Source organism: Aquarana catesbeiana, linkage group LG03 (assembly GCF_042186555.1).
Source record: "Aquarana catesbeiana isolate 2022-GZ linkage group LG03, ASM4218655v1, whole genome shotgun sequence".
Lineage (NCBI taxonomy): Eukaryota > Metazoa > Chordata > Amphibia > Anura > Ranidae > Aquarana > Aquarana catesbeiana.
In genome coordinates, this window is record NC_133326.1 from 545,471,429 (window position 1) to 545,615,607 (window position 144,179).

Here is a 144,179-nt window from a genome sequence, read left to right on the forward strand (position 1 = left end):
TGAACACAGTTCGCTGTGTCATCCAAAAATGCAAGGTAAAGCTCTATCACGCAGAGAAGAAGCCATATTTGAAAATGATCCAAAAATGCCAACGTTTTCTCTGGGCCAAAGCTCATTTAAAATGGTCTGTAGCAAAGTGGAAAACTGTTCTGTGGTCAAAAGAATTGAAATTTGACGTTCATTTTGGCAACCATGGGCACCACGGCCTGCAGAGGGAGAGGGAGGGACCTTCTGGCTTTTTATCAGCACTCAGTTCGAAAGCCTACATCTCTGATGATATGGGGGGGTACATTCAATGTGTATGGAATGGGCAGCTTGCACATTTGGAAAGGCACAATCAATGCTGAAAGATATATCCAGGTTTTAGAACAGCATATTTTTCCCATCCAGATGGCATCTTTTTTAGTGAAGGCGTTGTGTATTTCAGCTGGATATTTCAGTGCCAAACAACATAATACATCTATGACAACAGCATAGCTTTGTAGTAGAAGAGTCCGGGTGCTTATCTCGTCTGCCTGCAGTCTAGACCTTTCACCAACTGAAAATATTTGGCACATCTTAAAACGAGAAAAATAAAGAAGACCCAGGACTGATGAGCAGTCAGAATCCTATATCAGGCAATAATGGGACAACATCCTCTTCCAAAACCCAAAGCAGCTGGCCTCCTCAGTTCCCAGATGAGTACAGAGTGTTGTTAAAATGATTCTAAAGATTGTATTTTTTTTAAATAATAAACATGGCATACTTACCTGCTATATGCCCCAAATCCTCTTCTTTATTGGTCCCCCCCCGGCAGCCCTGGCTCCCCTCCCTTGCCGAGTGCCCCCGTAGCAAGCCTCTTGCTATGGGGGCACTCGAGCGGGCTTGCTTCTGAGCCACGCACATGTGAATGGACATAGTCTATTCACACACAGGCTCGTCCCTGCCCCCCCCCCACTCTCTCCTCATTGGCTCACCGGCTGTGATTGACAGCAGCAGGAACCAATGGCGCTCGCTGCTGCGTTAAGAGAGTCACTGCTCTTGTGCACATCGCTGGATCGAGATGAGGCTCAGATAAGTATAAGGGGGGGGGGGCTGTACCCAGAAGGTTTTTACCTTAATACATAGAATGCATTAAGATAAAAAAGCTTCTGCCTTTCGAATCATTTTATAAAAAAAGGGTGCATGCTACACCATGGTAAACTTGGCCCTTTCCCAACTCTTTTGAGATGTGCTACTGCCATCAATTTCAAAATTACCTTTTTTTTCTTAAAATGGTACATTTCTCAGTTTAAACATTTTCTACTGTGAATATGGGTTTATAAGATTTGCAAATCATTGCATTGTTTTTATGTTGATTCTACACAGCATCCCAACGTTTTTTGGAATTGGGTTGTAATAATACCATATAAAAATGAGTGTAGCGCTACTTCCGTCCTCCATCCTCCCTCCATTGGAGGTGCAGGGTGGGTGGCATAGTGCACAGAGACAGCCGGGATGGATCCACCCAGGTCCGGACTGGCCACCATAGGACACACACTGGGCCGAGGCCGCCGGGCACTTGGCCTGGAGGAGCCCAAAGCAAAGGCTTACCCAGCCTCTGAATAATCAGCTGATCTGATGGGGAAGTAGCTGGAGGAGGTCTCCCGTACGTGAGCTGCACATCACCCAGGGAGGGAGGCGGGGCGGGCAGAGAGCTGACACCTACGGCTGCTGGACTTTGGCATGGCCACCCCTGGCCCCGGGGAAGTGAGTCAGATGGAGCCACCTCCCGCTTCACTCCACACTGCACCAGCCACCACCCGCCAGCGGGGAACCGATCCTCTAGAGGGGACCCAGCGGCTGTGGCTGATAGCAGGGAATGCTGGGTCTCTTCTGGGGCATGGCTCCACCCCCAGGCTTCCAGAGCAGGGCTGGCTGCCTAGTTCGCCTAGTGGGAGCGCTGGCCCTGCTCTTAGTACCACCTCTTCAGGCACTGTTAGCCCGCCTGGTTGCAGCTGGCTCTTTCACTAGCCCTCCTGGCTACTTCTCCACAGTCCTCCCAGACTCTGCATCCATCCCAGACTGCTTGCACCCAGTCCCTTCATGCATGCCTCTCAGTCCTCTGACTGTAACACTCACTAGCCCTCTTGGCTGTCTTCCTCCCTGGAGATTTGCCCAGCAGTGTTCTCTTGCTGTCCTCTCCTTGCTCCCGTGCCTCCTGGCCACAAGCTTGAATACTGCTGCTCTGATCTTGGTGGTGGAGGGTCTGTTAAAGATCTTTCTTACACTGACATGGGTTCCTGCGGCTTCTCTGGTTCCCCCAGCAGGATCTGGTACTAGGGTGAACACATTTCTAAACTGCCATTTAGGGATAATTTTGCCAAGGACTGAGGGGGGAGTGTTGGTGTTGAATGTAGTCGGAGTTGATGGAGATTTCAGGGGCGAGTGATTTTCAGGTGAATGGCTGGTTTTAGCACTTATATCATCCCAACACCATGCTTGATATGGTGTCAGGATGATCAAATCATATGATTTATATTACTACATTGTAATATATAATGAAATAGTTCAACTCACCATAATGCAGAATCATTGGGTACCCTGAGCTTGTCACTTGCCACCAGATGCAGTGTGTCACTTGCCACCGTGGCAGTGCGGCCTGGGGACCTGTTTTAGAGCATGCTGGAGTGGGTCCAGAGAAGATAGAGGAGGTCGGTGGCAGTGGCTTCGCTAGGGTTGGTGTCACCCCACCGGTGCGGTAAAACATGGTGTCACCCCCTGTCAAGTAAAGTCCCCCCTCAGTACAGACCCCCCTTCATTAAGTATAGACTCCCCTCCCTCAGTACAGACCCCCCTCCCTCAGTATAGATCCCCCTCCCTCAGTACAGACCCCCCTCCCTCAGTATACATCCCCCTCCCTCAGTATAGATCCCCCTCCTGAATAAGTACAGACCCCCCACTAAGTACAGACCCCCATCCCTCAGTATAGATCCCCCTCCCTCAGTACAGACCCCCCTCCCCAATCAGTACAGACCCCCCCCCCACTAAGTACAGCCCCCCTTCCTCAGTATAGATCCCCCTCCCTCAGTATAGACTCCCCCCAATATGTATAGACCCCCCCAATAAGTACAGACCCCCCCTCAGTACAGACCCCCCGCTAAGTACAGACCCCCCTTACTCTCAGTATAGATCCCCCTCCCTCAGTACAGACCCCCCTTACTCTCAGTATAGATCCCCCTCCCTCAGTACAGACGCCCCTTACTCTCAGTATAGATCCCCCTCCCTCAGTACAGACCCCTCTCTCCACTTGTGCTAGACAGAGCTAACAGATTGAGAAGTAGCACAGAAGGTAATTGTCAACAGTAAAAATAGCCTCGGCTCGGCTGTGCTGGGAGGCGGTCTCAGCTCAGACACTGTATTGTCCCAGAATGAAGGTGCTCGGAACCCGGGACAGACCTGCCAATTGCGGGAATGTCCCGGGCAATCCGGGGCACGTGGGCACCCTATCTGGTACATCTAACACGTCGGACTGGATCTCTTCCTGGACCAGGGAGCCTCCCAACTCCCATTGCTTCTCTGAGCTACAGTGTGACAACCATTCCACTATCTCATCTTCCAGGGACCTGAATTTTCCCTGCAGTCTGGGGGAACCCCAATCTATGGCCCTGTCTCGGCTTTCCCCTTCTGGCTTACCTGAGGGCACATCTCCCTCCTGCACTGGCTCCTTCCAGGTGAGGTCAGCAGAGCACATAGGCACAGCCGGCATTTCAGGGACAATGTCTATTTCCTGCTGGGCATTACTTACAGTTACTAAATGCCTGGCCGGGCGGCAGGCCATGGCAGATCTCCAACGCTCTTCCCCAATGTCGCTGGTTTTTGCAGAAGAGTCACCAGGCTCTGACTCAACTCTGCCTTGCTCGGATGATCCAAGGCCCACACCAGCCTTCTGGGAATTCCGCTGCTGTAGTTGGCACAGCCCTGTTTGCAGGTCTACTCAATAGTACTGTGGCCCAGAGGCGTTGCTAGGGGGTGGCTATTGAGGCTATAGCCCCGAATCTGGGGCCCATAGCCCCGAGTCTCATTCCACCGCTGAATGTGGGCACCTGGCCCGTGGAAATTTTCGCTGCTGTCCTCTTCATTGGACAGCGACGAGCACCCAGTATCACAGGGCTGGATGGGGGCGGGAACCGCAGGAGTTAACTTTTTCATTAAACAGCAGGTGACTGGTTGCTGGACAATCCTAGCAACCAATCACCAGCCTGTTAATGTGAAAAGTTAACTTCTGTAGTTCCGGCCCCCATCCAGCCCTGTGATGCCCATCTCAGATGCTCTGCTTGCTGTACACCCGTGTAAGGTAAGAGTTCTACCTACACAGTGTGTGTGTGGGGTGTAGGGGACAGAGGACACTGCAATGGAGTGGGGTGCAGGGGACAGAGGACACTGCAGTGGGGGGGGTGCATTGCTGGTCAGTGGTGAGGCTGCATTGCTGGGCACTGGTGAGGCTGCATAGATGGGCACAGCTGAGCCTGCATTGTTTATGTAGCCAACTCCTGAGCCCTGGGGCTCTCTGGGGACCCTGATGTAAGGGGGGCTCTGGGGACCCTGATGTAAGAGGGGTGGGATCTCTGGGGACCCTGATGTAATGGGGGGGCTCAGGGAACCCTGATGTAAGTAGGAAGGCTCTCCAGGGACCCTGATGTAAGGGGGGTGGGCTCTCCGGGGACCCTGATGTAAGGGGGTGGGATCTCTGGGCACCCTGATGTAATGAGGGAGGCTCTGGGAACCCTGATGTAATGAGGGGGGCTCTGAGAACCCTGATGTAAGTAGGGAGGCTCTCTAGGAACCCTGATGTAAGGGGGGTCCTGGGGACCCTGATGTAAGAGGGGGTGGGCTCTCTGGGGACCCTGATATAATGAGGGGGGCTCTGGGAACCCTGATGTAATGAGGGGGGCTCTAGGGACAATGATGTAAGGGGGGATGGGCTCTCTGGGAACCCTGATGTAAGTGGGGGGGCTCTCTGGGGACCCTGATGTAAGGGAGAATCTACACTCAGAGATATATATATACACCCACACGTATATTATATATATGTGTATGACTTTCTTTACTTCACTACTATGGGCTCTAGCCCCAGATCTTTTGTAGACCTAGCAACACCCCTGCTGTGGCCCCCTGCTCACTGGATATTATCCAAGTAGGACCCAGACACTCACCACCGCGGTCACTAGTCGGCATTTAGGACACAGTAGGCAAAGTCGCTCCATCCCCTCGATCATCCTGAGGGCGAATCCACCGCAATACTCCAACCAGACACTGGTGTCCACCAGTGTCCGCTCCTGCAGATCAGGCAACCAGGTCAGCGCTGGATACACACGTGCACCTTCTGCAATCTTGCTCCTCTCTCTCGCTGATAGCAGGGAATGCTGGGTCCCCTCTGGGGCGTGGCTACATCCACAAGCATCCAGACTGGCTGGTGCCCGCAGCTCTTATAAGCAGGCCTTTTCCCATACGTGTTGCTGTAACCCCTTGTTAGCTGTACTGAAGTTTGCAGGCACACTGACACTTGCAGAACTTGTCCGGACATGTCGCTCGGCACCGACTGTACCCAAGCAACTGGGAGCAGAAGGCAGCTGACTTGTACTGTGGTTGCCTGGGGTAACCACTCACTTACTAAACCATCCTCATCCTCTTCATCCTCTATCACCTAAGCAGGTCTTGTGCATAGTCCACTGCAGCTGCCAGAGTGGCTAAACCTGTCTCCGTGTCCACAGCTATTCCTGCCGTAGCCCCAGCATCAGGCATGGAAGAGTCAGCTAGTTATTTGAACACAGCATCAGCCACTTGCTCCTTGACAATGCACAGCCATTACTTGATTCAGATGTTGGTTCTGATGTTGAGGTTGAGGAAGGCGGGAACATGACCCCACAGAGAAGGGAAAACACTGGTACACAAATTGGCAGTCATTTTCCCCCAGCCGCAGCGTATTGCCAAGTTGTCTCAGTGATAATGAGGATGGAGGAGATGATGATGATGAGGTCACTGACTTGACTTGGGTGCCGGATAGAGCAGAGGAGGAAAGTGAGGGTGAGGTACAACCCCAATGAGTCAGCCATTATGGAAGAGTATAGAGCAGCCACCCTATTCGATCACATTGTGGAGCTGTTATCTCCCAGCCCACTTCCCACAGGTCAGCTGTCTGGGCCTTTTTTAGCACATGTGCAGCGGATCGCACTTTTGCAAACTTTGTCTCAAGCACATCAAGCGTGGCAAAAACACGAGTCATTTGGGTACCACATGCTTGACAAGGCCTTTAACGTCCCACCACTCAACCCGTTGGCACCTGAAAGCCACACAAAATGGGTGCAAATCTGTACCTCCTTTTTACTCAGTCTGCCCCCGCTATACCTCATGACCTCTCAGCAGCCTTCACTGACAGGCAGGGGCGTTGCTAGGTGGCAAAAAGACCAGGGGCTTCAGCCCAAAGTCCAAGGCCGTCACGGGGAGGGGGCCTCTAGTGGCGCTGGGTTTTTTTGGTTGGGCGGAGGGGTTGTGTGGTTGTGTGGCTGGGGTAGGCTGACTTGCTGGTTGCTGCCTGGTTTACCAGTGCCCATCAATGCTGACCAGTAAACTGACCTACCTACCTGACACACACTGACCTACCTGACATACACTGACCTACATACACTGACCTACCTGACCCACACTGACCTACATACACTGACCTACCTGACACACACACTGACCTACCTGACATACACACACTGACCTACATACCTGACATACACTGACCTACATACACTGACCTACCTGACATACACTGACCTACATACACTGACCTACCTGACCCACACTGACCTACCTGACATACACTGACCTACATACACTGACCTACCTGACATACACTGACCTACATACACTGACCTACCTGACCCACACTGACCTACATACACTGACCTACCTGACCCACACTGACCTACATACACTGACCTACCTGACCCACACTGACATACACTGACCTACCTGACCCACACTGACCTACCTGACCCACACTAACCTACCTGACCTACCTGACCCACACTGACCTACCTGACCCACACTGACCTACCTGACCAACACTGACCTACCTGACCCACACTGACCTACATACAATGACCTACCTGACCTACCTGACCCACACTGACCTACCTGACCCACACTGATCTACCTGACCCACACTGACCTACATACACTGACCTACCTGACGTACACTGACCTACATACACTGACCTACCTGACTTACACTGACCTACATACACTGACCTACCTGACGTACACTGACCTACATACACTGACCCACACTGACCTACATACACTGACCTACCTGACCCACACTGACCTACATACACTGACCCACCCACACTGACCTACCTGACATACACTGACCTACATACACTGACCTACCTGACATACACTGACCTACATACACTGACCTACATACACTGACCTACCTGACATACACTGACTTACATACACTGACCTACCTGACATACACTGACCTACCTGACCCACATTGACCTACCTGACCCACACTGACCTACATACACTGACCTACATACAATGACCTACCTGACACACACTGACCTACCTGACCCACATACACTGAAATACCTGACCCACACTGACCTACACACACTGACCTACCTGACCCACACTGACCTACATACACTGACCCACACTGATCTACATACACTGACCTACCTGACCCCCACTGACCTACCTGACCTACATACACTGACCCACCCACAGTGACCTACCTAACATACACTGACCTACATACACTGACCTACCTGACCCACACTGACCTACATACACGGACCTACATACAATGACCTACCTGACACACACTGACCTACATACACTGACCTACCTGACCCACACTGACCCACACACACTGACCTACCTGACCTACATACACTGACCCACACACACTGACCTACCTGACCCACACTGACCTACCTGACCCACACACACTGAAATACCTGACCCACACTGACCTACACACCCTGACCTACCTGACGTACACTGACCTACATACACTGACCTACCTGACATACACTGACCTACATACACTGACGTACTTGACATACACTGACCTACCTGACATACACTGACCTACTTGATACATACACTGACCTACATACACTGACCCACACTGACCTACATACACTGACCCACCCACACTGACCTACCTGACATACACTGACCTACACTGACCCACACACACTGACCCACACTGACCTACATACACTGACCTACACTGACCCATACACACTGACCCACACTGACCTACATACACTGACCCACACACACTGACCCACACTGACCTACATACACTGACCCACACACACTGACCTACACTGACCTACATACACTGACCTACATATACTGACCCACCCACACTGACCTACCTGACCCACACTGACCTACCTGACATACACTGACCTACCTGACCCACACTGACCTACATACACTGACCCACACTGACCTACATACACTGACCTACCTGACATACACTGACCTACACTGACCCACACACACTGACCTACATACACTGACCTACACACACTGACCTACATACACTGACCCACACACACTGACCTACCTGACCCACACTGACCTACCTGACATACACTGACCTACCTGACCCACACTGACCTACATACACTGACCCACACTGACCTACATACACTGACCCACACTGACCTACATACACTGACCTACCTGACATATACTGACCTACACTGACCTACACTGACCCACACACACTGACCTACACACACTGACCTACACTGACCTACACACACTGACCTACCTGACATACACTGACCTACCTGACCCACACTGACCTACATACACTGACCCACACACACTGACCTGGTACCTGCCATACACACACTGACTGACCTACCTGTGTCCAGGTCCTGCAGCAGAAGCTCAGCCGTGGTGCTGGTGTGTGAGGCAGCCAGAGGAGAGGAGGAGAGCTGCCCGCCCGAGCGCCGATCGATGTCGCACGGCGGCCAAATTGTAATTGCCGCCTTCTTCCTCTTCCAGTCACAGTGCGCTGGGATAGGACTGTCAGGTCCACGGCGCCACCGGAGTGACGCTCCAGTCCAGAAATGGCAGGCCCCATGAGCACTAGCGCGGAGGAGGAGGAAGTGCAATCCTCCTCCGCTTTGAATGCCAGGCAGTGACTTCACTGGTTGCTAGCCGCTAGGCGTCTATAGCAACCAGTGACTAAGAGTAGAGTCGGGGGGGCGGAGCTGGAGCTGGAGAAGGAGCCAGTGCTACCAGTGCCCCTGTCCCCTGCATTCTAAGACCGGGACTAGAGACTCGGGCTATTAGCCCCAGGCTTGGGGCTGTAGCCCCAATAGCCACCCCCTGATGACGCCTCTGCTGACAGGGATGATGGTATAGTGCAGGGTGTCCCAGGTCCTTGCAGCACACCTGCCAGCAGCACACCACCAGCTGTAGACTATAGCCAGCAAATTTCTCTGCCCCATCTGCTGCAGTGGGAAAAAAATACAGTCACTGCCACCCACATGCCCAGCATCTAAATGCAAGCTTGTGAAAGCTGCTGACTCTACAACTTCTGCCTTTCCATCTGGTGGATTCTGCCCCCTTCTGTGAATTTGCAGGCTTTGCTGTACCATAATGGCAGGTTCCCAGTCGCTATTTCTTTTCACGTAAGGCCATTCCAGCTCTGTACCATCATGCAGAAGGCAATGTTGTGGCATAATTGGGCAAGGCAATCAGCTGCAAAGTCCATGTTACTGCTGACACGTGGTCCAACAAGCATGGTCAGGGACGGTATATTTAGTTCACAGCACACTGGGTAACTCTGCTTGCAACTTGAAAGGATGAAGGACAGGGCTCAGTGCTGCAGCTTGTTGTGCCCCCATGTCTCCATACCTGGTGGAAGGGCACTGGGAAGGAACACTCAGCCTGCTTGGTATACATTAAAGTAGTGTGACATACTAAACAGCTGGCCTGGTGATCACACACTGACCTGCTGCTGTGCTGCACAGAGTGACAACTTTGAGACCAGTCCATGCTGCAGTGCACCGCCTCCAGCTCTCTAAGTTCAACACTGCCTGTCCTCCATGGCAGGAATGTAAACTGAGGGTGAGGCTGAGACTGTAACTCCCCGGGGAGAGAGGTGGCTGGTGCAGATGCCGCTGCCATCATCCCCATGGCTCCACGATCATTCTCTCTTCCCAGCCAGAGACCTTTCCTATATCTGCATTAGGCCGCCGGGTGGAGGACCGCGGGAGCTGCAGAAGAGGAAAAGGTGGGTGGAGCCAGGGCAACACTGACACGGCCTCGCTCTTGACCCGGCCTCACTCTGAGAGTCTCTGTGTGTGTGTGACATCACTGGTTGTTAGACGCCAGGTGGGGCGGCCCTAGCAACCAGTGATCAGTTAGGGTGGCTGCAACTGGTGTGTGTCCGGGAGCCACAGCACAAATGCAGGACACTGCCTCACCTCGCGGGAGACTTAGGATGTCTGGTGACCAGACGTCCCCGGCCCTGCAAAGTGGGGACAAAACCGGGGTCAAACTTTCTCCGGGGACAGTTTCCTCAGTCCCCGGAAACTAGGGATGTCTGGTTATTATTATTATACAGGATTTATATAGCGCCAACAGTTTACGCAGCGCTTTACAATATAAAAGGGAGACAATACAGTTATAATACAATAAGATACAGGAGGATTAAGAGGGCCCTGCTCAGAAGAGCTTACAATCTAATAGGGTGGTAAAAGATTAGTTAGAGACGTTATACGCTTTTCTGAAGAGATGAGTTTTCAGGGATCGCCTGAAGGTAGCAAGAGTAGGGGATAGCCGGACAGGTGAAGGTAGCGAGTTCCAGAGGATGGGAGAGGCTCTGGAGAAATCCTGGAGACGAGCATGGTCACCCTACCCCAGCAGCCAGACCCCTGGCCCCAGCAGCCAGACCACTGGCCCCAGCAGCCAGACCCCAGCCCCAGCAGCAAGGGCCCAGCAGCCAAACCCCAGGACCAGCAGCAAGGGCCCAGCAGCCAAACCCCAGGACCAGCACGGGCCCAGCAGCCAGACCCCAGCAGCCAGACCCCAGGCACCAGCAGCTGGACCCCAGGCCCCAGCAGATGGACCCCAGCAGCCAGGCCTCAACTCCAGCAGCAAGGGCCCAGCAGCCAAACCCCAGGACCAGCATGGGCCCAGCAGCCAGACCCCAGCAGCCAGGCCCCAGGACCAGCAGCCAGACCCTTGGCCCCATCAGCCAGGCCCCAGGCCCTAGCAGTCAGACCCCAGGCTCCAGCAGCCAGACCCTTGGCCTCAGCAGCCAGGCGCTTGGCCCCAGCAGCCAGACCCTTGGCCCCAGCAGCCAGGCCCTAGCAGCCAGACCCCAGGATCCATCAGCCCAGCCCCAGCAGCTGTGTGATCAGGCTGCATTTCATGATGACTCTATTCCATGGGCACTGGTAAGCCTGTATTTCACGGGCACTGGTAAGGCTGTATTCCATGGGCACTGGTAAGGATGGTAAGGCACTGGTAAGGCTGTATTCCATGGGCACTGGTAAGGCTGTATTCCATGGGCACTGGTAAGGCTGCATTTCATGAGCATTGGTAAGGCTGTATTTCATAGGCACTGGTAAGGATGTATTTCATGGGCACTGATCAGGCTGCATTTCATTGGCACTGGTAAGGCTGCATTTTATTGGGGGGGGGGGGCACTGGTAAGGCTGTATTCCATGGGCACTGGTAAGGCTGGTAAGGCACTGGTAAGGCTGTATTCCATGGGCACTGGTAAGGCTGTATTCCATGGGCACTGGTAAGGCTGCATTTCATGGGCATTGGTAAGGCTGTAATTCATAGGCACTGGTAAGGATGTATTTCATGGGCACTGATCAGGCTGCATTTCATTGGCACTGGTAAGGCTGCATTTTATTGGGGGGGGGGGGGGGGGCGGCACCGGGGCAAAGCGTCACCTCCCTGAAATGAGTTTGCCACCTCCCTGAAATTAGGGAGGTGGTCTGCAAACAGTTCCGCCAATGTGTGCCCACCAGTGCTGCCAATGTGTGTCCACCAGTGCTGCCAAGCAGTGCCCACCAGTGCTGCCAATTAGTGCCCACAAGTGCTGTCAATAAGTACCCATCAGTGCCTCCTCATCAGTGTCACCTACCAGTGGTGCCTACCAGTGCCCATCAGTGCCGCTTCTCAGTTCTGCCTATCAGTACCACCCATCAGTGCTGCCTACCAGTGCATTCAGCCTCATCAGTGCCCACCAGTGCCTCCTCATCAGTGCCCACCAGTGCCGCCTATCAGTGTCAATCAATGCCCATCAGTGCTTCCTCATCAGTGCCCATCAGTGCAGTCTCATCAGCACACATCAGTGAAGAAGAAAAATTACCTTTTTTCATTTATTTTGCAAAAAATCTAAAACCTGGTGGTGATTAAATACCACCAATAGAAAGCTCTATTTGTGTGAAAAAAATAATACAAATTTTGTTTGGGTACAGTGTTGCATGACCGTAAAATTTACATTAAGGCTGCGTTCACACTATTGCGAATTGGATGCGTGTTTCTCCGCATCCATTTTTCAGGTCAGGAGATTGTGACCTGCTCTCTATGGAGCCAGTTTACACATCTCCAGGGCGGCTCCGGTGCGAATTGCACAAGAGCCCTGTGCGTCTTCTGGTTCGTTTCAGGTCCGAATTCAGCTCAAAATTCGTGCTGAAATCGGACCTGAAACAGTGAACAGGGATGCACCGGACCGCTGCTGTGAGCCGCTCCGTGCTGCAGTGTGAACCCAGCTTCGAAGTGTGACAGCATGAAACCTGAAAATTGGCCTGGGCAGGAAGGGGGTAAAAGTGCCCAATAGGCAAGTGGTTAAGGCTCAGTTTACACTAGTGCGACTCCAAAATGGTTTGATTTCCCTTTACACTCTTTGGCACTCAAGTCGCATGAAAGTCGCATCACAGTGTTACAGAAACCTTTTCATAGTTGCTGCAACTTTAAGGCTAGTCATACATTTAAATAATATGAGGTCAAACCTAATCACTTTCAATTTGTATGCAATCGGGCAGGAACTTGCACTACATGGTTGAAGGTAAATCTAAATTAAATTGAATAAGAAAATTGCATAATGTATGGCCCATTTAAGTTTTGAAAATCAGTAAGACACAGGAAGGAGTTCACCAGCTGACCTGCAGAGTGTGCAGGTGCTGAGCGATCAGATAACAGCCTATGTGGATAGAACTGTAGTATTGAAAATAGGAGAAGTATGTCTTGGATGTATGCAAAGCTCACCATACATTATACAATCTAATTGTACAATCTCCTTTAGATCTACTATCAAATATGTAGTGCAAGGATCTGCCTGATTTGATACAGAGTGATTGGATAGATGGTGTGTCTTCCTATTATATAATTGATAATAAATCTAAAGTAGATCATACAATCAGATTTTATAGTGTGGCCACCTTTATACACCTAAATTGAACTAGTTGCACTTTTACCCGTTAATTGTTAACGGAACCCCAAACAAAGAAGTAAACACACATTTTGCCATGTGAAAAACAAGTGACAAATGCAGCAAAATGCATAGTAAAAAAGGTGCAAACCGCAACATGCCAAAATGTCCCATGAGCTGCTTTGCTGCATGTGTCTATGCATGTCACGGTTAAAACTAGCCAAAAACTGTGCGCTCCCACTACACTGGATGTGAAGGGGACCTGAAAGTGAAATTGGTGTGTTAACACAAGAACAATGAGGCTCCATTCACATCTGCATGTTTCTGAATGCACAGAAAACTGCATAGAAAACGCATGCTTTGCTGTGTGTTTTGCAAACTCACTGCAAACGCACATCGCACTTGAATTGCCATTGAATGTTAATGGTGCCCCAAGGGCGGCTAGCAGGTGTGCATTTGCCATGTGACAAATGCGATGCACATGTAGCACTTCCTAGCGTGGCTAGAGTGCTAAGGTTAGGATTTTTGTGTAGGTAAATTCAGGCTTGGCTGTTTTTTCTGGGTCAGGGTTTGAGTGACTCAGGTAGGCTGGATAACACAGCAGCAGCATCTCTGGTGATGCTCCCTGCTAGCTGGAAACTTAGAGAAGATTCCAGAAGCATTTGGGAGGGGTCTAGGAGGAGCTGTCTGGAGTGTTCTAAGGGCCCTGACCAATCCCCAACAGATGGGTTGGCAGGGGGTAGGCGCCCTCAAATACTCAGGGTCAGCCCAGCTGGGGCAGTGTAGAGTTCGGGTGGAAGATGGAGATGGAGTGTGAGGCTGTCGGTGCCTTTGAGAGTAGCTTCCCAGTCTGGGGGGTGTGAACTCAGGCCTGGGCTCGGGTGCGGAAGGGACCCCTCTTCATGACACACAGAGGGGCACGGGAGCAAAGAGAGGATAGCAGGAGGACACTGCCAGTCAATTCGCCAGGGAGGAAGACAGCCACATGGGCTGGTGAGTTTTGCAGTCAGAGGACTGAGAGGTATGCCTGAAGGAACTGGTAGCAAGCAGTCTGGGATTGATGCAGAGTCAGCCTGGGAGGACTGTGGAAAAGTAGCCAGGAGGGCTAGTGAAAGGGGCAGCTGCAGCCAGGCGGGCTGGCAGTGCCTGAAAAGGTGGTACTGAGAGCAGTAGCCACAGGAATAGCACAGCTAGCACCAAAGACCTCTATTTTTGCTGGGAGTTGTAGTTCCACAAGCAAGTCTGTGCTGGAGGTAAAAGAGGAGAAGTGTGTATATACCGGATGTATATAGTTGAGTTCCTGAAGATTTCTTAACCACAGCCCCAGGAGAATTTACCCCCTTCCTGACCAGAGCACTTTTTGCGATTCGGCACTGCGTCGCTTTAACTGAAAATTGCGCGTTCGTGCGATGTGGCTCCCAAACAAAATTGACGTCCTTTTTTTCCCACAAATAGAGCTTTCTTTTGGTGGTATTTGATCGCCTCTGCGGTTTTTATTTTTTGCGCTATAAACAAAAAAATAGCGTCAATTTTGAAAAAAAACACATTATTTTTTACTTTTTGCTATAATAAATATCCCCAAAAAATATTTAAAAAAACATTTTTTTTCCTCAGTTTAGGCCGATACGTATTCTTCTACATATTTTTGGTAAAAAAAAATCGCAATAAGCGTTTATTGATTGGTTTGTGCAAAAGTTATAGCGTTTACAAAATAGGGGATAATTTTATGGCATTTTTATTATTAATTTTTTTTTACTAGTAATGGCGGCGATCGGCGATTTTTAAATCGTGACTGCGACATTATGGCGGACACATCGGACATTTTTGGGACCATTGTCATTTATACAGCAATCAGTGCTATACAAATGCACTGATTACTGTGTAAATGACACTGGCAGTGAAGGGGTTAACAACTAGGAGGCTAGGGAGGGGTTAAGTATGTCCTGGGGAGTGTTTTTAACTGTGGGGGGGCATAGCTACGTGTGACACATCACTGATCTCTGCTCCCGATGACAGGGAGCAGAGATCAGTGACACTGTCACTAGGCAGAATGGGGGAGATGCTTATTTACATTAGCATCTCCCCGTTCATCCTCTCTGTGAGGCGATCGCAGGTATCCCCGCGGCGATCGAGTCCGCTGGACCCGCGACCTGACTCATGGAGCCTCCGGCTGGCGAGCGCGCACGCAATGGCACGGCGGCAAATTTAAAGGGATGTACAGGTTAATGATCAAGTGGGCATTCTATAACAGCCCTTACCCATCCAAGTTTAATCCGGAGCTTCTTTAGGGTGACTGTCACGTGTAGGACAGCCCATTCAAGTGAATGGCTGCCCTATGCATATGTGTAAACTCTCCAAATGCCCCAAAAGAGAAATGTGTGTAGGAACGCAAGTTCCTACTATGTAGAGGTGTGAATGGGGCTTGAGAGCTGAGTGTCTCCATCCACACCCTCCTATGTACTTGTATAAAGATGGCCACACACTATGCAATCTGATTGTACAATCTCTGTACAATTTCCTGTGGATTTACCAAAACTCTGGTATAGGACACACCTGAACAATCCATTAAATTTGTATGAAATCAGCCAGGCCCTTGCACTACATAAGCCCCATACACACAATAGGACTTTGTACAAACTTTCCCTTGGATTTTTGTACAAAGGGAGTTGGCCAGAAGTTTGTCTTGCATACAGACGACAGGACGACAGGACTTTTCCAGCTAACTTTCACCATATTACGTGGTTTTTCAGGCACTGTTTGGTATGAATCTTGAGGGGGAACTCCACGCCAAATTTTAAATAAAAAACCGGCATGGGTTCCCCTCCAGGGGCATACCAGGCCCTTAGGTCTGGTATGGATATTAAGAGGAACCCCCTACGCCGAAAAAACGGCGTGGGGGTCTCCCCCAATCCATACCAGACCCTTATCCGAGCACGCAGCCCGGCCGGCCAGGAAAGGGGGTGGGGATGAGCGAGCGCCCCCCCCCTCCTGAGCCGTACCAGGCCGCATGCCCTCAACATGGGGGGGTGGGTGCTTTGGGGGAAGGGGGCGCCCTGCGGCCCCCCCACCCCAAAGCACCTTGTCCCCATGTTGATGAGGACAAGGGCCTCTTCCCGACAACCCTGGCCGTTGGTTGTCGGGGTCTGCGGGCAGGGCGCTTATCGGAATCCGGGAGCCCCCTTTAATAAGGGGACCCCCAGATCCCGGCCCCCCACCCTATGTGAATGAGTATGGGGTACATGGTACCCCTACCCGTTCACCTAGGGAAAAAAGTGTCAATAAAAAAACCACAGTACACAGGTTTTTAAAGTAATTTATTAGGCAGCTCCGGGGTCTTCTTCCGACTTCGAGGGTCCTCTTCTGACTTCGGGGGTCTCTCCGGCGTCTTCTCCCGGTGTCCTCATCTTCTGCTGGCTCCACCGCTATCTTCTGGCGCTCTTTTGCCAGCGGTGGTCCAGACCTCTGGATCGTCTTCTTCCCTTTTCTCTTCCAGAGATGTTGACACGACGCTCTCTCCAGCCAGAATGGTCTCTGTGCACTTCGCAACGGACTTATATAGGCGGTGACCCCGCCCCCCGATGACATCACAGTCCCGGGGCATGCTGGGACTGTGAGGTCATAAGGGGGTGTGGTCATATTCCTTTCCTGACCGGCCAGGCTGCATGCTCGGATAAGGGTCTGGTATGGATTTGGGGGGGACCCCCACGCTGTTTTTTCGGCGTAGGGGGTTCCCCTTAAAATCCATACCAGACCGAAGGGCTTGGTATTCCCCAGAGGGGAATTCCCTCCCGCGCCCGCCGCAGTAGGAAAATGTGTTTTTCCTATTGCAGCTAGCACGAGATGTACAGTACCCTGCCGCCGAGAACCAGCGCGATCCGAGCACGCTGGAAACATTCTCGCGGCCGCGTACTGTAGTTTGTACAAAAGTCAGATGGCTTTGTGTACACACGATCGGACTTTGCTCCATCGGACTTTTGTTGCCGGAAAGTTTGTCCGTTCGCACAGCCAACAAAAGTCCGATGGAAACTGAAAAAGTTTGTCCGATGGAGTGTACACACGGTTGGATGTTGCTCCAAAACAGCTAATTTGCATGTTTGTTGTCAAAAAGTCAGATCGTGTGTACGGCCCTATAGCTGATGGTAGATCTAAAGGAGATTGTACAATCAGATTGTACAGAAAGTGGGTGGAAGGTGGTATAGTAATGAGGGAGGTGTGGTCCAGAGTGGTAAACACGCCCTATCACTCCCTCTTCTGTGATGCAGCAAGATGGTGCATGCTGGGATGCAAAGCTTCCTGGATGTCACATAATCTACAGGAAGTAAAAACATTTTTCAAACACTCAAACAGATGAAATTTCACAGCTTCTATAGACAAGGTAAGTGAGAGATAAGCACATTGGGATGGTTTGGGCAGAAATTAGCTTACAAAAGGCTGCTATTTATTATGAAAAGTGGGATGTGCCCAAAAAAGTGAACTTAGCCTTTAACTGTCATGAATAGGTTTTACTTTTGTGATGCTGTGATTGGCTGCAGCTAGTACATGGTACCTGGTCACTGTGATTGGCCCTGCACACCATGTGATCACTGTGACCAATCACAGAGATCATAATAGTAAATATTGAATCATGAATGGCTGTTATTCATGACAATGTTTTACTTGGTGAGCATGTGATCGCTGTGATTGGTCACAGCGACCACATGATACCTGGGAAAATCGATCAGTTCCACTGTGTCCAGTGGACACAGCGGTTGCAGATTGTGCTGCTGCGTGCCCCCAGGGAGGAGGCTATATGACATCCACCTGACGGCCGGGTGGGAGCTTTCACAGGGCCAATCACAGCGGCCATGTACAATGTGATAGCTGTGGCCAATCACAACAACACAATAGTAAACAAGTGTAAAACAAGTGGTTAAAATCACTAACAAAAACACTACTGATACACGCACTCATATTTTACGATGCAACTGTCTGCAGCGATATCACAAGCATAATTTGATTCAACCTCTGTACCAATGCAACTAATGTATCACATTTAAGGATGAGCTCCGGCATGTTTGCATGCTGCATGTGCCGAGCCCGCCAGGAACTCGGCACTGCACAGCACTAATCACAAGCAGTGAGATCTCTGAAGCCGCACATCGGGAAATGTCTCACTGCCTGTGATTAGTGCAGTGCCAACTTCCTGGTGGGCTCGGCATGTGCAGCATGCAAACACGCCAGAGCTCATCCTTAATTACATTGAATCAAGCATCTCATGGGTAAATTATAGCAAAAACATTAGTGGCTCTAAAACCTCCAAAATCAACTACTTTCCACCTTCAGCCTGGGTTCACATATGCAAACACAGACATCGCATGTGATTCGCACCTGCATTGCTGTGCTGATCACATGCGATGTCTGTGCAATGTGAATTCAGCCATACAGTTGTATAGCTGAACTCGTATTGGATTTGCACAAAAAAGGAGCAGGAACCTTTTTTTCCCCCCCGCATTGGAATCGGAATGCATGGGTGTTTACACCCATGCAATCCGATTCCTGTCCAAATTCACAGTTCACACTGCGATCTGTGAACCGATCTGGAGCTGCCATTAACTTTGTATTGACGTTCGCAGAGTAGGGTTGCCACCTCATCCCTTTAAATCCGAACACATATTAATTGCCCAGGTTCTGAGGCTAATTTAATGCAGATAAGGCACCAAGTGAATTTAATTACCACCTTAAATAGCCACAGAACCTGTGTAATTAATATGTGTTCGGTTTTAAAGGGATGAGGTGGCGACCCTACTCTGCGAACGTTAACCCTACTGCAGAGGGCAGTGTGAACTGCCTGCAGAGGAGATGCGATGCTAGAACTGGCACTGGAATCGCGCTGGTTCCTACATCGCATATGTGTGAACCCAGGCTCACAGTGGAATTGCCTTTCCCCACCCACCTACAGTACAGTACAACATTCCTACTCCTAAGGCCACATTTACACCTGCGAATTGGCCTGACAGCATATACATGTGGGAAGCCCTGGGGGGGGGGGCATGGGGGCATTCTGTAGGTTGATTTACTAAAGGCAAAATCAGTGCACTTGTAGTGCAAAGTGGATTTGCCTTTAGTAAATCAACCCCAAAGTGTCCAGGGCCAATCACTCGCAGGTAATGATGCCCACCTGTACACTGATTAAGTTTGAGCACAAGATTCCATAAGGCCCCTTTCACATTGGGGCAGGGGCGGCGTTGGCAGTATTCAGCCGCTAGCGGGGCGGTTTTACCCCCCGCTAGCGGGCGAGAAAGGGTTAAAAACCACCGCAAACCGCCTCTGCAGAGGCAATTTGCCGGCAGTATAACCGCGCTGTCCCATTAATTTCAATGGGCAAGAGCAGTGAAGGAGCGGTGTATAATCCGCTCTTTCACCGTTCCGAAGATGTTGCTAGCAGAACTTTTTTTCCCGTCCTGCTAGCGCACCGCTCCAGTGTGAAAACCCTCGGGGCTTTCACACTGGAGAGACAGCAGCGGCTGTTTCGGGTCAGTTTGCAGGCGCTATTATTAGCGCAATAGCGCCTGCAAACCGTCCCAGTGTGAAAGGGCCCTAAAGGACTTATTTGCCTTTTTTTTTTGCACTATATTACGTGGTGGACTACTTCTATCAACGTTGCAATTTTTTACATTTTATTTAGTGCACTTTTCCATAATGTTTCATGAGTTATAAAATGTATATGTAATTTTGCACATTTTCGTCTTATTTTTTGGATTGCACTTGATTGCACTTTATTTATATTGGTTGAGCATTTGTCACTTTATTTCTATTGATTTATGAATTGGTTGATTTTTATTTGTATAGTTTAGTGCTGCTTTGATTATTTTATTCTGTTTTCAATTGGTAGCACAATTGTTAAGTAGCCACTTTACTTATACTATTGCTTCACCTCAGCGTGGAATAATTGAAATATTTATCTCAAGTTTAACCCGGCTTTGGGCATCTGTGCAGAAAAAAGCAAACACAAGTTTCATATTAAGGTATGTTTTTAAAAAAGAAGTATTTTTTTTAAGCATATTTACCTAGGTGGATGCAGCAGTGGTCCGATGCTGTATCTGTCCCCTGCCAGCTCTAAGGCTGAGAACCCAGCGCTCAAACATTGGTTCTCATAGCTCCCTGAGCAGAAGACTGGTGACTCTCAGTCACCGCTCTCTGCTCTGCCTCCCCCGTGCTCACCGGATTGCTGGGCTGTGGAGGAGTGGCCAGCTCAGGCTCTCAGTGGCTCGCTGAGAGGCTGAGCTGGGTGCTGGTCCAGGCATGTGGGCAGATCCTGACTTTATTGTTGCAATCTTGCCCCAGCCTGGACCGGCTCTGTGAGGTCAGCCAACAGCGGGCTTCAGCCTGCTGTCTGCTGAAAACAAGTCACAGCAGTGTAAAACAAACTGCACTCCTGTGATCCACAGGAGAAGTACAGACAAACAAGCGTTGGCTGTACTTCTCCTTTAATAACCCATTCTATTATTTAATGCTTTTTTTCTAAAAAGAATTTATATATCAACAGCTTGCTGATCACGTAAATGTTCTCTGAGCTGTGGATTATTTCTGGGGTTTTCCCCTGAAAATTATTTCTGGGGTTTTCTGAGATCTCAGACTCCTTGCCAAGGGTTTCTCCACGGTAAAAAGATTGAGAAAGACTGTTTTAGAGCCACCTCTGTTAGAGGTTTTCCATTCACTATGCAGAGGGTTCTTCCATAAGAGAATGTTTTACAGGTAGCTGCTTGCACAACGCCTTCTCTTTCTGCTCACCAGATAAGTCAACATCCACAACAACTGCTGGGGCAGACATATTGCAATGAACCCACTTTGTGTAATATCATTTCTCCACATGTACTAGTTTTGCTGGTCTATATCTCAGGGACTTCGGATGGATCATCAGAAAAAGCAAACCTTTTTGCCCTCAGGGGTGACTGTTTATTCTCAACAACCTCAGTGGTGGTCTCTGGTGATTCCCAGGCTTGACACTGGAGAGGCGCTGAAGCAGATGGAGCAGGGTCGTCAGGTGCTTGAGGAGAGGATTTTACTCTTGACCACCAATTGATGAGACACTTTACCAATGACTACCATTGGAGGGGCACTTTTCCCACCAACATAGGGGGCCCTTTTAAACTGTCAACTAATGTAAGGGGCAGTTCACCATTTACCACCAATATAATGTGTAGCACCCTCTACCATAGGTAGGTGTTAGCATAGGATTTTTGCTAGGGAAACTGTCAGTACAGGTAAATTTTAATCAGGCCTATGCTTTAAGCTAGGCCTGTTTGTTTTGACCTGGGGGGCAGGAAGTGGTTAGTGTAGCAGTGGGTGTGACCACCTGTGCTTTAGTTCTGAGGCGCCTCCCCTGCTTCCAGGGAGAATGTTCTGGAAGAGGGGTAGGGCCTAGAACTGGGGTGGCAGGCAGCTCATGTGAGCAGCCCTGACCAATCCCCAACTGGAATTGGCAGGGGGTAGGCCTCCCATATAAGCTGAGGTAACAGGCCACTGGGAGGAGTTGTCGGCTGGGAGAAGTGGAGAAGGGAGTACCAGACAGCAGCAGGAGGGCACCCCCATCTTGGGGGGGGTGCGCCAAGCACAGGAGGAGGCCTGGGAGAACTGTGAGGGAACTTCACCCTTACACGGTCATGGGTGAAGTCTTCATCATTATACGGTCATTGATGAGGGATTCCTGGAGCAGAGGGGCAGGAGAAGCTGTCGGAACATATGGTCCAGTTAATTTCTCCATCGTAGATGGAGAAAGGTTGGTGAGTGTACCTCAGTGGAGTGCTGGATGTGGAGACATGCCAGGGAATCTGTGAGGAAACTTCATCCTTACGTGGTGAAAGAATTAAGTGGTGAAGGTGCGGAGGCAATTGCCGCCACTTGCCTGTTCGCATGTACACCCCTGAGAATTGGGGGTTGGACTATTTCGGCACTTGATAATTGATCACAATTAATAAGTCGTAAAAAAATACATAAATTTTAATAAGTATAATACAAAATTACACAGACAATATTAAAAAACAATGATAAGTATACATCACAGTTAACAAATTACTAACGGGTGTCCCCGTAAAGTTTCTGTTGAGGGGGGGTATACATGAAATTCCTCAACTGGTTTCGCAGTGGAAACCGCTTCTTCAGGAAGGGTTGGTCTATAGAAACAATTCATATTTTTAATACAATGTACAATATACAGCAAAGCGGTCGTTAGAACAATGTAATACATTACATCATTTCAAAGGAGAAGACCAGCTCACCCACTCAAATGGGGTCAGTAAAACGACAGGACCCAAACAATTCCCCCCACGGCAGACACGGGGGATTGTAGAAACAGAATCTGGTTGATGAATAGTAAAAAATAAATAAATATATAGAACTTATGGAAGTTTTGGAGTGCACACCCGGGTGTGATGAGAGGTGAAAGAACGGTGAAGGGGTGAAAAGAACGTGAGAATAGGTGCAGGACGGAGGGGGAGGGAAGGTGGGGGGAGAGGAGAAGGGAGGAGGGGAAAAGGAAAGAGGAACAGAATGGGGGGGTAAAATAGGGAAAGGGGGGCGGATGAAGGATTGGAACGGAGGAAGGGGAGGAAAAGGGGGGGGGGGAGGGGGGGAGAAGGGGCAGCGAACTGATGGGGGAAGGAGAGGGGGGGGAAAAAGGGGAGTGGGTAGTAGGAGTTGGGGGAGGGGAAGGGGGGGGGAAAGGGGGAAGGAAGGGGGGAAAAAAAAGGGACAAGGGTGGAGAGAGGGGAGAAGGGAAAGAGGTGAGGGAAAGTAGGAGGACGGGGGAGGGAGGGGGGAGGGGTTCCGCACAATCCTGCAGAGGGAAACATTATGGATAGAGCGGCTCAATGCTACTCGTCCCTCTGGTCTTAACGAAATGGTGTCGTACAAACCATTTTTGTGAATTTTTCCCATCCCCCTAACAATACCTCTCCTTTTACCTCTGTCTAAATTCCCCCCCCTTCCCTCCCCCCCTTTTTTCACCTTCCATTATCTTCTGCCTCATTATTGTCGGTCGCACAATGTCACTTCATCTATATCATGTATTCGAACTCATGTGTTAGAGTCAGTGACTTGCTGGGTGCTATATCCCCAGAAGTCTATACAATTACCCTTTACAGTTTTTATGAGGTTCTTTATATAATCTGTTTAATACATTGCCTTGCTGTTAAGGAGACTCGCTGTACCCTGGTCCTCAGCAGTGCTGTACTCTGCAGGCACCCTGGCCCCTTCTCCCCCCAGCGGACATGTGTTTACCCTGGCAGGAAGCCTCTATCCCTGCTTGCACTGTATTGCCCTGGACCCCTCGGTCCTTAGGTTGCATCAGCGCGCGCTTGCGCAGTAGCACAGTTTTGTGCACCTGCGCAGTGCGGATAAACAGACCCTGTGACATCAGACGCCGCCCACGGCGGCTTTATCTGGCGCCGACAGGGTTGGGGAGCTCATGAAGCGGTCTATGGCGAACCGCTGTGTGAGTTTTAACAGACTCTGCTTGCTGGGCTGCCGTGGTAGATCGTCTCACCTGAGGTTAGTGTGTCTTGGAGAGGGGTATAGGGATGTGCTTCCTTCTCCCTCACATCCTCCATACCGTCTTCACTCCTCTCCTTTCTCACTCTATTCTCCCTCCCTTACCCCTCCTGGCTCCCAACCTTCAGTGTTTTGATCTCTTGTATCATTATATTTCACAGACTGCTTGTCACTGGGATCTTACACAGCAAATGTGAGACTTGCTGCATCCCTAAGCTCAAGTGTCAACTATTTGACTCTGGGGGTATCTTTACTTTATCATCATCGGTATACACCGTACCTGGTACATTCAGCCCATGCAATTACAATCGACCAATTAAATATCTGGTGAGTTCCAGCATTCCTATATACCTTTATATATGTTTATTATCTTTGATCAATTGGACGTATTGTGGGTCATTGTGGCACTTCCATTGTGGCACTTCATTCTTTTTTCCCCCTCCCCCCCCCTTCCTCCCAATCCCCCCCCCCTCCTTCCTTATTCCCCACCCCCCTTCCTTTTTCCCCTCCTCCCTTCTCCTCTCCCCCCTCCGTCCTGCACCTATTCTCATGCTCTTTTCACCCCTTCTCTCCGTTCACCTCCCATCACACCCAGGTGTGCACTCTTCCCTTCCCTCTTCCTCCGTTCCAATCCTTCACCCCCCCCTTTCCCTTTTTTACCCCCCCCATTCTGTTCCTCCTTCTCTTTCCTTTTCCCCTCCTCCCTTCTCCTCTCCCCCCACCTTCCCTCCCCCCTCCGTCCTGCACCTATTCTCACGTTCTTTTCACCCCTTCACCGTTCGTTCACCTCCCATCACACCCGGGTGTGCACTCCAAAACGTCCATAAGTTCTATATATTTATTTATTTTTTATTATTCATCAACCAGATTCTGTTTCTACAATCCCCCGTGTCCGCCGTGGGGGGAATTGTTTGGGTCCTGTCATTTTACTGACCCCGTTTGAGTGGGTGAGCTGGTCTTCTCCTTTGAAATGATGTAATGTATTACCGAAACCGGTTGAGGAATTTCATGTATACCCCCCCCAACAGAAACTTTACGGGGACACCCGTTAGTAATATGTTAACTGTGGTGTATACTTCTGATTGTTTTTTAATATTGTTTGTGTATTTTTGTATTATACTTATTAAAATGTATATATTTTTTTACGACTTATCAATTGTGATCAATTATCAAGTGCCGAAATAGTCCAACCCCCAATTCTCAGGCGTGTATGTGCGAACAGGCAAGTGGCGGTAATTGCCTCCGCACCTTCACCCCTTATTTCTTTCATTCTAACCTGGATGATGGCACCCCTATTTGTTATTTACTAGTTTTGTACTTTAGGCTATACTCTTCAATTATTCTATACACAGGGTGAATAATACACCCTTTTTTTTATGCACCTCTCGATGGATGGCAACATCGACGTTTTCGTGTCTTGTCACCCTAACACAACCCAGGGTTATTTCACCCTAGATAGATCTGACTATGGACGTCCTCGGCAACGATTGGGCAGGCTTCATGCCTAACCTTAAGACGGCATGTTTGAGTGACCATAAAATTGAGGACGATATTAAGACGTTCTTTGCCAAGATGTTTAATTTGCTGAAACGTAAGTCGCACTTACACTGGCACATCGAATACTTTAAGATGTATGTTATAGAGAATATTTGCCCCATCGGATTGAGAAGCCAAATTTTTCCCACTATTAAAGATCTATCGGTTGAATTAAAAAAAACATGGGAAAACATCTTGACTAACTGCAGTCTTGATTTAATGAGACCACTCATTTCACAATACACCCAAGTTATGACTATAATATCTACTGATATTGAACGTTTAAACTCTGACTACTCCCACTTAGTAGATAATACAATCTTCAAAACTAAGTGGAAAGAGTAGAAAGATCACCTAGAGATAATCAATAAGGACATCATTGTCAAAAAGCAAAGCAAATTTAGTAAAGATAGAATAGCTTTCACCGAGGGCTATGCCTACCGATAGTCTGGGAAGAACCTAAGCAGAAGGCCCCCCCTGGGCTAGTGCCGCGAGGAACCCCACTTTTGAAGCCGAATCTGATTCATCTTTATCATCAACTCTTTCCTTTCAAAGCAATGCCCGTTCTAATGCCACACCAGCAACCAATTCTTCACGGAAAAGACTGCGTTACGGCGGGGTTACTCCACCAGCCAATCCCAAGAAGGATAAAAAAGGCCCAAAAGGTCCCAAATCTGCATGTGCACTCCCTACACAAACTTCAACTGATACCACCACCCCATTGGAAGGGGCTGTTGGTCACTCTACCCTACACGGTACTATCCCAAAAGTCCTTAATTCAACCCTTATGACTAATAAATATACTAAGATCAATGAAGATCTAATTTTTTAGAAGAAGTAGCAGGGGAATCTAGACACATATATGTACTCAAACCCACACAACCTTCACAAAATATTCCCAATGTGACACCAACCTCAGCATCATAAACCTCACTCCCTACCGATTGACCGACGAGGAGTCCTCGTTGCTTCAATTAGGTTTAGGCTTCTGCCCCTTGGATGCTTTCAAAGTCACTGAGACCAGTAAGGACTTGTACTTATTCGCACGTAATCTCACCTTCAGGTTCATGTTTGACACTGACCGCACTAATCTAAATTTGGAGCGTGAGCTCACTGAGCGCACCAGGCATTTCAGCATGGAGGAGTTCTGGGCTCTCCTCTTTGATGAGGGAGCAACTGAGGACTCTGGCCCCCCTAAGGGCATTCAATCTCAGAATGGTTCCTCTCAGAGCATTCCCTCTCAGAGGACCTCATCCCATTGTGCTCCCTCAAAGAATCCTCACCCAAATGCATCCAGCTATACTTCCACGTCCAATAGTGCATCACTATTCAAACCCTGCCGATTACACTCACGTAGATTCTCAGACCTAAATACCTGCCCCAAGATTTGGGCATTTCTTCAAGCCACCATTAGAGACCTTAAAAAAACAGTGTTAGCCGGACTTTTCCCCTAACCTAGATCATAGCCAAATGAAAGCACTCAAATCTTTGCAAAGGCGTTCTGATATTGTCATCAAACAGTCAGATAAAGGCGGCAACATCGTCCTAATGACGCATAATGAATACCAATCTATGTGTTCGACTATTCTTAATAACCACAATTGGTACCAACCTATTACCCAATCTCATGTGTCGTCCTTTGCCCAGGAGCTCCAGATCCTTTGCACTGAGGCCTACCTTTCAGGCCTCACTGACAAGGACACTCGAGTTCATGGTCCCCAAGTTCCCCCATGTCCCCACCTTTTATTCCCTCCCCAAAACTCACAAAAATGTTCAAACCCCCCCAGGGAGACCTATCGTTTCGGGGATAGGTTCCTTAACTGACAACGCAAGTAAGTTCGATGACGCATTTTTGATGCCTCATGTACGCAGCCTCCCTTCATACATCAGGGATACCACCGACCTGCTGCAAGGTCTAGAGGGGATCCAGATCCCTCCTGACGCCCTGCTCGTGGCAGTTGATATTGAGGCGCTTTACTCCAGTATCCCCCATGAGCGGGGTGTATGGATGGCTGGATCCTTTCTTTTCGAGCAAGATACCACCACATGGCCTCTCAACCAGTTTATTCTTGCACTACTACAATTTATTCTGACTAAAAATTACTTCACCTTCAACGACCAGCTGTACCTGCAGACCCAGGGAGTCGCCATGGGAACTTCCTGTGCTCCAGCTTATGCAAATCTTTACCTAGGTGGTTGGGAGAGGCACGTCCACTCGGATGATAGATACGCAGATTTTCTTGACGACACCCTGCTTTGGTATCGTTTTATAGATGATCTATTCTTGGTATGGACTGGGTCGAAGGACAAACTTTTGGACTTCCTCCATATGTTGGACGACAATGACCTCAACCTAAAATTCACCTTCAAAATCGACACTGATCAGATTTCATTCCTAGATCTTAATATCATCAAACAACAAGATGGCTCCCTGGGTACGGATCTGTACCGCAAACCCACAGCTGGCAATACCCTATTATACGCCACCAGTGCTCACCCTAAATCACTGGTGCGCAGTATACCATACACACAATATCTGCGTTTGCGCAGAAATTGTACGCTTGAAAGTGACTTTAGAACTCGGGCCAAGGCATTACGTGAACGACTCTTACTGCGAGGATACTCTCCTACCAATCTGAGAAAGGTTTTCAATAAAGCCTCTTCATGCTCCCAAAACTCCTTACTATTTAATTGCAAAAAAACCCCCTCCTTAAACAACCCTGTAAGGTTTATTACCACATATTCTGCTCACCATAATGTACTTCGAACTATTCTTTCCAACAACTGGCATTTACTTGCAGAGCACCATATCTTGGGCAAACATGTACGGTCTGCCCCTGAGTTGGTATTCCGCAGGGCATGTTCCCTACGTGACCAATTAACTTCTAGTCACTACACATCTGCCAAGCCTCCCAGGAGAGGACCCAATGGCACATTTAGATGTGGTGACTGTCCCCGCTGCCCCTGGGTTCGCGAGGGTAAACAGTTTGTCTTACCTAATGGCGAACTCTTTGCCCCCCAAACTTTTGCAGACCGTGGCACCAGAGGGGTCATCTATTTGATGTTATGTACCTGCAAGGCCTTTTATGTTGGAAAGACCATTCGAGAACTTAGGCAGAGGATTGGTGACCACCTCTATTATTCCGAGAGTGGTAAACTGACTACGATTGGTAGACATATTGGACTCCATCACAGATATGACACTTCTGTTGCACAATTTTCAGTCCTGGAGGTGGTGAAACCCAACCCCAGGGGGGGCGCACAATCCTGCAGAGGGAAACATTATGGATAGAGCGGCTCAATGCTACTCGTCCCCCTGGTCTTAACTAAATGGTGTCGTACAAACCATTTTTGTAAATTTTTTCCCGTCCCCCTAACAATATCCCTCCTTTTCCCTCTGTCTAAATCCCCCCCCCCCTTCCCTCCCCCCCTTTTTTCACCTTCCATTATCATCTGCCTCATTATAGTCGAGGTCGCACAATGTCACTTCATCTATATCATGTATTCGAACTCATGTGTTAGGGTCAGTGACTTGCTGGGTGCTATATCCTCAGAAGTCTATACAATTACCCTTTACAGTTTTTATGAGGTTCTTTATATAATCTGTTTTATGCATTGCCTTGCTGTTAAGGAGACTCGCTGTACCCTGGTCCTCAGCGATTCTGTACTCTGCAGGCACCCTGGCCCCTTCTCCCCCCGGCGGACATGTGTTTACCCTGGCAGGAAGCCTCTATCCCTGCTTGCACTGTATTGCCCTGGACCCCCGGTCCTTAGGTTGCATCAGCGCGCGCTTGCACAGTAGCACAGTTTTGTGCACCTGTGCAGTGCGGGTAAACAGACCCTGTGACGTCAGACGGCTTTATCTGGCGCCGACAGGGTTGGGGAGCTCATGCAGTGGTCTATGGCGGACCGCTGTGTGAGCTTTAACAGACTCTGCTTGCTGGGCTGCCGTGGTAGATCAACTCACCTGAAGGTTAGTGTGTCTTGGAGAGGGGTATAGGGATGTGCTTCCTTCTCCCACACATCCTCCATACCGTCTTCACTCCTCTCCTCTCTCACTCTATTCTCCCTCCCTTGCCCCTCCTGGCTCCCAACCTTCAGTGTTTTGATCTCTTGTACCATTATATTTCACAGACTGCTTGTCACTGGGATCTTACACAGCAAATGTGAGACTTGCTGCATCCCTAAGCTCAAGTGTCAACTATTTGACTCTGGGAGTATCTTTACTTTATCATCATCGGTATACACCGTACCTGGTACATTCAGCCCATGCAATTACAATCGACCAATTAAATATCTGGTGAGTTCCAGCATTCCTATATACCTTTATATATGTTTATTATCTTTGATAAATTGGACGTATTGTGGGTCATTGTGGCACTTCCTTCTTTTTTCCCCCTCCCTCCTTTCCCCCCTCCCTCCTTTCCCCCCTCCCTCTCCCCTTCCCTCTTTTCCCACCCCCCCCTTTCCCCTTCTACCCAATCCCTCTCCCCTACCTCCCCCCCCTTTCCCTCCCCTTTTTTCCCCCCTCCCTTCCCCCTTCACCCCCCTTCCTTTCCATCCCCCCTCCATGCTTCCTTCCCTGCCCCTTTACCCCCCCCTTTTCCTCTCCCCCCCCGCCCTCCCTCCCCTGTCCTCCTACTTTCCCTCACCTCTTTCCCTCCCTTCTCTCCACCCTTGTCCCTTTTTTTTTTTTTCCCTTTCCTTCCCCCTTCCCCTCCCCCAACTCCTACTACCCACTCCCCTTCCCCTCTCTCCCCTTTCCCCCTCTCCTTCCCCCTTCCGTTCGCTGCCCCTTCTCCCCCCTCCCCCCCCTTTTCCTCCCCTTCCCTCTTCCTCTCTTCCAATCCTTGATCCCCCACTCCCCCTTTCCCTTTTTTTCCCCCCATTCTGTTCCTCCTTCTGTTTCCTTTTCCCCTCCTCCCTTCTCCTCTCCCCCCACCTTCCCTCCCCCCTCCGTCCTGCACCTATTTTCACGTTCTTTTCACCCCTTCTCTCCGTTCACCTCCCATCACACCCGGGTGTGCACTCCAAAACTTCCATAAGTTCTATATATTTATTTATTTGTATTATTCATCAACCAGATTCTGTTTCTACAATCCCCCGTGTCCGCCGTGGGGGGAATTGTTTGGGTCCTGTCATTTTACTGACCCCGTTTGAGTGGGTGAGCTGGTCTTCTCCTTTGAAATGATGTAATGTATTACATTGTTCTAACAACTGCTTTGCTGTATATTGTACATTGTATTAAAAATATGAATTGTTTTATAGACCAACCCTTCTTGAAGAAGCGGTTTTCACCGCAAAACTGGTTGAGGAATTTCATGTATACCCCCCCCCAACAGAAACTTTACGGGGACACCCGTTAGTAATTTCCTCTGCACCTTCACCCCTTAATTCTTTCATTCTAACCTGAATGATGGCACCCCTATTTGTTATATACTAGTTTTGTACTTGAGGCTATACTCTTCAATTATCCTTACACAGTCATGGATGAAGTCCTTATCATTACACGTCATTGATGAGGAGTCCTGGAGCAGAAGAGAGACTGTGGGAAATAGTGTCAAATCGATATGGCCTGAGGGCGCAGGATTTGCAAGCTGGGCTAGCTGGGAACAGTAGTCCACCGTTCAGCACATGCTATTAAACTACTAGGCCTCCGGGGAGAGGTACTGCAGGCCTCTGGCCTAGTAGCAGCAACCAAAGTCAGCATTAGGAACTATTCAGAGTGGGTTATTTTGTATATAGAAGAGGATGTGACAAGATGCGCTACAGAATAAGTTTGTGCAGGAGGGAAGGATTCCTGGGAGCAATAGTCTGCAGGAGTTACGCAGAGGAGGAGCAATAATCTGTATGGTGATGCAGGGAAGAGACTGTAGATGTTATACATGTTCATCATTTCTTCAAGGCTCAAATTAAGTTCTAATTTACTAATATAATGGCAAAGTAATTTGATCTATGGGCATCCCATATACCCTTTTCCCCCAACCAAGTTATACCCCCAATAAACAAAAATAAAACAAAGCAAATGACTGTTCATTGTCTCAATGGTGATATATGGAGGTCTGGCAGCAGGGTGATATGGTGGATGTTTGTTACTAGTGGCAACTACACCGCTACAAATGGGAATGCTTGACTCATCAGATTTCCCCCCAGTCACAGATCATGTTGCAGGCAGTGAAAGCAACAAAAGAAGGGTTCTCAATAGAGGAGCAGGTGATGGGTCCTTGTCGGGAACTGTTTCACAGCAGCTTCACAGAAGACCCAAAGCTTTATTCCCACACGACCGATAGTTTAGCAGCATGGAAAAGAAGCATCCTTACACTGGATATTTCTAGAGCACATGTGTCAAGCACAAGGCCGTGGGCTGAATTCATGTAAGGGCTCTTTCACATGGGGCGGATCAGTGATGATCCGCCCCGTGAACACCCGCTTGCTCAGCGGGGATCGCTCCGCCGATCCCCGCTGAGCAGGAGAATGACAGGTCCGTCACTGCACACTGTGCAGCGACGGACCTGTCAGAGCGCCGCTCTCCCCTATGGGGGATCGGATGATGACGGACCGTATAGTCCATCGTCATCCGATCCGAAAACAGATGGAAAAGTAGGGTTTTCCTCTGTTACACTTTTCGGATCGGAGCAGGTCGGATGTCAGCGGACATGTCACCGCTGACATCCAACGCTCCATAGGGATACATGTATGTCCGTTTTTCATCCGAAAACGGAAGGATGAAAAACGGACATACGGATCCTCCATGTGAAAGAGCCCTTAGGCTGAGCCTCCAAGATTGGAAGAAGTGAAATCCAATGACAAAGGGGCGGGCCAGGGACAGTCATGCTGCGGTGGAAAGAGCTAGATGATCCTCGATGTCCTCCAGCCAGGAAATGAGGTGGGCTCTATGTGACGTGCTGCAGCTTTTATAACACATTATGAGAAGCTCACAGTGTGAAGTGAAATCAGAGTAGACAATTTCAGTACAGGAGAGAAGCCTGTGCAACTGTGCAAGACTGGGAGGAAGGCCGGAGATCAGCTTTAAAGTGATTGGAAAAGATATTTTTCTTTGAAGTGATTGTAAAGGAAAACATTTTATTAAAAAAAATAAAATAACAAACATGTTTGATTTACCTGCTCATGTTCAGTGGTTTTGCACAGAGCAGCCCTGATCCTCCTCTTCTTGGGTCCCCCGCTGGCGCCCTGGACCCCTCCCCCTTGCAGAGTGCCCCCATAGCAAGCAGCTTGCTGTGGGGGCACTGGTGCATGCTCGTTCCTGAGCTGGCTCTCTGCATCCATAAGACTCAGAGAGCGCAGCTCAGCCTCGCCCCCCACTCCCATCTCACTGGCTGTGATTAACAGTAGCAGGAGCCAATGGCTCCTGCTGCTGCTTCTCAGCCAATCAGGAGGGAGAGACCCAGGAGAGCCTTGTGTCTCGTGCACATTGCTGGATCGAGATCGAGTTTAGGTAAGCATTAGGGGGGCTCAGGGGGGAACTGCACACTGAAGTTTTTTTACCTTCATGCACAGAAGGTAAAAAAATGTCAGTTTTTACAACCACTTTAAGATAAAAAAAAAAAGAAGTTATACATGCCAATGATATTGCACAGAGCAGTCCCTTACCTCCTCCCTCATCTGGAGTCTCCTGCCAGTGCTGTCTGCTCCTCCTTCCTATGGGTGCACTCTTGAGCCAGACTGTGTCCATAGACATGAATATCGCTGGTAAGCCACGCCCCCTGTTGCCTTCATATGGGAGTTTGACTGACAGCCTATGGCTCCTGCTGCTACCTGTGTCTCCTGTGAGACCAGGAAGAGAGCAGCAGTAATGCAGCCAGGACATCAGTTGGATTGGTTCGAGGAGCCAGGTCAGCGTTTAGGGACAGGGTGGGGGGAAACTGGTAGTGGGGCTTTTATTACCTTAATGCATAGAAATGGAGCTGCTCCCTTTTTACTTGATTTGATTGACGGCAGCAGGAGCCAATGGGCCGCGAGGAGAGAGAGCAACACCGCTGCTCTTGGACACAGAGCTGGAGCAAGATAGGGCTCAGGTAAGTATTTATGAGGGTGGGGGTGAAAGGGGCACTGCACCCAAAAGTTTTTTTACCTTAATACAGAGAGAGAATAAGGGTAAAGAAAAAAAACTTTAGCCTTTACAACCACTTTAAAGTGTATGTTTAGTCAAAACTTTGTCTTCACTTTTGGATAGTGTGGAGGAGGATTGGACCCCCTCTTGGGGTTTTACTGTAAGGCAGGGCTCCATTATAGACATTTCTCCTCACTTCCCCCTCCAGTGACAACAGTTTCATTATACAGGAAGTGATGGAAAATCTGCAACAGGGACAGAGACAGCAATACAAATCTCACAGTGGATCCAGCCTCCCTGGACTATACAAATGGATTTTGGTTATATTTGTCTGTGCCCCTCTTACACAGCCCCCTTCACTTCCAATCCTTTTTTACTAGACAGGAAGTGAGGGGAAATCTATTTTATGGACACTCAGAAAGCAGGGATTCCGACCCTTTCCCACTTCATCCAAAACTACAGTGAAAGGTTTTGCCAGGACATACCCTTTAGCCACCTCCCACCCGTCGTATAGTAAAATATTGGCGAGCGGAATCCCCTCTCGTTCTGGGCCGATGTCATATGACGTCGCCCAGTCTCACTGCGATCACGCGCCCAGTGCATTGATTGTGCTCCTAGGAACGCGGCACGACCCTGATCTCGGTAAAGAGCCAATGACTCGGCTCTTTACCCATGTAATCGGCTGTGTCCAATCACAGCCGATCACATGTAAACATGGAAGTGCCATTTGTCGGCTCTCCTCGCCTCACACTGACAGAGTGTGAGATGAGGAGAGGAGATCAGCAGCGTCTCCTCGCAGGGGAGACCTGTACAGGTAATCAGGGGACTGATTATCAATGCAGCTTCAATAGTGCCCGTCAGTGACACCAATCAGTGCCCAACAGTGACACCAATCAGTGGCCATCAGTGATGCCAGTCAGTGGTGCCTTTCAGTGCCACCCATCCGTGCTGCCTATCATTGCCTATAAGTGCCGCCTAGCAATGCTCATCAGTGCCACCTATCAGTGCAGCATATTAGGGCCTCCTCATCAGTGCCCATTAGTGCAGCCTATCAGTGCACATCAGTGAAGGAGAAAAATATTACTTATTTACACAATTTAAGGACAGAAACTAAGAAAAGCTTTTTTTTTCAAAATTTTTGGTCTTTTTTTCTGTTTTTTTAACAAAAAAATTAAAAACCCAGTGGTGATTAAATACCACCAAAGGAAAACTCTATTTGTGTGAAAAAAAATGATAAAAATGTAGTTTGGGTACAGCGTTGCATGACTGCACAATTGTCATTCAAAGTGCGACAGCGCTGAAAGTGGAAAATTGTCCTGGGCAGGAAGGGGGTGAGAGTACCCAGTATTGAAGTGGTTAAGAATGGTATTCTTATGGGCACAGCTCTAGACACTGACTTGTAGCTGTAATAATAGTCCCTGGGTCTATGGGGGGTGTACACTCCTCCACCACCAGAAACTGCAGGAAAGCTCTACAAGGTCCTCCAGCTGATATATACACGGACTGTACATCCTGTGTGGTGCTCCGGCACAGGAGGGGTTAATGTGCACACTTGTTACATTGTGTCCCCCTGCAGCATCACGTGACCTCTCCCCAGGCTCCACTCTGTGGGAATGAAGGGGTTAAAGAGGCTTTCTGTGACCAGCAGTGACTTAAGAGCTTGCACTCTCTCTGGCGCTTAATTTCCCCTCCATTTCCTTCCTGTTCCACCTTTAATTTCCTCTCCATCTGACTTCCCCACACTAGTCATGTCTTCCCTTTCCTCCTTCGTCTCATCTAACAACACTCCATATTGCCATTTCCCACACTTCCTCCCCCTCCCCCATCTTCCTCCTCTTTTTTTTTTTATCCCGCCATTTCCTTCCCCATCCTCTCCCCCTCCCCCCATCTTCCTCCTCTTCTCTCTCCCTCCATTTCCTTCCTTCCTCCACACATCCCTCTCCCTCCTCCTGTGTGTCCCTGGCACGTTTCCTGGTGCGGCCCCTTTAAGAGGCAGAGCTCAGTGCTGGGAATCCACGTCAGTTTCAGGAGTGGACTCTCCATACTGACATCAATGAGGGAGGAAGAGAGAGAGGGGGGCACCCTGGCTTCCTGGAAACACCCCTCCCCCACCATGTGCTGCCACTGCTGCTAACTTCTGGAGTGTGGGGGACACTGAACCCCCCCCCAATCCCCAACCTGGGGGGCGACACTGAGCGCTGCCATGTGTGCTGCACACTTCATCATTAAGGTGAGAAGAGAATGTGTGTGTGTGTGTGTGTGTGATCCCTGGACTGAGCTACATACACAATACACTGCACACACGTATTGTCACATCCCCCTGTGTACACACTGCACAAACTTTTCTTTTACTATTCAAATGTTTACAAACAAACTTATACAGAGGGAAGGGCCGTCCTGGTGTCACAAGGGTTAAACGGTGCCAGTTATTGTTCTACATTTATATAGCGCTGCCATATACCCCAGTGCTGTATGATCAGTCTCTGCACCACAGGAGCTTACGCTCTAAATGTCTCTGCACATTATTATTATTACACTCTAAATGTCTCTGCACAGTATTAATATTATTATTACTACACATTTATAAAGCTCTGACATATTCCACAGTGCTGTACAGAGTACTCTGAGCCAGTCACATCAGTCTCTGCACCAGAGGAGCTCACACTCTAATATCCCACCACAGTCACACACTGATATTATTTATTATCTTTATTTATATGGCTCTGACATATTATGCAGTGTTGTACAGAGAACACTGAGCTAGTTATATCAGTCTCTGCACCAGAAGAGCTTATACTCCAATGTCCCACCACAGTCACACACTGCTATTATTATTATTATTGTTGTTGTTGTTGTTGTTGTTGTTGTTGTTGTTGTTGTTGTTGTTGTTGTTGTTGTTGTTATTATTATTCCTTTATATAGCCCTCACATCATCCGCAGTGTTGTACAGAAAACACTGAGCCAGTCAAATCAGTCTTTGCACCAGAGGAGCTTACATTCTAATGCCCCACCACAGTCACACACTATTATTTATTAATATTAATTTATATAGCTCTCACATATTCCGCAGTGTTGTACAGAAAACACTGAGCCGGTCACATCATTCTCTGCACCAGACAAGCTTACACTCTAATGTCCCCATCAGTCACACTGTTGCTGTTGTTGTTGTTATTATTATACATTTATATAACTCTGACATATTCTGTACTACTATATATATATAGAACACTGAGCCAGTCACATCGGTCTCTGCACCAGAGGAGCTTACACTCTAATGTCCCACCCGATTCACATTATTGTTATACATTTAAATAGCTCTGGCATATTCCATAGTGCTGTATAGAGAACACTGAGCCAGTCACATCATTCTCTGCACCAGAGGAGCTTACAATCCAATGTCCCCATAAGTCACACACTGTTGTTGTCGTTATACATTTATATAGCGCTGACATATTCTGTAGAGTTGTACAGTGAAAACTGAGCCAGTCACATCAATCTCTGCACCAGAGGAGCTTACACTATAATGTCCCACCCCAGTCACACTTTTTCATTTATATAGCTCTGATATATTCCATAGTGCTGTACAGAGAACATTGAGACAGTCATATCAGTCTTTGCACCAGGGAGGCTTACACTCTAATGTCCCACCACAGTCACATATTATTATTATTATTATTATTATTATTAGGCTCTGAAATATACACTAGTACTGTATGGTCTTATCAGCCTCTGCACCACAGGAGCTTACACCTCAGTGTCTCTTCACGGTCACATTATTATTATACATTTAAATGGCTTTGACCTATTCTGTAGTGTTGTACAGAGGACATTGAGCCAGTCACGTCAGTCTCTGCACCATAGGAGCTTACAATCCAATTTCCCCATCAGTCACACGTTAATGATAACAGTGACTGATAGGGTGTCACATCTGCACCAGAGGAGCTTACACTCTAATATATCTCTACAGTCACAAACTCTGTAAGGCAGGAGGAGTGTTAACTGTCTAATGACAGACTTTCTGTACAGCCTGCTTTTTGGAGACGGGTGGTGATGGGCAGGTTTAAAGAATAACAATGTTTTTATCCAGAAGGATACTCGGCCTCCACCTACAACTGAAATATGACTTTAGGGTGAACTGGGGCTTTAGTAAGCTGATTGTAAAGTTCAGTGGTATATATCTTATTAAAATCTCTAATGTGTGGTTTGGGGGGATTTGACAGTTGATGTGACTCCGTGTGCCCAACCACCGCTGCACTGGAATGTCATATGGCGTTTTATAACTGGCATGTGTTTGATATTCCTTTCCTGCCAGTGGAGGTATTGGACAATGCCAGTTGGCAGTTAGTGAGTTAAGCAAAGCCTAAAGCCGCCCCCCCCCTCCCCCGAATGTCAGTTTCCACCATCTTTAGAACTGGCAGAGGCCCTAGAGGTGGGATTGGGAAATGCTGTGACATGTTATGGCTGGTCAGTCAGTTGGGGAAGTTGCAGGCGGCTGTGAAAGGAGGAAATGAAACCAGAAGCTACCGATGCGTGTTTCTTTTCTAATTGTATACATTGTTTTTAGCATTGTTGTAGGTTTTGTATACTGTTCTACATTTATGGGCTGTGTAATCTGTTTATATTTTTGTATTGGTGTCAATTATATACACAGCCAATAAAGGGTTACATTTGGGTTTGTGTGCTTTACTAGCCTGTCTGGTATTTTTTGGGCTGGCGGTAGATTTTAACTTTTTGGGGCTTTTTTTGCTTCCTGTTTCTAGGAAGAGTTTTTCAAATCCCAAGAAGAAAGTACGTCTATTTCTGCTGTGGGTTTTGTGTTTTATTTTTCTGGTTCTTGGAGGTGGTGAAGCATCTGTAGCAGTGATTTGGTAAAGTGGACCTATCATTAAAATTCACAAAAGCCAATGGGGCACAACAGCATTGCCAAATCGCCTTATGTATAAAGGAAAAAAAAAAGTCACCCCCTTTATTGTGGTGTGTGTGTGTGTGTGTGTGGTGTTTTTTTTTTTTTTTTTTTTTTATTTCACAGAGGGCAGTGTGAACTGCCTGTGAATGACGTGATGTGGGAACCCGAACAGGAATCGCGCTGGTTCCGGCATCGCATATGTGTGAACTGGGACTAAAAGAGAAGTATAGGAATTAAAAAAACAAAACATGCATACTCACTTAGGTGGATGCAGTATCGGTCCCCCATCACCTCTAAGCCCACGTTCACATCCGTGCGACTTGTTATGCATTTTGACAGGTCCAAATCGCATGACAAGCCGCACCGTTTGCTGGCAATGTTAAAAAGTAGTTTCTGCACTATTTTTGGCAATTTCAGGTACGACTTGCATAGACTTCGGTGCATGAAGTCACACCTGAAGCCGCATTCAATGTGAACAAGGGCTAACACTGAGAACTGAGCGATCAAAGACCACTGATCACTGTTCTCATTCTTTAGCTCTCTGCTCTACTCACCCAGCGCTCACTGGAGCTCAGAGATATGCAGGGGGCGGGGGTGGCTGGCTCAGGCTGAGAGGCTGAGCCAGCTGCCAGTCAGGAATCTGTGTGGATCCCGACTTTAAGTCAGGATCTCTTCAAAACCTTGACTGGCTCAGTGACGCCAGGCGACAGCGGGCATTAGCCCATTGATGGCTGAATATGAGTCACAGGAGTGCAGACTAAAGTGCATGAAGTAGGGCCAAAAGAGCTTCGACCCTAATTCTCATTTTAAGAGCCGGCGAAATGGATCGGGCGGCACTAGAGCTGCCTGATCACTTTTACGGGGCTCTCTAAAGGACTGCAGGCAGCGGCTTCCCCGGTGAAAGCAGGAGGAACTTGGGGAACACCTGTTTCCTGATCCCTCTTGTGACACTTCTGGGGCTACAGCTGTCGTTCCTTAAGGCTGGGTTCACACTATTGCGAATTGGATGTGGGTTGCATCCAATAGGCATGTCGGGAGATTGTGACCAGCTCTCTATGGAGCCGGTTCACCCATCTCCAGAGCGAATTGCCCAGGAGTCCTGTGTGTCTTCTGGTCCATTTCCGCTCTGAATTCAGCCAAAAATTCGGAACTGACATCGAACCTGAAATGGTGAACAGGGATGCACCGGACTCCTGCTGTGAGCTGCTCCGTACTGCAGTGTGAACCCAGCCTAATGGCCCCTACATACGATCTGACGTCCGTCGTACGAGAATTTTCGTGACTTTATTTAGCTATTCAATTGCTACTTGCGACTATTAAGCGAGAACGGTCGTGCGATCGGTCGTACGATATGCGGAACGTGTGTACGAGGCATTAAGCAGAGCTAAACTCTCCTATTGTTTTTTGCCAAGAAAGCTGCCGTCTCGGCCTCTGTTTGATCTTCAACTGTCATGATGCTGCACATGTGAACATTTATGACAATTTGGTTGAAAGCACAACCAGTATGAAAGTTACATTCCTGGTATGTGCTGGGAATGTAACTGTTTTTTTTGAAACAGGTAAATTGATGGGTTTAGTCCTACTTTAAAGCAGAAGTATACCAATCGATTTAACAGTTTAAAAAAAACAGTTACATTTCCGGCACATGCCGGGAATGTAATTGTTACATTGGTTGTACTCTCAACCAAACTGTCAGACCGTCCAATGGGTGGTGTCAAAACTGATCACATGTGCAGTATCGTGGCAGTTGAAGATCAAACAGAAGCCAAGATGGCAGATTCTTTGCCTGAAAACGTTAGGAGAGTTTACTTCCACTTTAACTAGTGTATCCGAGGATGCAGCTATTCAAACGCGATCTGTGTTTGCATAGTTATGTTGGAGGACAGGGGAGACACTGGGGGTCTAATATCTCCATAAAGAGGACCTGTCACTGGCCCATTCTTTCACAAGCTTTTTGGCCCACTTGTGATAGCAAAAAAAAATAATTAAAGCACCCCCGTTGCCCACGCACACACCACATAAAAAGCACAGTGTAAGGGAAGCGTGTGTGTATATGACATCAATTGCGCCACATGTGAGGTATCTTTAGGAACATTGGGGTTTATTTACTAAAGGCAAATCCACTGTGCACGAGGGAGGTGCAGTCATTGTAGACCTGAGTAGAAGATCTGAAATGAGGGGGAAGCTCTGCTGATTTCTATCATCCAATCACCTGCAAGTAAAAATGCTGTTTTTTAATTTCCTTGCATGTCCCGCTCAGATCTATAGCGACTGCACTTCCAAGTACACTTGTGCTGCCGAGTGGATTTGCCTTTGGTAAATAAACACCATTGTGTGAGAGCAATAATTCTAGGGCCATAGTTCATGGTTAAGTTTAAACTGATGACCTGTGAAGGCTTTTAAAGCATCACCTATGGAGAATTTTGGATACCGTCGTTTTTTTGCCGATCCGCAGATGTGCGTAATTTAAGCTTGACATGTTTGGTATCTATTTACTCAATGCAACCTTCTTCTCTTTTATAGTTTTCACAATATGGGTCTAATAAAAAAATAATTTTAGTGTATTTTTCCCTGAAAACTTGAATTTGATAAATAACTACAAATTGTTGTGCAACACAAAAATTGCAGCTACCATAATTTTATTTTCAAGAGTTCTTTCTTTCTTTCTTTCTTTCTTTCTTTCTTTCTTTCTTTCTTTCTTTCTTTCTTTCTTTCTTTCTTTCTTTCTTTCTTTCTTTCTTTCTTTCTTTCTTTCTTTCTTTCTTTCTTTCTTTCGTGGTGGGGGTTGGGGGCAGGGTTACAATAATTTCTAGAAAAAATTGAGATTTGTGCATGTATGCAAAAGAATGAAAAATTCACTGGTAAACGTGTTTTTCAGGTCATTACAAACTGCTGACAGTCAATGGTTTTCAGATAGATCCGTCCTGTCTGGACTTGCAAGTTGCGAGTGATCAATTCTCCCCTGTAATGCCCCGTACACACGGTCGGATTTTCCGACGGAAAATGTGTTATGGGACCTTGTTGTCAGAAATTCCGACCGTGTGTAGGCTCCATCGGATTTTCCGACACACAAAGTTTGAGAGCAGGCTATAAAATTTTCCGACAACAAAATCCATTGTCGGAATTTCCGATCGTGTGTACACAAATCCGACGCACAAAGTGCCACGCATGCTCAGAATAAATAAAGAGATGAAAGCTATTGGCTACTGCCCCGTTTATAGTCCCGACGTACGTGTTTTACGTCACCGCGTTCAGAATGATCGTGTGACCGTGTGTATGCAAGACAAGTTTGAGCCAACATCCGTCTGAAAAAATCCTAGGATTTTGTTGTCGGGATGTCTGATCAATGTCCGACCGTGTGTACGGGGCATAAAGCCTAGTACGCACGATTGGAAAATCAGAGGAAAACTACCACCTTCAAAGCGATTGTACAATAATCAGATTGTTCGTACACAGCTTTCGAGAGCTGACCACGACAGTTCATGCAAAATTATCCAAAGGAACAAACGTGAAATTTTTTTTTCTCTTTCTACATCACTTCCGAAGTTGTATTCTGTCATACGAGAATTTTCGTAACTTTAGTAACCATCTTTATTTTCGATATGAGGCTAGCATGCAAAAAAAAAAAAACAGACCATCATTCGTCTGATATTCTTATCGTGTGTACAAGGCTTAATAGGTTGGTCTTCAAAAGTTGCTTCTTGTGCATCTGTCTCTTACCAATCATGCATACAGTACTTAATATTTTCGAATGAAAACTGCCACACAAAAGTGACTGCTGTGCCAGATGATCAGTGTCAAGATGCAGTGATCAAAAGCTGGAAGTCCCATACATTCAGCACTTGGCTTCTTTGAGCTTCTAGTCATCTGACCACAGCAGAGTATTTCAGGAGAGGAGGGAAAAGTGCAAATGCTTATATGTACCAAACATCAGCAAGTCCTTTATATATACATAGTATAAGTCTGAAAAAAATTAGATTTTATTGGGTTAAAATAAGAACTCAATCATGCCAGGAACAATTACAAAGAAAACCAGTAGGACTGGGACAGCGTGCATTCCACAGACCGAGTTTTAGAAACCAGAAATGACGTGATTGCGTTCCAAGCTCCGGCTTACGCATTTCGTCATTCGTCATTGGACGTCGTCAGAAGCTGTAGCCTCGATACAGGATTGTATTGAGGCACAGATCTGGTAAGGGTACAGAAAAATTTCTGCAGCGTTGAACGTCCCAATGTGCACAGTGGCCTCCATCATCCATAAATGGAGGAAGTTTGAAACCACTAGGGCTCTTCCTAGAGCGGGCTGCCTGACCAAACTGAGCGATCGAGGGAGAAGGGCCTTAGTCAGGGAGGTGGCCAAGAACCTGATGGTCATTCTGACAGAGCTCCAGCATTTCTCTGTAAAGAGAGAGGAGAACCTTCCAGAAGAACAACCATCTCTGCAGTACTCCTTAGTAAAAGGCACATGACAGCCCACCTGGAGTTTGCCAAAAGGCACCTGAAGGACGCTCAGACCATGAGAAATAAAAATTCTATGGTCTGATGAAACAAAGATTGAACTCTTTGGCCTGAATGGCAAGCGTCATATCTGGAGGAAACCAGGCATCACTCATCACCTGGCCAATACCATACCTACAGTGAAGCATGGTGGTAGCATCATGCTGTAGGGATGTGTTTCAGTGCCAGGAACTGGTAAACTAATCAGGATCAAGGGAAAGATGAATGCATCAATGCACAGAGACATTCTTGATGAAAACCTGCTCCAGAGCACTCTGGGGCGAAGGTTCATCTTCCAACAGGACAACGACCCTAAGCACACAGCCAAGATAAAGGAGTGGTTACAGGACTACTCTGTGAATGTCCTTGAGTGGCCCAGTCAGAGCCCTGACTTTAACCCAATTGAACATCTCTGGAGAGCTCTAAAAAGGGCTGTGCACTGATGCTCCCCATCCAACCTAATGGAGCTTGAGAGGTCCTGCAAAGAAAAATGGGAGAAACTGCTCAAAAATAGGTGTGCCAAGCTTGTAGCATCATAGGCCACTTTCACACAGGCTTTCTGATCAGGTCCGGCTGTTAGTTTTTCAGGCAGACCTGATCGGATGCTCCATTCAGCCCTATGGAGCGGCAGATGTCAGCAGTGACACCCGCTGCAATACTGTCCATGAAATCCAGGCGGATGGAGCCCCTTTTTTCCATCCATCTGGCAGATTGGATGGGATCAGATGAAAACGGATAGGCGGTTCGTTTTTATCTGATCTCCCCATAGAGGAAAGCGGGGCTCTGACAGGTCCATCTCAGCACAGTGAGCAGAGACTGACCTTTCATCCTCCTGCTCAGCGGAGAGATCCCCTGCTGAGCAAAGCAGAGTCTGCCAGGCGGACCGCCCATGTGAAAAGACCCTTACTCAAAAAGACTTGAGGCTGTAATTGGTGCCAAAGGTGCTTCAACAAAGTATTGAGCAAAGGCTGTGAATACTTATGTACATGTGATATATTTTTGTTTAAAATCTTTGCAAATTAATTAAAAATAAAAAACAAACTTCTTTCATGTTGTCATTATGGGGTATTGTTTGTGGAATTTTGAAGAAAATAATGAATTTAATCAATTTTGGAATAAGACTGTGTAGCATAACATAACAAAATGTGGAAAAAGTGTGAATGCTTGCCAGATGCACTGTAGAGGAAGAAGCAGAGCCCTCCAGGGGGGCAGAGTATTTCAGGAGGGGAGAGTTGGATAGAGGAACGAGCAGAGTATTTCAGGAGGGGAGGGTTAGATAGAGGAAGGAGCAGAGCCCTCTAGCGGGGCAGAGTATTTCTGGAGGCGAGAGTTGGGTTGAGGAAGGAGCAGAGCCCTCCAGGAGGGCAGAGTATTTCAGGAGGGGTGAGTTGGGAAGAGGAAGGAGCAGAGCCCTCCAGGGGGGGCAGAGTATTTCAGGAGGGGTGAGTTGGGAAGAGGAAGGAGCAGAGCCCTCCAGGGGGGGCAGAGTATTTCAGGAGGGGTGAGTTGGGAAGAGGAAGGAGCAGAGCCCTCCAGGGGGGGCAGAGTATTTCAGGAGGGGTGAGTTGGGAAGAGGAAGGAGCAGAGCCCTCCAGGGGGGGCAGAGTATTTCAGGAGGGGTGAGTTGGGAAGAGGAAGGAGCAGAGCCCTCCAGGGGGGGCAGAGTATTTCAGGAGGGGTGAGTTGGGAAGAGGAAGGAGCAGAGCCCTCCAGGGGGGGCAGAGTATTTCAGGAGGGGTGAGTTGGGAAGAGGAAGGAGCAGAGCCCTCCAGGGGGGGCAGAGTATTTCAGGAGGGGTGAGTTGGGAAGAGGAAGGAGCAGAGCCCTCCAGGGGGGGCAGAGTATTTCAGGAGGGGTGAGTTGGGAAGAGGAAGGAGCAGAGCCCTCCAGGGGGGGCAGAGTATTTCAGGAGGGGTGAGTTGGGAAGAGGAAGGAGCAGTGCAGATTATCAGAGGAGAGTTGGCGGAAGGAGCAGAGTCCTCCGACAGTGCAGAGTATTTCAGGAGAAGAAAGCTAGAGGAAAGAGTCAGTAACTTTGATGTATATCGTGTGAGGTAAAAGAGACATTCTTGTGGTCTATTACTGTATTGTTGGTTTAATAAATAACTTTTATGGGGATAATTTCCTATTGATTATACTTCTGCGTACACTTTGTGCAGTAGATTTGATAATTTTGAGAGCATTTTTCTGTGTTGAATCCATGTGCCAGACGTATGAAAGCAGACTAATGAAACTGGCCCCTGTTGGCTATCACAGATTATCTGCAGCTGGAGGGCCGATCTTCAGAGTCCTCTGCTGCCCGCCACTGCTGCAGCATGCGCTCTTCCAGGCACAAGTAATGGGGACAGGATCCAGTAAACTTCTTTTCTGTTCATCAGCCGCAATTACACCCTCAGAGCTAAAGACATTTAATTGGTCAGTTAGATTTAATTGGGTATTTTCAACGCCAGGATTTCAGTGCAAGTAGTTTCTAGTGCAGAGACAGGAGCCTTCAGTTTTATTTATTTGATTCAGGGCAGCCCAGGGGTTAACTTAGTGTTAAGGCGTAGTGGGTAAGTATTGATGCAGCTTTACACAACCTCCAAGACTTGAAGTGGAAGATCAGTTTTCATTACAGACCTGATTTTAGTGTTGGTGATGTCATCATTGGGTCTCTATGCTTCTCTATGCAATACAGGCAGATCATGGCTGGTGGGCCAGCAGGGTGCTGTACATAGCACCCCAAAAACATCACAGCAGCCTGCCTCCGTACTCCTCCCAAGAGCCAGCCTACTGCTTGCATCAGAGCTAAAGGCCCTTGAGAGGAGTTATGCAAATATCGAAATGCCCTGATGGGTGGATGTCGGCCTGGAGGAGAAGGAATTTAAGCAGATTAAACTTCTCTGATCTGCTCCCTTTTGGTCTGTTAAATATACAGTTGAAAGTATTTTATTTTATCTGTTTGATCAGTGCAAAGAAATATCTGTTGATCCTGCCAGAAGTCCTGTGTGCTGATAACTTCCTGTGCTTCACTCTTGTTAGGCAAACTGTTCACCCCTATCTCTGAGGACAACAGGACCCCTCCTTTCATGTTATGGAGAAAAGGTGGGGGCGGGGGTTGGCTGTTCTGTAGTCCACTTGTAGGGTGACATCGCTACGCCTCCAGAAATGCAGTGAGTGTGTGAACGTTGTCTCCCTAAGCCCCATTTCACACTGCCGTGGCTTCAAAGTCGGCATCACTGTGTGACTTTATCGCGGCTTGCATAGGACTTCTTTGACAGAAGTCAGTGCAAGTCGTATTGAAGTCGCACCAAAAGTAGTGCAGGAAACTTTTTCTAAATCGGAGCGACTTGTCTCACCGATTAGAACGGTTCTATTGTTTATGGAGCGTGACTTGTCATGCGACTCTGAAGTCGCAAGACAAGTCACGGCAGTGTGAACCAGGGCTAAAACAGGAAGTGTGTCGCCGGCAGGATCACCAGGTGAAAAAAAAAAAAAATGCAGCACATCTGAAGACTGGTAAGCTGCAATATACTGCTCTTTTGTTTGTGGGTCCAATATTTATCACCAGTATTTTTACATTGCCGACCGTTTACGCAGAGCTTTGCATTCTGGACATTCCCATCAGTCCCTATCCTCAAGATGCTTACAATGTATGGTCCCTATCGCACACACGCACTAGGACAGGAGCCAAGAAACCTACCAGCATGTATTTGGGAGTGTGGGAGGAAAACAGCAAAACCCAGGGAGGACATGCAAACTCCATGCAGGTAGTGTCCCGACTGGGATTCGAATGAGGATTAAGGTTGAGGGTAATAAAGTGTCAGAATAAAGTACATTAGAGGTTTCCTGTCCTGTAAAGCAGAGAATCCATACTTTGTGAGGGTATCAGGAACTGGCATCGCATTCTAGCTGCTCCTCCAAGAGCAATGACGGGAGGTGATGGTGTTGTATTTATTAACTCATTAGCAGTAACGTATGACCTTTTTTTTTTTTTAAACAAGGAAACCCTTCTTCATCCTTTTCAAGTTACTTTGGAAAGGGTTAGAGAAAAAGATGGCCCTTTCCCGCCCGTCTGGTGTTCTTACCTGAGAAGGAAATGCAGTGATGAATAATTCAGGAATGTGATCGAGACTGAACTTTGTTAATGAAATAAAACAACTCGGGAACTGTTGCCTGAGCAGTTTTTTGCTTCCGTGTGTGAAAGATATATATATATATATATATATATATATATATATATATATATATATATATATATATATATATATATATATATATAATTTTTTTTTTTTGACTGGTGATCTTACCATTTTATTGTAACAAATCTTGTTGATGCTTTAAAAACCTTTTATCTATAGATATGAGGGCAGCCATCATTTGCCCTCACGTTTTCTGACTCTGCCACCTCAACAATGTTGTGCAGTGATTGTGCTTTGCTGTTCCTTTCCCTTTGTCATTACAACTCTCCATGGCATTGGCACTGAAACTACACTCATTTGCAGGTGGATTATCTATTGGCAGTGATGCTAAAGGCAGTCTGATATGCAGAAAAGAAAACTACAAATCTTAAAGCGGTATTAAACACAAAACTAAACCTGTAATAAATTGCAGCTTAACAAATTTATAAATGTGGTTGCTGCATTAGTCTTCCCTAGCAGATTTAAATACACTAACCACTTTAAACTAAATGTCAGCTAATATTTAACCCTTTCATGACTAAGCCTATTTTTGAAATTTGGTGTTTACAAGTTAAAATCTGTATTTTTTGCTAGAAAATTACTTAGAGTTCCCAAACATTATATATATATTTTTAGCAGAGAATCTAAAGAATAAAATGGCGATTGTTGCAATATTTTTTATCACACGGTATTTGTGCAGAGGTGTTTTAAACGCAAATTTTTGGAAAAGTGACACTTTCATGAATTTTAAAAAATCCAAACAGTAAATTTACCCCAATTTTTTTTGTATAATGTGAAAGATGATGTTACGCCGAGTAAATAGATACGAAACATGTCACCCTTTATAATTGCACACACTCGTGGAATGGCGACAAACTACGGTACCTATGAATTTCCATAGGCGATGGTTTAAATTTTTTTTACGGTTACCAGGTTTGAGCTACAGAGAAGGTCTAGGGCTAGAATTATTGTTCTCGCTCTGACGATCGCGGCGATACCTCACATGTGTGGTTTGAACACCGTTTACATATGCGGGCGCGACTTCCGTATGCGTTTTCTTCGCTGCGCGAGCTCGCGGGGACAGGGGCACTTTAAAAAAAAATTTTTTTATTTATTTTTTTACTTTATAAATTGTGTTTAAAAAATTTTTTTTTTTTTTTTTTTTACTTTTATTGCTGTCACAAGGAATGTAAACATCCCTTGTGACAGGTACTCTTTATGGAGGGATGGGGGGTCTAAAAGACCCCCCATCCCTCCTTTACACTTCAAAGTATTCAGATCGCCGAAAACGGCGATTCTGAATACTGTGTACTTTTTTAAATTCAGCGCCATTGGCAGCCGAGTAAACGGGAAGTGACGTCATGACGTCGCTTCCGCGTTTACAACAAGAAGGCTGGAACAAAGCCGCTCGCAGCTTCGTTCCAGCCTGCCCCCAGCCGCCGAAGGCAGCCGAATGGACACCGGGCCTCCCGATCGCACGGGAGGCCCGGTAACAGCGCCGGGAGGGGGGTATGTCCCCTCCCGCTCCTCCGGTATAACAACCAAGCGGCTTTTAGCCGCATCGGTTGTTATACACGGGTAGCCGATCGCCCGTTGTAAACAACAGTACCGGGATGATGCCTGCAGCTGCAGGCATCATCCCGGTATAACCCCGGAAAGCCGAGTACGCATATCTGCGTACGGTCGGCGGGAAGGGGTTAAATCGGGGATAGCAAGCAATTTTTTTCCTTTTTAGGATAACTTTGTTGCATAATTCATATAAAAGCTGATCATTGTAAGCACCACTGTCAGCGATAAATGGTTTGTTTCATCCGTGTAACTGATACAGTCAGGTCTATAAATATTGGGACATATTGCTTTAACTGCAGACTTTTAGCTTTAATTTGAGGGTATTTACATCCAAATCAGGTGAATGGTGTAGGAATTACAACAGTTTGTATATGTGCCTCCCACTTTTTAAGGGACCAAAAGTAATGGGACAATTGGCTGCTCAGCTGTTCCATGGCCAGGTGTGTGTTATTCCCTCATTATCCCATTTACAAGGAGCAGATAAAAGGTCCAGAATTCATTTCAAGTGTGCTATTTGCATTTGGAATTTGTTGCTGTCAACTCTCAATATGAGATCCAAAGAGCTGTCACTATCAGTGAAGCAAGCCATCATTAGGCTGAAAAAACAAAACAAACCCATCAGAGAGATAGCAAAAACATTAGGTGTGGCCAAATCAACTGTTTGGAACATGCTTAAAAAGAAAGAACGCATCGGTGAGCTCAGCAACACCAAAAGACACGGAAGACCACGGAAAACAACTGCCAAACATCTAAAAAAGCCTTCACAGTTCTGGAACAACATCCTATGGACAGATGAGACCAAGATCAACTTGTACCAGAGTGATGGGAAGAGAAGAGTATGGAGAAGGAAAGGAACTGCTCATGATCCAAAGCATACCACCTCATCAGTGAAGCATGGTGGTGGTAGTGTCATGGCGTGGGCATGTATGGCTGTCAATGGAACTGGTTCTCTTGTATTTATTGATGATGTGACTGCTGGCAAAAGCAGCAGGATGAATTCTAAAGTGTTTTGGGCAATATTATCTGCCCATATTCAGCAAAATGCTTCAGAACTCATTGGACAGCGCTTCACAGTGCAGATGGACAATGACCAGAAGCATACTGCGAAAGCAACCAAGTTTTTTTAAGGGAAAGAAGTGGAATGTTATGCAATGGCCAAGTCAATCACCTGACCTGAATCCGATAGAGCATGCATTTCACTTGCTGAAGACAAAACTGAAGGGAAAATGCCCCAAGAACAAGCAGGAACTGAAGACAGTTGCAGTAGAGGCCTGGCAGAGCATCACCGGGGATGAAACCCAGAGTCTGGTGATGTCTATGCGTTCCAGACTTCAGGCTGTAATTGACTGCAAAGGATTTGCAACCAATTGTTAAAAAGTGAAAGTTTGATGGATGATTATTAATCTGTCCCATTACTTTTGGTCCCTTAAAAAGTGGGAGGCACATATACAAACTGTTGTAATTCCTACACTGTTCACCTGATTTGGATGTAAATACCCTCAAATTAAAGCTGAAAGTCTGCAGTTAAAGCACATTTTGTTTGTTTCATTTCAAATCCATTGTGGTGGTGTATAGAGCCAAAAAGATTAGAATTGTGTCGCTGTCCCAATATTTATGGTCCAGACTGTACATCTGTAAGAGTTTGTTCTTTTGAAAACAGATTAACAGGCCAGATCACCAGATGAAAGTAAAAGTGAGCCTAAAAAAGAGAACCTAATGCAACCATCACATCTAAGAATTAATAAGTTACAATATAATATTGGCATTTGGGTTTAATACTGCTTTACTATACAGTATGGACATTTACAGCAAAAATTGGTTTAACCCTTTCCCGGTCAGTTCCGTACATCCTGCCTGTCAGGTGAAAGCATTCGGGTGTCTGCGGTGCTGCCCGATTGCTCACACAAACCCTCTGTACCTGCACCCCACCATGTTTTGCGGGCTTCGCTAACAAAAAGTCCCTTATGTGATGATTTTTTAGTAAGTAAAGATAAATATATATATCAAATGACTAAGGTGTGTGTGTGTGTGTGTGTGTAAAAAAAAAAAAAAAAAAAAGAAAAACGGCTCTGGTAGCGAAAAGGTCTCTTGTGAGTCACAGAAGTACACTTCACTTCCTTTTGCTTACCTGTGATCCAGAATCAGCCAACTGTGGGCTAAAGGCCATTTTGCTCCAGGCTCTGGCAGGGTCACAACCATTTTGTTGGGATCCAACCAGTTGCCTCATTTGACTGGTGGCTCTGCCCCTCAGAGTACAGCTTAGAACCAAAGACGGCTATGGCTCCCCCTTCCCCAGCCCGGCTTTAAAGTAGGTGCTGCTGGAGCTGAGAGTGGTGACTGACAGTCACTGCTCTTGGCTCTGAGCAGCCTGAGAACGAGATGATCAATAGTCATGTGATCATTCAGTTCTCGGTCGTGAGACAGCTGCAGCATTACACCCATGCTAGAGTACTGGGGCAGGGTGCTGCGACATTTTCAGGAAGCTATGCACAGCCATGAGTTACCTACATTGCATAGCGAAGCTCAGAGACCCAGTGATGACATCCTTGGATCCAAAATAAGCTATGTAATGAAAACCGGTTTCATTAGCATGGTGATGAGGAGGGTAAGCAGCAACCAGGGAAGGCAAAATATAAGCAGGTTAAACATCCGCTTTAAGCAAAAAAAACCCTCTAAAATGTGCTCTCTTTACAATTCAAACCAATGCTGACTTGTTCGTAGTAAACTAGCCCTTTCACTGCTTATGAGCACTTAATACAGAGCGCAAACCTTACAGAGATTCTAACACTTCTACTAACAGGGCTACTACTAAGGGCCACTTCCTCTAATGCCGCGTACACACGAGCGGACTTTCTATCCTACTTGGTCCGGCACACTTTCCGACGGACTTTGTCCGCCAGGTGCGCCGGACTTTAAAACGGACGGACTTGCCCACACACGCCGGGACTTTCCGGCGGGCTAAGTCCGCCCGTCTTTCCGACGGACTTTCGCCGGAGTTCCGGCGGACTTTCAGAATGAACGGACTTGCCCACACACGGACAAGTCCGTTCATTTTGAACGTGACTCAGGTGCGACGGGACTAGAAAAGGATGTCAATCTTGCCGCTTTTATCGGCGAGATTGACACCTTGCTAGCCCCGTCGCGGGGCATACCAGGCCCTTAGGTCTGGTATGGATTATAAAGGGGAACCCCGCTACGCCGAAAAAACGGCGTGGGGTCCCCCTAAAATCCATACCAGACCCCGATCCGAGCACGCAGCCTGGCCGGTCAGGAAAGGGGGTGGGGACGAGCGAGCGCCCCCCCCCCCTCCTGAACCGTACCAGGCCGCATGCCCTCAACATGGGGGGTGGGTGCTTTGGGGGAGGGGGGCGCCCTGCGCCCCCCCCCCAAAGCACCTTGTCCCCATGTTGATGAGGACAAGGGCCTCTTCCCGACAACCCTGGCCGTTGGTTGTCGGGGTCTGCGGGCGGGGGCTTATCGGAATCTGGGAGCCCCCTTTAATAAGGGGGCCCCCAGATCCCGGCCCCCCACCCTATGTAAATGAGTATGGGGTACATGGTACCCCTACCCATTTACCTAGGAAAAAAGTGTAAGTAATAAAACACACTACACAGGTTTTTAAAATATTTTATTAAACAGCTCCGGGGGGGGGGTCTTCTTCCGGCTTCGGGGGTCCCTCCGCTTCATCTTCTCCCGGCGTCCGGTTGGTTCTTCTCCGCTCTCCGGCCTCTTCTCCCGGTGTCGCAGGTCTTCGGCCGGCCCCTCCGCTCTCTTCATGTAGCTCTATTGCGAGCGGAGGTCCGGACTTCTGGGCTTCTTGGCTTCTTGGCTTCTTGGCTTCTCTTCTCTTCTCTTCCCCCAGATGTTGACACGACGCTCTCTCCGGCTGGACTGGTCTCTGAGGGCTGCGTTGTGACTTATATAGGCGGAGACCCCGCCCCCATATGATGTCACAGTCCTTGGGCATGCTGGGACTGTGACGTTTTAGGGGGCGTGGTCGACCACGCCCCCTAAAACGTCACAGTCCCAGCATGCCCAGGGACTGTGACATCATATGGGGGCGGGGTCTCCGCCTATATAAGTCACAACGCAGCCCTCAGAGACCAGTCCAGCCGGAGAGAGCGTCGTGTCAACATCTGGGGGAAGAGAAGAGAAGAGAAGCCAAGAAGCCAAGAAGCCCAGAAGTCCGGACCTCCGCTCGCAATAGAGCTACATGAAGAGAGCGGAGGGGCCGGCCGAAGACCTGCGACACCGGGAGAAGAGGCCGGAGAGCGGAGAAGAACCAACCGGACGCCGGGAGAAGATGAAGCGGAGGGACCCCCGAAGCCGGAAGAAGACCCCCGAAGCCGGAGGAAGATCCCCCCCCCCGGAGCTGTTTAATAAAATATTTTAAAAACCTGTGTAGTGTGTTTTATTACTTACACTTTTTTCCTAGGTAAATGGGTAGGGGTACCATGTACCCCATACTCATTTACATAGGGTGGGGGGCCGGGATCTGGGGGCCCCCTTATTAAAGGGGGCTCCCAGATTCCGATAAGCCCCCGCCCGCAGACCCCGACAACCAACGGCCAGGGTTGTCGGGAAGAGGCCCTTGTCCTCATCAACATGGGGACAAGGTGCTTTGGGGGGGGGCGCAGGGCGCCCCCCTCCCCCAAAGCACCCACCCCCCATGTTGAGGGCATGTGGCCTGGTACGGTTCAGGAGGGGGGGGGGGCGCTCGCTCGTCCCCACCCCCTTTCCTGACCGGCCAGGCTGCGTGCTCGGATCGGGGTCTGGTATGGATTTTAGGGGGGGCCCCACGCCGTTTTTTCGGCGTAGCGGGGTTCCCCTTTATAATCCATACCAGACCTAAGGGCCTGGTATGCCCCGCGCTCGCCGCAATAGGAAGATTTGTTTTTCCTATTGCAGCGAGCGCGAGATGCAATACCATCCCCTCGTGTCTTATTTGGTCTGTCGGACCAGCCTACACACGAGCGGGCTTTCCGTCGGACCAGCACACACACGAGCGGACTTTCCGCCCGAAACTGAGTCCGACGGAAAGATTTAAAACATGTTTAAAATCTAGGTCCGGCGGGCTTTTGGGAAAAAGTCCGCCGGAAAAGTCCGCCGCCGCCCACACACGGGCGGATTGTCCGGCACACTCTGGTCCGCCGGACCAAGTATGCCGGAAAGTCCGACCGTGTGTACGCGGCATAAGAGGTATGGAGATCCTACTTCTGGAGCTTGGGGGTCAACAGGTGGCCTGGGTGACCCCCCTACTGCTACTACTACATTTTTTCTGGTTTCTGGTCTGTGCTGCTTCCCTCTGACATCATCCTTCATTCGCTTCAACAATTTTTCTGCTACAATGTAAAAATAACATCTTGAGTGAGGAGGAATGGGTATCCTGCCCCTTGGTCAGCAGCATGCCAGGATTTTCCTCCCCACCCTTCAACAAGGAGGGTAAACCCGTTTATACACGGCGCATGGCCAACCATGGCAAGATAGAGTACTTCCACCTGCAGCAGCCTACCACTTGATTCCGGGGGTGAAGTGAGACTTGGAGCCCTCAAGGGGCCACAGTGTCATCGCAACCTTCAATCTCTACTGTATGACACACTCAGACATGGGAAGACAAGGTGGTTGGGCCCTGTCAGGAATCTTGTATGGGGCCTAGTGTTTTCTAAGGGGAAAAAGTTATTGCTTTAAAAAAATAAACTATCTGGGAGGCCTTTCCATGTGTCTGTCACCAGCTATCTATATGGCCCAAGGATGACGTGCGCAGTGCATGTACGGAGCTGCTCTCCAAGGGCCATGTGATGTCTCTCTGGCAATAAATTCTTGTCCTTTTGCCCCAGCACAGGGGGAAGACAAGAGTGTTTCCCTATGACTGGCCCTGGGAAGTAGCAGATCCTGATCCTATCTTCCCATATCTCATTCCATCCCACTTCATAACCACATTTTTATGCGCTGTTTTGTACATGCCCGATCACGTGGCTGATGGCTATCAAACCTTTTTTTCCTTTTCAGCAAATATTTATCGAGTAGTATCTTGGGCAGAATGTGGAGGAGGGCTTTTGGAGGGTGAAGTCGTTTTTTTGTTTTTGTCTAAGATTGTAATGCGTTTGTTGATTTGTGTGTGTTTCTTATCGTAAGAGGAGATGTCGTGTGATATGCAGATTTCCTGCTGTGCCCTTAAACCGAGGGTTCCTTTTAAAGGGTCAGTACACCCAAAATGCCAGTAAAAGGAAATCTAAGGCCTCATGTACACTGCTGCTGCTAAACGGATGTTTAGGAGCAGTTGGGCATTTTTTTTTTTTCAACTGCTCCAGATCTCTCCTCAGTTATATTATCAGTACATATACACGGGGTCATTTCTAGGCAGTTGTGTTTAGAGGCTTTTTTTGGAACGCAAAAAATGGGTTCAGAAGCTGAGTTTAGAGGCATTTCAAGCGCCAAATGCTTCTAAGCGTGGTAACTCACGTTTAGCCGTGTTTTTGTTTACAGGCTTTTTTTCTTTTCTTAAACGCTTCTAAGCGTAAACGCAGCAAAACGGACGTTTTTAAACATGGGTTACTATCTGTCAAGTTAAATCGTTCAGGGGAGGTTGTAAAAATGTCCCATGTACATGAAACCTAATCCTACAATGACTTTAAAAGGTATACATAGTATTAAAGTTTTACACCCAAAAAGTAATGCAAGGCTTTATTGACAATAGAAATTTTAGCATTTTATATGGAAAATTTTTGTCAAACTTTAATAAGAAAAAATGAATTTTGTTATTCAATAAAAACCAGTTGGACCATCCAAAATTGGGATTCAGTTCTTCTTGCCACTCTCTGTACAATATGACTGCCTCATTATTCTGTAGAAGGCCCTGCTAAATGGGAGAGTTCTCCTTTTTTTAGGATCACATGATCGGTACCAGTGTTAAGAATCTACAATGCTCTAGTGCTAGTCACTATTGACGAGACTCCTGGTGCAGTATACCTGGGCACACTTTACCAGGGATGCCATATTTAAAGAAACAGGCTGCTTATAAATGTTACCTTATTTCCTGTTTAGAATTCAGGGAGAAGTCATGCAGCCATGCTTGTAATAAAGAGAAAATGTCTTTGTTTTGGAAATGTTATGATGCAGTGTGTGATTACTTAAAGTGATACTAACCCCCCCCCCGCCTTTTTAGTTCACATTGCCCCTTCTATATCTGTATGTGGATGATGGCACTAATTATTTTAAAAGGGGGAAAAAAAACCCATCTAAGAACATTTTTACTAATCGCTATACAGCTGTCACATGACCCAGATCTTTCCCAGCCTGTATGCAGGCAAACATAAGCAGGAGGAGCTTCTAGTCCTCTGCTGATGGTAATATGTTCAAAATAAATGAAAAAACAGCCTTTTAAATGCAGAGTAATAATAAATTGTTGATATTATTTAACTGTTTTAAATTGGCATACAGATAGATTTGATTTCAAATCTATTTTATTTTATGGCAATAACGTGGTGTGGGCGGATTTCTGCCAGTCATAGGCAGTGTCACGCCCCTCCAGCCCGTGTCATAGAATAAGGAGGAGGTGAAGCCTCCACTAATCTACATTTATTATCCCACCCCTAATGTGTTTAGTGGGCATGAAGGAGAAGGGAGGGAGTGGGCTGCCATTTACTTCTGTGTATACGCCCACTTGTGTGACTCTATAGTCACATGGGCTGCTTAGATGTGATAGCGAGGAAATGCTTCAAATAGAAAGTCACTGTAAACTAAGCATGTGTAGAGTTGCAATTGCAAAATCCCTAGCTGAATTGGGGACATGAACAGAAACGTGGAGATAGAGAGGATTTAGTGACCCTTAAATGAGTCTTGTGGTTTTTTTTTTGTTTTTTTGTTTTTTTTTTTCCTGTAAACAAGTTCTCTTCAGCATGGCAAGTGTAAAAATTCCAAGTGTTTATTACTTCTGACAGAATTTGCAGTGCTCCACCTGGCACTGCCTTCATCTGCTTCTTCTTCCCCCCCCTTTTTTTTTTTTTTTTTTTAACATTATTATTTTTTTTTTCTCTTCAGGACGATGCCATTTTTTTCAGGCATCATTTAGAGTCCCCATCTACTTCTACTTCTTAGACTGATATACTGGCTCAGAGATGCCAGTCATGTAAATCCTGGTTCCTGTGTGGTTCTTGGCCATGTTTGCAAATGTCTGACACTGACTGGACCTTGCTGCAGCCTCACGCCTTGTGATATAATGTTAGTCTAATTACTGAGGGAAATGAGACTGGGGAAATGCTTCTTCTGCCTGCAGCAAATGGATGACATCATCTCAGCCTAGGCAAAGACAGTGCTGCCTGGAGCTCAAGGATTGATTTTTTAATAAAAGATGGAGTTTTTCTGGGAAATTGTACTGTTGTGTTATTATGACATGTCAGGAATGTATGCAGACTTGTAAAGGTTCTGACAAGTCTTATTTAAGGTTGACGAAGGTGACCCGGAGAATACCTCAGGCAGGGAGGTTGGTTCGGGGGGTGTCTGTATTTTTATAAGGCCTCATCGTTTTGTGTTGAGAATTAGCGATCATGTCTTGGCAGCCATGCAGAGGATTATAGGGTAATTCTATATGTCCCTTGCCAACTGTGTGGGACTTTCCCAAATAATAGGCACACTGTTCAGGAATTTCAGGCTTCTTATATCTTGCCGTGCCCATTTCATGTCGCAAACGAGAGGAAACCAGACCATCCCTCTGATTAAAGTTGCTCGGTTTCTTCCTTTTCATAATCTTCCACAGTAGATGTCAGTCTAGAAATCAGGCATTCAGCACATTAGTTATTAATCCCATACCCCCAATTTTCCCAATCCTCTTACATTCTTTTTTGACCCCGTGTCTGTCTAGTAATGTGTCCTGGAAAGACTACTCCTAGAAAGTGCTATTTGCAGCAACCTCCTGAAAGAGCAGGCAGGTTTGTATTGCTGCCCGTGTTATCCTCTTTGGAGAGATTTACCTTTTTTGCATGTGTCTTGGTGACCACACAGGAAACGAGTGCCCAATGGGCACGCTGATAGTAATAGAAACTTGCCAGAGCTTCTAATCCTTTTACCACTCTATCCAAAACCTTAAAATCCTACATTTCACTAATCTATCTTGGTTGAATTCGGTGATCAATAACCTGGGAGTAACCTCTAATAAGTATACTAGGGAAAACCCGGTTGGCACTTCCACGGCTAAGTTCACACTTATGCGGTTGGTGCGGTTCACCTTACAAAAGAACCCTGCACCCTATATATATATATATATATATATATATATATATATATTATAATATAATAATTTTTTTTTTAAATTTTTTATCGCAGTTGCACAGAAAATCGCATGGTGATTTTGCAGTGTACAATTTTCTGCACCCAAATACACATTGAGATTGGTTTACTGAAGGCAAATATACTAATATATCACTTCCTCTTAGTAGATGAGGGTGAGCTTTGCTGATGTCTATCATCCGAACATGTGCAAGCAAAAATGCTGTTTTTTAATTTTCCTTGTGCTTCATGTACACTGCTGCTGGTAAACGGACGTTTAGGAGCAGTAGGGCATTTTTTTCAGCTGCCCCTGAACTCTCCTCTGTTATCAGTACATGTACACAGGGTCGTTTATAGTTGTTTCTAGGCAGTTGAGTTTAGAAGCTCCTTCCTTTTTTTTTGCTTTAAAAAAAAAAAAAAAAAAAATGCGTTCAGGACGGATGTTCAGAGGCATATGAAACGCCAAATGCCTGTAACAATTTGTAAAAACAGTAACTCGTATTTAGCCGCATTTCGTTTACAGGAGTTTTTAATTTCTGACTATTTGAAAAAAAACGCTGCTAAATGTGGCAAAACGAATGTTTTTAAACGTCGGTTACTATCTGTCAAGTTAAATCGTTCAGGAGAGGTTGTAAAATGTATCGTGTACATTAAGCCAGACATGTGATTGGGTATTCTTTGCAAAGCTAAGCTTTACCTCATTTACTAAGCTCTGGAGCAACTAAAATCCCTGCAATTTTTGTTAAACTTACATTTTCTTTTTTTTTCTATTTCCGGTTTCCCTGAGGCACTAGTGACGCTGGCAAATTTTGTTTGAACTCGCATATGCACTGTACGTGATCTGGAGCTGTTTTATTATTGTTTAGTAAGCCAGACAGACCTTATACAGCGGGATCAGGCAAGCGTTCCAGTGTCTCGGGGAAACTCAGAAATTGATGGGGGGGGGGGGGGGGGGCTGGTGGAATGAAAAAAATACACACATACACACACACATAATATATTCTCACAAAAGTGTACCCCTGTAAATATTTTATTATATCTTTTCATGTGACAAAGTAGTGAGTGTACAGCTTGTATAACAGTGTAAATTTGCTGTCCCCTCAAAATAACTCAACACACAGCCATTAATGTCTAAACCGCTGGCAACAAAAGTGAGTACACCCCTAAGTGATAATGTCCAAATTGGGCCAAAGTGTCAATATTTTGTGCGGCCACCATTATTTTCCAGCACTGCCTTAACCCTCTTGGGTATGGAGTTCACCAGAGCTTCAATAGGGTTCCCACTGGAGTCCTCTTCCACTCCTCCGTGACGACATCACAGAGATGGTGGATGTTGGAGATCTTTTGCTCCTCCACCTTTCCGTTTGAGGATGCCCCACAGATGCTCAATAGGGTTTAGGTATGGAGACATGCTTGGCCAGTCCATCACCTTTTACCCTCTGCTTCTTTTAGCAAGGCATTGGTCATCTTGGAGGTGTGTTTGGGGTGGTTATCATGTTGGCATACTGCCTTGCGGCCCAGTCTCCAAAGGGAGGGGATCATACTGTGCTTCAGTATGTCACAGTACATGTTGGCATTCATGGTTCCCTCAATGAACTGTAGCTCCCCAGTGCCGGCAGCACTCATGCAGCCCCAGACCATGAAACTCCCGCCACCATGCTTGACTGTAGGCAAGACACACTTGTCTTGGTACTCCTCACCTGGTTGCCGCCACACATGCTTGACACCATCTGAACCAAATAAGTTTATCTTGGTATCATCAGACCACAAGACATGGTTCCAGTAATCCATGTCCTTAGTCTGCTTGTCTTCAGTAAACTGTTTGAGGGCTTTCTTTAGTTTATCATCTTTAGAAGAGACTTCATGTAGACCAAATTTGATGCAGTCTGCGGCATATGGTCTGAGCATTGACAGGCTGATTTCACCCACCCCACCCCTTCAACCTCTGCAGCAGTGCTGGCAGCACTCATACGTCTATTTCCCAAAGACAACCTCTGAATATGACGCTGAACATGTGGATTCCAATTCTTTGGTCAAGGCCTGTTCTGAGTGGAATCCGAGTGGCAAGGCCTGTTCTGAGTGGAATCTGTCCCATTAAACCGCTGTATGGTCTTGGCCACCGTGCTGCAGCTCAGTTTCAGGGTCTTGGCAATCTACTTGTAGCCTAGGTCAACCTTTTTTTTTTTTTTTTTTTTTTTTTTTTTTAATTTAGATCCTCAGTTATTTGCCATGAGGTGCCATGTTGAACTTCCAGTGACCAGTGTGAGAGAGATAACACCAGATTTAACACACCTGCTCCCCATTCACACCTGAGAACTTGTAACACTGAGTCACTTGACACCAAGGAGGGAAAATGGCTAATTGGGCCCAATTTGGACATTTTCACATAGGGGTGTACTCACTTTTGTTGCCAGCGGTTTAGAAATGAATGGCTGTGTGTTGTTGTTGTTTTGAGGGGACAGCAAATTTACATTGTATGTGCCGATTCACACAGTAGCGACCTGTCGGGCGACAAGTCGTGCTCCATGCATTGCAATGGAACCGTTCTAATAGGAGCGACTCAAGAAAAAGGTTCCTGTACTACTTTAGGGTGACTTCGGAGCAGCTTGCATTGACTTCTATACAGAAGTCGTTTTGCAAGCCGCGCTGAAGTCGTGCTGTACATGGTGGCTTCAGAGTCGGACGACTTTAAAGCTGCCCCTGTGTGAACCCACACTTATACAAGCTGTACACTCACTACTTTACACTTTGCTACAATGTAATTTCTTCAGTGTTGTCACATGAAAAGATATATAAATTTATTTACACAAATAAGTATTGAACACGTCACCATTTTTCTAGGTAAATGTATGTCTAAAGGTGTTATTGACATGAAATTTTCACTGCATGTCGGTAACAGCCCATGCAATCCATACATACAAAGAAACCTATAAGTTCAGAAATTAAGTTGTGTAATAAAATGGATTGACACAGGGAATAAGTATTGAACACACTAACTGAAATTTATTTAATACTTGGTACAAAATACTTGGTTGGGAATGACCGCTTCAAGACGCCTCCTTTATGGAGAAACTGGTCGCATGCATTGCTCAGGTGTGGTGGTTTTTTTTTTTTTTGCCCATTCTTCCACACAAACAGTCTTCAAATCTTGACCGTTCCGTGGGCCTCTTCTATGAACTCTGATCTTTAGTTCTTTCCATAGATTTTCGATTGGATTCAAGTCAGGTGATTGGCTGGGCCATTCTAGCAGCTTTATTTTCTTTCTTTCGTTGAAACCAATTGAGAGTTTCCGTGGCTTTGTGTTTGGGATCATTGTCTTGCTGAAATGTCCACCCTTGTTTTCATCTTCCTAATCCTGGTAGATGGCAGCAGATTTTTATCAAGAATTCCTTGGTACATTTTTCCATTTATCCTTCCTTCAATCAAATGAAGTTTGCCAGCACCGTATGCTGAAAAACAGCCTCGCCCTATGATGTTCCCACCTCCAATCTTTACTGGTGGGATGGTGTTTTTGGGGTGATGTACAGCGCCAGTTGACCTCCAAATATGTTGTGTACTATGGCATCCAAAGAGTTCAATTTTGGTCTCATCTGACCAGACTATATTCTCCCAGTATTTCACATGCTTGTCTAAATGTGCAGCAAACTTTTAAGAGCTTCGACTTGCTTTTTCTTCAGCAATGGAGTCTTGCATGGTGAGTGTGGATACAGGCCATGGAGGTTGAGTGCATTACTTATTGTTTTCTTTCAAACAATTTTACCTACTAGTTCCAGGTCTTTCTGAAGCTCTCCTCAAGTGGTCCTTGGCTCTTGGACAACTCTTCTGATAATTCTTTTCACTCCTCTCTCAAAACTTGAGGAGCCCCTGGTCACGGCCGGTTTATGGTGAAATTATGTTCTTTCCACCTCCGGATTATGGCCCCAAGAGTGCTCACTGGAACCTTCAGAAGTTTAGAAATCCTTCTGTAACCAATGCCATCAGTATGTTTTGCGACAATAAGGTTGTAAAGGTATTAAATAGAGCTCTTTGCTTTTACCCATCATGAGATGTTTCTTGTGTGACACCTTGGTAATGATAGGCGATCAGTTGAGACTGAACCAGCTGATAATAATTTTCACTGACAAGGGGCAGGATTGCTTTCTAGTTACTGATACATTTCAGCTGGTGTATTGGCTTTCCATGCCTTTTTGCATCTCCCTTTTTTCATGTTTTCAATACTTTTTCCCGTTACATCCGCTTTTGTTACTGAACAATAACAAGTTGCCCCAGGTGGTGTACTGTGCATGCCCGAGGTCAGGAGCAACATCGTCGGTGGGCCAGCACAGAACAAAGAAGAAGCTGTCCACCAATGACGTGCTCATTTTGAAAACTGAAATCCAGTGAATGAAAGGGGCGGGCCAGGGGGAGTCTTACCTCTTACCTCCCCAGTCAAGGTTATGTGATGTTGGATGTTCTCCAGCCAGGAAATGAGGCAGACTCTATCTGATTCTCTAAAGATTCCAGTGTACATTGTGAGAAGCTTACAGTGTGCAGTGAAATGGGTATAAATAAATCTCAGTACAGGAGACGAACCTGATTAATGCTAAAGTGGAGTTCAGCTTGACCGATCTGAAAAGTGTTCCCAAACCCTGCCCACCGCAGGTTTAATTTTCCATGAAAGCTGCAGGGGGTGCGTAATGTACAGTTTCCCAGATACTGGGCAGGATGAGGATAATCCGTGCAAGAAGTTTTTTTTTTTTTTTTTTTTTTTTGACAAGGTTTAGGGGTCTGCTCTCCAAAAAAAAAAGAAAACAGTTATACTTACCTGCTCCGTGAGCGGCCCAGAACCTACAGTGCCTTGAAAAAGTATCCCCTTGAAATTTTTCACATTTTGTCATGTTACAACTAAAAATGTAATTGTTTGTTATTGGGATTTTACTGTGAATAGACAAACACTAAGTGGTACATAATTGTGCAGTGAAGTGAAAAGAAAATGATAAATGTGTTTATTTTATTTTTTTTTTTTTTTACAAATAAATATCTGAAAAAAAAGTGTGGCATGCATTTGTTATCAGTTCAAAGTCGCGCAATTTTGCCGTGATTTCAGGGAATACCTGTGTAACTGGCATCAAAATCAGACCAAAGTGGTGCAGGTACTACTTTTGAAGTCAGAACGACTTGAAGTCGTACTAATATGAATGGTTGTCATTGGAAATCATGAGGAACGACTTGTCGTGCTACTTTGCAGTCCCAAATCGTGGGACAAGTTGTACAAGTGTGAAAGGGGCCTAAGGTCAAAGTCGCATGATTTTACAGCAATTCTACCGCAAATTTGCACGATTTTGCCGCGATTTGGGATCAGTACTACTTTGTACAACTTTGCCACAACTTTGGCATTAACAAATGAAAACATACATGGTGTGAGGCTTGGGCTTCCAAAGTCGTACTGAAATCGTGTCTATATTATTCAGGTACGATTTGCAGGCTACTTGAGGGTTTAACATTGAGGTCTATGGAGTACAACTCGCAAGGAAGTTGGACCAAAGCAGTGCAGGGACTACTTTGAAGTTGGTACGACCTAAAGTCGTGCCAATATGAATGGTAGTCATTGAAATTCATGGAGAATGACTTGTCATACGATTTTGCATTACAAAATCGTGGGACAAGTTGTATAGGTGTGAAAGGGGACTAAGCCTGGGTTCACACTTGTACGACAAACGCTCCGACATTGAGTCCCCTTTCACACTTATACGACTTGTCCCACGATTTTGTACTGCAAGTCATTCTCCATGATTTTCAATGACTACCATTCATATTGGCACGACTTTAAGTCGTGCCAACTTCAAAGTAGTCCCTGCACTACTTTGGTCCAACTTCCATGCGAGTTGTACTCCATAGACCTCAATGTTAAACCCTCAAGTAGCATGCAAATCGTACCGGAATAATATAGACACGATTTCAGTACGACTTTGTAAGCGCAAGCGGAGAATGGTTAATGCCAAAGTTGTGGCAAAGTCGTACAAAGTAGAACTGCTCCCAAATCGCGGTAAAATCGCGCGACTTTGAAATCACACAAGTGTGAAAGGGGCCTTAGAGCTCTTGTCGCATGACTTGTGAAAATCAATGTTTCCCTATGTGAGCCATCTTAACTGGTCCGACACAAGTCGGTCCGACTTTGAAAATGCTCCCTGTACTTCTTTGGTCCTACTTCAGCCCATTGAAATCGGATCAAAGTAGGATCTTTGTCCTAACCATCCTACTTGTGACGTCCGACATGGTGATTACAGCAGCAGTAAAAGGAATTTATGTCACTCGAAGATTGTTTTGATTGGTCAAAGGACAAGTCGTACTATCTCAAAGTCGGAGCAAAATCTTATCTTGTTCGTTCAAGTCAGATGGAAGTTGGTCTGTTGTAGGACAGATGTAGCAGGGCAAAGTTGGATGATAGTCGTACAACAATCCTATTGTATCAGTGTGAACCCACTTCTCCACAACTTTATCCCTGACCTGTCTGGTGTGTTCCTTAGCCTTCATGATGCTTTGTTCACTCAGGCTGGGTTCACACTGGTACGATATACTCTCCGACTTTGGAAGCACATGTCACATGACGTGTGTAAATCAATGATGAGAGCCGTCTTAACTGGTCTGACACAAGTCGGTCCAACTTTGAAAAAGGTTACTGCACTACTTTGGTCTGACTTTGATCCTACTTCAGCCCATTGAATATCATTGAAGTCGGATCAAAGTCTGATCCTTGTCCTAACTATCCGACTTGTGACATCCGACATGGTGATTACAGCAGCAGTAAAAGGAATTTTATGCACACTGGGATTGTTTTGATTGGTCAAAGAACAAGTCAGAGAAAAATCTTATCCTGTCCATTCAAGTCGGATGGAAGTAGGACCCTTGTTGCAGGGCAAAGTAGGATGATAGTCGTACAACAGTTGTGTCGTACCAGTGTGAACTCGGCCTAAAGGGGGCTGAATACAAATGCACGCCACACTTTTCAGATATTTATTTGTAAAAAAATTTGGAAAACCATTTATCATTTTCCTTCCACTTCACAATTATGTGCCACTTTGTGTTGGTCTATCACCTAAAATCCCAATAAAATACATTTTTTACATTTTTGGTTATAACATGACAAAATATGGAAAATTTTCAAGGGGTATGAATACTTTTTCAAGGCACTGTACCTCTTCTTTTTCTGGGGTGTCTCGCCGGCGCTCTCGGCTCCTCCTCTTTTGTGTGCTCCCATAGCAAGCCGCCTGCTATGGGGCCACACTTGTGGGCTCGCTCCCGAGTCAGGTTGTGTTCATCCATAGACGCACACAGCACGGCTCAGGCCCCACCCTTGCTCCCTCCTCACATGTATTGATTGACAGTATCGGGAGCCAAGGGCTCTGTGTGTCCTGTAAGGAGAGAGAAGTCTAGCACCACTGCAGACGGGCACAGCACTGGATCAAGATAGGACTGTATGAGGGGGCGACACAAATACTGGGATGTGTGTGTTTGTTTGTTTGTTTTTTTGTTTTGTTTTTTTTCAGGGAGTGCATTAACAAAAAAGTTCTGCATTTTTTAGATCCCCTTTTAAGCACAATATTTCAAAGCTGCACAGTACCTAACACACTGGGGTCCCTAGACTGTATGGTCTCTCCCCCCTCCTCTTCCTTTGCTTGCCGACCAGCCGCCACCATTATACTGCGGCAGGTTGTCATAGCTGCACGAATCGCCGTAGGTGTACGTCGACTGCTTTAAGAGCAATAGCAGGTGCGCGTATGTTGCCGATGCACGTGGCTGGCAGCCGCGATGTCCGCCGGCCACCCGCGATCGCTCCACAGACAGATCCCCGTTCTGACGGAAGAGGAGAGGGAGATTTACTGTTCTGTTCCTTATGATCGGGAACATCTCTCTCTTTTTTTTTTTTTTTTTTTTTTTTTAAATTTTATTTTTGGGAGATTATATATAATGTGTGTGTGTGTGTGTGTGTGTGTGTGTGTGTGTGTATATATGTATGTTTTTATAGTGCAAAAAAGTAAAAACCGCAGAGGTGATCAAATACCACCAAGAAAGATCTATTTGTGGGGAAAAAAGGACATTTTGTTTGTGTACAACATCACATGACCGCGCAATTGTCAATTAAAGCGACGCAGTGGCATAGTTCAAAAAAACGGCCTGGTCATTTATTTGCACTATGGCCTGGCCTGGTCATTAAGGGGGTAAATCCTTCTGGGGCTGATGTGGTTAAAAAGGGGCAAAGATACATTTTCAAAAATGGTCCATTCACACTATTGCTTTGCAGTAACACGGTGTGGTGTGCTGCCTAAAATGCTGCATGCAAGATTAAAGATTTGACGTGGCCAAATATACTGCGATAACGTATAGCATATAAATGCATGACACAGTGCTTAAACAGATTTTGCTGCTGGAAATTTCTGAACTTTACTCACTTTTGGCAGAGGAGGATCTCCGCAGATGATTTCTATAGGTCAGTTTTTCGAGGGGGGGGGGGGAGGAGGAGGAAAAAAAAAACAATTCCTGTTTGTTTGGGGGAATTTCCCAGGAGGGCCTGGGGCAGATTCCTAGCAGTGATGGCAGAATCTGGCGGCTTGATGTTTGTAAATGCTGAAGATTTCTCCTAGTCTATTTTATCTCCATAGTGTATTAGACAAAATTAGAAGCCCTTGCCGATCTTGGTGTCCTGGTGGGTTGTAGTAACATGTAAATTTTTTATTTATTTATTATTTTTTTTTGGCATTTAATGTGCATTGTACAGCATTCAGCATAATAAACATTCAAGTAATTGGCCTGGCAACGCATCAAAATCTCCCAAGAAAATGGACATGCACGGTTTTTGGCAATGCAGCACACCACAATGCACAGTACTGTATTGTGGTTTTCTGCAACATATGTGCATTGGTGCTGCTTTTAAGGTATTGTGTTGGAGTGCCATTCAGAATTCTATGCTAATGGACATAACATGCATTAACACACCATACTAGAAAAGTGTGTTTTATTCCTTTTTAACTTGGCAACATTTATGCAAATTAAATATAGAAGTCCAAAAAAAAAAATGGGAAAAAGTTTTTTTCCTTTCTGTTTGAGACACTGATAGTCCGCAGATATAGTATATGAGAGCATTCCGTAATATTCACAGTTTAAATGCCTAATGCTCTTTTAGGCTGAAAGTGGATTGCATCCTGCTGCTATAAATACTTAGAAGCTCCTTTTCTATAGAAATTACCACAGTTTTATTTTTCTGCATTCATTTCCTGGAACATTTACATATTGTTGTGAAAATTCTTTGCCATTTAACTTGTCCATTGTTTAGTTTTTTTTTTTTTTTTGTGGTGGTTTTTTTTTTTTTTTTTTTTTTTTTTTTAGTCGTGTCACACAATTTTTGCAGGTGTGGCCATTTTAAGGTATAGTAAAAAACAAAACAAATATCAGGACATGTAGGGGGGGTAACATATGATGATTGGTAAGCATGCAGTCAAATTCTCATTAGTGGCTGCAGAGTTTCTCGGCATGCTGGAAAATATCGGTCAAATCTATTTGGTGCAGCAATGACCACAGCTAGCCATGCACTGGTAGAGTTTTGTTAGAAATGTTTAATTTCGGGAATATTTGTTTGATTTTCTAATCGGGTTCAAATCGACAGATGTTTTTTTTCAACTGCTGTGACAAACAAATTTTGAAGGAGCAGGATGGAAATTTTTTCTCAAACACATTTCTAACAGCGTATGTGGTTTTCTTCAGGAAAGTTCATTTGCTCCAAAATTTAAATTTCTAGACAAACAAAATTTTTAAGTAGTTGTAATAACATTCGTCAAGCCATTGAATGTACTGAGAATTTTCGTACGTCCGTTTGATTCAAAAATTTACTAACGGATGGCCAGTTTAAGAATGGATGGCTTTGGAGCCCAGTCTACCAAAGCTTTGAGTCACACAGCAATGTAGTCCGCATTCCTGTGCGTTTCCTATTCCTATGCCATTCATTTGAATGGGCTCAAACCGCACTGGATTGCACCAAAAGTAGTGCATGCACTGCAACCAGATTCCATGGCACTGCGGTACCATGTGATCCGGTGCAGGCAAACACACTTACGTTTGCCATCTGTGTTTAGGGTGTCCTTGGGATTATATTGAAACCCTGCAGCAGATCATAGACCCAGTGTGTTTTGAATGAAATGTGGGTTTCCTGTACTATGATCCCCTGAATGAGCCCTCAAGGTCGGTGTATTCTCAAGGTACTGAAAGTGCTTTTACACTTGGTCACTTGCCCTTATTTAAGTGTTCTCTTTCTAGTGCTATCTCTGACCCTTTACTTTACCCTCACTCTGACCAGACAGTTGTATTGGTCTGAATAAATTGCTGACATGTCACAATATTTATATATTTTTTTTTTTTGTAAAAGTTCCACCCTTCTCATTAAAAAGCATTTCATAAGCTCTAGTCAGTGACTTTGCCTTGACTGAGATGATGTCATCAGTCTGCTGCAGGTGGGAAGAAACTTTTTGATTTTTCCCTCTTCTTAGACCTGGTTCACACTTATGCAGAAAAGCACTACAGTCCATTTAACATGGTTTTCCATGGAACATGTTCACATTTATGCTTTCTTCAGCCACTGCGTTTTTTGGAAAGGGTGAGGGACCTTTTTTTGCAAAAAAACCCCAAAAAAACACATACATATAATCCAGGCCTTAGTGAACAGACTGCAATGAGAGAAGTAAAGGATTTCCTTTTTTTTTTTTTTTTTTTTTTTTTTTTTTTGCAGAATCCTACTTACCTAGGTGGATGCAGCATCAGTCCGATGCTGCATCTGTCCCCCGGTGCCTCTGCAGTGAGAACCTGAGCAATCAAATACCGCCGATTACTCGTTTTTCAGAGCTCCCTGAGCGGAGAGCTGCTGACTGTCAACCAGCAGCTCTCCACTCGGCTCCTCCTCGCTCACTGGATCTCTGAGCTGTGGAGGGGCGGGGAGAAGCTGGTTCAGTCTCTCAGCAGCTCAGTAAGAGGCTGAACAGGGTGTCAGTCCAGGCACCTGGCAGATCCAGACTTCCATTATCGGGATGACACGGTGCCTTGACTGATTTCTGTGACTTCATCAGAGAGCAGACTTCAGCCCGCTCTCTGCTGAAAACGGGTCACTGGAGTGCAAAACGAGGTTTGGCTATACTTCTCCTCGTAATAGCAAGTCACAAGGTGAGTTTGCAGCAGGGGCTGAGTCGGACATTTGTGAACACAACCAAGAACTGCAGAGACACCAGGGTTTACATGATTGTGTCATCTTTGAGCTGGCATATCTGGCCAAGAAGCAGTTGGCGACCCTGGATGATGTCTGTAAAAAGATGGCGCTGTCCTTCTGGAGAGAAAAGAAGATGACGACATTGTCAGGGGATACTGTGATCTCTGTGAGAGGTATTAACCCCTTGGCGCCAGCCACACGCACATATGTGGCTTCTCGGCTCCTGGTCTTTGATGCTGAGGAGTCGCATATTTGCGTGAATTGCTGTCCATACAGCTGTGCCAAGAGTGCGTACGGTGTGCGCTCCCGGCACAGTTAACAACACCTAACCAAAAGCTCCCGATCGCAAGGTTTCGGATCACGTGACATCCAATCACGGCGTTTGCATGCTCTTAAGCCCTTCCCCCGGCATCATAAACCTCTTAAAGGGCCAGCAGGCGTCAGCGTTAAGAGGTATCTGGTAGTGTTACACTGACACATTACTTGGTAAGCATTCACTTACTATAAAATTATGTATCTGCTGACCTGTCCATTTTGACCCCTCCACCTATCCATTAAAATTAACTCTTAACCTCCCGTAACATTTTCTGTAATCAGTCCCTGTAAAACTGGACTGATTATAAGTGGAAGAAGCACCACAAGAAGCCAATTGGTTCATGTGCTGACAAGAAGCATGCGGATTGGAGGAAAAAACAGCGTAATGGAAAGATGAGCTATTCACTGTGCTGCGTCTCCTTTCACTGTCCAGTCACAGGCTGAGACAGGTCCAAGTTAATCTAAAGTCAGGGGAAGTGGGGTAAATGATGCTGGCTGTCAATCAGAGGACATCTAGTGGCAGAGAAAAAAGTACCATGGGGGGGGGGAAATCTCTGGACTTAAAGTGCAACCCTCTCCCACTTCTGCTCTCGCCGCCTAGGCAGTCAGAGCAGAAGTTCTACAACCCCTGCAATCTTCAGGGACATTTCACAGGTCCCAAGAGGCTGCAGGGCCATTCATACAGTGCAGGTCCTGTAGGTCCTGTGAAGCCGCAAGGAGCTGGCTTCCCATAGTAAATATGCCGGCACCGGGGACCCGAAGACCGGCGAAGAACTGGCCCGGGTGAGGTCAGAGCTGGATCCCTGGACAGGTAAGTATCCTTTTGTAAAGTCAACAGCTATAGTACTTGTAGCTGACTTTCTGACTTTGGTTTACCTAGTCATGTGCCAAAAGTGTTCAGTCTTGCACTAAACACTATTACATGGGAGTCTCATTGCCAAAACAAAGTGAGCTATGTCTCTGCTAGATAAAAACAAGGAAGAGGGGCGCCTCTGAGTATAAATCAATAATCATTTATTACAACAAACAATATCCACTCACATGGAAGACTGTAGTATTGCGTTCCGGTGCATCTCTGAGTAGAGGAGAGGTTGGAGGACCACAAGTCTCAGCGAGTCCGTGCAGTACTGGTCACACATCAAGTCCTGGCAGGGATGGATGGTGATGGCAGAACACGGTGGAAGTTCCCTCGGGTCTCCAGATGGCACTTCAGAATGGGTAGTAAGTTAAATAACAAAGACCAACGGTCTGTGGGTTCCAGGGAGGGGGTGGGGGGACGTCAAGGCCGATCGCCGGGCGCGCTGCCGTCTGAGGCTCGTACGGCTCCGTGGAGAGAGATGGTGACGGCCGTACAGGGAGCCAGAACGAGGCCTGGAAAGCAAGCGCGGCGCCGGGCCGTGACGTCACAGCTCTGCGACGCGTTTCCGAGTCTGCGCGCTATAGATGACAGGAATAGCGGCACTCCTTTTTCAAGCATAGGGGGCAGATGTGATGGCAGTCCTTTTGTAGTCTTTGGGAGGGAGGGGGAAGGGGCGGGGCTGAGAATAATAAACAGTATCCGGATACAATGCAGCTGTTTGGCAATACTAGATATAATGCACATGGAAGTGGGGCACAAGTAGATAAAATTTAAGCATGGAGTATCTGTACATACATATATAGAAGACATATGAGCATAGTTATACATAGAATTGGAAAATGGAAATTAAAAAATTAAAATTGTTTGATTAAAAACCAGTACACATCCACCTGCAGAATAAAACCTGGTGCATATGCAACTAATATGGACCATATATAAGAACATGTAAGTGTATCAATTGAGAATTGGGATGGTACTAAAAATTAATAATAATAATATTAATGATCATGGACCAGTGCAAGATAAAAGATATAAATATATATAAAAAATAAGAAATTTATATATGTAAAATACACAAGAGATGGTGATTATATAAACATAAATATCAGTACATACTGTAAATATAATTAGCAATGTAACACAGTCCGCAAGGGAAGAACCAGGAGAAAGGAGCAAAGGGAGGGGAAAAAAAAGGGGGGGGGGGGAAGGGGGGGGGGGGGGAGGAAAAACAAGAGGGGAAAGGGGGGGGGGGGGGGGGGGAAGAAAGGAATGGAGAAAAAAGGGGGGGGGGTTAGAGGGGTAATGGGAAAGAATGAGGGCAGGGGAGGGGGCGGGGGATGGAATATACTTACTCGTGGACCCGCCACCCCCACAATAATAGATATGTTAGTGTGTATACAACCTGTGGTAAGGATGATAAAGATACAAGCAATGAATATACACATACCATATATAAGCAAATAAAAGCAATATATATCTATAATATGGTGGCAATCTCGATGCCCTCATTCAAGCCCCCAGGCGAGAGGACGTCGAGATTGTAAATCCAGAACGTTTCCCTTGCACAGAGCTTTTTTGAAACGTTCGGCGGGAGTATATGACTTGGGGATTTGTTCAATTACCCATACAGTGAGGCCCGTGGTGGATTTTTGGTGAAAACTAGCAAAATGTCGTGGGACACTGTGCATATCTTTGCCACCCTCTATCAGTCTCCGGTGTTGACCGAAACGCTGTCTGAGGGGGCAGATTGTTCTACCGACATAGATCAGTCCACAGGGGCACATAAGGCCGTAGACTACAAAATCGGAAGAACAATTGTAGAATTGGTCTATTTGGTACGTTTTACCTTTGGAAAGGAATGACTTTTGTCCATGTTTAACAAAGGCACAAGTTTTGCATAGGGTTTTTTTTGCATCGATACATGCCAACCAGAGGTATAAGTGTGGTGGCATGGTCGTTGGTCACAGTAGTTTTGAATTTGCTTGGGGCAATTTTACTTTTCAAGTTAGGTGCTTTACGGTAAGTGATTCGTGGTACTGTAGGGAGAAGAGTTTTGAGAAGGGGGGTCCTGTAATAGAATCCCCCAATGTTTTTTCGAGTTTTGAGAAGGGGGGTCCTGTAATAGAATCCCCCAATGTTTTTTCATGATGTTTTCCATTTTTTTATATTCTTTTAAACCGAAGTCGGTTTTTTTCCCTGCCCAATCGAAAGGCCCTTTCCTAGAAAGCTTCTACAGAGTGGTATACGCTGACTTTGTGAAGCTTTGTCAATCATCCTCCACCATTCCTATTCATAAACACAATCTTACAGTCGCCGAAACTCGAGCATTAGATTCTCTCATTCAAAACACTAATGTAGTCATCAAAACAGCAGATAAAGGAGGAAGTATAGTGGTACTGGACAGAGCAGACTACATCAAAGAGGCCCATAGACTCCTCTCAGACCAAACCACATACATTAAACTTAAAAAAGACCCCACTAGCGAATTTGCTCTGGAGGCGAGCAATTTGGTCCAATCAGCTCTTAATAATGGAGTGATTAATAAAACGGAAGCTTCCTTTTTGAACAAATCCCCAAGTCATATACTCCCCGCCGAACGTTTCAAAAAGCTCTGTGCAAGGGAAACGTTCTGGATTTACAATCTCGACGTCCTCTCGCCTGGGGGCTTGAATGAGGGCATCGAGATTGCCACCATATTATAGATATATATTGCTTTTATTTGCTTATATATGGTATGTGTATATTCATTGCTTGTATCTTTATCATCCTTACCACAGGTTGTATACACACTAACATATCTATTATTGTGGGGGTGGCGGGTCCACGAGTAAGTATATTCCATCCCCCGCCCCCCCTCCCCTGCCCTCATTCTTTCCCATTACCCCTCTAACCCCCCCCCCCTTTTTTCTCCATTCCTTTCTTTCCCCCCCCCCCCCCCCCCCCCTTTCCCCTCTTGTTTTTCCTCCCCCCCCCCCCCCCCCCTTCCCCCCCCCCCCCCCTTTTTTTTCCCCTCCCTTTGCTCCTTTCTCCTGGTTCTTCCCTTGCGGACTGTGTTACATTGCTAATTATATTTACAGTATGTACTGATATTTATGTTTATATAATCACCATCTCTTGTGTATTTTACATATATAAATTTCTTATTTTTTATATATATTTATATCTTTTATCTTGCACTGGTCCATGATCATTAATATTATTATTATTAATTTTTAGTACCATCCCAATTCTCAATTGATACACTTACATGTTCTTATATATGGTCCATATTAGTTGCATATGCACCAGGTTTTATTCTGCAGGTGGATGTGTACTGGTTTTTAATCAAACAATTTTAATTTTTTAATTTCCATTTTCCAATTCTATGTATAACTATGCTCATATGTCTTCTATATATGTATGTACAGATACTCCATGCTTAAATTTTATCTACTTGTGCCCCACTTCCATGTGCATTATATCTAGTATTGCCAAACAGCTGCATTGTATCCGGATACTGTTTATTATTCTCAGCCCCGCCCCTTCCCCCTCCCTCCCAAAGACTACAAAAGGACTGCCATCACATCTGCCCCCTATGCTTGAAAAAGGAGTGCCGCTATTCCTGTCATCTATAGCGCGCAGACTCGGAAACGCGTCGCAGAGCTGTGACGTCACGGCCCGGCGCCGCGCTGCGCTTGCTTTCCAGGCCTCGTTCTGGCTCCCTGTACGGCCGTCACCATCTCTCTCCACGGAGCCGTACGAGCCTCAGACGGCAGCGCGCCCGGCGATCGGCCTTGACGTCCCCCCCACCCCCCTCCCTGGAACCCACAGACCGTTGGTCTTTGTTATTTAACTTACTACCCATTCTGAAGTGCCATCTGGAGACCCGAGGGAACTTCCACCGTGTTCTGCCATCACCATCCATCCCTGCCAGGACTTGATGTGTGACCAGTACTGCACGGACTCGCTGAGACTTGTGGTCCTCCAACCTCTCCTCTACTCAGAGATGCACCGGAACGCAATACTACAGTCTTCCATGTGAGTGGATATTGTTTGTTGTAATAAATGATTATTGATTTATACTCAGAGGCGCCCCTCTTCCTTGTTTTTATCTTCCTCAGCCTATTGGACCCTGCTTCTGGTCTTTTATTGGTGGCAGCCCTGATAGACTTCCTCTTGTGTATATGTCTATATACACCTACAGTCACCTACCCTGCCATTGGACTATTTGGGATCTGTTATGTGAGGTATACCTGCTTTGCGCCTTTTTACTTGTTTTATGTCTCTGCTAGAGATTGACAAGTGTTTGATGTCTGCCTTGGCCACAGCAGGAGAGTGGCACAAATGGTTTGTACATCCTCCTCTAGCTGTGTGTAGTTGGCCATAAATTTGGACCTCCGTTTTATCCAATGACTGACCAATGAGTGCGTTGCTGGAGGTTACCCTGGTCATGTTTGGGATGAGGAGTGATAGGATCTTTACAGGCTCAGAGGAGGAAGTGCTCCAGCAATGAACTATCCTTCCACTCTTCCTTCCCATTATGAAAGGTGTCATCCTTTCACTGATGGTCACAATGGTGCACAAGGCAGAAGAAATTCTAGCAGTGACATAGATGTCAGACGCTTATAACCTCTGCATGTCTAAAGACAATCTAAATAGTTTTTATGCAAATAGTTAAAATGGAAAATATAGTGGTACATGTTGAAGACTTTGGTTACTTTTGTATACTGTGTAACCTTTTATGTACATGGGGGGGCAAGACAACAAACAAACTCGAATATCCACAGTGTAACCAGATGTCATGTGATTTGGGCTTCCTTGTCACAACACTTTTTGTTTCTGGCAAGAAAAGGGGAATTTTAACCCAAGATTTTATGTGGCTGTTTCTGAATGCTTTAGATGTGTGTGTTTACAGCAAATGTGCAACAACAACAATCTTAAAGCACAAAAGATTTGCCTTTTTATTGGGATGGAGAGTCCCTCGGACTTCCCCTTCCTTCCTACTTTCAATGTAATGTTTTGGGTTTGGCATGTGGGAGTGTCACTCATTAGACAGGTCACCTTGATGCCCCAATTGTTAAAATCCACTTTTTTTTTTTTTTTTCTTATCTTTTTTGATATGTGTTACCCAAGAGCATTTCTGATCTTTTGCTATATCAGATAAGCTATTTAATGTTTCTGCCTATCTGATCAGTTTGGATTGTGTATTCGGCTTGTGCAATTTGTTGTACATTTTGCTGTATATGTATATATTGAGTGATTGTCTTTTGATGATGTGTGGGCTATTTTTTTTTGTCCAGAAAATGTAATAAAATAAGCTGTGTGTGGTGTCCTAGTGAGCAAAAGTAATGCCTGCAGGTGTAAACCCAATTCCTAAATTCTAATTCAGGTGTTACCATGTTAAAGCGGAGTTCCACCCATTTTAAAAGTCAGCAGCTACAAAAAGTGTAGCTGCTGACTTTTTATTAATCAGACACTCACCTGTCCCCCGGTCCAGTGATGCAGGCGTACGAAGCCCTGCTCCTCTCCGCGGCGCCGGCATTCTAACTGTGGGCGCCCGGCTGTGGCTTCGCAGCCGGTCACGCACTGCACATGCGCGAGCCGCGCTGTGAATGGCCGGGAAATCTTCTGGGGTCTGTGATGTGTCCCAGAGGATTGCAGGGAGGGTGGAGGGAGAGATGATCTTCCTTCTGGCGCCACAGCGCCAGGGGAGGAAGTGGGAGCTGGGTGCCTGTAAAAACAGGGTACCCGCTCTCCACCCCCAAAAAAATGACATGCCAAATGTGGCATGCCGGAGTCGCAGCACTTAAAGCGGAAGTTACATTTTTGGGTGGAACTCCGCTTTAATGCACTTTCACAAGTTTTTCCATTTTGTTAAATCTGCAACTTTTATTAACCACTTCAATACCAGGCACTTATGCACCTTCCCACCCAGACCAATTTTCAGCTTTCAGCGCTCTCACACTTTGAATGACAATTACTCAGTCATGCTACACTGTATCCAAACAAAATTTTTATCATTTTCTTCTCACAAATAGAGCTTTTCTTTGGTGGTATTTCCCCGTGATCGGGGAAGCGCTGTGTCCGAGGGACACACGCCGTCCCTGATCGCCGCACTGCTCGCCCCTATGGGTACGCACTAGTGGGTTATCCTGCTGGGCATCATATGACGCCCAGTCAGGATAACGCTACCACTTCCCAGCGGTCAATATGCTATAGGCCGGGCGGGGAAGTGGTTGATGGATCTGGCAATCCTGCAAACAACCTCATTCGGGCATTTGGCCCCGGTTCACACTGGTGCAACATGGGATCTGACTTGTGAGAGCACAAGTCATATGACATGTCAAAGTCAATGTTTCCCTAATGAGACATCTTAACGGATCCGACACAAGTTGCTTTGACTTTAGAAAAGGTTCCTGCACTGTCCGACTTTGATACGACTTAAATGCTATAGAGCAGTGATCTCCAAACTGCGGCCCTTTGCTTGCTTTTATCCGGCCCTCGGAGTAGTATTCCATCTACTGACACTAACAATGGGGCATTATTCCTTCCACTGACACCAACAATGGGGCATTACTCCTCCCACTGACACAAACAAAAGGGTACAATTCCTCCCACTGTCACCAACAATGGGGTAGAATTTCTTCCATTGATACCAACGATGGGACACTATTACTCCAACTGACACCAGCAATGGGGCACTAGTCCTCCCACTGACACCAATGGTGAGGCACAATTCCTTTCACTGACACCAACAATGGGGCATTACTCCTCCCGCTGACACAAACAAAAGGGTACAATTCCTCCCACTGTCACCAACAATGGGGCAGAATTTCTTCCATTGATACCAACGATGGGACATTATTCCTCCAACTGACACCAGCAATGGGGCACTAGTCCTCCCACTGACACCAATGATGGGGCACTAGTCCTTCCACTAAAACCAAAAATAGGGCATTGTTTACTTATACTGGACGCCAGGACATTTTTTTTTTTTCACTCCCACTGGCCCTATTTCGGCCCCCCTAAAGTATGAAAGACCGTAAACTGGCCATTTTGTTTAGAAAGTTTGGAAACCCATGCCATAGAGTGTAACAAGTCACATCAAGTCAGATCAAGGTCCTACTGACATTGCAGGCCAAAGTCGTATTGGAAGTTGCGTGACTTTCATGTCCGAGCAGTGTGAACCTGGGCTTTCCTGTTATAGGGTGACAACTCCTGTCTCCCAATTTCACTGCTCCAATGGAGACTGCAGTTGGCCATTTCTATACACATTACACAGGCATGGTCCGCTGTTGTATGGTTAACTTACCCTTGACAAATGCCATGCAATAATCGTTGGATTGCATATAGACATGAAGTGGCTGCAAAGAGACTGCAGGGGGATCAGCAGCACTGAGATGTGATAAAGGGCCGGGAAATGTGAAATTAGGATTTTATTTAAAAACATGGCAGTGCACAGAGAAAATGAAATAGCCAGTTAGGGTTTACTCCTAAGATCGTAGTGACTGTTGGTAGTATTTAAAGTTCTTTGCGTACGAATTGCCTTATCTGTGTGCTTTGTTCACTTCTCTGGTGTCAGCTTCCTTCTACCTGAGATCACAGGTGCCTGCCTGAAGCTTGTTTGCTGTCACTCTCCAGAGGCTACTGAGCTTTTCCACGTCGAGTCACACTCTGTCCGACCAGTTTGGTTGGTTTCTCCACTTCCGCTCTCCTCTGGGCCGGATCCAAAGCCCTGAAAGATGCACAGACTCTCCCAGATGTATGGAAACGCATTAACCCCTCCACTCCCGGGAGGGACAGCTGCCTCGGATCAGAGGGGGGAAGTGCAGCAGCAGCGGCGGCGAGGGGGTTAAGACTGTCCTGTTGCAAGAGGAAGAAGGAGAGACTGCACACAGAGAAGAGACGGTTTCCAGAGGGAAGTACATAGACCTTGTGCAGGGTGAGCCTGAGAGGTGGGAGGGTCACCAGGAAGCAAGCAGCAACCGGGGTGACAGGAAGGAGAGAGAGGAAAACCAGAAGCAAGGGACTGATAGCAGGACATGCAGAGGCTCGCGGAAAGATGGAGGAAAGGGGTAAGCCGGTGGACAGGTGACTGAGGACCGGCGTGAAGGGCAGTTCAGGAATGTAAGGGTTAACCGTGCTCTTTTATTACCAAGTTATTGAACTTTTTTCATGTTTTATTTTTTTGTGGGGTGTGTTGTTGTTGTTTTTTTGTTTTTTATTATTAATAATAATAATAATAATAATAATATTTGGATTTCCCAAGGACTAGTTGGATGGGGACAGCCCAGGAAGAGTTAAACCAGTGAAAGGAGGGGCACGGCGACGGGCAGACAGGACTCTATATAAAGAAACACATTGGCAACAGCTGCTGGGATGCCGGGAGCAGGTTATAAATGAAATCCTGAAGAGCTGGCACCTTATAGTACATCGCCCCCGATTAGACGTGATCCTCTTATTAAGCTTGACCAATCAGAGGAATTCTTGTTCCTGGAATATGGGGGGTATTGGGGACAAGAATAAAGTTGGTCCACTTTTGTGCCTTAGTTTTTTTTTTTTTTTTTTTTATAGAGTTGACTCAGGCTTTTTGCAGAACGTAGTCATTAATTTTAAATGCATCACATGATTGCTGAGTTGGTAAGAACTGCTGGTGCCAAGGTTGGGCACTTTGTTCACAGTTGAAACCCCTATATTATTATTGAAATATTAATGTATATAAACGTCTTCTTTTTTTTGGGGGGGGGGGGGGTGGTATCATTTTATCTATAATTAATTAAAATACGTGTAATCCCTATCTGGATGCTGTTAAGTTTGTTCTCTGTGCACTATGTATTCTAAGCAGGACACTTTGGGTTTGTTTTTTTCCCTAAAATAGTTTTTTACTTATCTCAGTGCTGCTGATCTCCTGCAACAACTCCTTTTTTTTTTTTTTTTTTTTTTTTCGTCTACATGCATTCATTCCAGTGGAGTCTTCATATCATTGCTCTGGACCAGCTTCCTGATAGTGACAGTAACTGACCATGCCTGTGTGCTTGTCTCCACAAGGGGCACAGGTGATATCGTGACAAGACAACACAGAGCACAGATGGGAATACAAAGACCTTAATGACAGGATCACTAGAGATTATTTTAATAAAAAAACTGCTGATTTAAAAAAAAGTATTTTTGAAATTACGTTACCGGGTTGAAGCTTTTTTGAGATTTTAATGATTGGGTTTTCATCTACTTTACCTAAAAATATGTAGCCCACCTTTGCTCGACAAACTTTTTTTAAATTGCTTGACTGTCTGTTCCAAGGTATTGGGGGTTTCTGGTCACTTATTCAGAATGGGTATGCAGTTGAGTCCTGAGGCTGGGTTCGCACTTCATACGGATGCTTCTCACAGCAGGGGTTCAGTGCGTCCCTGTTCTCCGTTTCAGGGACGAATCAGGCCCGAATTTTTGCCCGATCTCGGAACTGAAACGGAGCCAAAGACACACAGGACTCCTGTGCGCTCCGCAGCCGCTAAGATGCTGTGTGAACTGGCTCCATTGAGAGCCGGGCACACTCTCCTGTCATGCGAATTGGATGCGGAAAAAGCAGCATCCAATTCGCACTAGTGCGAACCCAGCCTCAATGTCCCGTGACCTTTTTAGCTACATTGTGTTTCTTCGTCAGTGAGTACTGGGGCCAGAGCAGTGGCAGCATCCAAGTCTCTCCCGGTACAGGTTTCCTTTAACCGGCTCATGCAGAATGGCTCCCCTGGGCGAAACCCCGTACGGGTACGTCCTTTCGCTTTTCGGCCACCAGGGGGCGCACGCCCACTGCACAGCGGGGACCCGATGCGCGTTGCCGGCGGGCACGATTGCCACCGGCCGTGCACGAGCGCCAACACGGGGATTTGTGTGTGTGTGTGTGTGTGTGTGTGTGTGTGTGTGTGTGTGTGTGTGTGTAAACACACAAATCCCTGTACTGGCAGGGAAGAGGAAACTTATTGTTTTGTTCCTGCTAAGTAGGAAAAAACGGTATGCCTCCTCTCCTAGTCACTCCCATGCCCACGGAGTTAGAATACACTGAGGGAACACACAATTAACCCCTTTCCTGCCAGTGACATTTACACAGTAATCAGTGCATATTTATAGCACTGATTGCTGTATAATTGTCAATGGTCCCAAAAAAGTGTTAAGTGTCCGCTCTGTCCGTTGCAATGTCGCAGTACCGCTAAAAATCGCAGATCACCGCCATTACTAGTAAAAAAAAATAATAAAAATTCCATAATTATTTCCCATAGTTTGTAGATGCTATAACTTTTGTGCAAACCAATCAATATACGCTTATTGCGAATTATATATTTTTTTTTTTTTTTACCAAAAATATATAGAAAAATATATATTGGCCTAAACTGATGAGTATAATTTGCTTTTTTTTTTTGTTAAAAATTTTGGGTTTATTTATTATAGTAAAAAAAAATAAAATATATATATATATATATATATATATATATATATATATATATATATATATATATATATATATATATATATATATATATATATATATATATATATATATATATATTATAAATTTATTTTTTAAATTGTCGCTCTTTTTTTGTTTATAGCGCAAAAAATAAGGTGATCAAATACCACCAAAAGAAAGCTCTATTTGTGGGAAAAAAAGGACGCAAATTTTGTTTGGGTACAGCGTCGAACGACCGCACAATTGTCAGTTAAAGCGACACAGTGCCAAATTGTAAAAAGTGCTCTGGTCAGGAAGGGGGTAAAATCTTCCAGGGCTGAAGCGGTTAAAGCTGAACTCCAGGCATGAAACCTTTAATTTTGTACATTCCTCAATAGCCACAGAATCTATAAAATTACTTTGTGTGCACCAAATGCCATTGCAAACCCAGATATTACCTTGTAAAGGATGTGACTTAATCACTGTTCTGTGGACTGTACAGAGAGCAGAGCACAGATGACAATGTAAACCTGACAGGGTTCTGACCTTTCAACAGTTGGTCTAAAAAATAAATAAATACATTTGGCTTTAGATACACTTTAAACACTAGACATGTCATTGGGCAGTGATCAGATTTTCATTGTATGCATAACCCTGGAGGTGGGGGTCCAAGAGTGGATGATCTAGGTAAGATCAATAAACTGGAACCTGCTTCCTTAAAAGAGAAGTATGTGGTGTTTTTTTTTTTTGTGTTTTCCATAATCATACTTACCTAGGTGTATGCAGCATCGGAGCTCCGATGCTGCATCTGTTCACCGCCACCTCTGTACTGAGAACCGAGGGATCGAACAACGCCGATGGCTCGGTTCTCACAGCTCTCCAAGCAAAGAGCTGCTGACTGTCAATCAGTAGCTCTCCGCTCTGCCACCCCCCCTGCGCTCACTGGAGCGCTGAGCTGTGGAGGGGCGGGGATCGTCCATCTCCGCCTGAGACAGGCATCAGCCCAGGCACCTGGCAGATCCAGACTTTATTGTCAAGATGATGCGGTGCCCCTGGACTGATTCCTGTGACGTCAGCAGAGAGCGGACTTCAGCCTGCTGTTTGCTGAAAACAGGTCACTAAACGAATTGCACTCCTGTAACCCATAGGAAAAGCCCATCCAAACAAGCTCAGGCTGGACTTCTCCATTAAGGGATAAGTTCACCTTTTGTAACCTGTTACACCCATATTCAGGGTGTGATATGCTACAAATGCACAGGATCTTCTTCCCCGATTGCTGTTACCATTTAAAAAAAAAAACAAGCGTTCTGTAAATGGGGAAAACTACAAGTTCTCAATTAACTATCAGAGCAATGTTGATCTCTCTAGGTAGTTCATTGAGCTTCCTGTCAGTGTGTGTAATTGCCTGCCCATATCGGAGGTACGGGCAGACAGCTACACAGACAGCCAGTAGAAAAAATGTGCATTCATTTATTTAATCCTTTATCCGTATCCTTTAAGCTGAGCTGCTCTGGGAATATATAACTCCTCTGGTGACAATTTTTCACCAGAAGGGGACAGTGACATCTGTTCCAGTGACAACTCCCAGAGATGGGAATTCAGTTCTCTTAGTAGAGATTCTTACTTCTTGCTGCAACTCTGAAACAAGAAGTGAATAGGAATCTCCCTATATCAGTGATGGCGAACCTTGGCACCCCAGATGTTTTGGAACTACATTTCCCATGATGCTCAACTACACTGCAGAGTGCAGGAGCATCATGGGAAATGTAGTTTCAAAACATCTGGGGTACCAAGGTTCGCCATCACTGGCCTATATGATTCTACCATCAAAAATAACCTTCCCTACTATATCCAAACCTAAAACAAGTTTCTTGTTAAATCATCGAAAAATCTTTTCTTTAAAGATTTTCCTTGTTACAGACAGGTTCTCGTTGATTGTTATTCTGAAGAGTTTTCATGGTGCGATCGTTCTTCTTATGTCCCTCTCTCTTTCTTGCATGTTACAGCAGGAGCAGATTTCCTACTCACCCCCAGAGAGCCCGGGGCCAAACTGTGCCACGCCATCCCCCTCCCTTCTCCATGTCTCGGGGCCACAAGCTTACAAGATGGAAGAGGAGCCCGTCAGGCTGCCAGCGCACCTACGTGAGTATTGTCGTCTTCTCGTCTTCAACTTTTACCCAGTCAGTCTGAGGTCATGTCATGAATAGGCCAGGATTGGTGAGAAGGCAGGACCTAGGATGCTGAAACTGTAGGGTGCAGCAGGCTGTTCTTGTTTTATCTCATCATATCTTCCTTAGCTAAGCCTGGAGCAATTGTGTGATGCAAAATACACCTAATACGCTTATATGTGATCTAAAGAAATGTCAAAGTACAGTGTGCTCATACAGGGAGGAGCAGGCAAAGGAGACAGCTTCTCTTCTTTTCTGCCCCCCCCCCCTTTTTTTTTTTTTTTAATTAGTGTTTGTTTTTTTCAAACCCCTTGCAAGGCATAAAGTTATGTTTTTATGGTTGGTGGGAGATTTACACTGTGATAACATATTACCATAAACAGGGCTGGTGCTAGACTATTTTGCATCCTAGGCAAGACCAGCTACTTGCGCCAACCACCCCCCAAAAATAAAATTTCACCTGTAGTTTTACTTCACCCCTCCTAGCACACATCCTCTTTCCCCCTCAAATTTTCCACCCTAGCACAAATCCTCTCCCCCAAATCCCCCATCCTAGCATAAATCCCCCTCCAAATTACCCTTTTCAGCACAAATCCTTCCTGGCTCTCACCCCCCATCCCCTCTATTAGCACAAATCCCCTCACCTAGCACCAACTCCCCCTTCCCCAGTCCTCCCTTCCAGCACCAATCCTTTTCCTTCAAATCCCCTACCTAGGACAAATTGCCCTAAATCCCTCCTATAACTAACACCCCTCCCTGAACTTACAGGTAGGAAATCAGGTAGAGGTGCGTGTTGAGCTGTGCTTTCACTCCTGTCAGTGGAGCGATCCTCCATACAGAAGATGACACAGGATTGCTCTTGGATCGGTCTGTATAATTACCCCGCCCCCTATCTCCCCCAATGACCGTTTAAGTCTTGGCAGCAGGGAGCCAGGAAATGAATCAAACACTGAAAATGCTGATGTAAGAGCGGTCCTGTGTCGTCTGCTTTATGGAGGATCGCTCCACTGACAGGAGAGGAGAGCACAGCTCGCACCTCCCAGCTCTCTCCTGTAATTTCTCATTTGCAGGCTTCACTGCTCCATTCTGCTCTCCCTTGTCTCAGTTGTGAGTGCGGGGATGGGGGAAGGCACTCAGCAGCCAGGCACAGCATCCATGGAAAGACCGGCCGGGGGGGGGCACAACTGAAATCTGGGGGGGCGCGATCCACCCCAGGACCCTGTGGCTGCCGCCTAGACGGCTGCCCAGTTTGCCTAGTGGTAGCACCAGTCCTGATCGTAAAGGGCATTTACCACGCCTTGGTACGCTGCAATACAATTTGAGAGGCACCCCAATACTCATCAACAATGCACTGTTTGGGATGACCAGAGCCCTTCCTAGAGTGAAAAGTGTTCACCCTGCCAGAAATTAAGAGCTGTTCTGTGCTCTCTTCATACTTCCTATGTTATAACAAATGTACCCTTCCAGTTCTTAATTTGAATTGCAGAGAGATTAACCTTTTATGTTGTAGAGATCGGAGAGTGGTTGATTGTTTAGCAAATGACAACTGGGCAGTGCTGACACCACTCTGTTCACAAAAATACTGCATGTAGTCCGCACATAACAGGATTTAGGTGCTGATTGCAGTTCTGGCAAACAAACCGGTATTTTTCTGTATTTGCAGGCTCTTTTGAAATACACTTTACCTCTACATATAATCTCATGGGAAGATTGTTGAAATGAATGGTTTGGTGAAAGTCTCTCTTTAACTTTAATTTTACTGAACGGCCAGAGGGACATGTTTTCATTTTTTTTTTATGGTTGGATTTATAGTGATTGTAAATGCAAAATAAAAAAATCCTCTTCTGGGGTTCCCCGCTGCTGCTTTTGGCTCCTCCTCTCTGGCGAGTGCCCTCATTGGAAGCCGCTTCTTATGGAGGCACTCCTGCAGGCTTATGCTGGCCATACACTATACGAAAAATCGGCCGAAAAATCGTTCATATAGACACTTTGTTCGTTTTTCGGCAAGGTAATGGGCACAAATCGATAATCGTTTGTGACGTTTTTGTGGAAAAAAAACGAACGGGAAGTTTGGAAAATTTCTGCCGAACGTACGATAAATTGCAAGGTGTTTCCCGTCCGAACTGTCTGCACTAGGTATATGTAAAAAAACGAACAAAAAATTATTTATTCATGTCCACTGAACAATTTATCGGTCATTACATGATGGCACGATCGTTTGCGGTCACGGTCGAACGTTCGTTTTTCGAAAATGTGTTCGGCCGATTTTTCGTATAGTGTATGGCCAGCATTAGTCCAGAGCCTTGCTTTCTGCATCTATAAACAGTGGTGCTCAGCCCGACCTTCCATCCCCCAACGCCACCCCCTCCCCTTTCCTAGTGACTGGCTTTGATTGACATCAGCTTTAGCAAAGCCTGTGAGACCAGAAAGTGACGGAGGAGAGCCGCTGCAGACTGGCACAGAGCTGGATCGAATGAGGGCTCAAGTAAGTAAAAGGGTGAGGGGGTTACTACTACCTTAACACTTTTTTCCCCTAATGCATGGAATACGTTAAGGCTTTATAACCAATAATGTCAATGGGTGTCTTTTTTTTTTTTTTTTTTTTTTTTAACACCCTTTGCAGGACTGCACAGGGAAGCTGTGCTCAGTAGCAAGGGACAAGTAAAGTAATGTGGTCCTATGGAATGTGATATCACCTGTCCCATGGTATGGTTGTATGAGAAGATATCACATCACTAATGTTATGCTCCAGATCATGGCCTCTCTTTGCAGCTCTGCAAAGGATGTGAGTAAAGTTGCCCATACATTGTGTGGATTTAGTCTGGTTCCTAATGAACCAGCCAAAATTTGCTTTGTGCGTGACTCTGGTCTGCTCCCTACTATCCAACGTCCTTTTGTTTTAAAAATCAAATGAGCTGGGCAGAAAATCGTCGGCTGAACAGTAGCTGCATCAAGTCAGATTCAGCCATTGTTCTGATGTTATGACACTTGCCACCAGTATATGGACAGCATTAATTGTTTTTTCTTACAGGCTGGAACTCCGCTTTAATATTAAAAAGTGCCCCTTTTTTGAAAAATTATACAATTGTACAATGGGGACGGAAAGTATTCAGACCCCCCTTAAATTTCTCACTCTTTGTTATATTGCAGCCATTTGCTAAAATCATTTAAGTTCATTTTTTTCCTCATTAATGTACACACAGCACCCCATATTGACAGAATAACACAGAATTGTGGACATTTTTGCAGATTTATTAAAAAAGAAAAACTGAAATATCACATGGTCCTAAGTATTCAGACCCTTTGCTTAGTATTTAGTAGAAGCACCCTTTTGATCTAATACAGCCATGAGTCTTTTTGGGAAAGATGCAACAAGTTTTTCACACCTGGATTTGGGGATCCTCTGCCATTCCTCCTTGCAGATCCTCTCCAGTTCTGTCAGGTTGGATGGTAAACGTTGGTGGACAGCCATTTTTAGGTCTCTTCAGAGATGCTCAATTGGGTTTAAGTCAAGGCTCTGGCTGGGCCATTCAAGAACAGTCACAAAGTTGTTGTGAAGCCACTCCTTCATTATTTTAGCTGTGTGCTTGGGGTCATTGTCTTGTTGGAAGGTAAACCTTTGGCCCAGTCTGAGGTCCTGAGCACTCTGGAGAAGGTTTTCGTCCAGGATATCCCTGTACTTGGCCGCATTCATCTTTCCCTCGATTGCAACCAGTCGTCCTGTCCCTGCAGCTGAAAAACACCCCCACAGCATGATGCTGCCACCACCATGCTTCACTGTTGGGACTGTATTGGACAGGTGATGAGCAGTGACTTGTTTTCTCCACACGTACCGCTTAGAATTAAGGCCAAAAAGTTCTATCTTGGTCTCATCAGACCAAAGAATCCTATTTCTCACCATCTTGGAGTCGTTCAGGTGTTTTTTTAGCAAACTCAATGTGGGCTTTCATGAGCACTGAGGAGAGGCTTCCGTCTGGCCAATCTGGCATAAAGCCCCGACTGGTGGAGGGCTGCAGTGATGGTTGACTTTCTACAACTTACTCCCATCTCCCGACTGCATCTCTGGAGCTCAGCCACAGTGATCTTTGGGTTCTTCTTTACCTCTCCCACCAAGGCTCTTCTCCCCCGATAGCTCAGTTTGGCCGGACGGCCAGCTCTAGGAAGGTCTCTGGTCATCCCAAATGTCTTCCATTTAAGGATTATGGAGGCCACTGTGCTCTTAGGAACCTTAAGTGCAGCAGAACTTTTTTTGTAACCTTGGCCAGATCTGTGCCTTGCCACAATTCTGTCTCTGAGCTCTTCACGCAGTTCCTTTTGACCTCATGAGTTTCATTTGCTCTGACATGCACTGTGAGTTGTAAGGTCTTATATAGACAGGTGTGTGGCTTTCCTAATCAAGTCCAATCAGTATAATCAAGCACAGCTGGACTCAAATGAAGGTGTAGAACCATCTCAAGGATGATCAGAAGAAATGGACAGCACCTGAGTTAAATATATGAGTGTCACAGTAAAGGGTCTGAATACTTAGGACCATGCGATATTTCAGTTTTTCTTTTTTAATAAATCTGCAAAAATGTCAACAATTCTGTGTTTTTCTGTCAATATGGGGTGCTGTGTGTACATTGAGGAAAAAAAATGAACTTAAATGATTTTAGCAAATGGCTGCAATATAACAAAGAGTGAAAAATTTAAGGGGGTCTGAATACTTTCCGTCCCCACTGTATATTGTGACCTTTCAGGAATTCCTTCATTTACTTTGTAAAGTTGCTGACAGGTCCACTTAAAACAATTGGTCTGCCTGCCATCTTGGATTTTCAGAAGGACACTAGCTGTGGAAGCCTCAATGCTTCTCTCAAGCCTGGTTTCCTTAAATGAAATAAATACTATTTTTGAGGTTCATACTACTTTTGACATTCTCAGTTTTTGTTGCTGTAAGCCCATGCTCGGTGTATACTGTGAGTAACAAGTCTCGGCTAGTATCGCCCTCAGTCAAATGTAATAACCCCATGCTGTAAACCCACGCTGCTCGCCTGTGCGCTGTCATCTGCAAAACAGCCGTTGTATCCGGAACGTCTCGCAGCTGAGCTCACGAAGAAAGGGGAATTCTCTAGTCAGGGGAGTTGCACAATTTAATGGGAAACTTTTTTTTTTTTTTTTTTTTTTCCTTTTACTACTTAACTTTCTAATCTAGCGGGAAGGTTGGGGGAGGGGAGCATCAGTTAAAATGTTATTTGTTTTTTAGGGCTGTGTCGCAGGCCATTTATTTGCAGAGACCCTTTTTATATTTATTTATTTTTTTTTCTCCCTTAGGAAACCCCAGTTATTTTCTATAAAAATCGCTAACTTGCTAATCGTACAGTGATTTGTAGCTTAGTTATACTAGTAGATTTTCAAATTAACATTTGTACGAAAAATTCTCAGACTTAATGAATGTCATTCGAAAGTACGTAAATTTTGTTTGCTTTTAACATTCAATGTTGAAGTGGATAATTTTTTACCTGAATGAAACCACATTCCCTGTTTTGAGAAGAGAAAAACAAATGGAAAATAAAATAACCGTCCTTAGTACAGGTTCCAACTGAGCTGCGGGAATGAAGCTGTGCGAGTTCAGCTGAACTCGTACAATTTCACTCCCGCATTTCAGTCCCGATTTCGGCCGTGATTTCAGAGACCTCTGTGTAAATCGCAGCCCGAAATCGCAAAAAGTAGTACAGAAACTACTTTTTGAAATTGGTGCGGCGCCTCAAATGCAGCGTCGCATCGATTAGGATGGTGCCATTGCTGGCAATCCTGCTGATTTGACATGTCAAATCGTACCAATGTGAACCAGGGCTAAAAAAAAAAAAAGTGTAATTAAATTCTACTAGTGTCTGGCCGTCATTTGCTACAAATTGTTGAAACCGAGTGATTTGCAGCATAGCACACTAACCTTGTGCTGTAGCTGTGACAAATCGCCAGTGACTAAGCAAATAAATCACAAGCTACCATACAGTGCCTTGAAAAAGTATTCATACCCCTTGAAATTTTCCACATTTTGTCATGTTACAACCAAAATCATAAGGCCCCTTTCACACTGGGGCGGTAGGGGGCGTCGGCGGTAAAACAGCGCTATTTTTAGCGCTGTTTTACCACGGTATTAGGCCGCTAGCGGTGCGGTTTTAACCCCCCTGCTGGCGGCCGAAAAAGGGTTAAAACCACTCGTACAGCGCGGCTATAGCCGCGCTGTCCAATTGATTTCAATGGGCAGGAGCGGTTTAGGAGCGGTGAATACACCGCTCCTTCACCACTCCAAAGATGCGGCTTGCAGGAGATTTTTTCTTCTCCTGCCAGCGCACCGCTTCAGTGTGAAAGCCCTCGGGGGTTGAACAAACAGCGGAGGCTGTTTAGGGGCGGTTTGCAGGCGCTATTTTTAGCGCAATAATGCCTGCATACCGCCCCAGTGTGAAAGGGGTCTAAATGTATTTTATTGGAATTCTATATAATAGACCAACACAAAGCGGCACATAATTGTGAAGTGGTAGGAAAATGATAAATGGTTTTCAAAATTTTTTACAAATAAATATCTGAAAAGTGTGGCATTTGTATTCAGCCCCCCTGAGTCAATACTTTGTAGAACCGTCTTTCACTGCAATTACAGCTGCAAGTCTTTTTGGAGATGTCTCTACCAGCTTTGCACATCTAGAGAGTGACATTTTTGCTCATTCTGGGCGGCACAGTGGTGTAGTGGTTAGCACTTTCGCCTAGCAGTAAGAAGGGTCGCTGGTTCGAATCCCAACCACAACACTACCTGCCTGGCGTTTGCATGTTCTCCCTGTGCCTGCATGGGTTTCCTCCGGGTACTCCGGTTTCCTCCTACACTCCAAAGACATGCTGGTAGGTTAATCGGATCCTGTCTAAATTGTCCCTAGTATGACTGTGAATGTGAGTTAGGGACCTTAGATTGTAAGCTCCTTGAGGGTTAGAGATTGATGTGAATGTACAATGTAAATGTAAAAGCGCTGCGTAAATTGACGGCGCTATACAAGTACCTGAAATAAATAAATAAATAAATAAATAAAAATTCTGCTTTGCAAAATAGCTCAAGCTCTGTCAGATCGGATGGAGTTTGTCTGTGAACAGTAATTTTCACATTTTGCCATAGATTCTTAATTGGATTTAGGTCTGGGCTTTGACTGGGCTCTTCTAACGCCTGAATATGCTTTGATCTAAACCACTCTGGCTGTATGTTTAGGGTCATTGTCCTGCTGGAAGGTGAACCTCCGCCCCAGTCTCAAGTCTTTTGCAGACTGTAACTGTTTTTTTTCTAAGATTGCCCTGTATTTGACTCCATCCATCTTCCCATCAATTCTGACCATCTTCCCCGTCCCTGCTGAAGAAAAGCATCCCCACAATATGATGCTGCCACCAACATGTTTCACGGTGGGGATGGTGTATTCAGGGTGATGTGCAGTGTTAGTTTTCTGCCACATAGTGTTTTGCTTTTAGGCCAAAAAGTTCAATTTTGGTCTCATCTGACCAGAGCACCTTCTTCCACATGTTTGTTGTGTCCCCTACATGGCTTCTTGCTGACTGCAAATGGGACTTCTTATGGCTTTCTTTCAACAATGGCTTTCTTCTTGCAGGGTGGATTTGATTTAAATCAAGTCGATTTTAAATCGCTAATAAAAAGGCTTGATTTAAATACATAATTTTTAAAGGGCAACTGTCATCTCTGTCCCGCAGCGGCTCCTCCTCTGACCCGCACTTGATTCACCGACCGTTCCATTCACGTTAATGGGATGGCTGGTGATGTGGCAGTGACACAACAAGGTGAGGGACGTGGCAGCAGCAGGTGAGTGGATGCCCGCTAAAAGGCGCTGCCATGATGGATCTGAAATGACAGGTGCTCTTTAAATGTAAGGACTTATTCTTGCTGATAGTTCTTTAATATTTGCAAACAAAATGAAGGTTTCCTATTTAGAATAATAAGCTGTCAGGTTAGTAAAACAGCAATATCCGAACCGATTCAATCATACAGTTTGTAATGTACATAGATTTGAAAAACAATGGGATAAAGGAATATATTGTGTGAATGCATCAGTGCAGTGCATGTTATCTCAGCTTGCAGAGCTTGGATTCATTAAATGAGTTTTCCAAAAATCTAAATATTGCAGAATATACAGCCTCATGCTACATAACTAAGCTCCATTTCACGCTGAATAAACTAAATTATTAATGTATCTTTTAGATTGATTTTACTCCTCCAAAGGCATTTTATAAAAATAAATTTGATAAAAATGTTTTTTTTTTTTAATCATTGATTTATATCCACAATGTCCATAAAGGCCAGATTTGTGGAGTGCACGACTAATGCTGGGTTCACACAATTGCGAATTGGATGCAGCTTTCGCCACATCCAATTTGCATGTCAGGAGATTGTGGCCGACTCTCTATGGAGCCCCAGTTCACACAACACAGGAGCGGCACCGGTATGAATTGCACAGCAGTCCTGTGCATCTTCTGGTCCATTTCAGGTCTGAATTCAGCCAAAAATGTGGGCTGAAATTGGACCTGAAACGGTGAACATGGCGCACCAGACCCCTGCTGTGAGACGCTTTGTGCTGCGGTGTGAACCCAGCCTAATAGTTGTTCTGTGGACAGATTCTCCCACTTGAGCTGTGGATCTCTGCAGCTCCTCCAGAGTTACCATGAGCCTCTTGGCTGCTTCTCTGATTTAATGTTCTCTTTGCCCGGCCTGTCAGTTACATAGTTACATAGTAGGCGAGGTTGAAAAAAGACACAAGTCCATCAAGTCAAACCTATGTCTGATTATGTGTCAGTACTACATTGTATATCCCTGTATGTTGCTGTCATTCATGTGCTTATCAAATAGTTTCTTGAAGCTATCGATGCTCCCCACTGAAACCACCGCCTGTGGAAGGGAATTCCACATCCTTGCCACTCTTACAGTAAAGAAGTTTAGTTGGATTGAACAGTGCTCCGTGATATGTTCAAACTTGGGATATTTTTTTTATAACCTAACCCTGCTTTAAACTCAGTGGCGGCTGGTGCTCAAAATTTTTGGGGGGGCACAAACAAACTGAAAAATACTGAACCCCCCCCCCCATCAATTGCAACCTCACTGTGCCCATCATATGCAGCCACTTGTGCCCATCATATGCAGCCACTTGTGCCCATCATATGCAGCCACTTGTGCCCATCATATGCAGCCACTTGTGCCCATCAAATGCAGCCACTGTGCCCACCGACCCCCCCCCCCCCGACCCCCACTGGCGGGGGTCACGGCTCTGGCAGCACCCATACTGCATACTCTCTGTGCCCTGAGCCCACCCTATTTTGAAGCCTATTAGAGGCCCTGGCTCTAATCAGGTGCTACAAAAAGTACCACCCCCGCCATAAGAATCCATGCGTCCGGCGTCCTGAAACTGTTTAAGCTTCTCCACAACTTTTTATTCCTGACCTGTCTGGTGTGTTCCCTGGCCTTCATGATGCTATTTGTTCACTAAGGTTCTCTAACAAACTTCTGAGGGCTTTACAGAACAGCTGTATTTATACAGAGATTATACTACACACAGGTGGACTCTATTTACTAATTATTAGGTGACTTCTGAAGGCATTTGATTCCACTAGATTTTAGTTAGGAGTGTCAAGGGTAATGGGGGCTGAATACAAATGCACGCCACACTTTTCACATATTTATTTGTGAAAAAGTTTGAAAACCATTTATCATTTTCTTTCCATTTTACAATCATGTGCCACTTTGTGTTGGTTCATCACATAAAATCCCATTAAAATACAATTACGTTTTTGGTTGTAACATGACAAATGTGAAAAATTTCAAGGTGTATGAATACTTTTTCAAGGCACTGTAGTTGATTTGTAGTGCATGGCTCTAAGCCGTGTCACTCTATGCCACTGTTGTATCATAATAACAGAGGTGCTCAATTGTGTGACTAGCTACATGTTTATTAGCCTTCCGTGCCATAGTACATGCAGTGCTGTGTGTGTGTGTGTGTGTGTGTGTGTGTGGACTTTTTTTTTTTTTTTTTGCGCCATCTTTGTCTGAGATTCACCCTCTCACCCTGTAGTCCTTTTGACTATTCCTACCTTGCTTTAACACCATTGGTTGTTAGAGTGATGCGTTTTCTATCTTTGCCTAGCCCCACCTCTGGCAGCTATGACATGCTGAGGAGGAGTGTATACATACTGCTGCTAATTATTTAAAATTCCCCTCGTGTACCAGACAGTCCTGAGTATGGAAACCCCATAAACAGGCATATTTTTTCCCAACAAAAAGTCTGCTCTGCTGAAACGATATTAAGATTGTTCTGCAGGCAGCTTACATTCCAAAAAAAGCTAAATAACTAGAGCTTGCACAGCAAATCCAAGTGAACTAATCTACTTGTGAGTGTCTGTGTCTACAAAGAGTTAACTGTCTTAAGAGGAGCGTGGGTGCACAGCATTACACCCCCCTCCCTAAACTTTCTGCATGAGGGGAAATTTCCTATTTGAGGACGTGAAGTGGAAGGAATTTCCTGCGTGGGTTGATGAGGTTTTCTGCCGCAAACGTTTTGGACAGGACCTGTGCTTCCTAATGGGGGTGACGAGCGCCATTCACTGCCAGACACATGTGTCCCCTCTCCAGTCCCTTAACCCCCTGCAGTGCTGGAGTGTGCATACTGGACACAGCTGTGCTTGCCGAGTGCAGGTCATCTGCCTAAAGCAGATGGAAACCCAATCACTAAAAAAAAAAATTGCATTTAAGGTTTACCATGTCGTAATTTAAAGTCGGGTTTGTGGGGTTTTTTTTGTTTTTGTTTTTTTTTTTCCTCAAACTGTAGCTTTCTTTTTAAGTAATCCTTTATGTCCCTGCCATGAAGGTCCTTGTTCAGGCTCTTCCTGTTATGGGGTGACAATGCTTTGTACCCATACCAGTAATCTAAGAGGTACTGGCCCTGTTGAAGGGGAGTCCCAACATCCCTGTATTAAAAGCTTGAACCAAAAGATTATAATAGGTATATGGGACTTCAAGGCACAAAATATATATTTTTAAAAACAGTATCAATATAATGTATTTATTTCATAGCTCTTAAACATATTTTTATTTTAAAAAAAGCTTTGAGCTTTCACAATTTTATGAGGTTCAACCAGCCATAAAATGTTCTTATAATGAGAAGTCAGAGTTTGATAGGCTCGCAATGCTTTTATAGAGAATCAAAATGAAACAGAACCTATATTGTCAACTATACAAGGGTCAGCAGTAAGATGTCTTATCCAGTTAAATACCACACTTATGAGGAGGTAGTACAAGTAATAATCTAGGTACTACACGACATTGGCCAACCACGTGCACCTAGCTCACGACCTTCCCAACTGTGCAGCTCCTGTGTATAAGGTCCAGGTAACTCCAAGTAGATCACATACAACCCCAGGAACCAAAACAGCCAGAAGGAAAAGGACATACTGAACTGCTAAAGGTCCCGTGTGCTCATCTAATAGGCAGGTTTAGGCCTTTTGTATGTCTTCTGAGACCTAAAGGAAAAGGGTAAGAATAGTAAGGAAAAAGGGCAGAGATGAGGTCAGGAAAAGAAAGAAGTGGGGGGGGGGGGGGGTCATGGAACAGGTAGAGGTAAGGGGATGGGGGTTCAGGGGAGGCATGGAGAAATTGAATGATTTCTCCCTATTTCTCCATACATGGTCGAGGTGCCCTGATGGACAGAGAAATAGAGCGATTTCATAGTCTAGGGTCTATACAGCCGCAAGGCTCCACTATCTGTTTCCCTTACTTAGGATGGCGGTGCCAGGACCCGAGAGCCGAGGGACGGGTCGGCCTCGTGCAGCCGACATCGCGGGCACCCAGGACAGGTAAGTACTTATTTAACGTCAGCAGCTACAGTGTTTGTTGTTTGAATTTTTTTTTTTCAGGGACGGAATCCCGCTTTAAGCTGGCTGCCTGCTCAACAACAGTTGATTAGTCTTCTTTTGTAGAAGGAGCCAGGCTGAAAATTGTCAGCTGAACAGTTCATGCAGCCATTCACCTGCAGGCACTGCCCAGGATTCTGACAGCTGGCAGTAGCTGATACAATAGCCTGGCAGGGAGGATTTGTCTATCCACACCACTTGTGTGGATGGGAGAATTTTATATATATATATATATATATATATATATATATATATATATATATAAATTTTAATTTTTTTTGGTGGGGGTGCTAAGTAATTTTCTATAAAAAAAAAAAAATTAGATTTTTAACTTGTAAACAACAAGTGTCAAAAAGAGGCTCAGTCCTTAAGTGATTAAAGCGGAGTTCCACACAAAAATGGAACTTCCGCTTTTCGGAACTCTCCCCCCCCTCCGGTGTCACGTTTGGCACCTTTCAGGGGGGAGGGGGGTGCAGATACCTGTCTAAGAGAGGTATTTGCACCCACTTCCGGCATAGACTCCCATGGGAGTCTACGCCACTTCCCGTCCCTCCGCGCTGTCTCCTGGGAATCACACAGCTCCCAGGAAAGAGCGTGGACCACTAGGGACGCGCAGCGTGACTCGCGCATGCGCAGTAGGGAACCGGGAAGTGAAGCCGCAAGGCTTCACTTCCTTATTCCCTCACCTAGGATGGCGGCGGCAGCTGCTGAGAACAGAGCGGGTTCTCGGCGTCCCCTGCCGACATCACTGGACCCTGGGACAGGTAAGGGGCCATGTATTAAAAGTCAGCAGCTGCAGTATTTGTAGCTGCTGGCTTTTAATATTATTTTTTTTTTTTGGCGGTGTGGGTGGACCCCCCGCTTTAACTAAACCAAACAATTGCGTTAAAAAAAAAAAAAAATACTTTGTGTGTTTGTAAACCCACAACTGTAAAATCAGTCTGCATATGCAGTAGAGCATACTTGTTATACTCTCTACGGAACTTAAGGGGTTAATCCTCCACATTGTATAAAAAGGCTGTTTGATCCTGGCTTCTCTGATCCTCCCCTCCTTCCACTATCCCCTGATAATTTTCTGATAACACAGAGCCTATGGAGTCAGGTGCTCAGTTTGGTGTGTATTGGTGGAGAGGTTTTTCTTTTCTTTGGCCCTGTGCTGATCACATGCACCCTCCTATTAGTACTGTCCAGACAGAGTCAGGGGTCTTGCAGTATTATAGGGCAGTCAGAAAACTCCTCCTACAAGCTTTAACCAGACACTGATAGAAGTCACAAGACTGCTCTAACTGCTGATGAGAAAATACATTTAGCAGTTTATATTTACTAAAATATTTCCATGTACTGTGGGAGACCAGATATAGTGAATGCAGGGTACTGGGTTTTGTAACACATTAATAATAGTCGGTGTGTCATGCAATTAGTGCCATTTGTGCAATCAAAGGTGAGTTTTTTAGTGAAAGCGGTTTTTCATTCTAATAATAAAAACTAGATTATGCTATGAAAGACCTGGGGATTCCCTACCTGTAATAGAGTAAATGTAAATAGTAAAATAGACACACACTTTTTTTTTGACAAGTTCTTTATTAAAAAATAAAATAACCTTAAAAAAAAAAAACCCTGCAACGTAAATCCATTGTTGATCATGTTGTCCAGTGACTCATGTCCACACCAGTCTTTATGAACAAAACCCACCGACTCGCCAAAAGAAAAAATAAGCTGACTCCACTCCCGATTGACTGACTACAGCTGCGAATAATGGTTTCTCATTCCCCACTGCAGAATGTAAACAAAGCAGTGGGGTATCCTGGGTGACCTCATCAACCAAAAGCCGGACATGATACTCCAAACTGGAGCTCATCCCCTGATCAACCTAAGGAATCCTTTTCACTGAAGTCACTAATCGATGGAATTTTATATCAATGTTTATCTTGGACTGTTACCTGTTTTTGTTTTGTAGAAATATTTGATATGGATTGATAAATGTTTTAATTGATGCTCCAAGGGCAATTAATCGAAACTGGAGCAGTTGTGCATGGCAACCAATCAGGTTCTATCTTTTACATTCAAAGCTTAACAGAACAAACTGAAGATAGAAGCTAATTGGTTGCCATGCACATCTGTCCTAGATTCTGTCTGCTCCATTTTTGTTAAATTAATTTGTCGTCCTTCCCCCTACCCTCTTAGTTTTTCTGTTTTATGGAAAAAAAAAAAAAACTGTCTTGAGAAAGAATTAGAAGTACGGTAACTCTTATACAGATTTTGTGTCTGTACAGAATTTCAGATATAGTATATTGCACGCTAAGAAGGGGGCAGATGGGTTTATATTTTGACTCTTAAAATAGTTTTGTTCTTGGATTTGCTTTAGGTCTCCCTCCTTCACAATGGTCCCGGGAAGATGTGTCTCAGTGGCTGCGTTGGGCAGAGAATGAATTCTCCCTTCACCACATTGAGAATAACACCTTTGAGATGAACGGGAAGGCGCTGCTTCTCCTGAGGAAGGAAGACTTCCGATACCGCTGTCAGCACTCAGGTGAGGGGAATCCCAGATGTGAACTTCCTCTACCTGCAAACATAGAACAGACTGCAGAATGGTACATTTAAAATGTCACAAAGGGGCAAGACACTGAGGATCAGTGATCCACAACAACAGTATAATACAGTGGGACTTTTAGGGTGTCAATAAATAAACTAAATCAAATACAGTGTGTATATATACTATTTAAAAGTATCTTTATTTTTGTAAAGGTTTACAACTTTTTATATAGATTCAGTAGAGCTATTCGTAACAAAACATGTGCATTAGAGCTGTACAATTAATCGTCAAGAATCGTTATCGCGATCTTGACTAAAGTGTTTCACAATTCTTTTTTATGCAAAGAATTCTCTCTGCTCTTCTGAAGCCACAGCCTTCAAAAGAAAGGAAGAGAAAAACTGGGCAGTCTGCCAAGAATCAAAACATTTTTTTATCAGTTGAACGTAAGTATAAACATTGTAACAATTAGAGTTGGTTCACACTGAGGCAGCACGACTTGCAGCGCGACTGCCTCAGACGACTTGAACACGACTGCAGCGGCGACTTGCAAAACAACTTCTATATAGAATATAGAAGTCAATGCAAGTCGGCTCAAGTCGCCCCCAAAGTAGTACAGGAACCTTTTTCTAAGTTGGAGCGACGCAGTTCTATTGTACAGAATGGGATGCTACTTGTCAGGCGGCTAAGTCGCCTGACAAGTCGTCCTAGTGTGAACCGGCTCTAAGTCAATGGAATAGACTTTGTGTGTACGTGAAAAAAGTTTAACCAGTTAAACACTAAACCTTTTTCTGACGTTTGTTGGTTTCAAGTTAAAATCATTTTTTTTTTTTGCTAGAAAATTACTTGGAACCCCCCAAACATTATATATATTTTTTTAGTAGACACCCTAGAGAATAAAATGGTGGTTGTTGCAATATTTTATGTCACACTGTATTTGCACAGCGGTCTTTCAAATGCAATTTTTTGGAAAAAATTATTTTAATGAATTAAAAAAAAGACTAACCAGTTAAGTTAGCCCATTATTTTTTTTTTTTTTTTTTTTTGTATAATGTGAAAGATTTTACGTCGCAGGAATCGTGAGAGAATTGTGATCTTTTTATTCTAAGCAAAAATGCTATATATTTACCTCTGTTTTACAGAGGTTTGCACATTTCCATGTACCCAAAAGGGGTTTATACTCCAATAACAGTTGTATCACACAGTGGGCCAGGGTCACTCTCAACACATTTCAAAGATATTCAATCTGCTTAATAATATTATTAAAATTATTATTATTGTTAACATACAGTATCTCACAAGTGAGTCCACCCCTCACATTTTTGTAAATATTTTATTATATCTTTTCATGTGACAACACTGAAGAAATGACACTTTGTTACATTGTAAAGTAGTGAGTGTACAGCTTCTATAACAGCATAAATTTGCTGTCCCGTCAAAATAACTCAACACACAGCCATTAATGTCTAAACCGCTGGCAACAAAAGTGAGTACACCCCTAAGTGAAAATGTCCAAATTGGGCCCAAAGTGTCAATATTTTGTGTGGCCACCATTATTTTCCAGCACCGCCTTAACCCTCTTGGACATGGACTTCACCAGAGCTTCACAGGTTGCCACTGGAGTCCTCTTCCACTCCTCCATGACGACATCACAGAGCAGGTGGATGTTGAAGACCTTGCGCTCCTCCACCTTCCGTTTTTGAGGATGCCCCCCAGATGCTCAATGGAATTTAAGTCTGGAGACATGCTTGGCCAGTCCATCACTTTTACCCTTCTTTAGCAAGGCAGTGGTCATCCTGGAGGTGTGTTTGGTGTCGCTATCATGTTGAAATACTGCCCTGTGGCCCAGTCTCCGACGGGAGAGGATTATGCTCTGCTTCAGTATGTCGCAGTACATATTGGCATTCATGTTTCCCTCAATAATCTGTAGCTACCCAGTACGAACTTCTGTCAGCCGCCGGAGATAGCCGAAGCTCAAACTTTTCAATCAGCTGTACACGGCGCCTGCGCTCTGGGTCCAGGTTCCTTCCCCACCATCCAAGTGGACCTAGAGGGGGAATCTAAAAGAGCCGAGCGAAGCGAGGCCGTGCCCGAAGCGTGGCGTGCGAAGCGAGCCCGCGAGGGGACCTCTTACAGGCGCCGTGTACAGCTGATTTTCAGCTATTCACCTTCGGCTATTTCCGCGGGTTCTACTGCGCAGGCGCAGCACCTGCGCAGTAGAGGGGGGTCCTTATCCGCCGAGCGGAACTTTCTCGGCAGAACACCAGCAGCACTCATGCAGCCCCAGACCATGACAATCCCACCATCTTAAAAAACAAACAGAATCTTTCGAGCTACCATGTGAAAATCCAAATTATAATTAGAGTTGATTAAAGGACAGCTGCTAGCATTGATCATGTCCCATATGCTCGTGCCAAAAAGTTTTATACCAATATAATGCTGCGCTATCCAATTATACTCCAAATATGGTATTAAATCCCACCATCATCCTTGACTGTAGGCAAGACACACTTATCTTTGTACTCCTCACCTGGTTGCCGCCACACGCTTGACACCATCTGAACCAAATAAGTTTATCTTGGTCTCATCAGACCACAGGACATAGTTCCAGTAATCCTTGTAATGCTTGTCTTCAGGAAACTGTTTGCGGGCTTTCTTGTACATCATCTTTAGAAGAAGCTTCATTCTGGGACGACAGCCATGCAGACCAATTTGAATGAAGTGTGCGGCGTATGGTCTGAGCACTGACAGGCTAACCCCCACCCCTTCAACCTCTGCAGAAATGCTGGCAGCACTCATACGTCTATTTCCCGGACAACCTCTAGATATGACCCTGAGCACGTGCACTCCACTTCTTTGGTCAACCATGGCGAGACCTGTTCTGAGTGGAACCTGTCCTGTTAACCACTGTATGGTCTTGGCCACCGTGCTGCAGCTCAGTTTCAGGGTCTTGACAATCTTCTTATAGCCTAGGCCATCTTTATGTAGAGCAACAATTTTTTTCAGATCCTCAGAGAGTTCTTTGTCATGAGGTTCCATGTTGAACTTCCAGTGACCAGTATGAGAGGGTGAGAGCGATAACACCAAATTTAACACACCTGCTCCCCATTCACACATGAGACTTTGCAACACTAATGAGCCACATGACATCGGGGAGGGAAAATGACTAATTGGGCTCAATTTGGACATTTTCACTTAGGGGTGTACTCACTTTTGTTGCCAGCGGTTTAGACATTAATGGCTGTGTGAGTTATTTTGAGGGGACAGCAAATTTACACTGTTATACAAGCTCACTACACTCACTACTTTACATTGTAGCAAAGTGTAATTTCTTCAGTGTTACAAAAATGTGAGGGGTGTACTCACTTGTGAGATACTGTATGTTAACAATAATATGCGTATTTGGCACACAAGTGTGAATGGATCATATTGAAGAAATGTATTCTGGACAGCCGCACTCCGATAAAAGCCTTTATTGTAATGAATAGTCGACGTTCATGTGATAACAGAAGCAGGACAAACAGTTGACGCGTTTCACAACACCATTGTTGCTTAGTCATAGCTATGACTAGTGTGGCTGCCCAGAATCCATTTCTTCAATATTGCTTGTGCTGAGCCTGCACCTGGCTTCCACTTTGAGGAGGGCGTTTTCTTCAGTACACCACCTGGAGCGGTTCACCCTTTTGTTCAAGTGTGAATGGGTCCTCAGGGTGCTCATACACAGCCAGATGCAAACCCACTCCAACCAGTGAATTAAAGAAAACACAAAAACCGAAGAACCAGAATGATGTGCAGAGGCCAAAACCAGCACCTCTGACCATTGGAAGTGCTCAACAAACAGAGATTCTGCAGTGTGTACGCTCATTTCTGCATAGAGCGGGGAAAATTACAGAGGCAAGAAGAGAAATTCACAAAGTTGTTTTTTTGTTTTTGTTTTGCATATATTGCAGTATGTAAGGGCTTTACTCTGGTTATGTGCCGGATGCAATAACGCAAGCACCTATCTCTGCAGGTGATGTCTTGTACGAAGTTCTGCAGCAAATCCTACGTCGTAGGAAACTGCGAGCAGTGCACCCGTCTGTTTTTCACACTGGAAATTCTCTTCATGGCCAACCTGAGCTAATGATGGCCCACAACCACCAAGAAGGTAGGTGCTGCTCAAGCACATGTGGAAGAATTCTAAAATGATGGGACAGATGCCAAGCAGCTTTGTCACCCAGACAATGTATAAACATTGCACTTTTGCTGGCCCTGTTTCTCTTCTTCTTTTTATTGTGTTTCTGTAATACCCCCTAATTTATACACTTAAAAATACAAATTTTGAAACCTGTTGGAAGTCTTAGGGCTTGTTCACACTTGCTCAAAATACTGACTCTTATCAAACACCCAAAAGCCCAAAAAGTTTCAAAGTTTGCATCTTTAATAACTTTAATGGACTTATCAGATATTGATTTTTGCAGCATGCTCAGTAATGTGTCAATCCAGCAATAAAAACAGGCAATTAAGCTGCAATTTTATCACTCGCCTTAAGTTTATAATTCAGTCTGAGGGGGCTGTTCACATTGCATTGCACATGTCAAGTTGATGGGGGCACTGTCTCTCAGACTCACCCATGCAAGTGAATGGGGTTGCACCACGATTTTGAGCCAAACGCTTGGCTTGCTGTTGCAGCGCTTTATCCTCATTGAAAATTGCTGTTCACAAAGTTATGGGCACACAAAACCACTGCATTTTGTATTGAAGGTTATTTGTCAGTTGACTTTATTCTTTGTTTTTTATGTATTGTCTGTTGCTCCTTTTCAGACCATATCCAACACCGACCTCCAAGGGCCCACTCTGAAGTCCTTCCACAGAACACCCCAACTATAGAGCTACGGCATCGATCTCTATCCCCTCTCCCCACTAACCACCATGCCTCGCCAGATCCTGAGCCCCGCCCACTCCGCTCACCACTGGAGAGCAGCGTACGCCGCCCCTCCCCTGCAGAACGTCTTCACCGCCTGCACAGCGAAACCAACCACCACAACCATGATGCCTACCCTTTATCCGTTTCCCCAGCTGAAGCCAATCACTGCCCCACTGAAACGCAGCCAAAACCCAGCAGTCCCCGGCAGGAAAACCCACGGGTTATTCAGCTTATGCCCAGCCCCATCATGCACCCCCTGCTTCTTAACCCACGTCATACCTTGGAGTTCAAACAGCCTCGGCTGGGCGTGGAAGATGGTCAGCAGAGAGAAGGGAAGCCTATGAATCTGTCACACCGTGAGGAGATGGCATTCATGAATCATTTGATGGTGTCTATGTCTCCACCTGAGGGACAGACCATGCCCATAGGGAGAATAGCTGGTGAGTGCCTTGTGTGTTGGTGGAAGAGGGGAGGGGGGGATGACCTTGGTCAAAAGGAAAAACTGATTTTGAAGAAGGAATATAGTGCCTTGAAAAAGTTTTCACCCCCTTGGTATTTTTCCTGTTTTGTTGCATGACATACCCAAAAGTCAAAGTTTTGTAGAGCCACTGTTTTCAGCAATTGCAGCTACATCCTCTTGGGGTATATCTTAATTAGCTTGCCACATTCTCAATTGAATTGAGGTCTGAGCTTTATTCAAGACATTTAATGAAAGTTTTTCCCTTTTAAACCACTCTAGTGTAGCTGTAGTATTATGCTTGGGGTCATCCTCATCCCAATTTCAAATCTGAGAGACTGAAACAGCTTTTCTACAAGAATTGCCTGTATTTAATACTATCCATCTTTCCAGTCCCTGTTGATAAAAAGCATCCCCACAGCATGATGCTGCTATCACCGTTTGGGAGGTGCAGGGAAATCTTCCCAAAGGACAAAACCTCTGATGGCAACTGTCCAAAAGGAGCGAAACAACTCACTTTGGAAAGTTTTTCCTTTAACCTTTTGTGAAAAGAAATCTACCCAACGCAACCCTGCCGAAAAAAGAAACCTTTCCCTACTCTATAAAAAAAATTGGCTTTACGTAAGGTACATTTAAGCTGTAAAGTTAACCAACGAATACTGAATTTGGTCCCGGCATTTAGGTATAGTGAGCTCTGGATAAGCGGGTGTTAAAGCTAAATTCCAGATATGATCTGTTTTGCATACTTACAAACTGGACCAAGGTAATTGTGCATAGTTGGTACTACACTACCAAACTGATGGCCACAATCTTCCGGGTCCTGCTGGAAACTGACATCATCCCCCTTCCTTCCCACCTCATCCAATCGGAGAGAACCTTGTATTCATTAAAAAAAAGTATATTGTGTTCTATGAATTGCAGTGGCAGCAGGCATTCCCAGTAATCAGTGTGCAGGTCAGCCTCTCCCATCAGAATTGGAACATTGCAGCTATCACTGTAGTAGTGACAACTACTAGATTGATTTTCAGCATCCCCTGTGGACCATCAGTTATGAGATATGCATGCCTACATTGTGCCAAACTGGACCAATGAAGAATGAATTACAGATAACAGATGCACATAGGGTCCCCTCCTTCATTATGTGTGTCGGTTGCAAAAAAAGACAGGTTACGCGTTGTTCAAAAGTTTCTGTGCTCCAAAACGATTGCAGTCTTCTCAAGTCTTTTAATCATCTTGGTACAAAAGCAAGTATAAAACATTCATATATTTTTATGCTGGATATTCATTCAAATTTAGTGGTTGGCAAAATGGATAAAACAGATTCAATTAGATTAGAAATAGATTCTTTTTTTTTTTTCTCTCAGACTGCCGGCTACTCTGGGATTATGTGTACCAGCTCCTGTCCGACACCAGATACGAGAACTTCATCCGCTGGGAAGATAAGGAATCGATGATCTTCAGAATCATGGACCCCAACGGCTTGGCGAGATTGTGGGGGAATCATAAGGTATCTGAGACATTACAAACATTTCCTCTACAACGATCTATTTAGCTGCATGTGGCAGGCTGTCACCAAAAATAGCTGATTATGTATGCAGCATTCAAATGAAATTCTTTATTTCTCCTCTGTCTCTTGGAGTCAAACAGTCCTGCCTAATTATATAGTTGCCCTGGGCAGTTTCAGGACTCGTGTGTTTTTTTTCTAGACTAATGTGAAAATAATTTACCTTGCTACTATTTATCCCACACGAAGTCTGGCATAATATGGGTTTTAAATGGGTGGCTGAATCCCCCCCCCCCTTAATTTCCCATTGCAAACTATTACAGAGAAAATACATGGGAGAAACACGTGGTGCCAAAGGGAAATACAACGAAAAGTGGTTCTATTGCGATAAAATGTTGCACTCTCCTCTGCTCTCAAGCTCTTTTTTTTTTCTTTCCCTCTCCTGTGCACTCTCCCCTTTTTTGTTTATGAGCGCTTTCTAGTGTATTTTCTTTCTGTCCTTTTTGCTTTTGAGCACAACTTTTTATTTTTATTTTCCCACCCCCGTGCAATCAGGACCTAACTCATAAATTTGACCCCCCATACCTTGAATGGCGTTCCTTTTCTTTCCTCTATGTGGTCAGGACCTGGAGCAGTCTCCTACCTTACTGGATCAAGGATCCGACCATCCATCCAGTGTGAGCCACCTGGGCGTAGTGTGAGCCTCCTGGACGTAGCCCCCGTTATGTCTGCTAAACACATTGGCTGTGTGGGGTCCCTGCTGCTGGTTTTCGGGGCATCGAGAAGCAGACCATGGGTCTGCAACAGGGGTGTCATTGTCTCTCCTCTCCCGGATGGTCAACAGCCCGTGGAGCCCCCAGGGATCTTGCTGTACAGCTACAATCAAGCCCTCCGGCCCTAGCAAGATGGTGGTGCGTTCCACAGTAGTTTCAGGAAGTCGGGTGGACGGAGCATGTGCGAGGTTGGTGACCAATCGGATGTAGCGGGGGCGGGGCCAGAAGTCTTCATACAGGATTTCGGCTGGTGGAGGTTCAGTATCATGCTGCCTTGCCAGAAACAGTGTGCTAGCGCTGCCATGATTGCAAACAGGAGTGTGAGGTAGGCAGGGGTGCCTGCTGTGGAGCTTGTGGGCTGTGTGAACCATAGATGACCTGTCTTTCTGTGCTTCCTCAACAGTCTGCATCTCCTATCGCTGCAGATGAGCCAATGCCAACCCCAAAGGACCAGCGTAGGCCGAGAAGGTAGGAGGCTCACCCACCGCTATGTGGGATGGTCATGTTCCGATTTTGGCACTTATTTAAAAAAACAAAAACGTTTTCATTATTTCTGCCAGTTCATCAAGACATCATTCATCTCCCCGTTCAGAGAGAGGCTGGTCAGAACAAGAGTACCGCTCTAGATTTAGGGGTAGCCAGCGCAGAGAAAGGTCAAGAGAGCGATGTGATCAATCAAGGTCCAGATGCCGTAGCTCCCTGTGAGGACCCGAAGCCCATCTCTCCATCCTCAACCTGGGCCCCAGATGTGCTGGGCTTGTCCGAAGGAATCGCTTCCTGGCAAAACCATTTGCGAAACCTGCCTTAAGGATGTAACCAAGGATAAGGAAGCAAGGAAGGAGGAGATGGTGTCCCTTTATGAAAGAAGCGTTCAAAGATACCCTAAAGTCATTTGAGCAGCTGCAGCCATCACATCAGCAAGCCCCTTCTGTGTTCCAAGTGACTACACCTCAGCTAAGATCCGGGCCTGAAGAGGCCCAGGCGCTACCTAGATCAGCGTCCAAAGACTCGTCTGGAGAGGAGAGGGACGCAAGTTATGAAGGGTTCGATTTCAATCTGGTACATCCCTTCCTTAAAGTTGTCAGGGAGGCCTTACAATGGGAAAATGTAATCGAGGAGCCGCTAAAGAAACAGTGCTGCTATTTCAAAAACAGGAAGAGGGTCTGACCTTCCCCTTCATGGATAAATTCAAAAGCATAATAAAAGATGAGTGGAGGCAGCCAGAGAAAAACACCTTTTTTTGGAGCCGCCTGGCCAGGTTGTATCCTTTCAAAAAAGAAGATGTCCAATGTATGGAACACCCACCTGTAGTTGACGCAGCCCTGATGCGCCTAGCCAGGCATGTTACGTTGCCACTAGACAATGCGGTCTCTTTCAAGGACATCCTTGATAGGAGGGTAGACTTGGACCTGAAAAAAAGATAGCCCTGGCAGCAATCTTCAGAGACGATTCAGAATACACCATTGCCAGTGATTGGGAGAAAACCGAGATAATGTCCTCGCTCAACAACCTGAGGCTGACAGCAGGGTTCATGGCGGAAGCCACCATTGACCTAATCAAATCCCTGGCACGCATGATGCTTGGCGCAGTCACAGCAAGAGACGCCTTGTGACTCAGACCCTGGGTGGCAGACCCATCTTCCAAACAAGGCTGGTGCAGGATCCCCTTCAAGGGAGGGTCCCTATTTGGGGACCAGCTCAATACAGCAATCACCAGGGCGACAGTGGGTTGGGCTTCATTCCCCAGGACAGGTTACTCTACCAAAAGAATCTAGCCATGGCCAGCCCGCCCACCAGAATAAGAGGAAAAAAAGCATGATCCTACAGGCTAGGGAGGGAGTTCCACAGGCCTTAGAATACTCCCTCAGGGTCAAAACAAAAGAAGGCAGTCGTCCCTGTGGGCCCCAGAAATCTTTTGATGGTGTCCCCGTCCATGCTTGCCCAGTGGGAGCCAGGATGCGCAGTTTCTGGCAAGTATGGATGGAGAACGTCCGGGATCACTAGGTACTCTCCACCATAAAATTGGGACATTTCTGGGAGTTTATCGAGAAACCAAATGCGAACTTTGTACTGACCGCTTTCCCCTCATGCTCCCTGAAAAAGGAGATTCTGCTTCAGTATGTGGACACACTCCTACAACAGCGGGCGATGGAACCAGTGCCCCGGAGGGAGCGATTCTCAGGAGTCTATTAACCGCTATTTTTGGCAATCAACCTCAGATGGCTGAGCAATCACGTGAAGAAAGAACACTTCAAAATTGAATCATTACAGACCATCCTGAAGGTGATACAACCCAGGGACTGGCACCTCTCGGTGAACTTGAAGGATGCATATTTCCGCGTGCCTTTCGCCCCACATTTCCAGAGGTTTCTGAAGTTTTCAATCGGTCCTCTTCAATACCAATTTGTCTGCCTGCCCTTCAGTTTGACAACCTCAACCAGGGTCTTTTCCAAGGACCTGCTGGTAGTGGTGGTGCAGCTGAGGAGATGCAGGATTTGCATTCATCACTACCTAGACGACATCCTGCTGATGGACCAAGACAGGGGCAAGTTGCTGTCCCTTCAACAGCTCAGGTGACTCATAAACTGGGAGAAGAGCCAATTAGATACATCCCAGCTACTGGTCTACCTGGGCGCAGTGCTGGACACATGGAAAAATATGGTGTCCCTACCACAAGGGAAGATTTCCCCTATCGGGCAAAGTCTGCAAGGTCAGCCTACTGTCTCCCCGCCAAGACCTGCCTCCGGCTGTTGGGCACGATAACGTCAGTAATGCCCATGGTGAAATGGGCCCAGTGGCACGCTCGTCCATTCCAGTATGGGTTCCTCCGGCAGTGGCACTCCCAGAATCTGTATCAGAACATATCTCTAACACAGTCCATGAGACAGAGTCTGGCCTGGTGGGAAGATAAGAGGAATCTGATGCAGTGTCACTCCCTCCTCCCAACATCCTGGATAGTGATCACCTCAGATGCCAGCAAGTCATGATGGGGAACCCATTGCGAAGACCAGTGGGCGCAAGGCAGATGGTCTCACCCACTGAAGGAAATTGTGGCCAACAGGTTGGAGCTGAGAACGGCATATCAATCTCCTGGCCTTTGCCCAGGTAATCCGTGGGGGCTCGGTCCTCCTAAAGATGAACAACGTAATGGCCGTAGCCTATATCAAGAAGCAGAGAGGCACGCAGAGTCTGTCCCTTCTGGAAGTGGTGGAACCCATAATGAGTTGGGCCCAGGAGAATCTGCTACGCCTCTCAGCAGTATATATACCTGGACATGTAAATCCCCAGACGGCTACCTGTCCAGGACCACAGTGGACAACAACGATTGGTCCCTTCTGACACACGTATTCAGGGAACTGGTAGCCTGGTCTTTTCTCCCAGAGGTGGACCTCTTCGCATCTCCGGTCAACGCAAAGCTCCCCAGATTCTGCACAAATACGGATCATCCACGGGCAAACCTTGTGGACGCTCTGCCTGTGAAGTGGGACTTTCAGACAGCTTATGCTTTTCCCCCAATGCCGTTAATACAGCTCTTTCTGAATAGACTGAGACGGGAAGACGTCACGGTACTGGCAGTGATCCCAGACTGGCCAAAACACCCATGGTATCCTCTACTCTTGCGCATGAATGTCAGGGTGCCTCGGATGTTACAGACGAGGCCAGATCTCCTGAGCCAGGGTCCAGTTCTACACTCAGCGCCGAGGAGACTCAGGCTAAAGGCCTGGATATTGAAAGACGGAGGTTCATAAACCTAGGGTGCTCCACGGAAGTGGTACAGACCCTCATGGATGCCCGCAAAAATAGAATGAGCAATGTCTACAATAGAAGCTGGCAAAAGTTCCAAGAGTATGCAGCATCGGTGGGACTCGGAATTTAAGAATTCAGAGCCTGTCACATCCTTGAGTTCCTGCAGAAGGGCCTAGAAATGGGACTAAGTGCAAGTATGCTCAAAGGCCAAGTATCAGCCATTTCCGCATTCACGGGAATTCAGTGGGCCTCTAATGGCCTAATAATCCAGTTCTTTAAGGCTGTAGCAAAACTAAGGCCCCCAGATCACCTGCACTTTCCAAGTGGGACCTGCCGCTAGTTCTGAATTTCCTGGCCTCACCCAGATTCGGCCAAGGAGTGTCGCTGCGGGACTTGACGATGAAAGCATCTCTGGTCTCAATAAACTCGGCCAGGAGGGTCTCAGAAATAGCACCTCTGCGAGCAAAAGAGCCCCACACGCCCTTCGGGGCGGATAGAGTAAGTCTAAGGCCAATGCCAGACTTCATTCCTAAGGTGGACTCCAAATTTCACCTATTTCCGGGAAGACGGACAATCTGAGGTCCAGAGCGCTCTGGAGCAGGTTTTTTTTATCAAGGATGTCTCTGTACATTGCTGCATTCATCTTTATCTCAATCCTGACTAGTCTCCCGGTTCCTGCCGCTGAAAAACATCCCCACAGCATGATGCTGCCACCACCTGGAGGTGGGCAGAATGTTGAAAATGTACATTAAAGCAACCTCTGGCATCAGAATCTCAGTTTCCCTGTTCATAATTCCAGACGGAATACACAAGGGATATAAGGCCTCCAGCAGGATCATCGTCACCTGGCTCGTAAAGACAATCGCCATGGCATATAAAGATAAGGGGTAGGCACCTCCAGAGAGAATAACGGCTCACGCCACGAGGAGCGTTTCAATGCCATGGGCAACCGCATGTGGGATATCTCCAGAAGTCATATACAAGGCAGCAACCTGGTCGTCCATACACACGTTTGTCTCTTGCTGCTGCATTGACCTGGCAATGTTAATGACAGCCGAATTTGGCAAAACTATTATTTCTGTGGCCAGTGGCCATAATTAACTAATTTTAGCAACATCCCGCCCTTGTATCTAGTTATTTCCCGGAGGTGGCTGACATGGAGCTGTCAGCAAAACGGAAAATTGTATATCAAATACTTACTGCAATTTTCCTTTCCTGACAACCTCCATTTCGGCGCAGACTCGCACCCTATGGACAAAGTTCTAGTTGCGTAACACCATTCAGGGCGTGGGGGTCAAATTTTATGAGTTGTGTCCTGATTGCATGGGGGTGGGCGGGGCCTTACACGGAGGTGGCTGACATGAAGCTCGTCAGGAGAGGAAAATTGCGGTAAGTATTTTTGATATACAATTTTCCATTTTTTCTCTTTTGCTCTTGAGTACTAACTCCTTCTTCTCTTTCCCGGTTTTGAACTTTCTTTTTTCTCCTCTGCCTCTCTCCCTCTCCTAAACCTTTTTGTCTCTCTCTCCTTTTTTATTCTTGAGCTCTTTTCTTGACTTTCCCTCTTCTGGGCTGTTTTCCTTTCTTGCTTCATTCACACATATTTTTTTTTCTCTCTGCTCATATTTTTTTCTTTCTCTTTTTATTTAATAAACAGAACAGAACGAACATGACCTATGAAAAGATGTCACGGGCACTCCGCCATTACTACAAACTAAACATAATTCGTAAGGAGCCAGGACAGAGGTTACTGTTCAGGTAACAAACAATGCTTCCCCTGCCTGAGATCAGCTGGCCCTGTAATATGCAGTGCTCAAACCCAACACACTTTGTCTTATGTAGCTTAGTAGGCTATGACACCACAGAGCCTGTGTGCTAAGAAATACAGATCACAATCATATATGTCAAATTTTACATCTGTCCAAAACCTAAACTATTTAAAGGTAAAGGAAAAAACTGCACTATTTAACTAAAAAACTTGAAGCTGCAGCTCAAAATTTTATACAACACCAGACAAAGATAAAGCAAAAAAAGGGAGCTGTGCTAACTAAATAATATAAGGTAATATTCCATATCCTTACAAGGTGAGCAGAGGGTATGCTACAACAAGTGGGATTGTGAGATAAATAAAAGAAAAAAATCCTTGGAAATAAGTGAAAAAACAATAAACCAGTGAAGAAGAATACAATGAAAAAATATTAATGTGATGTCAATAAAATAAATTGATAATGATGTGATATCAATAAATGGATAAATGCTGACACTCAAAAGAATAGATGTTACCACCAAAATATAGATAAAAATGTTACTCTGAAAAACTAAAGCAGCTCATGTGACTAAATGAACAAAAGTCAATGTGTGATAATGGTGATCATACAAAATCAAACATGGATCGCAATGTGCATTAAAAATAAAATGACGAAAGTCCATGCAAATTGACTGGTGACTCTTCTATGGTGATACAACACAAGACCTCCCAAGAAAAGTGACAAGTAGAAAGTGCCTCCGCCACAGCAAACACTGCTGCTTACTGGAACACGGTGGTCCCTTATTACAGGGGACCACACTGAGCAGATGGCTATTACCCCAGCCCGGGATCTCTGTTGCACGCAATTAACTCCTCAGCCTCAATAGCGATGGTCCGCAGGTAGGTCAAATCAGACCCAGTGTTGAAATCCCCATAAAACGACAAAGGCTCACATAGTATAAAACCCTTCACATTTATTCAGGTATTAGAGACAAATGGACGCTTATGGTTAAGCAAAAACAGACATAAAAAAAATCGGGCCGGCCTCGAATACAGCCCGTGGCTTCCGGGACTAAGCGTATAGCGGTGACGTCAATACGTCGCTCCTCCTCTCTACACATTTCGTCATCAACAGGATGTTGTCACTGGGCACCAGCGGCGTTCTGACGCACCGCATTTATTACAAAAATAAATAACCAAGCCTCGGTCTGCGTCCCGGGGTGACGCCGACAGGCGCCATCTTGGTTCGGGGAAACCCAACCCGCATACATATTAAATGCCTGCGTGTTGAGGGCAAACAGGAAATAAAACAACATATTCCCAAATAGACATGGAAAGCCCATGACTAAACGTTGCTGCGCCACAGAACCAAATCAGAGTAGCGGGCAACACCTTGGATTGCACTCCCTCGGATTTTATGCACTCCCTTAACACCAACAACAGGGGTATTCATCTTGAGTATGAGGCCAGTTTGGATAAAATCCATTTTCTTGAGCTCACGATCTGTCAGTGGGGATAGTTTTGTTACACCCATGTATTTCAAACCCACTGACAGAAATGCGTTCATTCCAAATGATAGCTGTCACCATGCCTCTTAGCTCAGATCTGTGCCCAAGAGCCAATACTTAAGACTAAAGCGCAATTGCACTGAACAGAGTGTTTTTCTTACTCAGGCACAGGTCCTTACCCAGAGACTGGAGGCCAAAGGATATGCCCCTGAGTCTCTTAAGAAAACCCTGGGTCATGTTAAGAATGTTGACAGGAATGACCTGTTGAAGGAAAAGACTGGTGGTCGTGTGCATGACGCCTTTTGTAGTCCATTTATTACCAGCTTTTATTGTCAGCACTCTAGTGTTAAGCATATGCTAAACAAACACTGGCATATACTTAAAAATGATAGGGTACTTAAGTCTATCTTACCCGATAAACCTCAGGTGGTATTTAGGGGTGCCCCCTCTCTGAAGGACAAATTGGCTCCCAATATCTTGAACCCTCCTAATATAAGACCCACTTTCTTCTCTGAGCTTACTGGCTATTATCAATGCAGAAAGTGTCAGGTCTGCTTACTAAATGGATGCAGATCCAGAAGGACCCAGAGTTTTTCTTCTACCTGCACTTCGAGGAGCTTCACCATTCAGCCCTTCATCACTTGTTTTACTGCTGGAGTTGTTTATACGCTTCAGTGCCCATGCGGCCTGCAATATGTGGGCCGGACTAAGCAACCATTGCAGTTACGCTTAAATGAGTATATTAACAATATACGCAAGGGCTTCACAAAACATTCAGTGTCAAAGCATTATCTTACTGTACACAATAGGGATCCATCTAACACCATTTTTTGTTTTTTTAGGCATCGACAAATATAGGCCTCATTGGAGGGGTAGCTGCCTAGTTAGGAGCATCTCCAGGCTAGAGATGTCTTGGGTTCACAGGATTAAAAGCTATACCCCTTTTGGTCTAAATATAGATGTTGATGTCAATTCTTTTATTGACAACTCCTAGTGACAGTATTTAGCATCTTCATTTGTACTTTTAATTATTTACTTTTATTTTAATTTTCATTTCATTTTTTTATCAGTTTTTCAGTAATATAAAAAAAATGTATATTTTTTTTGTTAATTTAAGGAACATTAATCTTGTTATGTGCACACAATTTGTATCGGATTTCCGGGTAATAGGAGGAGTGAGATCGTGATAAAAGGGAGTTTTAATTCCATTTCCCTCAAAAAATAATTAATAATTTTTTTTTTATTTTTTGCTTACATGCTAATAGAGAACCTTATGTTAAAAGGAGTTTTCTTTATATCTCTATCTGACAACCATTAAAGTCAGGTGCCCTTGACTTTATGTCCACCTCATTGCAGGGGTTAGTTAATGGTGCATATGTCGGTACTGTTCGCAGCCCATATATATGTTTGTCAGACACCCATATTGCAGTGACCTACGATTGGTGTTGCCCACGACTCTGATTCGGTTCTGTGGTGCAGTGCGTTACCATATCTGATGTCGATTGCATTTAGAATTTTATTACTATTTGCTGAGCCTTTCTGTGGGGAATTTATATAATCCTAGCCCTCCAGTAATGCATCGACGTTTAGTCATGGGTTTTGCATGTCTATTTGGGAATATGTGGTTTTATTTCCTGTTTGCCCTCAACACGCAGGCATTTAATATGTATGCGGGTTGGGTTTCCCTAAACCAAGATGGCGCCTGTCGGCGTCACCTCAGGACTCAGACCGAGGCTTGGTTATTTGTTTTTGTAATAAATGCGGTGCGTCAGGACGCCGCCCATGCCCCATGACGACGCCCTGTTGATGACGAAACGTGTAGGGAGGAGGAGAGACTTACTGACGTCACCGCTATACGCTTAATCCCGGAAGCCATGGGCTGTATACAAGGCCGGCCGGCTCGATTTTTTTTTTTTTTTTTTTTTTTTTTTTTAAATGTCTGTTTATATCTGCTTAACCGTGAGTGTCCATTCATCTCTAATACCTGAATAAATGTGAATGGTTTTCTACTATGTGAGCCTTTGTTGTTTTATGGGGATTTCAACACTGGGTCTGATTTGACCTACCTGCGGACCATCGCTATTGAGGCTGAGGAGTTCATTGCGTGCCACAGAGATCCCGGGCTGGGGTAATAGCCATCTGCTCAGTGTGGTCCCCTGTAATAAGGGACCACCGTGTTCTGGTAAGCGGCAGTGTTTGCTGTGGTGGAGGCATTTTCTACTTGTCACTATTCCTGAGAGGTCTTGTTTTGTATCACCATAGAAGAGTCACCAGTCAATTTGCATGGACTTTTGCATGGACTTTTGTCATTTTATTTTTAATGCACGTTGCGATCCATGATTGATTTTGTATGATCATCATTATCGCACATGGACTTTTGTTCATCCAGTCACATGAGCTGCTTTAGTTTTTCACAGAGTAACATTTTTATCTATATTTAGGTGGTAACATCTATTCTTTTGAGTGTCAGCATTTATCCACTTATTGATCTTACATCATTATAAATTTATTTATTTTATTGACATCACATTAATATTTTTTTTATTGTATTTTTCTTCACTGGTTTATTGTTGTTTTTTCACTTATTTCCAAGGATTTTTTTTCTTTTATTTATCTCACAATCCCATTTGTTGTAGCATACCCTCTGCTCACCTTGTGAGGATATGGAATATTACCTCATATCATTATTTAGTTAGCGCAGCTCCCTTTTTTTTCCTAAACTATTTAAAGCCTGACACAGGCCACAATGACCTCATATTTCAGCTTAGCTGTCTTTGGATATGGTGGCTGCATTCGTTTTTATTTTTTAAGCTTTTTCTTCACCTGCCGATCCTGCCAGTAACACATTTCCTGTCCTAGGGGGACTACATGCTCACTGTACTGTATCTGTGGAGGAGCAGTGTTGTCACTATAGGACAGGAAGTGTTTGTGCTCACAGCCGTGCCCAGTTCTCCTCTGTGAACTACAGTACACATTCCCTCTCCATAACGTAGTTTAGAGGGACGGCACTAACCTGGCTCAATCAATTGTTTTGTTTTTGTTTTTTTTCACTTATTGAACAGAACAAAATGCTTTCAATTGTATATTTAACAGACTGCAAGGGAATAAAAATAAATTGTAACTTTACACTCCCATTAATCGCCTAAAAATAAATTGTCTTCTGAAACCTTCTTATTTAATCATATCCCCTCCTGGCAGGTTTATGAAAACACCAGAAGAGATCATGAGTGGGAGGACGGACAGACTGGAGCACCTGGAATCTCAGGAGCTGGACGAGACAATGTACCAGGAGGATGAATGTTGAGGTAGAGACCCCTCCTGATAAGGACAGATCCTGCCCAGTAGCTGGCCTGCATGGAGTCACCAAAAGGCTGGAGGTCGATGCACTGAAGGCCCCACCCTGACTATGCGCAGCAAATGTATGCCCTCCCTCTGAAAAATGGACACTGTGGCTGCCACTGGGGGTAACTTCTTCAGGCGCAGCTGGATTCTGGTACTCTCAGGGAGGGATGCGGTTCGGCACCTGTCAAGTCCCCTTTTTTTTTTTTTTAAGAGGTTTGTCCTGACCTGTTTCTGCAGAACTCGTTTTTGGAAGTATTTGCACTGGAGAATATTACTGCGGATGACGCACTGTGACCGCGACGGCCGCATTGGGACTCTTTCCATGCATTGCCCTCGCTTTTTTTTTTTTAAATGGAACTTGTTTCTTTAATACATTGCATCACTTGTAAATTGCACTAGAGACATTTTAACTACATATCTTCTACTTCACCTGTTTTACCCGTGGCACACCACCTGCAGTCTTGAACTTGCGACATCATCGCTGGTGGGCTACGACTTGGCCCGCGCTCATTCAGCATTACTTCCTGTTTGCGAGCTATGCCACTTTGTCATTGCCGCCCTCTCAGACACTTATTTTTCCTATGAAAAAAAAGACCATAATACTACAAATGTATGTACGGGGTGGATAAATTCTTCTGGCAATGAAGGGAATTTTTATGTTTCTTAACTGTTTTTTCTTTTGCTTTTTTTTTTGTTTATTACATTTTTAACAAATGATTTGTTTGCAAAAAAAAATGATGAAACACGATTTTCCGGTGCCACTAAATATCCCGTCTGCTCTTTTCTTCTACGTGTGAGGTTTGAGCCTTTGCCTGTTTTTTTTACATCAAATAAAGGCCAGAAAACTCAGATGTAAATTACCTTTATGTAAATGAGTCCCTCCTGTTTTCAAATCTATATGTAGATATTGCTGTCTTTAAAACATCTAAGATATGTGGGATAATCATTCATTCATTCATTCATTCATTCATTCATTCATTCATACATATCCACTGTCAGTCATTATAGACTACTAGGGGAAGCTTAGCAAATGCTTCCGCAGGTGTCCACTAATGGGATCACTGGGCAGGACATCAAGAAAATGTTTCCCTATTAGCTATGGCCATCTCAAATTATAATAAACTATTGAAAACTTTTACACATACAGTACAGAGCAAATGCTTTAGGCAGCTGTGAAAAAATGTGGTTAATTATAACTAAAGGCAAAACCTCTTCTTTCTTCGTTGTTATAGCTGTCTGTGCTCCCATTAAGGAGATTCATCTCCTCTATTTGTCCTGTTTACCATTATTGAAAGTAAAAGAAAATCCCACATTTCGGGTTGTCCCCAGAAAAGTAATAGAGGGAAAATCTTCTAGTGGGGACATTAGTTTGGTGACTTGGGGGGTCCCCAAGAAATTCCCTTAGTTTGCAGGTATTTCCTCTCTCTTCCTGTTTGGCTTTGTGACAGGAAGTGAAGGGAAATCTCTGCAATGGAACACAGATGACGAAAAAAAATAATTATGATTGTAACTACCTTGCTCAATCCAAAATGGGGGGGGGGTTGCCTATAGTTCTACTTTAAGAATTCAGAAATGGAAGTGTTAAAAGAATATTTTTATCAATTAACAAAGTGGAAAGTAAATGAACTGGAGAAAATCTAAATCAAATCAAAATATTGGCCACCCTTTGCCTTCAAAACAGCATCAATTTTTCTAGGTACACTTGCACACAGTTTTTGAAAGAACTCAGCAGGTAGGGTTTTCCAAACCTCTTGGAGAACTAACCACAGATCTTCTGTGGATGTAGGCTGCCTCATATCCTTCTGCTTCTTCATGTAATCCCAGACAGACTCGGTGATGTTGAGATCAGGGCTCTGTGGGAGCCAAAACTCACTTCCAGGACTCCATGTTCTTCTTAAAGATAGAACTAAAGAGAGTTCTTCATGACATTGGCTGTATAGTTGAGGTTGTTGTCCTGCTGCAGACTAAATTTGGAGCCAATCGCACGCCTCCCTGATAGTATGGCATGATTAGCAAGTACCTGCCTGCATTTCTCAGCATTCTCAGAGTTTACTGGTCCATATACAGTAAGAATATGACCTTTCTGGACTTTGCATCAGATGAACAGTCTTATGGAGTTATTTATCAACTGTTAATGTGACCTGTCTTCAGATATATATCTCATTCGTACAGTACAGGACACAGGAGTTGATTCTTAGACCATTGGTTATTTGCCACTACTTTCAGGTGATTATACTTGAAAGTCCAGCCAGAACGAGAGTAGCACTGTCCCTCCGTCATTTGACAGTGCATTTGAGCAGGCGGGAAGTGGTTAAAGGAAATGGACATTTTAAATGGTTCACTTGGAATGATATTATTTGAATTTTTTTTTTTTTTTTGGTAAATGATCCCTAGAGCAGTGTACACCCCCTTGCATATTAGCCCAGAAAATGGGCATTTTTAATTTGGCACCCTGTGATTTCTATGGGGTTCAGGTTGCACAAACCCCTGTCAAACTGAACCCTGTGCAATTTGGCTCATTTCTAGTCACACCTACATTCTGGACTGACATGCTGGTTTAGAGATGACACAATCCTGGTGCCTGTGTGATTCTTGAGTGTGTTCACATATGTCTGACAAAAATCATCCCCTGCTGCAGAGGCGTAGCTAGAACCTTCAGGGCCCCGTACAAGAAACCATGAAGGGCACCCCTGATCCCCCTTCCATCAGCCCCAGACTTTCAGTTCTGGGAGGGCGTCCATGGACATCCTCCCAGACCCCTGCCTTCCGCATGCCCCCTGGGGAGCGCATACAGCTGATCAAAGATTAAGGTAAAGGGCAATTATAGCGTTCTTAAACAGACTTGCCGGTTATCGGCAGTCCTTTCCTCCCACACTATGTGTGAGGAATGGAGAGCCATTAACCGGCAAGACTGTCCAGTACTTTGTTTACACTGATAATTAGGGTGCTGATCATCAGTGCAGCTCCATCAATGCTGCCTATCAGTGCCTCAGCAGGACTCTGAGCTGAGTTGTCTCTCTTACAGACCAGAGCCCGGACTGACAGTTTCCCCTCCCTCCTCCCTTGCACGGATGGGAGAGGAGAGAGCCAATCTGCTCCTTCTCCTCCCACCCCTCTCCTCCTGTGTGTGCACTGCTGTTAGTGTGAAAGATAGCTTCACACTTCCTGCGGTGCACACAGGAGGAGAGGGGTGGGAGGAGAAGGAGCAGATAGGCTCTCTCTCTCTCCCATCCGTGTGAGGGAGGGGGAACTTTCAGTGTAGATTCTGGGCTGTATGAGAGAGACGCTCTCAGCTCAGAGCACTCCTGCCAGCAACCCCCCTAGGGCTCCACGACAGTGGCAGAACGCAAGGGCCTGGTCACAAGTGTGACCTTTGCAACCCTGGTAGTTCCGCCACTGCCCTGCTTCAGCCCCTCGCCTTGTGACTTGCCACTAAGACACAAGATACTACCTTCCCCCTGCTTGCAGCAGAATGGTGATATTAAGTGGAGCTCAAAAATGGATTTTTAATGAGGAAAGAGTTTTTTTCTGCAAACTGATACTGTGTTTGTTTATTGTGATTGTCAGGAATTTATTCGTGTGGACTTTTAAAATAATGGAAAGGGCTGTTTATTTTAAAACCATTTCTCATTATCTAAAGCACAGGTGGCAAACACAAGGCCTGCGGGCCGAATCCGGCCCGCCAGGCCTTGTCATGTGGCCCGCACAGCAGCCTCTGGCCGCTACCTCTTTATTTCACCGCTTAGTTTATCTCTGCCAGGTATCCCACGCAACAAGAAAACATCCCCCCCCTCGCGAGCGGCGTGGCCAGTCAGTCTCCATGAGAACGAGTGAACATCTCCCTCTCCGTGCTGTCTCCGCCTCCACCCCTGCCTTCCTCAGCTTTGTCTCAGCCAACAATGCCGCTCTGTTTCCGCCCCCGTCTCCGCCATGTCTCTGCCTCTGCTCTCTCGCCTCCCCAGTCCCTCCAGCGACGCCGGCTTTATGCATAGTGACATTTTTTCATGCATAGTGACATTTTCCGTGCATAGTGGCATTCTTTGCATAGTGACATTTTCCGTGCATAGTGGCATTTTTTTTGCATAGTGACAGAGATTGCTGACGGCTCTGTGTGTTTGTTTTTTTTTTTTTTTTTTTGTGTTTTTTTTTCCTCATCCAGTGGGCGGCGTCCTGAGGGCTTTTTAAGCACTTGTGTTAATGAAGTGTGTGCTGCTTATTTTGAAGTGATGGTGAAAAAAAACATATAGCAAAACTGAGTACTGATACTAAACACAGAGATCTGCCCACAGAGGGAGGTACCATCTATAGCCCAATAAACAGGAGACTACTAACTATAGCCCAATACAAAGGGAGGGAGCCGCCTATACGGGGAGGTAACAGAGCTGGGCCAGGTAGGAGAGAGTACAGATGTGAGGAAACTTGGTGCGCAATCCTGACCCCTGCACGGTGTATGTAGCACATTCCTGACCCCTGCACGGTGTACGTAGCGCAATCCTGACCCCTGCACGGTGTACATAGCGCAATCCTGACCCCTGCACTGTGTACATAGCGCAATCCTGACCCCTGCACTGTGTACGTAGCGCAATCCTGACCCCTGCACTGTGTACGTAGCGCAATCCTGACCCCTGCACTGTGTACGTAGCGCAATCCTGACCCCTGCACTGTGTACGTAGCGCAATCCTGACCCCTGCACTGTGTACGTAGCAAATTCCTGACCCCTGCACTGTGTACGTAGCCCAATCCTGACCCCTGCACTGTGGACGTAGCCCAATCCTGACCCCTGCACTGTGGACGTAGCGCATTCCTGACCCTTGCACTCTGTATGTAGCGCACTCCTGACCCCTGCACTCTGTACGTAGCGTACTCTTGACTTTTGATGGTGGGAGGGCTCTTGACATCTGCTGTATTGGGAGTGGGGTGCTCTGGATGTCTGCTTATAATTATTATGAGAATAATACAATTCCATGCCAGTTGAAAAGGAGGGTTGCAGACCGCTGGTATCGTCCACAAGAGAACTTTATTGAGGACTGCTCAGACCGAACACCATGGTTTTTGGTCTGAGCAGTCTCCAATAAAGTTTCTTGTGGATGATACCAGTGATGTGTGACCCTCTTTTTCAAATTTGCATCACCTGCTACAGAAGTATGAGTGGGCTCCATGCTGGTCTGCACCTGCCCTTCACAGCCCTGCAATGGTTACATACCATGGCAGGTGGAGCGGTAAACTTTGGATATACTGACCAATTCCATGTCACTTTACAGAGGTATAGGGACCATAAACTACAATCAAATAATCCCAAAATGTCCAAGAAAAGAAAAGTTGATGCAGAGGGAAGGCAATTTAATGAGAGATGGGAAAGTGAATACATGTTTGTGCTTAATGGAGAGAAGCTGGTATGTCTTATTTGCTACGAGGCAGTGGCAGTGATGAAGGAAAAACAAAGGGAAGAAAGTTCTCTTAAGAGGGTCAACACAGAACACAGAGAAAGATACAAACAAGCTTTATTAATATCCAAAAATTACCATAAATACAAACTCAAAAAGGGGGGGAGCAATGGATAGACGGCTATCACAGGCCTGTTAAAACAATGACAACATTGTCACAGGGGTATTAAAAACAATGGGAGCCGCGGCTACACACCCCACACATTCACACCAGTTAGTCACCACTCTCTCAAAATAGTATGCTAGTGGATTTTTGGTAAATCCAAACTGGGGTAGAAGATTATGGATGAATGGGTATTCCTATAGGGAACCTCCCACAATGGTTTAAACAATCGTGCACCAACGATGTAGTGGCTGGTTGTGTGGGTGGACGATCTGGCGATAAAGGTCTGATATAGTATTGGTAAGTACAGCTGAGTCATTCAGATAGAAGTACAGACCGTAACCATATATAAATGATCAGATGTTGTAGCATGTGAACCAAGCAGCATAATAAGGACATTCCATCAACAGCAGAAATTAAAAGAAGGCAAGGTACAGAGGCAGCGGGTGTAGGTCCGTGCAACCATCAACAGGGGGATGCTATGAACAGTATAGACATGTACTAAAGTGCTGAGTGGGGCATAAAGTTCTCACCAATCGCACAAAGTCCGTCATCAAGTGGTAGCATACCTTTGTCCCTGGGGTGCTATGGCCAAGGGTACCGCTTTGTACTGGCCAATAAATAGAGACAGATGAAGAGACGTCCCTCACTGTGTAGTCGCTGCCTCCGTGTTGTGTGTGGCTGGGAGGAAAGCAGTCATCAGCTGTTGGTTCCGTGTTAGACACGCCAGATCATAAGGCGCGCGGTTTCCAGTGACCTGCTGACGCGTTTCACCAGCCAATGGACGCTGGTTTCTTCAGAGCCTCAGAGTGGCAGTGATGAAGGAAGACAATTTACGCCAGCACTTTTAGACCCACGGAGCCAAATATGCTAACCTTAGCCACCAAGAAAATCAACAAAAGGTTAAAGAATTAAAAGGCAGCCTGCATTCTCAACGGAATACTTTTGCAAAAATTACAGCAAAAAATTATTCAGCAGTGAAAGCCAGCTTTCTTGTGGCTGAAGAAATTGCGCAAGCTTCAAAGTGCTTTTCAGAAGGTGAATTTGTAAAGCAGTGTATGCTGAAGGTATGTGAACAGGTATGCCCTGAGCAGAGACAGGCTTTTAACAATGTCAGCTTATCAAGAAACACTATCACAGACCGAGTCAGGGACCTAGCGTGGAATCTTACAACACAGCTGGCTGAAGAAACATGCAGTTATCTGGCGTTTTCATTAGCTATTGACGAAAGCACTGACAATACTGATACGGCTCATCTAGCCATTTTTTAAGAGGTGTGAAGGAAGACTTGTCTGTCAGTGAGGAGCTCTTGGATGTGGTCACCATGAAAGGAACAACTGGGAGGGATATCTTTAATGCGGTGGAGGAATCCATAAATAAAATTAAGTTACCTTGGGGAAAGTTGGTGGGGCTTACTACTGATGGCGCACCTGCAATGTGTGGAGAGAAAACTGGCTTGGTTGGACTGATGAAAGAAGATGAAAAAAAGGAACTGCCAAATGCCACTGATAACTTACCACTGCATTATCCACCAAGAAGCTCTGTGCGGCAAGGTTCTGGAACTGGATAACATAATGTCCACAGTCACGAAAACAGTGAACTTTCTTTGTGCACGGGGCCTGAATCATCGTCAGTTCCAACAATTTTTTAAGGAGGTGGGCACAGAATATACAGATGTGCCATACCATACAGAAGTAAGGTGGCTGAGTAGGAGCACCGTTCTCAAGCAATTTTTTTTGAGCTTTTGGAAGAAATTACTCTCTTTTTGCAAAATAAAAGGGAAGCCCTTGCCTGAATTGTCAGATCAAAACTGGCCGTGTGATTTTTCCATGTTGTGTGACATATCAGAGCATCTCGCTCAACTGAATCTGAGGCTGCAGGGCCGCAAACAACTCATAACGGCAACGTATGACACAATTACAGCTTTCCAAGAGAAACTGCGCCTATGGAAGGCACAGGTTGAAAAAGAAAGTCTTGTTCACTTTCCTATCTGTCAGAGCATCTCAACCTCATTCCCAGGTGCTTTTTCATGTGCTCGATTGGCTACCAAAGTGAATCGGCTGATTGATGAATTTGATTGATGCTTCTCTGACTTTAAAGAACAACACTTAACATTTACCAGCTTTGCCAATCCCTTCAACATCCAAGTTGACAGTGCACCACATCACCTCCAGATAGAATTAATAGAACTTCAGTGCAACAGTAGCCTGAGAGCAAAGTTCCAGGATGCAGCAGTCGACGGCTTTTACAGCCTCCTCCCCCCTGCTTTGATGCCACAGCTCCGACTTCAAGCTGCCCGTGTTCTGTCCATGTTTGGGAACACCTATCTATGTGAACAGATGTTTTCAGTCATGAATCGGAACAAGACCAAGCTCAGATCACGCATCACTAATGATATCCTCCATGCTGTTTTGCGGATTGCTACAGCACAAGACCTAAAGCCAGACATCGACAGGCTGACCTCAGGAAAACGGTATCTGACATCCAGTCAGAAAAGTTAAAGAAAGTTAAGGCCTTGTGTTTGCCATTTGTGTAATAAACAGTGCCTGGCAATATTTGTATGTTTTAAAAAAATACTGTTACTAAAACTAATTTTTCAATAAATTGTACAATAATTGTACATTTGAATATCTGCTTGCTATTATTCTTCCTAGGCTTCTGTTTTCAGAGCTAGTTATTACTCAAATTATTATTAAAACCAGTAGTAACTGAATGCAGAGACAATTATTTATGATAATAAAGAGTATACTTTATTATTTTAGTAAATCTGCAAAAATGTCAACAATTCTGTGTTTTTCTGTCAATATGGGGTACTGTGTGTACATTAATGAGGAAAAAAATGAACTTAAATGGTTTTAGCAAATGGCTGCAATATAACAAAGAGTGAAAAATTTAAGGGGGTCTGAATACTTTCAGTCCCCACTGTATACATAGTGCTACAGATACAACTGGCCCTTTGAGGGCAACCATACTGCTGATGCGGCCCCCAATGAATTTGAGTTTGACACCCCTGATCTAAGGGCTATTCAATGTTATTGGTTTAAGACTGGTGAAGGACAGCCTCTTAACATCCTAAACACCCTAAGTTTTCTCTAGGAATTCTTCATATTTCAATGTTTTTTAGAAACAACAAAAGTACAATAGAAACACAGTGTAGTGAGAAACAGGTTTTCTCTCAGGATATCATCCACGTATAACATGAATTGCATTTACAATGTGTGGAAGAATGAGCAAAAGATCATAATAGCAGATAAATATGGCGACCAGAGGTCCCTCTGGTAAGACTCGTTAGTAAAGGGGATAAACAGCAACCGCCATCACCGATCTGGTACACATAACATCAATACACATTGTACCAAAATAGGTGCAGAAAATATTATGGCATATACAGTAAGTGTAATGAAAACAATAACTGAGGTTGTTGCCGAGTAAAGAAGACCAAGTACACAGAGAAATAAGAATGAGATCAAGTAATGAACGTAAGAAGCAAGAAACTACAGGAAGAAAAATGAAGTAAAAGTAGAAACAGAAGAGGGTAGGGTCAAGCAAGGATTTGCTAAGGCAAAGAAAAATATTGAATCCATGGGTTCCACGTTTTATCAAATTTCACCAAGTTATTGTGAAGGATGCAGGTAGGTTTGTCGTTAACCATGGTCCAATTCAGTTTGCTTTAAAGCGGGGTTCCACCCAAATTTTGAACAATATCTGTATGTATTCTCTTCCTTGCCTAGATGCTGACATGCCGTTTAAAAAAATCTAAATCGCCGTAATTACCTTTTATTTTTCTGTTCTTCTTTACACTTCCTGGTTCTCCTCCCGTGGGAGTAGGCGTGTTTCTAGCCTCTCCCAGACTCCTGGGAGCTAGTCTCAGGCTTCCCAGGATGCCACTGAGCATGTGCGGGAATGAGCGGTGAATGCTGGGAGCACAGCATTCACCACATCCAGGAAATAAATGCTTGTGGGCTTCAAATGCCCACAATGAAGATGGAAACCGCCTGCAGTGAATAATATAAGTTATTCTTTCCGACGAAATCTGACACAGGCAGACATATTACACACAATATGTCAGTATGTAATGCTGAGAAGAAAAGTTTGTGAATGAACCCAAAAAAAAAAAAAACGATAGATAGGTGGACCCCCGCTTTAAATGTAGTCAAGTGGTACCACCGGTTGCTTCCATTATTTTGCAATAGTGATCCTTGCTGCCATATAAAAGATCAGTTTTGCAGATTTTTTTTGGGAGCTTGGTAGGCTATTTCTGGAGAAGGCCTATCTCCTGGGGATCTACGAATATATTCACCCCCATCGCCGAATAAATGAAATGAAACATCCGAATCCAAAATCTGGATACAATGGGACATTGCCACCAGATGTGGTACATGGTTCCCATTTGTCTCTGGGAATCCTTTAGGGTGGAGGTCAGCAGTCCATCAATTGTGGGAAGGTAATGGTAGATAGAGTCCCCACTTTGCAGACTCTTTCTGAATTGCTTTCCACCTTATGCAGAGCGGCTATGTGCCCTGTCCTGGCCCTCCTCTAATGTCCATCCCAGGCACCTATATGTGACACCACATGGGATAGATAAGAGAGGAGGACTAGCAGGATCAGGGTGCCAGAATAGGTAGTAATGTGTCGCCACCGCCGGGGGTTATTGCACTCTGCGCTACAAACTACTTAGTCCTGGACGCTTCCCAACATGCCACTTACACTGGCTAAAACATAGCCCAGCCAGTCGGACCACAACTCAGACCAGACAGGCAGACCTAAACCTAGCCAAGCAAGTGGGCTGCCACTTCTAGTTGATCTGCATTCATGATGGACTCCTGCATCAGACTTGTGGTGACCAGTTAGGCACCATTTGCACAGGCGTTTAGCCACGTGCGAATTCCAGTGGCAAGAATCTGCTGAACCCTGCAACTGTGACTGGTATTGACAGATGTGTGTGGATAGCATCGGCTATTGAGCCCATATAGTGTAGGCATGACTGGACATATTTTGCCTTACTCTCCAGACTGGGAAAAAACTGTGAATGAAAGTTTCTCACTGAAGTGAATGTTTAAAGTAGGCTAAGTTTTTGAGTTTACAGTGACATATGTTTTATGATATTGTTCTACGTTTTCGTTATGCAGTCCTTATTTTCTATTGTGGATTTGCTAATATAAAATAGGGCGCTGCACCCTTGGGATATTCCCTGTGGTGCAGGTATCTCTACCTCTCAAAGGTTTCTATCCCCTTATTTGGTGTTTGTATTTGAAGTATGTCAGTTCTCACTAGAAAAATATGATGAAAACATCCCTTAACAAAGAGAAAATGAAAAAACTGCCTTTTAGTTGTGCACACCTGCCTAATAGCAAACTCTCCTGTGCAAATATTTATCACTATTACCAAATAATCTAAAAGTCACAATGTTTACCAAGTTCCAGGTTCTCAGAAGGATAACATTTAGCTGATGTACACAATATTACCAAAAATATTGGGGCGCCTGCCTTTACACGCACTTGAACTTTAATGGCATCCCAGTCTTAGTCGGACTCAGTAGGGTTCAATATTGTGTTGGCCCAACCTTTGCAGCTATAACAGCTTCAACTCTTCTGGGAAGACTGTCCACAAGGTTTAGGAGTGTGTCTATGGGAATGTTTGATCATTCTTCCAGAAGCGCATTTGTGAGGTCAGGCACTGATGTGGATGAGAAGGCCTGGCTCTCAGTCTCCGCTCTAATTCATCCCAAAGGTGTTCCATCAGGTTGAGGTCAGGACTTTGTGCAGGCCAGTCAAGTTCCTCCACCCCAAACTCACTCATGCATGTCTTTATGGACCTTGCTTTGTGTATTGGGCCAAATCATTTGGCAAAGGAGGGGTTATGGTGTGGGGTTGTTTTTCAGGGGTTGGGCCTGGTCCCTTAGTTCCAGAGAAGATAACTCTTAAGGCTTCAGCATACCAAGACATTTTAGACAATTCCATGCTCCCAACTTTGTGGGAACAGTTTGGGGATGGCCCCTTCCTGTTCCAACATGACTGCGCACCCAGAAGAGTTGAAGCTGTTATAGCTGCAAAGAATGGGCCAACTCAATATTGAACCCTACAGACTAAGACTAGGATGCCATTAAAGTTCATGTGCGTGTAAAGGCAGGCGTTTCAATACTTTAGGTAATATAGTGTATTTACGTTTTTAGAAAACTGCCTCTGGTTCACCCCATTCATTGGATTTCAGTTGTTTCAATCACAGAGGTTTAGCATCATATGTGGGCTTTACCTGCTATAAAGTTTTCTATGAACATCAACCTGCTGCGCCCCCCCCCCCCCCCCCCCCATATGAACTGCCTGCACTGCATAGAGAAGCACAGAGACCAAGTAATGACACCACTAGGTCTAAAATAAGGAATATAATGAAAAGAGAGAAGTTTTATTTATAAATCTCATTAGAATGTTGATGAGGAGAGAAAGGAGGAACCAAGGAGGGCAATCTACAAGCAATTTTAAACTTCAGCTTTAAGTTACTGTCTGTCTTTCTGACCCAGTGACAAGCGCTCCCCACAATTCTTGCCCTGCTTTCACAGGAACAGATAGCAAGGTGAAACTTCTGTAACAGTGTCACAAAAAATGTGAAATAAGAAAAAAACTATTGGTCTGAAGTTGGGTTTTAAATCCTATTTCCTATTTGTCAAATTTTAACCAAAATATTTTATCTTAATCGTACAGTACAGGACATGGGATTGGATTCTCACTACCTTCAAGTGATTGGACACTGATAAAAGCTTTTCTGGGAACCGCCACCCAGTGTATTCATTTAACCCCACCCAATGTGGGGTTAAGGCTCCAGTTTTTTGCTAGTGTCCTGAGGTGATGGATCCTTTTGCTTGTCGGGGAAGATATTTTTCTATTTATCACCAGTTTTCCTTATTTCTCCAGCTAACACACAGGAACATAGCAGAGTGACAGCTGAAAACAGACCAAGTGGTCCATTCAGTCTGTCCCATTTTTTTAATTTATACTGTAAGTTTTGGTTTATTTTTTATTTTATTTGTTTTTAACTTTCTTTTTGTCTGAGTATAGATCTATGTTTGTCTCAAGTATGTTTGAATGCACTTACTGTTGACTGACTCACTCACACTGGAGTCAAGCCATCAGACAGTTGCAAAGCAGTGGTCTTGCTATCAGACAAGTTTTTTTGGTTGAATATTCAACACCGAAAAACGAAATATAACGTAATGTAATATATAAAATTAATGATTACACGGAGTTGTCACACATACATCACCCTCTCTAACATTTACATTATGGTATGATTTTACTGTGGACATTTAAACATACAGGGCTCCAAATATCAACCCACTGGCTCCAAACTGACTTTTTTTTGTAATAATTCAAAGTGGGTCAGAAACAAAATCTCCCATTGGACCAAAACGTTTACAATGCAGATGTGTCATACACAGCCCCCTTCTATGATATCTTACAATACGGTATGATTTTACTGTGGAAATTTAAAGATACAGGGCCCCAAATTCCAGCCCATTGGCTACAAATTGACTTTTTTTTGTAATACTTCAAAGTGGGTCAGAAACAAAATCTCCCATTGGACCAAAATGTTTACAATGCAGATGTGTCATACACACCCCCCTCTATGATATCTTACAATACGGTATGATTTTACTGTGGAAATTTAAAGCTACAGGGCCCCAAATATCAACCCATTGGTTAAACAGTGACTTTTTCCAATACTTCTAAAATGGGTTAAAAACAAAATCTCCCATTGGACCAAAACGTTTACAATGCAGATGTGTCATACACACTCCCCTCTATGATATCTTACAATACGGTATGATTTTACTGTGGAAATTTAAAGCTACAGGGCCCCAAATATCAACCCATTGGTTAAACAGTGACTTTTTCCAATACTTCTAAAATGGGTTAAAAACAAAATCTCCCATTGGACCAAAACGTTTACAATGCAGATGTATCATACACACCCCCCTCTATGATATCTTACAATACGGTATGATTTTACTGTGGAAATTTAAAGATGCAGGGCCCCAAATTCCAGCCCATTGGCTACAAATTGACTTTTTTTTGTAATACTTCAAAGTGGGTCAGAAACAAAATCTCCCATTGGACCAAAATGTTTACAATGCAGATGTGTCATACACACCCCCCTCTATGATATCTTACAATACGGTATGATTTTACTGTGGAAATTTAAAGATTCAGAGCCCCAAATACCAACCAATTGGCTACAAACTGACATTTTCGCAATACTTCAAAATGAGTCAGAAACAAAATCTCCCATTGGACCAAAACGTTTACAATGCAGATGTGTCCTACATACCCCCCTCTATGATATCTTACAATACGGTATGGTTTTACTGTGGAAGTTTAAAGATACAGGGCCCCAAATATCAACCCATTGGTTAAACAGTGACTTTTTCCAATACTTCTAAAATGGGTTAAAAACAAAATCTCCCATTGGACCAAAACGTTTACAATGCAGATGTGTCATACACACCCCCCTCTATGATATCTTACAATACGGTATGATTTTACTGTGGAAATTTAAAGATACAGGGCCCCAAATACCAACCCATTGGCTACAAACTGACACTTTTGCACTACTAAATGGGTTAAAAACAAAATCTCCTATTGGACCAAAACGTTTGCAATGCAGATGTGTCATACACCCCCCCCTCTATGATATCTTACATTACGGAATGATTTTACGGTGGAAATTTAAAGATACAGGGCCCCAAATTCCAACCCATTGGCTAAAAACTGACTTTTTTGTAATACTTCAAAGTGGGTCAGAAACAAAATCTCCCATTGGACAAAAACTTTTACAATTCAGATGTGTCATACACACACCCCCTCTATGATATCTTACAATACGGTATGATTTTACTGTGGAAATTTAAAGATACAGAGCCCCAAATATCAACCCATTGGCTACAAACTGACATTTTTGCAATACTTCAAAATGAGTCAGAAACAAAATCTCCCACTGGACCAAAACGTTTACAATGGATATGTGTCATACACACACCCCTCTATGATATCCTACAATACAGTATGATTTGTATGATTTTACTGTGGAAATTTAAAGATACAGAGTTTCAAATATGAACCCATTGGCTACAAACTGACACTTTTGCACTACTAAATGGGTTAAAAACAAAATCTCCCATTGGACCAATACGTTTACAATGCAGATGTGTCATACGCACCCCCCTCTATGATATCCTACAATACGGTATGATTTTACTGTGGAAAATTAAAGATACAGAGTCTCAAATGTGAACCCATTGGCTACAAACTAACATTTTCGCAATACTTCAAAATGAGTCAGAAACAAAATCTCCCATTGGACCAAAACGTTTACAATGGGAGATGTGTCATACACACCCCCATCTATGATATCTTACAATACGGTATGATTTTACTGTGGAAATTTAAAGATACAAGGCCCCAAATACCAACCCATTGGTTCCAAACTGACTTTTTTTGTAATACTTCTAAATGGGTTGAAAACAAAATCTCCAATTGGACCAAAACGTATACAATGCAGATGTGTCATGCACACCCCCCTCGATGATATCTTACAATACGGTATGATTTTACTGTGTTAATTTAAAGATACAGAGCCCCAAATATGAACCCATTGGCTACAAACTGACATTTTCGCAATACTTCAAAATGAGTCAGAAACAAAATCTCCCATTGGACCAAAACGTTTACAATGGATATGTGTCATACACACCCCCCTCTATGATATCTTACAATACGGTATGATTTTACTGTGGAAATTTAAAGATACAGAGCCCCAAATTCCAACCCTTTGGTTACACAATGACATTTGTCCAATACTTCTAAATGGGTCAAAAACAAAGTCTCCCATTGGACCAAAACATTTACAAATGAGATGTGTCATACACACCCCCTCTTACAATATTTACATTTACACCCCTTCACACATAAGGCCTCATGCACACAGGGCGTTTTTACAGCTGCTTTTCGCAGCATCAGACTTCTTTTTGCAGCTTAAATGTTATTCTATGGCCTCATGCACATACAGGCTTTTAGGAGCTGTAAGTGGCATAGGCATTTTCAAGCTGCAAAAAAAAAACCCAGGGCCAGCACTTTCTGAGGAGAGGCATTAGAGCTGTAAAAATGTCTGACAATGGTAAAAGCTGCTAAATGCGGCTTAATGCTGGATACAGCTGCATTAAGCCTCGCCAAGCGTTTTTTGACATGTCAAAATCAATGGTTCCCTATGAGATCCCATTCATTTGAATAGAAGTCGCACCAGAAATTGGATCGTGATGATCCAACTTGTGGTGCAGTTTGTGCGCTGAGGATCTTGAAGGGGGAACCCTCACCAAAATGAAAAAAAAAACGTTTCTGGGGTACCCCCTAAAATCCATACCAGACTCTTATCTGAGCACGCAGCCTGGAAGGTCAAGAAAGGGGAGGGGGGACGGCGAGTGCTTCCCCCCCGGACCATACCAGGCCTCGTGCCCTCAACATGGGGGGGCGAGTGCCTTTGCCCCTCCACCCCAAAGCACCTTTTTCCCCTGTTGATGGGGCTAGGGCCTCTTCCCGACAACCCTGCCCGGTGGTTCTCGGGGTCTGCGGGTGGGGGGCTTATCAAAATCTGGAAGCCCCTTTAACAAGGGGGGCCCCCAGATCCCGGCCCCCACCCTATGTGAATGAGTTTGGGGTACATTGTACCTCTACCCATTCACCCCAAAAAATAAAGAGTCAAAAAGAAAAAACAGTACTCAGGTTTTTGACAAAGTAATTATTGAAGCAGCTCTGGCGTCTCTTCTGGTTTCCTCTCCCTTCGGTGATGTCTTCATCCTCCGGTTTGTCTCCCTCCACTGATGTCTTATTCCGTTGCCGGTCCTCCTTGCTCTGCTGTCTTCTGCCTCTGCTGGGTCTTCTCTCTCCGCTGTCTTCTCCCTCTGCTGGTTCTCCTCTCTCCACTGTCTTCTCCCTCTGCCGGTTCTCCTCTCTCCGCTGTCTTCTGCCTCTTCTCTCTATGCTATCTTCTCCCCCGCTCTTCCTCCGATGTTCTCTCAACGCTCTCTCCCGCTGTAATGCTAGGGCCGCCGTGTGCCATTGCTTATATAGCCATGGGGCGGGGCCACACGGTGATGTCATCCGGAGGGCTCGCCCCCTTGTGACACCGCCCCATAATGCCCGGGCGGTAATTTTACAAGGGGTGGGGCCTCCAGATGACATCACTGGGTGGCCCCGCCACATGGCTATATAAGTAATGGCACACGGCAGCCCTAGCATTACAGCAGAAGAGAGCATTGAGAGAACATCGAAGGAAGAACAGGGGGAGAAGATAGCGGAGAGCAGAGAACCAGCAGAGAGAGAAGACAGCGAGAGGAGAAACGTCAGCAAAAGAAGACATCAGCGGAGGGAGAAGAACCAGACAATGAAGACATCGCCTGAGGGAGAAGAAATCGGAAGGAAGAGGCCCCCTGCCCACAGACCCCGACAACCAATGGCCAGGGTTGTTGGGAAGAGGCCCTCCTCCCAATCAACATGGGAACAGGGTGCTTCAGGGTGGGGGGCGCAGGCCCCCCCTGCCCCAAAGCACCACCCACCCCCAAATGTTGAGGGCATATGGCCTAGTATGGTCCAGGACGGGGTTTGTGCGTTCGATCATTTCCCCTTTTCCTGACCTTCCAGGCTGTGTGCTCGGATAAGGTTCTGTTATGGATTTTGGGGGCCCCACGCCATATTTTGGCGTGGGGAGTTCCCCTTAAAATACATACCTCTTCGGCCTGGTATGGTCTTGGGGGGAACCCCACGCCATTTTTTTTTTGACAAGGGTTTATCATGATCTGACTTCTATTGGTGCGACTTCTATTCAAATCAATGGGCTTTCATAGGGAACCATTGATTTTGAATAGAGGCAGAGGAACGCTGCTAAAAGCTAGCGTGGCTAAGCGTGCATTAACACCAATGTAAGAAGCTACTAAAAGTATGTTTTTACAGCCGCTTATTCCTGGCATGGGTTTTCTAACACCCTGTGTGAATGAGGCCTAAGTCCAATGGTTTTATGCCCCCCCTAAACAGGGAGTGGATTGCTCCGGTATAATGTGGCTAAACTTATTTTATCTGTTGAATCTCTGTAGAACTGGCTGATTTACTGCTACGAACATTTTTTAGTACCCTTTGTTTTTCTTACTTTTTTTTAATTTATTTTTCTACATTTTTCTATACCAGTGTTAATTTTAAACACAAATTTTCATTTAAATTTAGTTTTGACTAAAATGCCATTTCGTTTTAGTCATATTTTAGTCATCTCAATTGTTTTAGTCTAGTTTTAGTCGACTAAATAACATAAGATTTTAGTTGACTAAATCTATAGTAGATTTAATCAATTAAAATGTAATGACCGAGATTACATACCTTTAGGTTTGCCACCAATCCGGGTTTCATAAGGACAGTCCGGGTTTGGAGTCGGGTGCCCAGATATCAGGCTACCTGAAACCCGGACACCCGACTTAGTAGAGACCAGGCGGCAGCCTTTAATGAACTCAGTGCAGCAAGTCATTGCGGAACCGCAGGGCAGCCCGCGACGGGTGCTGGTGCACAGGGCACACAGTCCGTGACCCCCTTTGGGCCGGAGCCGGTCCGGAGGGGGTCACGGAGTGTGTGACTTGTCCGCTGGCACAGTGCACACACCTGTTACGGGCAGCCCTGCAGTTACGAAATGACCGGACACACTGAATTCACATCAGTGCGGCCGTTAATTAAAGATTGCCATCCGGTCCCAGCTGAGTCGGGTGTCTGGGTTTCAGGGCACCCGACTCCAAACCCGGGCTGTCGGGGGAAAAGCCGGATTGGTGGCAACCATACAGGTATGTAATCTCGGTCATTACATTTTAGTTGGTTAAATCTACTATAGATTTAGTCAACTAAAATCTTATGTTATTTAGTCTACTAAAACTAGTCTAAAACCAAAACAATTCAGATGACTAAAATATGACCAAAACAAAATGGCATTTTAGTCAAAACTAAAACTAGATCAAAAATTGCGGTCAATATTAACACTGGAATTGAAAACTGTAAAAAAAATTATTAAAAAAAAAAAAAGGCAAGAAAAACAAAGGGTAACATTTTCGTAGCAGTAAATCAACCAATTCTACAGATATTCAACAGATAGAATAAGTTCAGCCACATCATCCCTGAACAATCCACTCCCTGTTTCGGGGGGCATAAAACCTTTAGACTTATGTTGCTCCAATGAGAGATTTTATTTTTTATTTATAACTTTTGAAAAGTGTTGCTTCTATAACCAGTGGGTTGGTATTTGGGGCTCTGTATCTTTAAATTTCCACAGTAAAATTATACCATATTAGATATTAGATAAGATATCAAAGAGAGGGGTGTGTATGACACATCTGCATTGTAAACGTATTGGTCCAATGGGAGATTTTGTTTCTGACTCATTTTGAAGTATTGCGAAAATGTCAGTTTGTAGCCAATGGGTTGGTATTTGGGGCCCTGTATCTTTAAATTTCCACAGTAAAATCATACCACATTGTAAGATATCATATAGGGGGGTGTGTATGACACATCTGCATTGTAAACGTATTGGTCCAATGGGAGATTTTGTTTTTAACCCATTTTAGAAGTATTGGAAAAATGTCACTGTTTAACCAATGGATTCATATTTGGGGCCCTGTATCTTTAAATTTCCACAGCAAAATCATACCGTATTGTAAGATATCATAGAGGGGGGTGTGTACATAGGTGTGCGCAGCCTCTTGCATTAGGGTGTGCATCCCAAAGCTCAAATACATATGCATATGTATATGTACAGATGGTGTCAGTAGGGCAGTGGACAGTGTCAGTAGTTTTATTTTTATTCTTTTTAAAGTAATTTATTTTGTAACATTTTTTTTGGGATGAAATATCAGTGGTCTAAACAGGGGGGAATATGCACCACACAAGGCGATTAGGGTGTGCCCAGGCACACCTGGCACACCCTGTGCGCACGCCTATGGGTGTGTATGATACATCTGCATTGTAAACGTATTGGTCCAATGGGAGATTTTGTTTGTAACCCTTTTAGTAGTGCAAAAGTGTCAGTTTGTAGCCAATGGGTTGGTATTTGGTGCTCTGTATCTTTAAATTTCCACAGTAAAATCATACCGTATTGTAAGATATCATATAGGGGGGTGTGTATGACACATATGCATTGTAAACGTATTGGTCCAATGGGAGATTTTGTTTTTGACCCATTTAGAACTATTGGAAAAATGTCACTGTGTAACGAATGGGTTGGAATTTGGGGCTCTGTATCTTTCACAGTAAAATCATACCGTATTGTAAATGTTAAAGAGGGTGATGTATGTGTGACAACTCTGTGTAATCATTAATTTTATATATTACATTACGTTCTATTTCGTTTTTCGTGTTGAATATTCAACCAAAAAAACTTGTCTGATAGCAAGACCACTGATTTGCAACTGTCTGATGGCTTGACTCCAGTCTCACTCACTCTGCTGGAAGTCTGTTCCAAGCATCAATTACTCTTTCAGTAAATAATACTTTCTAAGTTTAGCGCACTACCCCCGTAGGAGCTGCTGGGTAGTTTGCTCTTTCCTGAAGTGTGTTCCCGTTACCCCTTTTCCCTCACAGATTGACACGACAGACAGTCCATAAACATTTAAACTTTATTTCGCTTCTGGTATTTGTTGCGGTATTGCATTGAAGAGCCACTCCCAAAGATTTATGCAATGAGAACACAACACTCAATCCAGAACATGTAAAGCCTCTGTGAACTTCTATGTTACACTGGTTCCAAATGTGTAATGCAGCTTTTCTTCCTCCTGTTAGTTACTATTTCCTGACTGCACAGCACTTCCAAGCTAAACTCTAAGGACGATACTCTGAATAAAGTCCAAAGAGATGATTCCTCCAGGGTGTTAGTTCTCTAAGGTCCACTTCTGTACCTTTCCCTCCTGGACCCGCACTCTAACCCCTTTAAAGTCTCTTAGAAGCGCTGTTCCCCTGGGTTACACTCACATGTGCTCCCGAGCAACCGTCCATGCCTGCCACGGAGGGTCCTCTCCCAGTCCTTGTGTCTGTCAGTAATAGCAACCTTCTCATAAAATCTTCTCCTGGAGTCTCCTCTCCACATGGCGTACTCCCCTCCCCCGCAGGTAAGAGCACCCGAGCTGCACCAGTCTCTACATCCTCTTCTCTGGATCTCCAAAAAGACTCCCCCTGGAACATGTGACCTTGTCTTTTATATCAGTCCCGCCTCTGCCCAAGCAAAACAATGATTGGTTCAGAGGGGTCTCCAAAATACTACCTGCCACTCTAGTCCTTCATTCCTCCCACTTTCCAGATCAAGTCATAGAAAATGAAAGAAATTACATAGGCAGAGTGTAGGTGGCCACACCTTCCTCTACTCCAGCCAACCTCCCAAAGAAATTAAACCCACCAGCTTACACCTCGGGTTAAAACACTGGTAATTTGGCCTAACTTTAAACCTAACTAATCTAGCACACACCTAAGTAGGTGGGCGCTACACAAGATTCGTTTTTAACTTTCCCCCTGCTAGTGTGAAGTCCTTGTCCCGGTGTTTTTGGCTTTATACTGAAAATCATCCATCAAGATCTGTCTGCTTTTTACTGTATGTCTCACTAGCAGTTTCCTGGTCAGTCACCCTTGATGTACATCTTGGGAACCATACCTGGACCCTGCAATAGCAGAGGTGGCCTGTATTGTTTGTTTCAAGTAATGGATCATGCATTTGGTGCTTACCTTGGTATGTGGTGCAATAAGTGAGTTAGTTGCAGGGTGCTATACAGGTTTAGGGCTGTGGCGCATTCTTTTGACACCCTGACCCTGAAAATCCCTATAGAGATATGCCCACTGTGATGGGGGAAGACTGGACCTTGAATGAGACCAGCAATTTGGATCAGGAAGAATAAGGTTACCCTGTACCTTTTACATATCGGTTCCTAGCTACACATACACTATATTACCAAAACTTTTGGGACATCTGCCTTTACACCCACATGAATTTTAATAGCAACCCAGGCTTAGTCCGTAGGGTTCAATATTGAGTTGGTCCACCCTTTTCAGCGATAACAGCTTCAGCTCTTCTGGGAAGGCTGTCCACAAGGTTTAGGAGTGTGTCTTTGGGAATGTTTGACCATTTTTCCAGAAGCGCATTAGTGATGTCAGGCACTATTGTGGATGAGAAGGCCTGGCTTGCAGTCTCCGCTCTAATTCATCCCAAAGGTGATCTATTAGGTTGAGGTTAGGACTATACTATGTGCAGGTCAGTCAAGTTCCTCCACCCCAAACGCGCTCATCCATGTCTGTATGGACCTTATTTGTGCACTGGTGTGCAGACATGTTGGAACAAGAAGGGGCTACCCCCCTCCGCTCCTCCAAACTCCTCCCCCTCTTTAGTGCCCCCATCTCCCTGGTGTCCAGGCACCCCTCAATGCAGCTGCTGGCTGGCTCCCCCACCTGTCCCTCCCGCCAGCTGCAGCTGCTGCTATTGCAGGAGATCGCTGAAAGAATACAGACAGCAGTCACAGTACTGATCGCTTCTGTATTCATTAATCACTCACACATAGTAAACACACTTTACTATGTATGTAGAAAAGAGAACCCTCCTATTGCCACATCTGTATTGGAAAATTATAACTTGAATTGTTATCAATAAAATAGAATTTTTATATCTATTTTTTGTCCAATGTGCCTTTAAAGTCCGACCTTGGGCTATTTTTTGCCCTTTTTTTCTGTGTATACTATGTGTCAGTGTGTGAATTAAATATAATAAACACTGTTTACTATATTTCATTTTATGAATGAATAGGAGTCTCTATATGAGATCCTATTCATTCATTAATTCATAATAGGAGTCTCTATATAGACTCCTATCTCATTCATTCACAGTGCAACTCAGGCTGCAGAGAAAGGGCCTGTCTTCAGTTCATTTCTCTGTCTCAAAAAAGAGACATTAGAGGTACCCCCCCCCCCCCCCCCCCATGTAAAAAAAAAAATATTTATAATAGAAAAACCAAAATACACCAATGATCAGCACTGCAGCTGATTGACTGCAAGCCGCTGATCGAAGAAGGTTTTCCAGCAGGTCAGTTCGACAGAAGCTGATCTAACAAACAGCTTCTATCAAACAGGGAGAGCTACACAAAGACTGAAATTCTGCCAGTCACCCTGATGAACTGACCGAATTTTGATCCATGTATACCCAGCTTTAGAGTCAACTCCTGTGCTATACTGGAATTTACAGGTAAGTCAAAATTCTGCTGTTTTTAATGCACAGGATTTCAAAAGTATTTTCCCATTGGTATATGTTGGAACTGTTATTTATTTTCTTATGTTATTATTATAATTTTTTTTTCAATATGCAACAAACAAGGAGGATATAAGTCATGCAACAAACAAGGAGGATATGTGGAGACTCAAGGAAACCAACCAGAACTCACCTCGAAGCTAATTACAATAAACTGATTGGTTTGAACTATGCCACTGCAAATTGTACATTGCTCAGTAAAATTAGGGCAATTTGTAAAGGAAATTTTTCATGACAGAATGATGGCGGCTGGCATTGCTGACTTCTCTTTTAGATATTGCTAGTTTTTTGGCAGTCATGTTGATTATTTGGCTGCAATGCTGAGTTGCCAAAATAGCACAGAGATAGGGAATTCTGGCACTTTTCTGTCATTAATGTACAGCACATTTGTTCTGGGTCTGCAACTCAAAGGTTTTTAGCCAGGCAACTAACATTTTCAGACATCTCTGGTGACAGGTTCACTTAAAAAAAAAAAAAAAAAATTGTAGATACCTGCAATTCCAAAGACTGTCGTTAGGTGGCACTGCTGACTGTGTTTTGTGAGAAGACACTGAAAGAGCTCTACAGCCACCTTCACATCTCCATGTTCTTTATGTCATTTTATCTGTGCTGTAGCTCATCTCAGTGGAAGGTACACTATAGACGTCACTAGAGGTCATACATTTTAAGCCTGCAGCTTTCATTTAAATAATCCTTTGTGATCTTACCATAAGGGTTCTTTTGAGACGTTTACTGTTATAAGGTGACAATGTTCTGATAAGGTCTCTGAGTTGTGCTCCTGTGTTGTCACCCTGTCATAACCACCCACCCCACACTCACACATTGTGTGGTCATAGTCCATTATTGTCACTAGCAAAAAGCCTGTTCAAAGCAATGGCGCATAGAGAGGAAGTGACTTAAAGAGGCTAGAGGAGATCAGTACTGAAATGGCCAAAAAAGGTGAAAAAACATATTAACTTTTCAATTGAGTGGGTTTTTTTTTCTGGTCTGTGACCCCATTGGGGAGATTTTCCCTCTTCCTGGCCCATAAAAATAATGAGGGATGCTGGAGTCCCATGCAACTGGAAGTTCAAAGTTTTCCGTATTTCTCTAAGGGTTTAATTTATAAATAATTTTACACAAGATTCACACATTTTTCTACTAGGATTAATTTGGAAAAATATATGAACCCTGGGTGAAATTTGTGCAAATCTTTATAAATGTTTTTACAAACAGAAAGTGTGTTTACCTAAGGCCCCATTCACACTGCCGGTGTCCGCAAGCGGATCTGTCCACTCAGCAAGAGATCTCTCCACTGAGCAGGCAGATGACAGGTATCTGCCTGCTCTGCAGATAGAGAACGGACACAGCCCACTGCCCTCTATAGGCTGTCGGATGGAAACGGACCGCCTGCCATTTCCATCCAACTGTCACCCGATCTGATTCACCAGATGGATGGGGAAGGGATCCCTCCGTCTGCCTGTTTTTAGCTGACAGGATCGGACTGGATGTTGACGGTTGTCAACGGACATAGAGAGCAATGTGTGGTTCAATCGGGTCCACCTGAAAAAATAACAGGTGGACCCGATCGGTCCATCAGTTTGAAAGGGGCCTAAGAGATTATTGGCTCCACCTACCCACTCCCTTGTCCTCAGTTTCATTGTGTTTTTAACCATCTAGGAGTACACATTGTAATGTTTGTTTTGCTGTTTTCCTGGGTCTGGTGATTGTGGTCATCACCCCCCTAAGGCTCCATTCACACAAGGCAATTTGAAATCACCGCGATTCTGCCCACAATTCCAAATCATGTGGCAATTGCTGTACAAAGCATGTTTGGGTGCCATTATCTCTTAATGGCACCCCAAACACAATGTGATTTGACCACGATTGTCGAGTGACAGGATAGGCGGCAAACTGCACCTTTAAAAATCGCATGAAGCATGTCTCTCCTGAAGGAACAAGAGCTTCTTTTCAGGCAACAAATGCACATAGGGCAGCCTATTCAAGTGAATGGGCTAGCCCTATGTGAGCAGGAATGCTTGTAGTCAGGTCCCAGTCTCTGGGTTGTGTCTTGCCTTTGTACCTGAGGGTTTCCCCTTCTGCTAAGCTGGACTTTGCTCCCTATGAAGTGTTGGAGTCAACTCTGGAATCCTTGATGGCTGTGCTGACCTATGGGTGGGGAAACAAGGTGATGCATTTTGGACGCCCTTGAGGCAGTTTGGTACTCACTAGTTGGAGGTTTGGTAAGGAGGGCATATAGTGCACACTAAGGTGATCCAAGATGGATACACATAGGATCTAAAAAACTAGAACAACTAAATGGGACTTTAAATGAGGACGCAGGGCAACTATCGCCCAGCGCCTCCATCCCCGGCAATTTGATAAATAAAAAAGAGAGGGGTGGGACTTTAAATGAAGTTTGCATCCCTGGAGGTGACACGATGCAAATGAAAGCGGACAATACTCAGAATATTAAGGCTATGAACACACAAACCATTGTAGAATCGGTATTGAGCAATCACTGATTTATTGTACAGAGTTTACGGTAATAATGGTATTCACACAGTAAAATAGTGACAGAATAGATACACAGTTTAAACCATAAATAAGCCAGGTACATTAAAACATATACAATATATACCAGTGATAACAATAGCATAGTATATTGATATCAAGGTTGGTTCATACTGTACATATGGTAAAAAGCAATTCACTTTCATTGAAGCGTGTCTCCTTGGTAGGAAATATAACTGTAGTTATTGATACAGTCCAATTGGTAAAAGGAACAGTTAGTAGTGTTGAAAAGTAGGAATAACAAGGCATCTATTGGCTCTACGCGTTTCGTGGCAACTACCACTCATCAGGAGAAAATATGGGAGAAATGTCTAGGTATAGAAACACATAATTAGTTTGTGTAAAGTAAACAACGAATTGAGTTATGTAGGGAGAGGAGAAAGGAAGGGAGGGGTAAATGTCCCCGTTTACCACGAACACTTACAATAGTGCCAATGAGACTGGACACAGGTATGGAGGGCCGAAGTCCGGCCGGGCAACAAACATCAGTCCCGGGAGCTGAGGTGGATAAACCCAACCAAGGATGGATACCAGGGGGAGACAGAATACCTAAGGGGTGGATAACCAGAATATATGAAAAGTGAGGTGCAGGAATGGTAGACATATGTAAGAAAGGAGAGGGGGAGGGGGTGAGAGGTAAAAATAATTATAAAGATTATATAATAACAATTGTATAGTAAACTGGTGGGTAAAATAAAAAGGTGATATGGTGATAAGGTAAATAAATATATGGACCAAAAATAAGAATGGAGTGTAAAGACTATAAATGTAATGGAAGGGTATAGGAAAGGTGGGGTCAGGTGAGATACCTAGAGGTGACAAAATGACTTGTTTGATAATAATGGGGTAGTGTAGAGAAAGAGGAGGTCAAACACATAGCCCCAAGGGTGGGCAAAGATCATAGCACCAGAGGGAAATGGGAATAAAGAAAAATTGTATAGGATCGTAGAAAGATAGTGAGGGAGGTTGGTAGGTATACCTAAAAGCTTGGTAAAGCTGGTGAGATGAAAAGGTTCCTCGTAGTGATGGAGTCCAAGCCCTGAGGGAGACTGACTGGACCCGAGGGAGTATATATACTCCACTTGAATGGTTGGTGTCCGCCAACGGCACGCTAAAACAGCCTCAAGAGGAGGAGTTGGCGCCAGAAAGCAAAAGGGGCGGGACCCGCCCGACCCCGTCTAGCGCCAATCACCTCATGAGAGGCGTCAGGTGGAAAGGTGGCGTCAGCACGGCAGCATCACTGGGAGCGACGCAGCGTGAACGGCGTCACAGGCATGAAGTCGATGCGCAATTGGGCGTCCCCCCGATCCCTAAGCAACCCCCTGAGGAGAGAAGGGAAAGGGGCGGGCCCCAGGAGCGCATCGCAGCTCCCGGAACTGGGCACGTCCCGGCCTGGTGACGGCCCAAGATTCAACCATAGCCCAGCAATCATATAGCAGCACAACAAGTGTACATAACAATAGTGGTAATTCTAAAATGTCTAAGCTACTCTGCACCTATAGTAAACATATAACCCAATGTACATAGTAGACACAAAGGTGTTTGAATAGCTAGACATCTGATTCAATGTAACAATGGAAAGTACCATTATAAGAATAATAAATAAAGATAGGGCGCAAGACTTCCATCCCTGTTATGTATACACATAGGATCTAAAAAACTAGAACAACTAAATGGGACTTTAAATGAGGACGCAGGGCAACTATCGCCCAGCGCCTCCATCCCCGGCAATTTGATAAATAAAAAAGAGAGGGGTGGGACTTTAAATGAAGTTTGTACCGTAAACTCTGTACAATAAATCAGTGATTGCTCAACACCGATTCTACAATGGTTTGTGTGTTCATAGCCTTAATATTCTGAGTATTGTCCGCTTTCATTTGCATCGTGTCACCTCCAGGGATGCAAACTTCAAGTCCCACCCCTCTCTTTTTTATTGATCCAAGATGGAGTTCACATACGTTTCTGGTGGTGGAAGATGATGCCCTTTCCCAATGCAGGTGATGCAACTTAAACAATGAAGCCACCCCACTTTATACAGGACATGTCCCTGGAAGCATGAGTGGAGGTAGGTGCTGCTAACTGGCCTTGAGCTTTGTGGGGGTTATTTACTAAAAGCAAATCCACTTTGCACTACTAGTGCACTAAAAGTGCACTTGGAAGTGCAGTCGCTATAGATCTGAGAGGGACATGCAAGGAAAATAAAAAACAGCATTTTAGCTTCTACATGATTGGATGATAAAATCAGCGGATCTTCTCCTCATTTCAGATCTTCTCCTCAGATCTACAGCAACTGCACTTCCAAGTGCACTTTCATTGCACTTTTAGTGCACTTGTAGTGCAGAGTGGACTTGCCTTTAGTAAATAACCCCTTTTTAGACTTACTTGGAATTGTTAAGCCTAAGAAAGAGTGTTATACTTGTAATTTAAAGTGCGGGATAATTTTTTTTTTAAAGTCAGCAGCTACAAACACTGTAGCTGCTGACTTTAAATTAGTAGACTTACCTGTCCTGGGTGCCCGCCTGAGGCCGACCCGACCCTCGGCTCTCGGGTCCCGGCACCACCTTCCTAAGTAAGGGAAACAGGCAGTGGAGCCTTGCGGCTTCACTGCCAGTTTCCCACTGCGCACGCGCGAGCGCTCTGTGAATGGCCCCGTGGTTTTCTGGGAACACATACAGTTCCCAGAAGGCAACGGGGCCGCTCACCGAGGAGCATTACACGCCGCGGAATAGGAAGACTGCCTAGCAACAAAGGGTTCAGGTAAGTTTGAAATTTTTTTTTTTTTTTCAAATGTTTTTTTTTTTTATTATTTTACGATTTTTCATGCAATTTTTTATTTTAGGGTGGCCCTCTACTTTAAGCTCATATAACTGTGGCCTTAACAAAAAAAATCCTGCCAAAACGCATGTACATGCATTTTTCATGCGCTCCTATTGCAGTCTATGCTGCACCAACAGAGGCACCTGCAACATTTTTTAAAAATCACACTGCACCATGTTGCATTTATGTGAATAGGCACCACAGAGAATAATGTGATTTCCATTGTGATGGGGGGCAGGAGAAATTGCACTATTTTGAACAAGGCCTTAAAAGTTAAGTTTACTCCTAGTAACATGTTACACTCATATTTAGGGTATATCATGTAACATGTTACTTTGCAGCAATCACCCTCACCCCCCTATGGTACACCCACACAGCTGCATCATTCACAATCAGGAATCCGTGATTGATTAAACTACAAGTCTCAATGGACTGATCAGCACAGCCATAGTCCCATTCACTCTTCCTGTATCTCTAAAACTGACAGCCCATACAGCCCATTTTTTTAAAAT

General features: G+C 45.1%; 1 protein-coding gene across 5 annotated transcripts; it reads left to right on the forward strand.

Moving 5' to 3' along the window:
- Positions 1-35,564: 35,564 nt before the first annotated feature.
- ETV6 (ETS variant transcription factor 6) lies at positions 35,565-116,261 on the forward strand. Of its 5 annotated transcripts, XM_073621501.1 has the most exons (9): positions 78,309-78,484; positions 78,627-78,749; positions 82,805-82,940; positions 97,254-97,418; positions 101,431-101,565; positions 102,222-102,764; positions 104,146-104,288; positions 110,462-110,562; positions 115,258-116,261. In XM_073621501.1, exons 3-9 carry the CDS (start codon positions 82,904-82,906, stop codon positions 115,361-115,363), a joined length of 1,230 nt encoding a protein of 409 aa, XP_073477602.1. In that variant the 5' UTR covers positions 78,309-78,484; positions 78,627-78,749; positions 82,805-82,903; the 3' UTR covers positions 115,364-116,261. The 5 variants fall into 5 exon arrangements, with proteins under 5 accessions (XP_073477599.1, XP_073477603.1, XP_073477598.1 ...); XM_073621498.1 differs by lacking the exons at positions 78,309-78,484; positions 78,627-78,749 and adding an exon at positions 35,565-35,811; XM_073621502.1 differs by lacking the exons at positions 78,309-78,484; positions 78,627-78,749 and adding an exon at positions 78,050-78,299.
- Positions 116,262-144,179: the final 27,918 nt, after the last annotated feature.

Excerpts from the sequence above, each read along its gene's own strand:
- ETV6 (XM_073621497.1), top strand. The coding sequence starts at position 78,400 with ATGCAGAGGCTCGCGGAAAGATGGAGGAAAGGG. Across the intron at positions 82,941-97,253 it reads CAGGCTGCCAGCGCACCTAC|GTCTCCCTCCTTCACAATGG; the intron begins GTGAGTATTGTC and ends GATTTGCTTTAG. Across the intron at positions 101,566-102,221 it reads GGCCCACAACCACCAAGAAG|ACCATATCCAACACCGACCT; the intron begins GTAGGTGCTGCT and ends GCTCCTTTTCAG.